Source organism: Arachis ipaensis, chromosome B7 (assembly GCF_059453495.1).
Source record: "Arachis ipaensis isolate K30076 ecotype BB chromosome B7, ASM5945349v1, whole genome shotgun sequence".
Taxonomy (NCBI): Eukaryota; Viridiplantae; Streptophyta; class Magnoliopsida; order Fabales; family Fabaceae; genus Arachis; species Arachis ipaensis.
In genome coordinates, this window is record NC_142442.1 from 100,182,861 (window position 1) to 100,327,039 (window position 144,179).

Below are 144,179 nucleotides of genomic sequence, written 5' to 3' on the forward strand. Positions count from 1 at the left end.
TGGGTGTAGAAACAAGATTTGGGATCTGGGAATATATGAAGACCAATTTTGGAAGCCCTTAGCTTGTGTGGAACTTCATCAAAGCTTGGTGCCATTGATCTTGAATTTTGGAGCTTACTTAAAGTCCTAGCATTAGTAGAAGTTTCAAGATGAGTTCAAGCATAAGCCACCATAACAAGGTGCCTTCCAAATGTCCAACTTAAAGACTTAAACTAAAAATGGTAGGTGGGAGACACCCCACCATGGTAAACTCTTTCCACTCTCTTTTAGATTTGGTTAATAAGTGATTGGAGTTGCCATTGTAGGTTGTTTTTGTTATTTCCTATACTCTTACACATTTTGCTTTGATTGATTGGTTGTTTCTTAGTTTGTTTTGATTAGTTTAGTTGTTGTTGAATTGCATTTTGCTTGTAGTATAAGTTTTGTTTTTAGTATGTTTGAAAATTTTTCAAAATCTTAAAGATTTTTGTTAAATTTGATTTTTGATTGTTTTAGAATGCTTGTAGGTTAGGAGAGTGTTAAATTCTGTTTCTATGTTTCTAAAAAAAAAAAAAAGAGCATCAACGCCCAAGCACGCTGTGCGCGCGCGCGCCGTTGTGGTTTCACAACTCTTAGTTCTAAAACCCGAGAGTAGTGCCCACTTTATGCCTACTTTGTGCCAGGCGATCCGTGCGTAAGCACGCATGGCACGTGCGCGCCGATTGTCCTTGTCGCATCCGCGCATAAGCACACATGGCGCATGGGCGCGGAATGTTTTTGCTGCATCGGTGCCCAAGCACGCTTGGCGCGCGCGCGGATTGTTCCTTCTGCATCCGTGCATAAGCACGCATGGCGCATATGCACGGATTTGCACCCTGTTTTTCTCCTTCTTTCTTCTTTTCTTCTTCTTTCTTTCTACTCTTTTTTCTTTTTCTTCTTCTTCCTCTCTTGAAAAATTCTTTTTTTTCTTTTTTAAAAAAAAATATAAAAAAATTAATAAAAAATAAAATAAAAAAATTTCTTTTCTTCCATCCTCTTTTATTGCATTTGCTTGTTTTCATTCATTGCATTTTAATTTTATTTTTGTAACTTGTTTTCCCTTCTATTTTCTAAGTTTCTTATTTTAATAATGGTGTTGGATTCTTGTATTCAATTGTTGAGAATTTCTTGGTTAATCTTGGTGCTTCGTGACTTGTTCGATATTGTTGGGTGATGAAACTTTTAAATCAATGCTTAATCTTGTATGACTCTTATATTCTTTGTGCATTGATATGAACTTGCATGTCCTTCATGACCCACTCTTTCTAGCTGAACTTGATGCTTTTAAGTGCTCTTCATGCTTTAACTTGTTCTTGCATCAAGTATTAGTTAATACGCCCTGTGCCTATATTGTTTTCTCACTTGCATGCATAGCTAACATGCAGTGAGAATTTTACTTTTATTTGGCATTAGCCCCAGCCTATGTTCTATTTGCTTTGATATATTTGTTGTGGGCTTATTTTTCTTTCTTTTTCTTTCTTTTTAGGTTGGCCACCAAGAAGGAAAGGAATGGAAAGGCTTCTAAATGGGGCAACGAACAAGTTCATCCGCACAACCTTTTGAAGGAGCTCATCAATTGTAGCAACCCGTCCACCTTGCTCTTCTTAGCATGCACCGAGGACGGTGCAAATTTCTAAGTGTGGGGAGGTCTTCTGACCGACCTCCATGGGTAACAACTTCCTTTTTCAACACCAATTTTTTAATTTTTGTCTTTGATTAGATTAGTTGTTGCATTGCATGTAGATTGCATGTTTGTTAGAAATTTGTACATATTTTTACCATTTCCTTTTTATGTTAGGACTACTTGGTTAGGGTGATGATTTCTTTTCCAGGAAACTGTTTTTAGGGCACCCTACCAATTTGAAAAAAAAAATTTGTTGTACTTGCTTGAACAATTTATTTTCGAACATGGTTTTTGAGCTAAGAACACAAGCATGTGAGTTTTGAGCCTAATTGTGTGGTTACATCATATAACCACTTATTTTCATTCTTGTGTGCATTGTTCTCTTTCTATGATTGTAATCTTTTATTTGTATGATTCTTTATGTCAATTATTTCATGTATACATGCATTTATATGATTAAAGCCATCATTTCATTTAGCTCACTTACCCAAATAGCCTACCCTTCATCAACCATTGTTAGCCAACTTTGAGCCTTTTTAATCCCTTTTGTTCTTAATGTTAGCACATCACTATCCCTAAGTGAAAAACAATAAATGTCCTTAATTTGGATCTATGATTAGCTTAGGCTAGTGAGAGTGTTTATCATTTAGGTATGGGAAACTTGGACATTGGTTGAGGTAATTTTTATTTTTGTTAAAAATATTAGGAATTGGGTACATATTCATGCACCATATGTAAAACTATATGCATTGATATGTTTGTATATATTTTTCAAAAAAAAAATATAGAAAAAAGATATATATAAAAAGAAAAAAATATAGAAAAAGAAAAAGAAAAATATATAGAAAAAGAATACAATAAAAAGGGGACAAAAATGCCCCAAAGTAAAGTTCAATAAAAATCAATGCATATGGAATGTTAATTAAAGAGAATGCATGAGTATGTGAAAAAAGTGGGAATCATGGGTAGCTAGGTTGTGTATTAGAATTGTATAGGTTGTTACATGTGTTAGATGAGAGCTTAGGCTAATCAAAGATACAAATTTCAAGCTCACTTGACCATATGCATCCCTACCTTTACCCTAGCCCCATTACAACCTATGAATAAGACCTCATGATGAGTGTATGCATGCGTTGATTAATTATTGATTGTTAGATGAAAAACAAATCATGGAAGGCATGATTAGAAGAGAATTGAGTGATCAAACTTATACACTAGAGCGACTAGAGCGGATACACTTCCGGTGAGGGTTCGACGCTCAATTCCTTGTTCTCGGCTTTCATGAGCTTTTATTCTTGCAAGTCTATTTGTGCTTCATTTTGATATTTGAATTGGTAGGATTCATGAATCATCATATGATCTTAGCCCTACTTGTTCATATATGTTCTTGGAGATTAATTTACTTTTAACCAAGTAGGTAGAATCATTTTGCAATTAGTTGTATTCATATAGATAGGTACATATAGTTTATTTGCATTGAATAAATGTTCATACCCCTTTTCTTGTCCTTCTTTATTCTTTGCATGAGGACATGCTTGGTTTAAGTGTGGGGAGATTTGATAAACCCCAATTTTGTGGTTTATCTTGTGCTTAATTTGGGTGGTTTTATTAACTTTTCTCACATTTATTCAATGAAATAGCATGTTTTTACAATCCTCCCTTATTTGTGCTTAAATGTGAAAACATGATTTTTAGGCCTTAAAATAGCTAAATTTAACTCACTTTAATTCCATTCGATGTCTTGATATGTTTGTTGAGTGATTTCAGGTTCATAAGGCAAGTATTGGATGGAAGAAGTGAGGAGAAAAGTATGCAAAGTGGGAGAACTCATGAAGAAATGAAGGAACCGTAAAGCTGTCAAGCCTGACCTCGTCGCACTCAATCGACCATAACTTGAGCTACAGAGGTCCAAATGAGGTGGTTTCAGTTGCGTCGGAAAGCTAACATTTGGGGCTTCGAAATGATATAAAATTTTTCAAATGTTGCTTCGCGTATAGGGGCCCGTACGCGCAATGTAAGCGTGCGCGCCGATGCTGCTCGTGGCCCACTAAAGTGAAATCGCCCCTAGCGATTTCTGAAGCATTTTGGGCCCAATTCAACTCATTTCTGATGCTATTGAACCCAAGTATTGGAGGGAGAATGAACCAAGTACTCATAGTTTAGTTTTCATCATATTTTAGAGTAGAATTCTAGAGAGAGAGGCTCTCTCATCTCTCTAGATTTAGGATTGTAATTAGGGTAAAGTTAGGTTAATCACTCTCAAATTCATCTTTCAATTCTTGTTTTGATTTCAATTCTCTTTACATTTTAGTGTTCTATTGCCTTAATCTTCTTAGTTTCTCTTGTTAATTTCATGTTTTGTTCTCTTTTATGTTGATGAACATTGTTGGATCTAATTTTCTTTTAATGAAATTTCATGTTTCTATGCTTCCTTTATGTTGATCTTGCTTGCTATTATTGATTTCTTGCTTGTGGTAGTCATGAGTTTCCTTTAATTCTTGCATTTTATGACGTTTACTTTTCTTGTACACTAAGTGTTTGATAAAATGTTTCCTCTAGTTTTTGAGTAGCTTTCTTGACTCTTGGCCTAGGCTAAGGGAATTGAGTGACCTTGAGTCATTGGGTCTCAATGAATTGGTGATTTGAGAACCCTTGGTGATCAATTTGATACTCATTGACACCAACCCACTACTAATCTAATTAGTAGATAGGTTGGAACTTATGGGTTGATGTGATCAAAGCCATTTGACGTACTTCAAGTCTAGGAGTAGATATTACGTACTTAAGACTTTTGGAAGTAGACTTAATGAGCTTGGTTCCTCATAATTGTCAATATATAGTTTGTAGACAAGGATGGTGATCTCAATTACCTATGTCTAGCCAGGAGTTCTTTCCCATTTATTTTATTAGTTCTTATCATTTTACTTTCTTGTCATTTAATTTTTCTTGACATTTAGTTCCTTGCCATCTTATCAATCAAAACCCCCCTTACATCCTTCATAGCCAATAATCATACACTTCATTGCAATTCCTTGTGAGACGACCTAGAGTCTAAATACTCCGGTTAATTTTCATTGGGGATTGTACTTGTGACAAAATCATATTTTAATTTGATGGGAGAGTTGCTTGTTAGTTTGGAGCTATGCTTACAACGAAGTAATTCCTTTCTTTAGGAAGAAAATCTAGACCGACAATAATTTTCATTATCATCTATCCTATCTGCCAATGGTCCAGTCTGAAGCACTCCTTGAATAGCTTCCTCCGTGACAGAAACGTGCTTTCGGCGCACAAATATGGATGTGAGAGAAGGTGAGTAGAAGTTGGAGTAAAACTCCACCACCCATGAGAGATTTGCCTCCTACGGTCTTCTCAAGAGGAACCTCCACTGCCGTTGCTCAATGCGGTGTATGACAAACTCAATAATGTGGGCCGGAGGGTTGAGAAGTGGTTCCGGGTGATAGATCCTTTCGGCCATAAGGACAAACATGAGCTCACAATACCGGTTGGGGAACTTAATAGAGTCCCTCGCAGGGTTGTCCTTCTCTTGTTCATCAATCTTAATGATGCTCCTCGCCTTTTTAAGGAGGGGCTTAGCCGTGGGTGCTTGGTGCGCCTTTATGGTGGATCTTTGAGGCGCCTTCTTGGTAGGCGGCTTCTTTGGTGCTTTTCCTTTATTTTTTGTGATAACCATCCTAAAAAGAAGGAAAGAGCATACATTAAACTCAAAAAAACACACATGAAAAATGTCATGCAAGTGATAAAGAGCCACAAAAGGATAGGTGTCTTGGAGACATGACAGCTGTAAGCAAGACAACAATAGGATGTAATGGCATGTCACTTAGCATGTGATGCAAGAGTGGTATTAACATGCAAGGAAGAGCATGAGAGGCATGTACCCAAGCATCAATAACAAGAAGCAAGTCATAAGGGGTGAGCATGTGAAATAAGAAGCATGAAGAATAATAGGCTCAATACACATAGGAGTGAGCAAGTGAGTGAGAAAGGACACTAAGTGGAAAGCATTAAGTCAAAGTTGCAACAAAACTCATATGTGTCTTTAAACAAACACTTGGTATGCAACCCTTAAACAACCAATAGATTGGAAGAAATGAGACAATGTAGCATCGCACAAGGCAATACCTATCATCATAGGGCACCAGATATTGCAAAGAGATAAAATAAAACAAAGGGATCCACCAATTCCATAGAAATCTCCATTCCCAACACCCATGAGAAATGGAAAAATAAAAGAGGTGAAAGCAAACAAGCAAGTAAACATGAATGAAGCTAACTAAATAGAAGAATAAAGAAATACAGCTAAAGAAAGAAGAAAGAGGAGGAAAAATAAAGAAAAAGACAAGATGAGAGTACCTTGTGAAGGAGGAAAAGGTAATAGAGAATGTAAGTGAAAAAAGAGAGAAAGAGAATTGGGGGAAGAGAGGGAGGGACCCGCCAGAAGTGGTGGTCACCGGTGATTTGTGCCGCCGGTGAAAGGGGCGGAGAGAGGTTGGTAGTGGTGGTTGAAGGGGTAGGGAAAGTGGGACTAGAAGAAGAAGATGGAAATAAGAGAAGACGGGTAGATGGATTTGAAAAGAGGCGCGCTGTAAGTAAGTTGCGTCGCGAGATCGACGCGCGCGCCCTCAATGCGTACGCGTGAATGGGCATGAAGGCAGTAGGGACGCGGAGGCGTCGTCCACGCGTATGCGTGGGCAGCAGAAGAAGATTGGACGCGTGTGCGGCAGGTGCGCGCACGCGTGAGAGGTAGTTGTGCTAGTGTCACAATGTGGGCCTGAAACTCGCACAACTCTCTGGTCGACTCACACGTGCATAGTGCGCCCACGCGTAAAGTTTGCATGTGGTCGATGGACGCGCAGGTGTCTTGTACGCTTGCGCGTGAGGGGTGGTTGTGCTCCTAGCACAGTGTGGGCGCAATGTTTGTGCAACTCTCGGGAAAAGTCTACCAGGAGTGCAAATTGTGCGATCGACGCGGACGCAATGGGCATGCATACGCGTCGATTTGCAAACCAGCCGAAGGACGCGTCCACGCCAGGTGCGCGCACGCGTGAACTAGATTTGGCACAGGGCATAGTGTCAGCCCAGAGTTTGCCTAAGTCCCTGGAAAATGTGCTAGGGGTGCAGGTGGTGCAGTCAACGCGGACGCGTGGTTTCCGCATTCAGAATTATGAATGCGTCCACGCCAGGTGCACGCACGCGTGAGTGGGGTTAGGCGTGGAGCTGAGTGCTTGCCCAATGCTCGAATAACTCTTTGGAATTTTAGACCAGGGGCTGCGAAGACCATCGACGCGTACGCGTCTAGCACGCACACGCCCCCCTCCCCCTTCTTTTTTTTTTCATACATATGAAGGAACACATTTTGAGCAAGAATTCAGTAGGCAAGCAAGCCAAAGGGGTACAAAAACACCCTAAAACTCCATATAATACTCAAACATGCAAATCTTCATGAGTGTCACAACTAGCACAAGAAAGTCTATCGAAGCAAACTTAAAAGCTGTGCAATCACCAAATCAAGCAAGAGTTCAAGAGTATATACAAAAGGAGGAAAATGATAGATCTCACCATGGTGGGGTGTCTCCTACCTAGCACTTTTGTTTAATGTCCTTAAGTTGGACGGTCACTAGCTCAATTATCTTTGCCATTAGGTGCATCTTCCAAGAGGAACACCTCCATCTCCTTGTTACTTTTCATCTTTTCACCAAGATACAGCTTTAGACAATGCCCATTAACCTTGAAAATGTGGGAGCTTGGAGGATGGCGCAAATGATAAACTCCGTATGGCTCCGCTTTTTCTACTATATAAACTCCCTTATTTCTCTTGTTCTATGAGCAATTTGCAAAGCATGCTATTTTGATTCTGCTGCTCTTCTTTGAGTTGATTCACAGTTTCTTGCAGCATGGTGACAGATGCTTCTAAGCGAGCACAATAGTCAAATTGAGGAATTTCTGGAAGGAGTTCATGCGCCCCCCACTTGGTGGGGTTATCTTGAATTTGAGGTCCATCCATCCCTTTTTTGGTGATTGGGCGTTCAACTGGGATAAATTCATCCACACCCATCTGTACTCCCCGCATCTTTGCATAGCAGACTAATCAAGCTTGGGTAGGCCAATTTGGCCTCAGTGGAATCCTTATTTGCAATTGTGTAAAATTCAATGGGGATCAACTAATGAATCTCTACCTCCTTCCCTAGCATAATACAGTGAATCATCACTGCCCTCTTGACAGTGACTTCAGATCGGTTGCTGGTTGGGAGTATAGAGCGCCTAATGAAATCCAGCCAACCTTTGACAACTGGTTTAAGATCTCCTCTCTTTAACTGGTTTGGGACACTTTTTGAATTGGTAATCCATTTGGTTCCAGGGAGGCATATGTCCTCTAGAACCTGATCCAGCTTTTTATCCTTGGCCATTCTCCTATTAAAAGACTCTGGATCGTCCTGCAGTTGAGGAAGTTTAAGAACTTCTCTCACTTTATCAAGGTGGAAGTAAATAATCTTCCCTCTAGATCATCACTCTGGTTCCTTCTAATCTTTGCTTCTCTGTCATCCACAGATTTGCATAGAATTCTTGAACCATGTTTCTTCCAACATGTACTTCCTGAATGGCAAGGAGTTGCTCATCCAGGAAGGTTTCAGAGATCTCAGTAGGAGGGAGGAACGCTCCTGCTACTGGTTCTATTCAGGACAGGTGATCTACTACTTGGTTCTCTGTCCCTTTTCTGTCTCTTATTTCTATATCAAACTCTTGCAGAAGCAACACCCATCTTATGAGTCTGGGTGTTGAATCCTGCTTTGTGAGGAGATATTTTAGAGCAGCATGGTCAATGTACACAATCACTTTTGATCCTACTAAATAAGATCTGAACTTGTTAATGGCATAAACCACTGTAAGTAACTCTTTTTATATGGTTATGTAATTCTTCTGTGCGTCATTCAAGACACGGCTAGCATAGTAAATGACGTGCAGAAGCTTTTTGTGCCTCTGTCTCAATACTGCACCAATGACATGGTCACTGGCATCACACATTAGTTCGAATGGTAATGTCCAGTCTGGTGCAGAAATAACTGGTGCTGTGACCAGCTTAGCTTTCAGAGTTTCAAACGGCTGCAGACACTCTGTGTCAAAGACAAATGGCATGTCAGCAGCTAGCAGATTGCTAAGAGGTTTTGCAATTTTTGAAAATCCTTTATAAACCTCCTATAGAATCCTGCATGTCCCAGAAAGCTTCTGATTCCCTTAATATTGGCAGGTGGTGGTAATTTTTCAATTACCTCTACCTTAGCTTGATCCACCTCTATTCCCTTGTTCGAAATTTTGTGCCCAAGGACAATTCCTTCAGTCACCATAAAGTGACATTTTTCCCAGTTTAAAACCAGGTTAGTCTCTTGGTACCTTTTTAGAACAAGTGCTAGATGGTCAAGGGAGGAGGTGAATGAGTCTCCAAATACTAAGAAGTCATCCATGAAGACTTCTAGATACTTCTATACCATATCAGAGAATATAGAGAGCATGCACCTCTGAAAGGTTGTAGGTTCATTGCACAAACCAAATGGCATTCTTCTGTAGGCAAATACCCTAGATGAACATGTGAATGTGGTGCACGAAATTGTGATCTCAGGCAACGGCGCCAGAAACTTTGTACGCACGTCTTAATAAATCATTTTTCATTCACAACTTTGATACAACTAACCAGTAAGTGCACTGGGTCGTCCAAGTAATAAACCTTGCGTGAGTAAGGGTCGATCCCACGGAGATTGTTGGCATGAAGCAAGCTATGGTCACCTTGTAAATCTCAGTCAGGCGGATATCAAATAGTTATGGAGTTTTCGAATATTAATAATAAATAGAAAATAAGGATAGAAATACTTATGTAATTCATTAGTTAGAATTTCAGATAAGCGTATAGAGATGCATTCGTTCCTCTGAACCTCTGCTTTCCTGTTGTCTTCATCCAATCAGTCTTACTCCTTTCCATGGCTGGCTTTATGTAAGGACATCACCGTTGTCAATGGCTACTTTTTATCCTCTCTGGAAAATGGTCCGATGCGCTGTCACTGCATGGCTAATCGTCTGGAGGCATCACCCTTGTCAAAGGCTGCATCCCATCCTCTTGTGAAAATGGTCCAAATGCTCTGTCACAGCACGGCTAATCATCTGAGGTTCTCAATCATACTGGAATAGGATTCACCCTCCTTTTGCGTCTGTCACTACGCCTAGCACTCGCAAGTTTGAATTTCGTCACAGTCATTCAATCCCAGAGTCCTACTCGGAATACCACAGACAAGGTTTAGACTTTCCGGACTCTCATGAATGCCGCCATCAATCTAGCTTATACCACGAAGATTCTGATTAAGAGATCCAAGAGATACTCATTCAATCTAAGGTGGAACGGAAGTGGTTGTCAGGCACGCGTTCGTAGGGGAATGATGATGATTGTCACGTTCATCACATTCAGGTTGAAGTGCGAATGAATATCTTAGAAGCGGAATAAGTTGAATTGAATAGAAAAACAGTAGTACTTTGCATTAATCTTTGAGGAACAGCAGAGCTCCACACCTTAATCTATGGAGTGCAGAAACTCTACCGTATGAAAATACATAAGTGATAATGGTTCAGGCATGGCCGAATGGCCAGCCCCCATGAAAGTCTAGGATAGCATAAAACTGATCAAAGATGTCTAATACAATGGTAAAAAGTCCTATTTATAATAAACTAGTTACTAGGGTTTACAGAAGTAAGTAATTGATGCATAAATCCACTTCCGGGGCCCACTTGGTTTGTGCTTGGGCTGAGCTTGAATGTTACACGTGTAGAGGTCAATCTTGGAGTTGAACGCCAGTTTGTAACATATTTCTAGCGTTCAACTCTGGCTTTTGACGTGTTTCTGGCGTTTAACTCCAGATAGCAGCGTAGAACTGGCGTTCAACGCCCTTTTACGTCGTCTAAACTCGGCCAAAGTATGGACTATTATATATTGCTGGAAATCTCTGAATGTGTACTTTCCAACGCAATTAGAAGCGCGCCATTTTGAGTTCTGTAGCTCCAGAAAATCCACTTTGAGTGCAGGGAGGTCAGAATCCAACAACATCAGCAGTCCTTCTTCAACCTCTGAATCTGATTTTTGCTCAAGTCCCTCAGTTTCAGCCAGAAAATACCTAAAATCACAGAAAAACACACAAACTCATAGTAAAGTCCAAAAATGTGAATTTAACATAAAAACTAATGAAAACATCCCTAAAATTAACTAAATTGTACTAAAAACATACTAAAAACAATGCCAAAAAGCGTATAAATTATCCGCTCATCACAACACCAAACTTAAATTGTTGCTTGTCCCCAAGCAACTGAAAATCAAATAGGATAAAAAGAAGAGAATATACTATAAATTCCAAACTATCAATGAAACATAGCTCCAATTAAATGAGCGGGACTTGTAGCTTTTTGCCTCTTGAATAGTTTTGGCATCTCACTTTATCCATTGAAGTTCAGAATGATTGGCATCTATAGGAACTCAGAGTTCAGATAGTGTTATTGATTCTCCTAGTTTAGTATGATGATTCTTGAACACAACTATTTTATGAGTCTTGGCCGTGGCCCTAAGCACTTTGTTTTCCAGTATTACCACCGTATACATAAATGCCACAGACACATAATTGGGTGAACCTTTTCAGATTGTGACTCAGCTTTGCTAAAGTCCCCAATTAGAGGTGTCCATGGTTCTTAAGCACACTCTTCTTTTGCTTTGGACCTTGACTTTAACCGCTCAGTCTCAAGTTTTCACTTGACACCTTCATGCACACAAGCACATGGTAAGGGACAGCTTGGTTTAGCCGCTTAGGCCAGGATTTTATTCCTTTAGGCCCTCCTATCCACTGATGCTCAAAGCCTTGGGATCCTTTTTATTTACCCTTGCCATTTGGTTTTATGGGTTATTGACTTTTTGCTCTTGCCTCTTGGTTTTAAGAGCTTTTGTCTTTTTCTGCTTGCTTTTTCTTTTTTTTTTCTATTTTTTTGCTATTTTTTTTCTGCAAGCTTTGTTCTTTGCTGCTTTTTCTTGCTTCAAGAATCATTTTTATGATTTTTCAGATTGTCAAATAACATGTCTCCTTATCATCATTCTTTCAAGAGCCAACATATTTAACATTCTTAAACAACAGCTTCAAAAGACATATGCACTGTTCAAGCATTCATTCAGAAAACAAAAAGTATTGTCACCACATCAATATAATTAAACTAAGTTCAAGGATAAATTCGAAACTCATGTACTTCTTGTTCTTTTGAATTAAAACAGTTTTCATTTAAGAGAGGTGATGGGTTCATAGGACATTCATAACTTTAAGACATAGTTACTAACTACTAATGATCATGTAATAAGACACAAACATGGATAAGCACTTATCATTAAGAAAACGAAAAACAGAAAATAAGAACAAGGAATGAGTCCACCTTAGTGATGGTGGCATTTCCTTCTTGAGGAACCAATGATGTCCTTGAGCTCTTCTATATCTCTTCCTTGTCTTTGTTGCTCCTCCCTCATTGCTTTTTGATCTTCTCTTATTTCATGAAGGATGATGGAGTGCTCTTGATGTTCCACCCTTAATTGTCCCATGTTGGAACTTAATTCTCCTAGGGAGGTATTGATTTGCTCCCAATAGTTTTGTGGAGGAAAATGCATTTGAGGCATCTCCGGGATCTCATGGTGATGAGCTTCATGCGTCTCTTGAGATCCATGAATGGGCTCTCTTGCTTGCTCCATCCTTTTCTTAGTGATGGGCTTCTCTTTCTCAATGGGAATGTCTCCTTCTATGAAAACTCCAGCTGAGTAACATAGATGGCAAATAAGATGAGGAAAAGCTAGCCTTGCCCCAGGAGAGGGCTTTTCGGCTATTTTGTAGAATTCAAGGGAGATGACTTCATGAACTTCTACTTCCTCTCCAATCATGATGCTATGAATCATGATGGCCCGATCCACAGTAACTTCAGATCGGTTGCTAGTGGGAATGATGGAGCATTGGATGAACTCCAACCATCCTCTAGCCACAGGCTTGAGGTCCAGTCTTCTTAATTGAACCGGCTTGCCTTTGGAGTCAATCTTCCATTGAGCTCCTTCCACACATATGTCCATGAGGACTTGGTCCAACCTTTGATTAAAGTTGACCCTTCTAGTGTAGGGGCGTGCATCTCCTTGCATCATAGGCAAGTTAAATGCCAACCTCACATTTTCCGGACTAAAATCTAAGTATTTTCCCCGAACCATTGTAATATAATTCTTTGGGTTTGGGTTCTTTGATGGGAAGCAGAAGCTGGTGAATTAAAAATTTATTAAAATGGTTACGTTGCAAGTATAGTTCTTAACTCACCGAAAATCTGCCTATCAATTTAGAAATATGTCACAGAGAGTTTAAATTAAAATTACTGGGAGTTTTAAGTCCCAGGTCGTCTCCCAACGAGTTGCAGAAAAGTGTGCTGTTTTATTAATCAGATGTTCCAAGAAGTTGAGCTAAGTAAATTGGAATTTAAATTGAGGAATTTTAAATAATATAAATAAAAGCCTTGACTAGGAATTGATTGGTTAGAATCTCTATCATTGATGGTGTGATTGTAAGATTAATTTATAATTAATGGTTATTCTGTTTGGTTATCCTTTACTAGGTAAAGGAAAGTCAAACAAGTTGGAATGCCAGATCTGTTCACAAGTTGCAACCCACTTAGTTCAAAGGGATTGGCGTCGGTGACAGGATAGCAATCCAACATTTAACCCAATTACAAATTTTCTTTCAATCCTTCCAACTCAAGAGTTCCTTTTAATCAACTCCCCATCAAGTAAGAAAACTACTCACACATTATAAATAAAGAATCCATAGCACATGAAAGGGAATTAAAAGAAGACATGATTATTGGAATTGAAATTGAATAAAAAAAGAAATAATCCTTGCATTAAATAATCATAAAAGTACCTGAATGACAAAATTGAACAAAACAAAGAACATGGAAGAATAAAACCAAGTTAAGAAAACAAAACTAGAATGATGAAGTCTTGATGAGGGAAATAACTCTTCTCAATGTTCCAATGCTCAGATCAATTCAAAATTAGAATCCTAAAAACCTAGAGAGAAAAACCTAAGAGAGTGAAAACTAGATCTAAAACTGTCTCTGAATGAATGTCTGTTGTTTCTGCATATTTTCTGACTCTAGTCTGCTGTTCCGGGCCGAGAACTGGGCCGAAATAAGGTCCAAAATCGCCCCCAGCAAATCCTGCAGATTATGCAGATCGCACATGTCACGCGATCGCGTCATCCATGCGGACGCGTCGCTTGTGCTTTTTCCTCTCCACGCGTTCGCGTCATCCACGCTACCGCGTCACTTGCGCTTTCCAATTCGCGCGGCCGCGCAAGCCATCCGGCCGCGTCACTGTGATTTGCGCTCCTTCGCGCGGTCGCGTAAGCCATGCGACCGCGTCACTTCTCGCTGGTTATCTCCTCAAATTCTTGTGTTCCTTCCATTTTTGCTAGCTTCCTCTCCAATCTCCATCTCATTCATGCCCTATAAAGCCTGAAACACTTGACACACAGATCACGGCATCGAATGGAATAAAGGAGAATTAAAATTAAATAATTAAAGTCTCTAGGAAGCAATTTTTAAACATGTGCTGAATTTAGGAAGGAAATCTAAATGCATGCTAAATTGATGAATAAATGGGTAAGGATCATGACAAAACCACACAATTAAACAAAATATAAACTATAAAATAGTGGTTTATCAACCTCCCCACACTTAAACATTAGCATGTCCTCATGCTAAATTGAAGGAGACAAGGAAATAAGTATGAACATGCAGAAACTCATGAAATGCAATGCAATCCAACATATATAAATAAATGCAACTATATGATTATTGTCCACTTGATCAAAAGTAAATAAGCCCTTCAAAACAATTACAAATCAAATTCCACTAATTCTATCATTATACAATAAAACCGATAAAAGTGCAAGAAGATAGCTTATGAAAGTAGGAAACATGAAAATTCAAGCATTGAACCCTCACTGATAATGTATGTACGCTCTAATCTCTAGTGTATGAAGTAATCACTCTATTCTTCTCTAGTCATGTTTTCTAACTTTTGTTTTTCTCCTAACCAATCAACAACAGTTAATATACCAATGCAAACATCATGAGGTCTTTTCGGGGTTGTAATGGGGCCAAGGTGCAGGTAAGGGTATACATATGGCTAAGTGAGCTTTATAAATTGAATCTTTAATTAACCTAAGCTCTCTCCTAATATACATATATTCTATATACTTTTAAATTCATGCCTAGCTACCTGTAATTCCCTTTTTCAACCCATACTCATGTTTCAACTTTGTATTTTAATTCTATCATATGTGCATTGATCTTTGAATTCTGAATTTAACATTGGGGTAATTTTGTCCCCTTATTTATTTGTTTATTATCTTTTTTTTTAATTAAAATAAATAAAGCTTATCAATGCACATAGATTTTTTTGATTCTTATAGTTTCACATGAATAGGTATCCAAATTTCCTTTAAATTTTCATGACACATCCCCTTAACAACTTTTGTTCCCACAATTTCCCATACTTAACTAGCACACACAATTCTATCTTAAGCTAACCAAAGATTCAATTTGGGATATGCAATTGTTTTTTTGCATAAGGTTAGTAATGTGGTAAAATATAGAACAAATGGGGTTTTAAAGGCTCAAAGTGGTTAACAAGGGTAATTGAAAAGGGTAGGCTTGATTTGGATAAGTGAGTTTAAACAAATAATGGCCTCAATCATGTGCAAGCATGTAAATATAATAAATATTGGACATATAAGATAAAACAAAATATAGATTACAATCATAGAGAAGTAAACACATAAGAATAAAATAATTATGGTTAAATAATGTAACCATACATAAAGGCTCAAATCTTTCACAGGTTGTGTGTTCTTTAGCTCAAACATCATGTTCCAAATACAACTCAAGCAGATTTATCATAAAAGTTTTGAAAAATTAGTGAAATTTTATTCCAAAGATAGATTTTTAAAAGAAACTTATTGCCTTTTCAATCAAGTAGAACATGCATGCAACTATTCTAACCTATGCAATTTATTCTATTCTATAAAAGAAAGAAAATCTAACTAAAATATCCTAATTATTGGTGCCAGAGAAGAGAATTTACCTCCGGAAGTCAGGTACTGACCGACCTCCCCACACTTAAGGCTTTGCACCGTCCTCGGTGCCATCTGTCAGAAACAGGGGTGGGCTGATAGCAGTATCTCCATCATCGGGACCGTCATGGCTCCCTGTGCTAGTAAAGGAAGTGGAGTCCGGGGTGTCTGAGTCTCTGAAGTGTCCCTTGAGTAGCTCCTTGAGGTGCTTGAATCGGCGCTCGTTACGGCGCTCTCTCATCTTTGCTTTCTGTTCTTGCCGATCCAACCATTCGATTATCTGCTGGAGTAATTTCTCAGTTGTAGATGCTAGTGGTGTTGAAGAAAGATTATCTTCAACTGAAGCAGTAGGAAGGCTTGTAGTGGCTGCTGAGAGTCTGAGGTATTTCCCGTTAGGGACATATTGATCATCCCGTGGAAGCATGGCTTTGGTGTCCCCAGCTCTGTAGGAGACTCCGGCTGCTGAGACAAGATCTGAGACCAAGGCGGGGAAAGGTAAGTTGCCCGCAATTTGTACGTGTTCCATAGCATTCCGGATATGTCTTGAGAGATTCAGAGGTTGGTCTGTAAGGATGCACCATAGTAGAACAGCCATGTCTGCAGTGAAAGAGGACTCATGAGTGCTCGGAAAGATGTAATGGGACATGATCTGTACCTATACGCGAGCCTCCAAGGTAAGTGCTGAAGCCAAGATTCCCTTAGGGCGGGTACGGTGGTATCCGTAGATCCAACGGCTGCCAGGTAATGCGATGACTCCGAGAACAGAGTCCCAGTCGAATTGGTATCTCCGGCACTGAAGGACGGCTTCTTGAAAAGCGTCTATTCCAGCTGGAATAGGGGGAAGACTCAGAGCTTGCTGAATGGCCTCTTCTGTGATGGGGACTTGCTTCTGCTGGACATAAACAGACTGCAGGGTCGGCATGTAGAAGTTGGAGTAGAACTCAACTACCCAAGAAAGATTGACCTGCCTTGGCTGTTTTCGTAGGAAACCCCATTGTCTTCGCTCAATTTGCGGCTCAACAAAGGTGGCAATATTGGACGGGAGGATAAGAAGGTATTCATTGTTATAGTTCCTTTCTGCCAGGATAGGGAATATCTGCTCACAATAGCGATTGGAAAATCGCGCAGCGTCCTTTGCTGGAAAGGCTTTCTCCTTTTCGTCAACCTTTATTATCCTCTTGACTCGTTTTGTTGAGGGCTTGACTGCGGTTGAAGAAGGCTTTGCCACTAATGCTCTTTTAGTTCCTCTTCTTGCTAGTGGTCTGGAAGTTGCTTTCTCCTTTCCTTTCTTGGTGGCCATCCTGAAAGAAGGGAAGAGAAAGAAAATTAAATTTAAAAAGAGATACAGCACGGAAGGAAACAGAAAAGAGGGTGAATGATGCACAGTAAAATGTAGATGACATTAACACATGCTCTCGAGTACATATGAAAAGCCATCAATGGGAAATAGCTAGTGCATAAAAAGACAAGTGAATGCAAGGTGTTTATTGGCATGCTGGCAAAGGGCATGAGTAGTATAGACCAAGCATTACTTTGTAACAAACCATCACGTTTGTATTGACAATTGAATTCAATTAATAAAATAATAAGGGAAAGTTGTGAAAAGCAAGCATTGAATAGTATAGTAACATAGGGAAGTGCATAATGCCACATGGGCTTTTTCACAAACACATAGCATGCATGGTGAATAGGGTATAGAAAATATGAAGATGAACATGCAAGCAATCCCTTAAATGGGAGAAAATAATTGTCAAATAATTTGCAATAATCCACAAGCATATAATGAGGGATGATGACTCAAAAGGTTTCTAACACCATGTAAAGAAAAGAAAAGAAGAAGAAGAAAAATAAAAATTTGAAAAGAAAAAGAAAAGAAAAAGAAAATAATAATATATATACATAATATAATAAGAATGATAGAAAAGAGAAGAAGGAAGAAGAAGGTAAAACCTTGTTAATGATGATGAGAGAGATAGAGAGTGAAAGGTGAGATAGAAAGGGGAAGGGGGAAAGAAGAAATAAGGAGGGAAAAGAAAAATTAGGATTTGGAGGAAAGAAAGATAAGATAATTTGGCAACTGAGGTTGAGCTGTGAGGCGCATGCGACGCGGCCGCGGAAGGCACGCGTTCGCGTGGTTTTTCACTTTCATTTTATTTTATTTAATTTATTTGCATACTTTCATTCATTGCATATTTTATTTTTCTAAAGTTATTATTGGTGTTCAAAAGGTTTCTAACACCATGTAAAGAAAAGAAAAGAAGAAGAAGAAAAATAAAAATTTGAAAAGAAAAAGAAAAAAAAAACATTATATGAAGATATAGTGGTAATTTGCGCCATTTTGATGTTGGGATTTTTTTGCCAGTAAAGAATGTCATAAAAACAGTCGCGTTGTAGATATAGTCTCTAAACCGACAAAAATCCCTTCGTACAAACGTTTTGGTTGTCACAAGTAACAAACCCCTTTAAAATTGATAACCGAGTATTTAAACCTCGGGTCGTCTTCTCAAGGAATTGCAGGGAGGTATGTTCTTATTATTGGTTATGAGTTTGTAAATTGGGGTTTAGGAAGTAAGGTGGGAATATGTTATATGACAAATAAAATAAAATAATAATAATAAAATAAACTCTTGGCAAAGTATGAAGAACTGGAGGTCCTATCCCAGTTATCCTTATCAATTGTAATGAGAATTGGATTCTTTCCCCACCTTATTAACCTCTAACTATGAAGGTAAGTTGAGTGGACAAATTAATTCGAATCCTCAAGTCCCAGTCTTTCCTTGGGGAAAGTTAGAGTTATTGGATCTAGAAGTAATTCTTGAAGAATTCCAATTTTCAACCAACAATGAGTTTGATAACTCAAGAGTTACCAATGACTCAACCAAAGCCAAAAGAGAAAAATCCAAATTATTTATATAATAAAAAGGAGCAATCATAAGTCTGAAATACCTCAAAATATATTAAATAGAAAATCAATCTAAACATAGAGAGTCATAAACAAAAGTGAGAAAATAAATAAAAATAAAGAACCTGGGATTGAGAGTCACTCCTATAACTAAGAGAAATCCTAAATCCTAATCTAAGAGAGAGGAGAGAACCTCTCTCTCTAAAAACTACATCTACTCCTAAAATTGTGAATATATGAGAGCCTTCTTATGAATGGATGTATTCCCCCTGCCACGCGGACGCGTCGCTGGTGCGATCGCGTCGCGCGGCAAAAATTTTTATTTTTATTTTTTTTTAACGAAAGATAAAGACATGTAATTGAAAGAGCACGAAAGCACTAATAAAGAGAAGAGTTATTAAAGAAGAAAAACTAAAAGTGAAGAAAATAACGATCATACCGCGATGGGTTGTCTCCCACCAAGCACTTTGCTTTTACGTTCGTAAGTTGGACGCTCCAATAGCTCAATCTGCTGCGATGTGGGGGTCTTCCAAGTGGAAGATCTCAAGCTCCTTATTTTTCTGCACCTTCTCACCATGGTATAGCTTCAGGCGTTGTCCATTAACCTTAATAAGTTCAGAGCTTGAAGGATGGCTTAGGTGATAGACTCCGTACGGTTCAGCCTTCTCTACTCTGTATGGACCTTCCCATTTTGATCTCAACTTACCGGGCATGAGCCTTAGTCGAGATTTGTAAAGGAGGACAAAATCTCCAGGTTGGAACTCTCTCTTCTTGATGTTTTCATCATGCACAGCTTTCATCTTTTCCTTGTATATTCTGGAGTTCTCATAAGCTTCCAGGCGAAGGTTCTCCAGTTCCTACAGTTGCAACTTTCTTTCAACTCCAGCATTCTCAATTCCCATGTTGCACTCCTTAACTGCCCAGAAGGCTCTGTGTTCTATTTCAACTGGGAGATGACAAGCTTTTCCATAAACCAAGCGGAAGGGACTCATTCCAATGGGTGTCTTGTATGCTGTTCTATATGCCCACAGTGCAACTTGTAGCCTGGTGCTCCAGTCTTTTCTATGAGGCTTCACTATCTTTTGCAAGATACGCTTAATTTCTTTGTTCGACACCTCGGCTTGCCCATTAGTTTGGGGATGGTAAGCTGTTGCAACTTTATGGATTATCCCATGCTTCTTCATCAATCCTGTTAGTCTCCTGTTACAAAAATGGGTGCCTTGATCGCTCACGATCGCTCGTGGTGATCCAAAGCGGCATATAATATGGTTTTTCACAAAGGAAACAACAGTATTAACATCATCAGTGCGGGTAGGGATTGCTTCCACCCATTTGGAAACATAATCCACAGCTAACAATATATAAAAATATCCACTAGAATTTGGAAATGGACCCATGAAGTCAATGCCACAAACATCAAAAATTTCACAGAAAAGCATATATTGTTGAGGCATCTCATCCCTCTTAGATATGTTACCAAATTTCTAGCATGGGTGACAAGATTTACAAAACTCAGCAGCGTCTCTAAAAAGAGTAGGCCACCAGAATCCACAGTATAAGATCTTTCTAGCTGTTCGTTGAGGGCCAAAATGTCCTCCACTCTCAGATGAGTGACATGCCTCTAAAATGGACTGGAATTCTGATTGAGGCACACAACATCTAATTATCTGGTCAGCGCCACATCTCCATAAATATGGGTCATCCCATATATAATATTTAGACTCACTTTTCAGCTTGTCTCTTTGATGTTTAGAAAAATGTGGAGGAAATGTACGGCTAACTAAATAATTAGCAACAGGTGCATACCATGGGACTACCTCAGATACTGCTTGTAGGTTATCAAAAGGAAAATTATCATCTATAGGAGTAGAATCATCCTTAATATGTTCAAGGCGACTCAAGTGGTCTGCTACTAAATTTTGATTACCACTCCTATCCTTTATTTCTAAATTAAATTCTTGTAACAGCAGTATCCAACGTATAAGTCTTGGTTTGGATTCCTTTTTAGCTAATAGATACTTTAGAGCTGCATGGTCCGAATACACTACTACTCTAGTACCAAGTAAATAAGCCCGGAATTTATCCAGAGTAAAAACAATAGTAAGTAGCTCTTTTTCAGTAGTAGTATAATTGGACTGGGTAGTGTCTAAAGTCTTGGACGCATAGGCAATAACAAAAGGGTCCTTACCTTCACGGTGAGCCAGCGCTGCTCCTACTGCATGGTTGGAAGCATCGCACATGATTTCAAATGGTTGGTTCCAGTCTAGTCCTCTCACAATTGGGGCTTGCGTTAGAGCAGTCTTCTGCTTATCAAATGCTTGTTTGCAATCCTCACTGAACTCGAACTCAATATCCTTCTGTAGTAATCTGGATAAGGGAAGTGCCACCTTACTAAAGTCCTTAATAAATCTCCTGTAGAAACTTGCATGGCCAAGAAATGAACGGACTTCCCTCACAGAAGAGGGGTAAGGTAAACTAGAAATAACATTCACCTTTGCTAGGTCTACAGAAATGCCATTATTAGATACCACATGTCCTAATACAATCCCTTGTTTTACCATAAAGTGGCATTTTTCGAAATTCAATACAAGGTTTGTATTAACACATCTATCTAATACTCTAGATAACCCATCTAAGCAAAGGCTAAAAGAATCACCATAAATGCTAAAATCGTCCATAAAAACTTCCATACAGTCCTCAATAAGATCAGAGAAAAGACTCATCATGCACCTTTGAAAAGTAGCTGGTGCATTGCACAAGCCAAAGGGCATTCTCTTATAAGCATAGGTCCCAAAAGGACATGTAAAAGTAGTCTTTTCCTGATCCCCATGAGCTATATGAATCTGGAAATAACTTGTGTAACCATCTAGAAAGCAGTAATGTGATTTACCTGATAGGCGATCCAGCATTTGATCAATGAATGGAAGTGGGTAGTGATCCTTACGGGTAGCTTGGTTGAGACGCCTGTAATCAATGCAGACTCTCCAAGCATTCTGAACTCTAGTTACTATGAGCTCTCCATGCTCATTCTTCATGGTAGTGACTCCGGACTTCTTGGGCACCACTTGTACTGGGCTTACCCATTCACTGTCTGAAATGGGATATATGATACCGGCCTCCAATAGTCTGGTCACCTCCTTCTTGACAACTTCCAAGATGGTGGGATTTAATCTTCTCTGGGGTTGACGGACAGGTCTTGCTCCCTCTTCTAAAAATATTCTGTGCTCGCATACTTGAGGGTTGATTCCCACTATGTCTGCCAAACTCCACCCAATTTCCTTCTTATGCTTCCTTAGCACATCAAGTAGCTGCTCTTCTTGTTGAGAAGTTAGTTCTCTTACAATAATAACCGGAAGCTTCTGCTCGTCCTCGAGATAAGCATATTTGAGGTGTGGAGGAAGAGGTTTCAATTCTAACTTTTGATCATGGGTAGACTCTGGATTATCTGGAGCTCGTGAAAATGGCGAAGTGCCCTCACTGTTAGTTAAGAGGGTCCCCACACTCGGACCTTGTCCAGTGTGCCTCTCTTAAAACTCTTCTTTTTGAACTTCAGCCACACTTTCGTCTATGACATCACACTGGAAGATAGAACGATCTTCTGGGGGGTTGTTAATAACTCCATTCAGATTGAAGATCACTATGCGGCCATCTATTTCAAAGGAGTATGTTCCTGAAAAAGCATCCAATTTGAATTTTGATGTCTTCAGGAATCGTCTTCAAAGTAGGATTGATGATGGCTTATCTGAATCATTATGGGGCATCTCCAAGATATAAAAATCTGTGGGAAATGTGAGCCCTTTAATATTCACCAAAACATCTTCAGCAACTCCAGCCACTGTAATAATGCTTTTATCTACTAACACAAAACGAGCTGCCGACCTTTTTAAGGGAGGGAGCCTCAAAACATCATATATGGACAAAGGCATTATACTGACACATGCTCCTAAATCACACATGCAATCATAAATTACTATGCCACCAATAGTACAACTAACTATGCAAGGACCTGGATCACTACATTTTTCAGGTAATCCTCCTATTAAAGCAGATATAGAACTACCTAAAGGAATAGTTTCTAATTCATTAATCTTGTCTTTATGGATACATAAGTCTTTTAGAAACTTTTCATATTTAGGTACCTGCTGAATAACATCAAAAAGGGGAACAGTTACCTCAACCTTTTTGAATATTTCTACCATTTTAGGATCAGGTTCTAGCTGCTTCCTGGGCTTCCTTGCAAGCTGTGGAAATGGAATGGGAACAGTGGGTTCCGTGGTGCCTGCACCTTTTGGTGCTTCTTCCTGTGGTTGAGCTATCTCTTCTTCAGCTATGTCCTGTATATCCTCTTCCTTTTCAACATCTTCGACTTCTACCACCTCTTTAGCTGAGGTGTATTCTGGTGAGCTTGGTTCCTCTTGATTCCTCTCCTGCAGTGTGGTTCCGGACCTCAGGGTGATGGCATTAATGTCTCCCTTTGGATTGGGTAATGGTTGAGAGGGGATTCCAGTGGTGCTTGAAGGTTGGTTGCTGGAATTTTGTGTTGAACCAAGCTGTGTCATAAAAGCTTGCAGAGTAGAGGTGAGACCATTCAGACTGGTGTTAATAGTGTTCACGATGGTACTTTCCATGCCCAGTTGTCTTTTCTCAAAAGCTTGTAATAAATCTTCATTAGAAGATACCGAAGAATGAGTAAATTGAGAGGTTTGCTGCTGATTGTTCGGTGGTCCTTGGTTTTACCTCAGGTGAGGTGCTCGGTAAGGTTGATTTTGTTGTCTGTTGTTGTTATTATTCCACCTCTGACTTCCCTGATTATCTCTGCCTCTCCTGTTATTGTTGTCCCTCCAATTCTGGTTTGAATTGTCCTGCCATCCATGGTTATTATTTCCACTTTGATTGTACCCTTGGTTGGGGCGGTCATAAAAGTTATGAGTGGATGCCACCATGTTGTCTTCTTGTTGGAGCTGCGGGCATTCATCAGTGTAATGGCTGTAATCAGCACAAATTCCGCAAATTCTTTGTGGGAGTAGTTGTTGGTTTTGCTGCGGTTGAGTTTGCTGAGCTTGTTGATTCAACTGCATTTGCTTCAGCAGGTTGGTCATCTCACAGATGCTTTGAGTTAGAGCAGCAGTCTCTCTGCCAGAAGATACTTCTGCAACGGCTTTTGAACAGCCTTGTTTCTGTCTGTGGTTCCGAGTAGATTCATCTAAATCACTGATCAATTGCCAAGCTTCATTAGTGGTTTTGTACTTCTTCATAGACATTGCTGGCACTTTCCAATGTGGTCTTATCTTGGGGCCTCATACCTTGTGTGATATAGCTGAGTAGCACGATCTTGTCAATCATGTGGTGGGGGCATGCTTCCAGAAGATTATTGAAGCGCTCCCAGTATTCAAAGAAAGTCTCATTGTCTTCCTGAACAATTGTAGATATATCCTTCCTCAGTTTATCAGTAACTTCAGATGGGAAGAATTTCTCCAGAAACTCCTTTCTGAGTGTATCTTAGTTGGACACATTTGCTATAGGTTGAGTGTAGTACCACTCTCTTGCTTTTCCCTCAAGAGAGAACGGAAAAGCTTTCAGCAGAATTGAAGTTTCATCAGTGCCATCACGCCTGACAGTAGAACAGGCTGCCTGGAAATCTCTCAAGTGCTTGATAGGCTCTTGAGCAGGTAGGCCATGAAACTTGGGCATCAAATTTAACAGTGCGGTCTTTATTTCAAAATCCGTAGCTACCGCTAGATGATGCGCTTGAAACGGTTGCATTGTAAAATCAGGAGCTCCTTCCTCCTGAATGGTAACTCTTCTAGCTGCCATGTTTTCTGCACGTAAAACAACCGAATTAGTAGAACGGGGACTGGTTTCTTCCTCAGATTCACCTTCAGATCCGCCCTCAGAGCGGGCTAACCTACGCTGTTCTCGCCTTATTCGTGAAATAGTCCTTTCAATTTCAGGATCGAATATTAGCAAGCGCGGATCAGGAAGTGAACGCGTCATTTGGCGGAAGAAACATGCAGCTCATAGTAGCAAAATTAAATAAAATGCAAAAAAATAAATTCTAATTAATAAAATTAGCACTCTATTGCAACCCCCTGGCAACGGCGCCAAAAATTGATGGGAAGCAGAAGCTGGTGAATTAAAAATTTATTAAAATGGTTACGTTGCATGTATAGTTCTTAACTCACCGAAAATCTGCCTATCAATTTAGAAATATGTCACAGAGAGTTTAAATTAAAATTACTGGGAGTTTTAAGTCCCAGGTCGTCTCCCAACGAGTTGCAGAAAAGTGTGCTGTTTTATTAATCAGATGTTCCAAGAAGTTGAGCTAAGTAAATTGGAATTTAAATTGAGGAATTTTAAATAATATAAATAAAAGCCTTGACTGGGAATTGATTGGTTAGAATCTCTATCATTGATGGTGTGATTGTAAGATTAATTTATAATTAATGGTTATTCTGTTTGGTTATCCTTTACTAGGTAAGGGAAAGTCAAACAAGTTAGAATGCCAGATCTGTTCACAAGTTGCAACCTACTTAGTTCAAAGGGATTGGCGTCGGTGACAGGATAGCAATCCAACATTTAACCCAATTACTAATTTTCTTTCAATCCTTCCAACTCAAGAGTTCCTTTTAATCAACTCCCCATCAAGTAAGGAAACTACTCACGCATTGTAAATAAAGAATCCATAGCACATGAAAGGGAATTAAAAGAAGACATGATTATTGGAATTGAAATTGAATAAAAAAAGAAATAAACCTTGCATTAAATAATCATAAAAGTACCTGAATGACAAAATTGAACAAAACAAAGAACATGGAAGAATAAAACCAAGTTAAGAAAACAAAACTAGAATGATGAAGCCTTGATGAGGGAAATAACTCTTCTCAATGTTCCAATGCTCAGATCAATTCAAAATTAGAATCCTAAATACCTAGAGAGAAAAACCTAAGAGAGTGAAACCTAGATCTAAAACTGTCTCTGAATGAATGTCTATTGTTTCTGCATATTCTCTGACTCTAGTCTGCTGTTCCGGGCCGAGAACCGGGCCGAAATAAGGTCCAAAATTGCCCCCAGCGAATCCTGCAGATTATGCAGATCGCACATGTCACGCGATCGCGTCATCCATGCGGACGCGTCGCTTGCGCTTTTTCCTCTCCACGTGTCCGCGTCATCTACGCTACCGCGTCACTTGCGCTTTCCAATTCGCGCGGCCACGCAAGCCATGTGGCCGCGTCACTGCGATTTGTGCTCCTTCGTGCGGTCGCGTGAGCCATGCGACCGCGTCACTTCTCGCTGGTTATCTCCTCAAATTCTTGTGTTCCTTCCATTTTTGCTAGCTTCCTCTCCAATCTCCATCTCATTCATGCCCTATAAAGCCTGAAACACTTGACACACAGATCACGGCATCGAATGGAATAAAGGAGAATTAAAATTAAATAATTAAAGTCTCTAGGAAGCAATTTTCAAACATGTACTGAATTTAGGAAGGAAATCTAAATGCATGCTAAATTGATGAATAAGTGGGTAAGGATCATGACAAAACCACACAATTAAACACAATATAAATTATAAAATAGTGGTTTATCATTCTTACTTTGATCATGGTTCCTAGTGATCCATGCATTGGCATAGAACTCTTGAACCATTAGGATGCCGACTTGTTGGATGGGGTTTGTTAGAACTTCCCAACCTCTTCTTTGGATTTCATGTCGGATCTCCGGATACTCATTCTTCTTGAGCTTGGAAGGGACCTCGGGGATCACCTTCTTCTTGACCACAACGTCATAGAAGTGGTCTTGATGAGCTTTGGAGATGAATCTTTCCATCTCCCATGACTCGGAGGTGGAAGCTTTTGTCTTCCTTTTCCCTTTTCTAGAGGATTCTCCGGTCTTGGGTGCCATCAATGGTAATGGAAAAACAAAAAGCTTATGTTTTTACCACACCAAACTTAGAATATTGCTTGCCCTCGAGCAAGAGAAGAAAGAATAGATGAAGAAGAAGAAGAAGAAAATATGGAGGAGAGGGGGGAGGGGTGTATTCGGCCATAAGGGTGGGTTTTGGGTGGGAAATTGATTTTTAATTTTAAAGGTAGGTGGGGTTTATGAGGTAGGTTTATGGGGAAGAGTGGATGGATGTGAGTGGTGAAGTGGTTATAGGGAAGAGAGATTGAGGTGATTGGTGAGGAGTTTTGGGGAAGAGTGTTTATGGGATTGTGTGAAAGAGGGGTGAGAAGAAGTGAGTGGAGGTAGATGGGGATCCTGTGGGGTCCACAGATCCTGAGGTGTTCAAGGACTTACAACCTTGCACCAAATTAGGCATGCAAAATACCCTTGCACACAACTCTGGGCGTTCAGCGCCAGATTGGTTCTTGTTCTGGGCGTTGAACGCCCATTTGTTGCCCATTTCTGGCGTTGAACGCCAAAACCATGCTTGTTCTGGGCGTTCAGCGCCAGCTCTTCTCCAGGGTGTAATTCTGGAGTTTAAACGCCCAGATGCTGCCCATTTTGGGCGTTCAGCGCCAGAACCATGCTCTGTTCTGGCGTTGAACGCCAGCCAGATGCTTCTTACTGGCGTTTAAACGCCAGTAAGGTCTTCCTCCAGGGTGTGATTTTTCTTCTGCTGTTTTTGATTCCGTTTTCAATTTTTATATTTATTTTGTGATTCCAAATGATCATGAACCTAATAAAATATGAAAGAACAAGAAAAATAAAATTAGATAAATAAAAATTGGGTTGCCTCCCAACAAGCGCTTCTTTAATGTCAATAGCTTAACAGTGGGCTCTCATGGAGCCTCACAGATATTTAGAGCATTGTTGAGACTTCCCAACACCAAACTTAGAGTTTGGATATGGGAGTTCAACACCAAACTTAGAGTTTGGTTGTGGCCTCCCAACACCAAACTTAGAGTTTGACTGTGGGGGCTCTGGTTGACTCTGTTTTGAGAGAAGCTTACTGTGCCTCTTTTCCATGTTTACAGAAGGGTAACCTTGAGTTGTAAACACAAGGGAGTCCTCATCAATTGAAGGACTAATTTACCTCTGTCAACATCAATCACAGCTCTTGCTGTGGCTAGGAAAGGTCTTCCAAGGATGATGGACTTCAACCTTTACTAACACGTCCTCTACTTGTCCATAAGCCTGTTTTCTTGAATTGTCTGCCATCTCTAATGAGATTTTAGTAGCTTGCACCCCAAAGATTCACAGTTTCTCTATTACAGAGAGGGGCATGAGGTTTATCCCTAAACCAAGGTCACACAGAGCCTTTTCAAAGATCATGTTGCCTATGGTACAAGGTATTACGAACTTTCCAGGATCCTTTTCTTCTGAGGCAATGTCAGTTGATCCAGATCACTTAGTTCATTGGTGAACAAGGGAGGTTCATCTTCCCAAGTCTCAATACCAAATAATTTGGCATTCAACTTCATGATTGCACCAAGGTACTTGGTAACTTGCTCTTCATTAAGATCCTCATTCTCTTCAGAAGATGAATACTCGTCAGAGCTCATGAAAGGCATAAGGAGGTTCAATGGAATCTCTATGGTCTCTAGATGAGTCTCAGATTCCTTTGGTTCCTCAAAGGGAAACTCCTTATTGATCACTGGACGTCCCAGGAGGTCTTCCTCACTGGGATTTACGTCCTCCCCTTCCTCTCCAGGTTCGGCCGTGTTGACTATGTTAATGGCCTTGCACTCTCCTTTTGGATTTTCTTCTGTATTGCTTGGGAGAGTACTAGGAGGGATTTCAGTGATCCTTTTACTCAGCTGGCCCACTTGTGCCTCTAAATTTCTAATGGAGGACGTTGTTTCATTCATGAAACTTACAGTGGCCTTAGATAGATCAGAGACTAAGTTTGCTAAATTAGAGGTATTTTGTTCAGAGTTCTCTGTCTATTGCTGAGTGGATGATGGAAAAGGTTTACTATTGTTAAACCTATTTCTTCCACCATTATTAAAGCCTTGTTGAGGCTTTTGTTGATCCTTCCATGAGAGAATTGGGTGATTTCTCCATGAGGGGTTATAGGTGTTTCCATAAGGTTCACCCATGTAATTCACCTCTGCTATTGCAGGGTTTTCAGGATCATAAGCTTCTTCTTTAGAAGATGCCTCTTGAGTACTGTTGGATGCAACTTGCATTCCATTCAGACTCTGAGAAATCAATTTGACTTGCTGAGTCAATATTTTATTTTGAGCCAATATGGCATTCAGAGTATCAATTTCAAGAACTCCCTTCTTCATAGGCGTCCCATTACTCACAGGATTCCTCTCAGAAGTGTACATGAACTGGTTATTAGTAACCATGTCAATGAGTTCTTGAGCTTCTGCAGGCGTTTTCTTTAGGTGAATGGATTCACCTGCAGAAGTATCCAATGACATTTTAGCAAATTCAAATAGACCATCATAGAATATATCCAGGATGGTCCATTCTGAAAGCATGTCAGAAGGACACTTTTTGGTCAGTTCTTTGTATCTCTCCCAAGCTTCATAGAGGGATTCACCTTCTTTCTGTCTGAAGGTCTGAACATCCACTCTAAGCTTACTCAGTTTTTGAGGAGGAAAGAACTTGGCTAAGAAAGCCTTGACCAGCTTATCCCAAGAGTTTAGGCTATCTTTGGGTTGAGAGTCCAACCATATTCTAGCTCTGTCTCTCACAGCAAAAGGGAAAAGCATGAGCCTGTAGACTTCAGGATCTACTCCATTAGTCTTAACAGTATCACAGATCTGCAAGAATTTAGTTAAGAACTGAAAAGTATCTTCAGATGGAAGTCCATGAAACTTGCAGTTCTGCTGCATCAGAGAAACTAATTGAGGTATCAGCTCAAAATTGTTTGCTCCAATGGCAGGAATGGAGATGCTTCTTCCATGTAAATTGGAATTAGGTGCAGTAAAGTCACCAAGCATCCTCCTTGTATTATTATTATTTTCGACTGCCATCTCCTCTTCCTGTTCGAAAATTTCTGAAAGGTGCTTGCTGGATTGTTGTAATTTAGCTTCTCTTAGTTTCCTCTTCAGAGTCCTTTCAGGTTCTGGATCTGCTTCAACAAGAATGTTCTTGTCTTTGCTCCTTCTCATATGAAAAAGAGGGACAGAAAAATAATAATAATAGGGGTCCTTTTTACCACAGTATAGAGGTCCCTGTGTGAGTAGAAGAAAAGAAGAAGAAAAAATTCGAACACAGATGGAAGAGGGGGTTCGAATTTGGGTGAGATGAAGTGTTAGTAGATGAATAAATAAATAGAAGGAGATAAGAGAGAGAGAGAGAATTTTCGAAAATAATTTTTGAAAAAGAGTTAGTGATTTTCGAAAATAGTTTTTGAAAAAGGTTAGTAATTTTCGAGAATTAAAATCAAAAATTAAAATAATTAGTTAATTAAAAAGAAATTTTGAAAAAGAGGGAAGATATTTTCGAAAATTAGAGAGAGAGAGTTAGTTAGGTAGTTTTGAAAAAGATAAGAAACAAACAAAAAGTTAGTTAGTTAGTTGAAACAAATTTGAAAATCAATTTTGAAAAGATAAGAAGATAAGAAGTTAGAAAGGATATTTTAAAATCAAATTTTGAAAAAGATAAGATAAAGAGATATTTTTGAAAAGATATGATTGAAATTAGTTTTGAAAAAGATTTGATTTTTAAAATCACAATTAATGACTTGATTCACAAGAAATCACAAGATATGATTCTAGAACTCAAAGTTTGAATCTTTCTTAACAAGCAAGTAACAAACTTGAAATTTTTGAATCAAAACATTAATTGATGATGTTATTTTCGAAAATATGTTGTAAAATTAAGAAAAATATTTTTAAAAAATATTTTTTTGAAATTTTTGAAAATAGATAAGAAAAATGAAAAAGATTTGATTTTTGAAAAAGATTTTGAAAAAGATAAGATTTTTAAATTGAAAATTTCATTTGACTCATAAAAACAACTAGATTTTAAAAATTTTTGAAAAAGTCAAATATAATTTTCGAAATTTTAAGAGAGAAAAAGGGGAAGATATTTTTTTTTTATTTTTTTGAATTTTTATGATGAGAGAGAAAAACATGAAAATGATGCAATGCAAAAAAATTTTTAGATCGAGACAATGAATGCATGCAAGAATGCTATGAATGTCAAGATGAACACCAAGAAGACTTTGAATATCAAGATGAACATCAAGAACTTATTTTTGAAAAATTTTAATGCAAAGAAAACATGCAAGACACCAAACTTAAAAATTTTTCATGTATAGACACTATGAATGCAAGAATGCATATGAAAAACAAGAAAAGACACAAAACATGAAAACATCAAGATCAAACAAGAAGACTTACCAAGAACAACTAGAAGATCATGAAGAACACTATGAATGCATGAATTTTTCGAAAAATGCAAGATGAATATGCAATTGACACCAAACTTTCAACTTGACTCAAGACTCAAACAAGAAACATGAAATATTTTTTATTTTTATGATTTTTTATTTTTTTGGATTTTTGTATATTTTTTTCGGAAAAACATATAGGAAAAAGAAAATAAGGATTTCAAAATTTTTTTAATATGAATTCCAGGAATCTTGTATTTTTAGTCTAAAGCTCCAATCCGAGGGTTAGGCATGGCTTAATAGCCAGCCAAGCTTTAGTATGTAACTCAGACATGCCACGGCTGACATTCCAATTAACTTGCCTCTATGCTGATGGTTGGAAGCCCTTATGTAAAAGAATTAGACATGGCTTTACAGCCAGCCAGGCTTCAACATGCTTCATGAAACTCTAGAATTCATTCTTAAAAATTCTGAAGAAAAATATATTTTTGAAAAGATTTATTTTTTTTTTCGAAAACAGATGAGAAATTTCTGAAAGGTTTTTGAAAAATTTTTTAAAATAAAACAAAAAGGAAATTACCTAATCTGAGCAACAAGATGAACCGTCAGTTGTTCAAACTCGAACAATCCCCGGCAACGGCGCCAAAAACTTGATGCACGAAATTGTGATCTCAGGCAACGGCGCTAGAAACTCTGTACGCACGTCTTAATAAATCATTTTTCATTCACAACTTCGATACAACTAACCAGCAAGTGCACTAGGTCGTCCAAGTAATAAACCTTACGTGAGTAAGGGTCGATCCCACGGAGATTGTTGGTATGAAGCAAGCTATGGTCACCTTGTAAATCTCAGTCAGGCGGATATCAAATAGTTATGGAGTTTTCGAATATTAATAATAAATAGAAAATAAGGATAGAAATACTTATGTAATTCATTGGTTAGAATTTCAGATAAGCATATAGAGATGCATTCGTTCCTCTGAACCTCTGCTTTCCTGCTGTCTTCATCCAATCAGTCTTACTCCTTTCCATGGCTGGCTTTATGTAAGGACATCACCGTTGTCAATGGCTACTTTTTATCCTCTCTGGAAAATGGTCCGATGCGCTGTCACTGCATGGCTAATCGTCTGGAGGCATCACCCTTGTCAATGGCTGCATCCCATCCTCTTGTAAAAATGGTCCAAATGCTCTGTCACAGCATGGCTAATCATCTGAGGTTCTCGATCATACTGGAATAGGATTCACCCTCCTTTTGCGTCTGTCACTACGCCCAGCACTCGCGAGTTTGAAGTTCGTCACAGTCATTCAATCCCAGAGTCCTACTCGAAATACCACAGACATGGTTTAGACTTTCCGGACTCTCATGAATGCCGCCATCAATCTAGCTTATACCACGAATTTTCTGATTAAGAGATCCAAGAGATACTCATTCAATCTAAGGTGGAACGGAAGTGGTTGTCAGGCACGCGTTCGTGGGGGAATGATGACGATTGTCACGTTCATCACATTCAGGTTGAAGTCCGAATGAATATCTTAGAAGCGGAATAAGTTGAATTGAATAGAAAAACAGTAGTACTTTGCATTAATCTTTGAGGAACAGCAGAGCTCCACACCTTAATTTATGGAGTGCAGAAACTCTACCGTATGAAAATACATAAGTGATAATGGTTCAGGCATGGCCGAATGGCCAGCCTCCATGAATGTCTAAGATAGCATAAAACTGATCAAAGATGTCTAATACAATAGTAAAAAGTCCTATTTATAATAAACTAGTTACTAGGGTTTACAGAAGTAAGTAATTGATGCATAAATCCACTTCCGGGGCCCACTTGGTGTGTGCTTGGGCTGAGCTTGAATGTTACACGTGTAGAGGTCAATCTTGGAGTTGAACGCCAGTTTGTAACATATTTCTGGCGTTCAACTCTGGCTTGTGACGTGTTTCTGGCGTTTAACTCCAGACAGCAGCATAGAACTGCCGTTCAACGCCCTTTTACGTCGTCTAAACTCGGCCAAAGTATGGACTATTATATATTGCTGGAAAGCCCTGGATGTCTACTTTCCAACGCAAGTGGACGCGCGCCATGTTAAGTTCTGTAGCTCCAGAAAATCCACTTTGAGTGCAGGGAGGTCAGAATCCAACAGCATCAGCAGTCCTTCTTCAACCTCTGAATCTGATTTTTGCTCAAGTCCCTCAATTTCAGCCAGAAAATACCTGAAATCACAGAAAAACACACAAACTCATTGTAAAGTCCAGAAATGTGAATTTAACATAAAAACTAATGAAAACATCCCTAAAAGTAACTAAATTCTACTAAAAACATACTAAAAACAATGCCAAAAAGCGTATAAATTATCCGCTCATCAGAATGCTATTTTCTCTTGGTCTTGAGGGTCTACTACAATTTGGTTATAACCTGAATAGCCATCCAAAAAGCAGTAGTATTCATGACCTACTAGTCTCTCTAGCATCTGGTCTATGAATGGTAAAGGAAAATGATCCTTCCTGGTGGCTGTATTGATCCTTCTGTAGTTAATACACATACGCCACCCTGTAACTGTTCTTGTAGGAACCAGTTCATTCTTTTCATTATGAACCACTGTCATGCCTCCCTTCTTGGAGACAACTTAGATAGGGCTCACCCAAGGGCTATCAGAAATAGGATAAATAATCCCAGCCTCCAGTAACTTAGTGACCTCTTTCTGCACCACCTCCTTCATGGCTGCATTTAGCCACCTCTGTCCACTGGCTTAACATCATCCTCCAATAGTATCTTGTGCATGCATCTTGCTGGGCTAATGCCCTTAAGATCACTTATGGACCAACCAAGAGCTGTCTTGTGTGTCCTTAGCACTTGAATGAGTGCTTTCTCTTCCTGTGGACTTAAAGCAGAGCTTATGATAACCGGAAAAGTGTCACCTTCTCCCAGAAATGCATATTTTAGGGATGGTGGTAGTGGTTTTAGCTCGGAGTTAGGAGGCTTATCCTCTTCCTGAGGAGTTTTCAGAGGTTCTTCTGTTCTCTCTGGTTCCTCCAGATCAGGCTGAACATCCTTAAAAATGTCCTCTAGCTCTGATTCAAGACTCTCAGTCATATTGACCTCTTCCACCAAGGAGTCAATAACATCTGTGCTCAGGCAGTCTTTTGGTGTGTCTGGATGCTGCATAACTTTGACAGCATTCAACTTAAACTCATCCTCATTGACTCTCAGAGTTATCTCTCCTCTTTGGATGTCAATGAGGGTTCGTCCAGTTGCTAGGAAAGGTCTTCCTAGAATGAGAGTTGCACTCTTGTGCTCCTCCATTTCCAGCACTACAAAGTCAGTAGGAAAGGCAAATGGCCCAACCTTGACAATCATGTCCTCAATTATGCCTGATGGGATTTCGATGGAGCCATCAGCAAGTTGGAGGCATATCCGGGTTTGTTTAACTTCATCAGTCAAACCAAGCTTTTTGATAGTGGATACAGGTATTAGGTTGATACTTGCCCCAGGGTCACACAGAGCTGTCTTGGTACAAGCATCCTCTAATGAGCATGGTATCATAATACTTCCAGGATCTTTAAGCTTCTCTGGTAAGCTTTTCAGAATGACTGCACTGCATTCTTCAGTGAGGAAAACTTTTTCAGTTTCTCTCAATCCTTCTTATGGCTTAAGATCTCTTTCATGAACTTATCATAAGAGGGTATTTGCTCAAGTGCCTCTGCAAACGGAATCTTTATTTCAAGAGTCCTGAGGTAGTCTGCAAAGCGTGCAAATTGCTTATCCTGTTCCGCTTGGCGGAGTTTCTGAGGATAAGGCATCTTGGCTTTATATTCTTTAACCTTGGTTGCTGCAGGTTTATTTCCTATAGAAGTGGTTGGAGAAGCCTGCTTAAGGGGGTTGTTATCAGCACTTGCAAGTGTCTGACCCCTTTGTGGCATTTGAACGCCAGAATTAGGGGTTGCATGGGCATTTAACGCCAGATTGCCACCCTTTTCTGGGGTCTAGACGCCAGAATTAGCTGTCCCTTGGGCGTTTAACGCCACTTTTTCACCCTTTTCTGGCGTTTGAACACTAGAATCATTCCTCTCTGGGCTCTTACTGTCCTCAAAGGGATTTTGGGCAGTGGTTTGGTTATCCTTTGTCAGTTGTTCCTTTCTTTGCTTCCTGCTACCTTCGATTGATACATTCAGTGTTTTTCCACTCCTTAATTGAATAGCTTGGCATTCTTCTGTTATCTGTTCAGATTGCTGCTGTCTTGTCTGATCCAATTGTGCTTCCATACTTTGGTTAGCATTTTTAGCGTCTTGGAGCATCTCTTTGAATTCTGCGAATTGTTTTGTTATGATAAGTAATTGCTGATTGAGTTCAGCAACTTGTTCTGGAGGACTAAGTTCAGTGGATACTGCTTTAGCCTCTTCTTTTAAGGAGGACTCACTACTCAAGTACAGATGCTGATTTCTAGCAACTGTATCAATGAGCTCTTGAGCCTCTTCAATTGTCTTTCTCATATGTATAGATCCACCAGCTGAGTGATCTAGAGATATTTGAGCTTTTTCTGTAAGCCCATAGTAAAAGATGTCTAACTGCACCCACTCTGAAAACATTTCAAAGGGGCATTTCCTTAGCATCCCTCTGTACCTCTCCCAGGCATTATAAAGGGATTCATCATCCTCTTGTTTAAAGCCTTGGATGTCCAGCCTTAGCTGTGTCATCCTTTTTGGAGGGTAATATTGATTCAGGAATTTGTCTGATAACTATTTCCATGTTCTTATGCTTGCTGTGGGATGGTTATTTAACCACCTCTTAGCTTGATCTTTTACAGCAAATGAAAACAGTAATAATCTGTAGACATCCTGATCTACTTTTTTATCACGTACTGTGTCAGTAATTTGTAAGAACTGTGCCAAAAACTCAGTAGTTCTTCTTGTGGAAGACCGGAATATTAGCAATTTTGCTGCACCATGATAATGAGCTGAGAATTTAGCTCAAAACTGCTTGCTCTGATGGGGGTATACAGATACTACTCCCGTATGCAGCAGTAATGGGGTTAGCATATGACCCCAGAGTCCTTCTAGACTATTCATTTCCACTTAGCTCCATGATGGAGAAAAGGAAATTGATGTGAATTGCAAATAAAATATATTTTTATTTTTATTTTATTTAATTAAAAATAGCCGAATAAATAAAAAAAAGTAAGGTAAAATAAAATAATTGGAAAATAAAATATAGATTTCGAAAACTAAAAAAAAAGAAAAAGAAATTCGAAAAATAAAGTAATCAATTAGTAAAAAAATTTGAAAAACTTTGGATATGATTTCTGAAAAATATTTTGAATTTTAAAATTTTAAAACTAAGATGAGATAAAATAAAAATTTGAAAATAAAAATCTGAATTTTTTAAATGAAGTTTTCGAAAATTCAATTAAATAAAGAGAAAAGATATTTTTGAATTTAATGAGGAAAAAGAAAAACAATAAAATGACACCAAACTTAGAATTTTTAGATCAAAACAAAGAAAACTAATAAGAAAACTTTGAATGTCAAGATGAACACCAAGAACAAATTTTAAAAATTTTTAAGAAATTAGAAACACAAAGGACACCAAACTTAAAAAATTTTTATATTTTGGACACTAATAATTCGAAAATGTATAAGATAGACAGCAACAATCACCAAACAAGAAATTTTAAAGATCAAATAAGGAAAATTATCAAGAACAATTTGAATATCAATAAAGAACTAAGAACATATAATTCAAAAATTCAAAGAAAAATAAAATCATGCAATTGACACCAAACTTAAAATATGAAACTAAACTCAAACAGAAGACTAAATTATGAGTTACTGGTTTTTTTTAAAATTTTTTAAAATAGTTTAGAAAAATAAAATAAGAATTTTAAAATTTTAACCCAAAACTATAACAGAAGACTCAATGTTAGTGACTATAAACCAAAAAGGCAAATTTTCCTAATCTAAGCAACAAAATAAACCGTCAGTTGTCCAAACTCGAACAATCCCCAGCAACGGCGCCAAAAACTTGGTGTACGAAATTGTGATTACACTTTTCACAACTCCGCACAACTAACCAGCAAGTGCACTGGGTCGTCCAAGTAATACCTTACGTGAGTAAGGGTCGATCCCACGGAGATTGTTGGCTTGAAGCAAGCTATGGTTATTTTGTAAATCTTAGTCAAGAGATTAATGATAAGAGTGGTTATATTTATGAAAAATAAATAACATAAAATAAACAGTACTTGTGATTCAGTAATGAGAAACAAGCTGAGGTTCCGGAGATGCTCTATCATCTGAATCTCTGCTTTTCTACTGTCTTCTTCTCCAAACACGCATGGCCTCCTTCCATAGCAGGATGTATGATCTTCTCGGATGAAAAATACCAAGCGCTGTCACCGCACGGCTAATCATCTGTCGATTCTCACTAGCGTCGGAATAGGACCATTATCCTTTTGCACACTGTCACTGCTCCCAACATTCGCGAGTTTGAAGCTCGTCACAGTCATCCCCTTCCAGATCCTACTCGGAATACCACAGACAAGGTTTAGACTTTCTGGATCCCAGGAATACTGCCAATGATTCTAGCCTATACCACGAAGGTTCTAACCTCCGGACTCGGTCCGTTGATTAGAAACCCAAGAGATACGCACTCAAGCTATCGTCCAAGGACTACGTTGAGCTCAGATAGAATGGACTGGTTGTCAGGCACACGTTCATAGGGTTGAGGATAATGATGAGTGTCACGGATCATCATATTCTCCATATTGAAGTATGAGTGAGTATCTTAGAATAGAATCAAGCGTGATTGAATAGAAAAAAGTAGTAATTGCATTAATCCATTGAAACATAGTAGAGCTCCTCACCCCACCTCTGGGGTTTAGAGACTCATGCCATCAAAGGTACAATATGAAATGTAAAAAATGTCATAAGTTACAAAATGAATCTCTAAAAGTAGTTTTTATACTAGACTAGTAACTTAGGTTTATAGAAAATGAGTAGCTAAGTGCAGATAGTGCAGAATTCCACTTCCAGGACTCACTTGGTGCATGCCTAGGCTGAGCTTTTAAGCTTTCACGTTCATATGCCCAAAGTTGGCGTTAAATGCCACCCTAGGTGCCAGAATGGGCGTTTATCGCCGAAAAAGGTGCCAGTTCTGGCGTTTTACACCAGAAAGTTTTAGGCTGACTTTGGATGCTAGTTTGGGCCATCAAATCTTACGCAAAGTATGGACTATTATATATTGCTGGAAAGCCTAGGATGCCTAATTTCCAACGCAATTGAGATCCCGCCAATTGGACTTCTGTAGCTCGAGAAAATCCATTTCGAGTGCAGGAGGATCAGAATCCAACAGCATCTGCAGTCCTTTTTCAACCTCTGAATCAAATTTTTGCTCAGATCCCTCAATTTTAGTTAGAAAATACCTGAAATTATAGAAAGACACACAAACTCATAGTAAAATAAAGAAATGTGATTTTTGAATAAAAACTAATAAAAATATAATAAAAAGTAACTAAAACATACTAAAAACTATATAAAAACAATGCCAAAAAGGGTATAAATTATCTGCTCATCAATAGGGCAACATGATTGGTGCACAAAATTGTGATCTCCAGGCTCGAACAAATCCTGGTAATGGCTCCAAAGCTTGGTGCTCTGATCTTAATTCATAATTGTCACAACTTCGATACAACTAACCAGCAAGTGCACTGGGTCGTCCAAGTAATACCTTACGTGAGTAAGGGTCGAATCCCACGGAGATTGTTGGTATGAAGCAAGCTATGGTCACCTTGTAAATCTCAGTCAGGCAGATATAAAGTGATAATGGTGTTTTTGAATTTAATATAATAAGATAGAGATAGAAATACTTATGTAAATCATTGGTAGGAATTTCAGATAAGCGAATGGAGATGCTTTTCGTTCCTCTGAACCTCTGCTTTCCTGCTATCTTTATCCAATCAGTCTTACTCCTTTCCATGGCTGGCTTTATGTGATACATCACCACTGTCAATGGCTACTTTCGGTCATCTCTCGGGAAAATGATCCAATGCCCTGTCACGGCACGGCTAATCGTCTGGAGGCATCATCCTTGTCAATGGCTTCATCTTATCCTCTCAGTGAAGAATATGCTCACGCACCCTGTCACGGCACGGCTATTCATCTGTTGGTTCTCGATCATGCTGGAATAGGATTTACTATCCTTTTGCGTCTGTCACTAACGCCCTGCAAACGCGAGTTAGGAGCTCGTCACAGTCATTCAATCATTGAATCCTACTCGGAATACCACGGACAAGGTTTAGACTTTCCGGATTCTCTTGAATGCCACCATCATTCTAGCTTACGCCACGAAGATTCTGGTTAGGAGATCTAAGAGATATTCATTCTAGCTTAATTCATGTAGAACAGAAGTGTTTGTCAGGCACGCGTTCATAAGGGAGAAGGATGATGAGCGTCACACATAATCATCACCTTCATCACGTTCTTGGGTGCGAATGGATATCTTAGAAGCGAAATAAGAAGAATTGAATAGAAAACAGTAGTACTTTGCATTAATCTTTGAGGAACAGCAGAGCTCCACACCTTAATCTATGGAGTGTAGAAACTCTACCGTTAAAAAATACATAAGTGAAAGGTCCAGGCATGGCCGAGAGGCCAGCCCCTCTGATCTAAGAACCAGGCATCCAAAGATGATCCTAAGATCCTAAGATGATCAAAAGATTCCTAATACAATAGTAAAAGGTCCTATTTATAATAAACTAGCTACTAGGGTTTACATGAGTAAGTAATTGATGCATAAATCCACTTCCGGGGCCCACTTGGTGTGTGTTTGGGCTGAGCCTGAGTGTTGCACGTGCAGAGGCCATTTGTGGAGTTGAACGCCAGTTTCTGTGCCAGTTTGGGCGTTCAACTCTGGTTTTGGATCCTTTTCTGGCGCTGGACGCCAGATTTGGGCAGAAGGCTGGCGTTGAACGCCAGTTTACGTCGTCTATTCTTGACCAAAGTATGGACTATTATATATTGCTGGAAAGCCCTGGATGTCTACTTTTCAACGCAATTATAAGCGCGCCATTTCGAGTTCTGTAGCTCCAGAAAATCCACTTTGAGTGCAGGGAGGTCAGAATCCAACAGCATCAACAGTCCTTTTTCAACCTCTGAATCTGATTTTTGCTCAAGTCCCTCAATTTCAGCCAGAAAATACCTGAAATTACAGAAAAACACACAAACTCCTAGTAAAGTCCAGAAATGTGAATTTAACATAAAAACTAATGAAAACATCCCTAAAAGTAACTAGATCCTACTAAAAACATACTAAAAACAATGCCAAAAAGCGTATAAATTATCAGCTCATCACAACACCAAACTTAAATTGTTGCTTGTCCCCAAGCAACTGAAAATCAAATAGGATAAAAAGAAGAAAATATACTATAAATTCCAAACTATCAATGAAACATAGCTCCAATCATATGAGCGGGACTTATAGCTTTTTGCCTCTTGAATAGTTTTGGCATCTCACTTTATCCATTGAGGTTCAGAATGATTGGCATCTATAGGAACTTCAGATTTCGAATAGTGTTATTGACTCTCCTAGTTCAGTATGATGATTCTTGAACACAGCTTCTTTATGAGTCTTGGCCGTGGCCCTAAGCACTTTGTTTTCCAGTATTACCACCGGATACATAAATGCCACAGACACATAATTGGGTGAACCTTTTCAGATTGTGACTCAGCTTTGCTAAAGTCCCCAATTAGAGGTGTCCAGGGTTCTTAAGCACACTCTTCTTTTGCTTTGGACCTTGACTTTAACCGCTCAGTCTCAAGTTTTCACTTGACACCTACACGCCACAAGCACATGGTTAGGGACAGCTTGGTTTAGCCGCTTAGACCGGGATTTTATTCCTTTAGGCCCTCCTATCCACTGATGCTCAAAGCCTTGGGATCCTTTTTATTGCCCTTGCCTTTTGGTTTTAAGGGTTATTGGCTTTTTCTGCTTGCTTTTTCTTTTTCTTTCTGTATTTTTTTTTCGCCTATTTTTTTCTTTTTTCTTCTTTTTTTTTTTTTTCTGCAAGCTTTGTTCTTTGCTGCTTTTTCTTGCTTCAAGAATCATTTTTATGATTTTTCAGATTATCAAATAACATGTCTCCTAGTCATCATTCTTTCAAGAGCCAACATATTTAACATTCTTAAACAACAACTTCAAAAGACATATGCACTGTTCAAGCATACATTCAGAAAACAAGAAGCATTGTCACCACATCAATATAATTAAACTAAGTTCAAGGATAAATTCGAAACTCATGTACTTCTTGTTCTTTTGAATTAAACAGTTTTTATTTAAGAGAGGTGATGGATTCATAGGACATTTATAACTTTAAGACAAAGTTACTAACTACTAATGATCATGTAATGAAGACACAAACATAGATAAGCAAATAACATAGAAAACGAAAAACAGAAGGAAGAAGAACAAGGAATGAATCCACCTTAGTGATGGTGGCGTTTCCTTCTTGAGGAACCAATGATGTCCTTGAGCTCTTCTATGTCTCTTCCTTGTCTTTGTTGCTCCTCCCTCATTGCTTTTTGATATTCTCTTATTTCAAGCAGCATGATGGAGTGCTCTTGATGTTCCACCCTTAGTTGTCCCATATTGGAACTCAATTCTTCTAGGGAGGTGTTGATGTGCTCCCAATAATTTTGTGGAGCAAAGTGCATTTGAGGCATGTCAGGGATCTCATGGAAATGAGCTTCTTGCGCCTCTTGAGCTCCATGACTGGGCTCTCTTGCTTGCTCCATCTTTTTCTTAGTGATGGGCTTGTCCTCTTTGATGAGGATATCTCCCTCTATGTCAATCCCAGCTGAATTGCATAGGTGGCAAATGAGGTGAGGGAAGGCTAACCTTGCCATAGTGGAGGACTTGTCAGCCACCTTGTAGAGTTCTTGAGGTATAATCTCATGAACTTCCACCTCTTCTCCAATCATGATGTTATGGATCATGATGACCCGGTCTATAGTAACTTCAGACCGGTTGCTAGTGGGAATGATTGAGCATTGAATAAACTCCAACCATCCTCTAGCTATAGGCTTGAGGTCCAATCTTCTTAGTTGAACCGGCTTGCCTTTGGAGTCAATCTTCCATTGAGCTCCTTCTACACATATGTCCATAAGGACTTGGTCCAACCTTTGATCAAAGTTGACTCTTCTTGTGTAGGGGCGTGCGTTCTCTTCCATGTATGGCAAGTTGAACGCCAACCTCACATTCTCCGGACTAAAATCTAAGTATTTCCCCCGAACCATTGTAACATAGTTCTTTGGATCCGGGTTCTTACTTTGATCATGGTTCTTGGTGATCCATGCATTGGCATAGAACTCTTGAACCATTAAGATGCCGACTTGTTGGATGGGATTTGTTAGAACTTCCCAACCTCTTCTTTGAATTTCATGTCGGATCTCCGGATACTCATTTCTTTTGAGTTTAAAAGGGACCTCAGGGATCACCTTTTTCTTGGCCACAACATCATAGAAGTGGTCTTGATGGGCTTTGGAGATGAACCTTTCCATCTCCCATGACTCGGATGTGGAAGCTTTTGTCTTCCCTTTCCCTCTTCTAGAGGATTCTCCGGTCTTAGATGCCATCAATGGTAATGGAAAAACAAAAAAGCTATGCTTTTACCACACCAAACTTAGAATATTGCTCGCCCTCGAGCAATAAACAAAAGAATAGAAGAAGAAGAAGAAGAAGAAATATGGAGAGGGAGAGGGAGATGTGGTTTCGGCCAAGAGGAGTGTAGAGGGGTGTGTTGTGTGAATTTGAAGAAGAATGGAGGGCTTTATATAGGGAAGGGAAGGGGGGTTAAGGTTCGGCCATATGGGTGGGTTTGGGTGGGAAATTGGTTTTGAATTTTGAAGGTAGGTGGAGTTTATGAGGTAGGTTTATGGGGAAGAGGAGATGGATGTGAGTGGTGAAGGTTTAGTGGGGAAGAGAGATTGAGGTGATTGGTGAGGGGTTTTTAGGGAAGAGTGTTTATGGGGTTGTGTGAAAGAGAGTGGTGAAAAGAAGTGAGTGGAGGTAGGTGGGGATCCTGTGGGGTCCACAGATCCTGAGTGGATCCTGTGGGGTCCACAGATCCTGAGGTTTTCAAGGATTTACATCCCTGCACCCCTTAGGCATGTAAAAATGCCTTTGTATCCAACTCTGGGCGTTCAGCGCCAGGTTGGTGGCCATTTTGGGCGTTCAACGCCCATTTGTGTGCCATTTCTGGCGTTGAACGCCAGAACCATGCCTGTTCTGGCATTCAACGCCCAGAAGCTGCCCATTTTGGGCGTTCAGCGCCAGAACCATGCTCTGTTCTGGCGCTGAACGCCAGACAGATGCTCCTCCTGGGTGTGATTTTTCTTCTGCTATTTTGGATTCCGTTTTCAATTTTTATATTTATTTTGTGACTCCACATGATCATGAACCTAAGAAAACATGAAAAACAATAAAAATAAGAGTTAGACAAACATTGGGTTGCCTCCCAACAAGCGCTTCTTTAATGTCAATAGCTTGACAGTGGGCTCTCATGGAGCCTCACAGATGTGCAGAGCTTTGTTGAGACTCTCCAACACCAAACTTAGAGTTTGGATATGGGAGTTCAACACCAAACTTAGAGTTTGGTTGTGGCCTCCCAACACCAAACTTAGAGTTTGACTGTGGGGGCTCTGGTTGACTCTGCTTTGAGAGAAGCTTTTCAAGCTTCCTCTCCATGGTTGCAGAGGGAGATCCTTGAGTTTTGAATAAAAGGGAGTTCTCATTCCATTGAAGGAGTATTTCTCCTCTGTCAACATCAATCACAGCTCTTGCTGTGGCCAGGAAAGGTCTTCCTAGGATGATGGATTCATCCTCTTCCTTTCCAGTATTCAGGACTATGAAATCAGCAGGGATGTAAAGGCCCTCAACCTTTACTAATACATCTTCTACTTGTCCATAAGCCTGTCTTCTTGAGCTGTCTGCCATCTCTAATGAGATTTTAGCAGCTTGCACCCCATATATTCCCAGTTTCTCTATTACAGAGAGGGGCATGAGGTTTATTCCCGAACCAAGGTCACACAGAGCCTTAAAGATCATGGTGCCTATGGTACAGGGTATTATGAACTTTCCAGGATCCTGTCTCTTCTGAGGCAATGTCAGTTGATCCAGATCACTTAGTTCATTGATGAACAAGGGAGGTTCAACTTCCCAAGCATCAATGCCAAATAATTTGGCATTCAGCTTCATGATTGCACCAAGAAACTTGGCAGTTTGCTCTTCAGTAACATCCTCATTCTCTTCAGAAGAGGAATACTCATCAGAGCTCATGAAGGGCATAAGGAGGTTTAATGGAATCTCTATGGTCTCTAGATGAGCCTCAGAGTCCTTTGATTCCCCAGAGGGAAGCTCCTTGTTGATCACTGGACGTCCCAGGAGGTCTTCCTCCTTGGGATTCACGTCCTCTCCTCTCCTCTCAGGTTCGGCCATGGCACTTATGTCAATGGCCTTGCACTCTCCTTTTGGGTTCTCTTCTGTATTGCTTGGGAGAGTACTAGGAGGGATTTCAGTGATCCTTTTACTCAGCTGGCCCACTTGTGCTTCCAGATTTCTAATGGAAGATCTTGTTTCATTCATGAATCTTACAGTGGCCTTAGATAGATCAGAGACTAGATTTGCTAAATTAGAAGCATTTTGTTCAGAGTTCTCTGTCTGTTGCTGAGTTGATGATGGAAAAGGCTTGCTATTGCTAAACCTGTTTCTTCCACCATTATTAAAGCCTTGTTGAGGCTTTTGATCCTTCCATGAGAAATTTGGATGATTTCTCCATGTTGAGTTATAGGTGTTTCCATAAGGTTCACCTATGTAATTTACCTCTGCTATTGCAGGGTTCTCAGGATCATAAGCTTCTGCAGGAGAAGCCTCTTGAGTACTGTTGGATGCAGCTTGCATTCCATGCAGACTCTGAGAGATCATATTGACTTGCTGAGTCAATATTTTATTCTGAGCCAATATGGCATTCAGAGTATCAATCTCAAGAACTCCCTTCTTCATAGGCGTCCCATTGCTCACAGGATTCCTTTCAGAAGTGTACATGAACTGGTTATTAGCAACCATGTCAATGAGTTCTTGAGCTTCTGCAGGCGTTTTCTTTAGGTGAATGGATCCACCTGCAGAAGTGTCCAGTGACATCTTTGATAGCTCAGATAAACCATCATAGAATATATCCAGGATGGTCCATTCTGAAAGCATGTCAGAAGGACACTTTTTGGTCAACTGTTTGTATCTTTCCCAAGCTTCATAGAGAGATTCACCTTCTTTCTGTCTGAAGGTTTGAACATCAGCTCTAATCTTGCTCAGCTTTTGAGGAGGAAAGTACTTGGCTAAGAAAGCCGTGACCAGCTTATCCCAAGAGTTCAGGCTGTCTTTGGGTTGAGAATCCAACCATAATCTAGCTCTGTCTCTTATAGCAAAAGGGAAAAGCATGAGCCTGTAGACTTCAGGATCTACTCCATTAGTCTTAACAGTATCACATATCTGCAAGAATTCAGTTAAGAACTGAAAAGGATCTTCAGATGGAAGTCCATGAAACTTGCAGTTCTGCTGCATCAGAGAAACTAATTGAGGTTTCAGCTCAAAGTTGTTTGCTCCAATGGCAGGAATGGAGATGCTTCTTCCATGTAAATTGGAATTAGGTGCAGTGAAGTCACCAAGCATCTTCCTTATATTATTATTATTTTCGGCTGCCATCTCCTTTTCCTGTTTGAAAATTTCTGAAAGGTTATCTCTGGATTGTTGTATTTTAGCTTCTCTTAATTTTTTTTCTTCAGAGTCCTTTCAGGTTCTGGATCTGCTTTAACAAGAATGTTCTTGTCCTTGCTCCTGCTCATATGACAAAGAAGAAGGCACAGAAAAATAATAATAATAATGGGGATCCTTTATACCACAGTATAGGGATTCCTATGTGAGTGGAAGAAGAGGGGGAGATAAAGGATGTGATGTAAAGGAAGAAACACAACTGTACGAATGGAAGAGATGTGAGATGAGATGTTAGGATATGAATGAATAAATAGAATGAGATGGGGGAGGGATAATTTTCGAAAATTATTTTGAAAAAAAGTTAGTGATTTTTGAAAAATGGTTTTTGAAAAAGTTTAGTATTTTTTCGAATTTTTTTTTTTGAAATTAAAAAAAAATAAAAATAAGCTTAATTAGTTAATAAAAAAGAAATTTTTGAAAAAGGGGGAAGATATTTTCGAAAATTGAGAGGGAGAATTAGTTAGGTGGTTTTGAAAAAGTTAAGAAACAAACAAAAAGTTAGTTAGTTAGTTGAAACAAATTTTGAAAAGATAAGAAGTTAGGAAGTTAGAGAAGATATTTTGAAATCAAATTTTGAAAAAGATAAGATAAGAAGATATTTTTTTTGAAAAGATATGATAGAAATTAGTTTTTGAAAAAGATTTGATTTTTAAAATCACAATTAATGACTTGATTCATAAGAAATCACAAGATATGATTCTAGAACTTAAAGTTTGAATCTTTCTTAACAAGCAAGTAACAAACTTCAAATTTTTGAATCAAAACTTTAATTGATTATGTTATTTTCGAAAATTATGATATAAAATAAGAAAAAGGTTTTTGAAAATTATTTTTTTGGAATTTTCGAAAATAATCATGAATTTTGAAAAAGATTTTGAATTTTGAAAAAGATTTTGAAAAAGATAAGATTTTCAAATTGACAATTTGATTTGACTCATAAGAAACAACTTGATTTTAAAAATTTTTGAAAAAGTCAACTCAAATTTTTGAATTTGATGAGAGAAAAAGGGGAAGATATTTTTTTTTTGATTTTTTGAATTTTTATGAAAACATGAAAATTATGCAATGCATGAAATTTTTAGATCAAAACAATGAATGCATGCAAGAATGCTATGAATGTCAAGATGAACACCAAGAACACTATGAAGATCATGATGAACATCAAGAACATATTTTTTTGAAAAATTTTTAATGCAAAGAAAACATGCAAGACACCAAACTTAGAATTCTTTAATGCTTATGCACTAAGAATTCAAGAATGCATATGATAAACATGAAAAGACACAAAACAAAAAAATCATCAAGATCAAACAAGAAGACTTACCAAGAACAACTTGAAGATCATGAAGAACACTATGAATGCATGATATTTTCGAAAAAATGCAAGATGCATATGCAAGTGACACCAAACTTATGATATGACTCAAGACTCAAACAAGAAATACAAAATATTTTTGATTTTTATGATTTTCTAATTTTTTTGGATTTTTATTTTATATTTTTTGAAAAACTATTTTGAAAAAGAAAAATAAGGATTCCAAAATTTTCAATATGAATTCCAGGAATCTTATGCTCTAAAGCTCCAATCAAAGGGTCAGGCATGGCTTAATAGCCAGCCAAGCTTTAGTATGTAACTCAGACATGACACGCCTGACATTCCTTACATTCAACAGCCAATTGGCTAAGAAAGATAAAGAAGCTCTTCTCTTGGGTATAAGGATTGAGACATGGCTTTACAGCCAGCCAGGCTTCAATCATGCTTCATGAAACACTAGAATTCATTCTTAAAAATTCTGAAGCCATAGAATAATTTATTTTTGAAAACATTTTTTTTTCAAAAATTTATTTGAAGAAAAACGAAAACAAAGAAAATTTTTTTTTTGAAAAATTTTTGAAAATAAAATAAAGAGAAAATTACCTAATCTGAGCAACAAGATGAACCGTCAGTTGTCCAAACTCGAACAATCCCCGGCAACGGCGCTAAAAACTTGGTGCACGAAATTGTGATCTCCAGGCTCGAACAAATCCTGGTAATGGCTCCAAAGCTTGGTGCTCTAATCTTAATTCATAATTGTCACAACTTCGATACAACTAACCAGCAAGTGCACTGGGTCGTCCAAGTAATACCTTACGTGAGTAAGGGTCGAATCCCACGGAGATTGTTGGTATGAAGCAAGCTATGGTCACCTTGTAAATCTCAGTCAGGCAGATATAAAGTGATAATGGTGTTTTTGAATTTAATATAATAAGATAGAGATAGAAATACTTATGTAAATCATTGGTAGGAATTTCAGATAAGCGAATGGAGATGCTTTTCGTTCCTCTGAACCTCTGCTTTCCTGCTATCTTTATCCAATCAGTCTTACTCCTTTCCATGGCTGGCTTTATGTGATACATCACCACTGTCAATGGCTACTTTCGGTCATCTCTCGGGAAAATGATCCAATGCCCTGTCATGGCACGGCTAATCGTCTGGAGGCATCACCCTTGTCAATGGCTTCATCTTATCCTCTCAGTGAATAATATGCTCACGCACCCTATCACGGCACGGCTATTCATCTGTTGGTTCTTGATCATGCTGGAATAGGATTTACTATCCTTTTGCGTCTGTCACTAACGCCCTGCAATCGCGAGTTAGGAGCTCGTCACAGTCATTCAATCATTGAATCCTACTCGGAATACCACGAACAAGGTTTAGACTTTCCGGATTCTCTTGAATGCCGCCATCATTCTAGCTTACGCCACGAAGATTCTGGTTAGGAGATCTAAGAGATATTCATTCTAGCTTAATTCATGTAGAACAGAAGTGTTTGTCAGGCACGCGTTCATAGGGGAGAAGGATGATGAGCGTCACACATAATCATCACCTTCATCACGTTCTTGGGTGCGAATGGATATCTTAGAAGCGAAATAAGAAGAATTGAATAGAAAACAGTAGTACTTTGCATTAATCTTTGAGGAACAGCAGAGCTCCACACCTTAATCTATGGAGTGTAGAAACTCTACCGTTAAAAAATACATAAGTGAAAGGTCCAGGCATGGCCGAGAGGCCAGCCCCTCTGATCTAAGAACCAGGCGTCCAAAGATGATCCTAAGATCCTAAGATGATCAAAAGATGCCTAATACAATAGTAAAAGGTCCTATTTATAATAAACTAGCTACTAGGGTTTACATGAGTAAGTAATTGATGCATAAATCCACTTCCGGGGCCCACTTGGTGTGTGTTTGGGCTGAGCCTGAGTGTTGCACGTGCAGAGGCCATTTGTGGAGTTGAACGCCAGTTTCTGTGCCAGTTTGGGCGTTCAACTCTGGTTTTGGATCCTTTTCTGGCGCTGGACGCCAGATTTGGGCAGAAGGCTGGCGTTGAAAGCCAGTTTACGTCGTCTATTCTTGGCCAAAGTATGGACTATTATATATTTCTGGAAAGCCCTGGATGTCTACTTTCCAACTCAATTGGAAGCGCGCCATTTCGAGTTCTGTAGCTCCAGAAAATCTACTTTGAGTGCAGGGAGTTCAGAATCCAACAGCATCAGCAGTCCTTTTTCAACCTCTGAATCTGATTTTTGCTCAAGTCCCTCAATTTCAGCCAGAAAATACCTGAAATTACAGAAAAACACACAAACTCATAGTAAAGCCCAGAAATGTGAATTTAACATAAAAACTAATGAAAACATCCCTAAAAGTAACTAGATCCTACTAAAAACATACTAAAAACAACGCCAAAAAGCGTATAAATTATCCGCTCATCAATGATAAGGTGATATATGAACTCTACCAATTCAAGCATCAAAATAAGGTGCCTAATCTTGCATGAAGAACGCTTGTGAAAGCCAGGAACAAGGAATGAGCTTCGAACCCTCACCGGAAATGCTTGCACTCTATTCGCTCGGTGTGTAGGGTTAATCACTCAATTCTCCTGTATTTCATGCTTTCCGAAATTTGTTCTTCCTCTAAAAATCAACAATTATTCTATGCATGCATACACATATCATGAGGTCTTTTCTTGGGTTGTAATGGGACTAGGGTTAAGGTAGGGGTATATATATATATATATATATATATATATATATATATATATATATATATATATATATATATACGGATAAGTGGGCAAAATTTGAATCTTTGATTAACCCAAGCATCCCACCTAACTTATATACAACTTATACATTCGAGTATTAACCTAACTACCCATTCCTCACTTTTCCATATACTCACGTGTTCACCTTTAGTCACTACACATATGCATTGATGGTTATTGAATCTTGCTTTGGGGAATTTTTGTCCCTTTTTTTCTTTCTTTCTTTTTTTTCTTTGTTTTTCCTTCTTTTTTTTTTCTTTTTTTCATTGTTCATTTTTCTTTTTATTTTGTTTTTCTCTTTCTTTTCTCTCCTCTTGACGTATTTATATACAAAAATTCCAATGCATATGGCTTACACATTCAATTGACATATGAGTATATATCCGCTCCCCAATATTTTCCGAAAACATGCTCTTACCTCAACCAATGTCCCCTGATAAACCACTATTTTATGGTTTATCTTGTGCTCAATTGAGTGGTTTCATAAAATCTTTGCACATTTATTCATACAAATTGCATGGTTTTACAATTCCTTCCTAGTTTTGTTCTATGATTTAAAACTTGCTTCCTAAGCCTTTAATTTGTATAATTTAATTCTCCTTTATACCATTCGATGCCGTGATCCATGTGGTAAGTGTTTCAGGCTTTATAGGGCAGGAATGGCTTAGAGGATGGAGAGGAAGCTTGCAAAAATGGAAGGAACACAAGAAACTAAAGAGATAACCAGCAAGCATCGACGCGCACGGATGGCTCATGCATGCGCGCGATTTGGAGAAATTTATAGTGACGCGTGCGGGTACCTGACGTGTACACGTGAATTGGAGTTTGCACAAAGACGTTTGCGCATTCCTGACGCGTAAGCGTGACAAGGAAAATCGCCAAACGACGCGTACGTGTGACATGCGTGATCTGCAGAAGTTGTAGAAAATACTGGGGGCGATTTTGGGCCGAGTTTAGACTCAGTTTCTGGCCCAGAAACACAGACTAGAGCCAGGGGACAGCAGAGACTCAAGACACATTCACATTATGCGTAGTTTTAGTTCAGTTTTTTGAATCTTAGAGAGAATTCTACTCTTTCCTCTAGGTTTTCTTCACAATCATAGTTTTAGAAGTTTATTCCCTTACTCTTTCATATCCTTAAATTTTGTTCAGAATTACAATTGGATTGTTTTTAGAATTTATTAATGCAAGGAATACTTTTTCATTTAATTTTATTATTTATTTAATTGCTTCCAGTTTTATTTCAATTATCATTTCTCTTTTCTATTCCTCTTTTATATCAACGAATATGGTATTCATGTTAATGGAGTAGTTACCCAATTTGACCTGGGGGTTGATTAAAAGGAGACCCTAGAGTTGGAATGCTCAAGTGATTAGTTAAATTGGAAGTTGTTGGCTAACTTCCTGGTCTCTGACTCTAATCCTTCTTTAGGAAAGGATTAGGACCTGGGATTCAGAGTTGGTTAGTTAGTTGCTTGACTTTCCTTTATTCTGTAAAGGATAACCAAGTAGAACAATAACCTTTTGATACTACGCTTGAGAAAATCCAACAAGGAAAGAACTTCCAATTAATCATTCCCCCGGTAAAGGCTTTTAATTAATTATATAAATTCTGTCGTTGATTTCCATTGCTTTATTTTACAATTATTTATTTTTCTATTTCTCAAACTCAAAAATTTCTTGGAAAACCTCTGACCAATAAGTTACACTCTTTTGTCAACTCGTTGGGAGACGACCTGGGATTTCAACTCCCAGTATTTTGTTCTTAATTTTGTGACAACTCTTTTCTAAATTGATAAGAGGACTTTAGTCGGTTGAGAACTGTACTTGCAACGCTGTTTTCTCTATAAATTCTTAACCGGCCAATTTCTGCCACATCAATTTTTGGCGCCGTTGCCGGGGAGTTGCAACAGTGTGCTAATTTATTGCTTGGAATTTATTTATTTTCATTTTATTTTATTTTATTTCATTACCATGAGCTGTATGTTTCTTTCATTGAATGATGCGTTCACTGCCTGATCCGAGCTTGGCCGCATTTGATTATGAAATTGAAAGAACTCTTTCACGTATTAGGTGAGCTTGGCGTCTATTAGCTTCTGAGGGGTGGTGAAGTGGTTATTGCCAATTCACCGATTTTATCTGAGAGCGAATCTCAACCGGCATTTGAGGAAGAAACAAGCTCCTCTACTACTAATTTAGTTGATTTACGTGTAGATAATATGGCAGCACCTAGGAGGATTACTCTCCAGGAAGTTGGAGCCCCAGACTTTACACTACAACCGTATCAAGCACGTCACCCAAATCTAGCTGCAGATTTTGAACTGAAGACTACGCTAATTAACTTGATACTTGATAAACCACTATTTTATGATTTATATTGTGTTTAATTGTGTGGTTTTATCATGATCCTTACCCACTTATTCATTAATTTAGCATGCATTTATATTTCCTTCCTGAAATTATTACATGATTGAAAACTGCTTCCTAGAGACTTTTAATTATGCATTTTAATTCTCCTTTATTCCATTCGATGCCGTGATCTGTGTGTTAAGCGTTTCAGGCTTTATAGGGCATGAATGAGTTGGAGATTGGAAAGGAAGCTAGCAAAAATAGAAGGAACACAAGAAATTGAGGAGATAACCAGCGAGAAGTGACGCGGCCGCATGGCTCATGCGACCGCGCAAAAGAGGAGAAATCGCAGTGACGCGGCCGCATGGCTCACGCGACCGCGCGGACCGGAAAAGCACGAGCGACGCGGAGGCGTGGACGACGCGAACGCGTGGCGAGGAAAAGCGCGAATGACACGTCAACATGGATGAAGCGAACACGTGACATGCACGATCTGCATAATCTGCAGGATTCACTGGGGCCGAGTTTTGACCCTATTTTGACCCAATTTTCGGCCCAGAACAGCAGACTAGAGCCAGAGAACATGCAGAAGCCAAAAAGGAGAACATTCATTCTACACAGTTTTTAGTTTTTAGATCTAGTTTTACTCCTCCCCTAGGTTTTTCTCTCTAGACATTGATAGTTCTTAGGATTTTAGTTTCTCTAGCTTTTTGCATTGGGATATTGAGAAGAGTTATTACCTCATCAAGACTTCATCATTCTAGTTCATTTTCTTTACTTGGCTTACTCTTCCATGTTCTTTGCTTTGTTTAATTTTACCATTGGAATATTTTTAGGATTATTTAATACAAGGATCACTTTTATTTTTAATTGACTATTTTTAATTTTTATTTACAATGTCTTTCTTTAATTCTTTTTTATATGCTATGAATTTTACCTTTACAATGAGTGAGTAGTTCCCTAACTTGATGGGGAGTTGATTGAAAGGAACCCTTGAGTTGGAAGATTCAAGAGAAAGATTGTAATTGGGTTATTGTTGGTTTGCTTTCTAATTCCTGACACCAATCCTCCCAAGAGTGGATTGGGACTTGTGGATAGAACAGTATTCCAACTTGTTTTACCTTCCCATACTTAGTAAAGGATAACTAAACGAAATAACTCTCAATTGTCAATTAATCTTAAGAGTGTTCCATCAAGAATAGGGCTTCCATGTAATCAACTCCCAGTCAAGGCTTTTGTTTACATTATTCAATTTCATCAATTTAATTTCCTGTTTACTCAACTAAAACCTTTTCGAAAACATCTGATTAATAAAATAGCACCCTTTCCTGCAACACGTTGGGAGACGACCTGGGATTCATACTCCCAGTATTTTAAATTTCAATTTTCTGTGACACCTTTCTAAATTGAGCGGTGGATTTCTGGTGAGTTAAGAACTATACTTACAACGCATATATTCTAATAATTTTTAATTCACCAATTTCCGCCCGCATCAATTTTTGGCGCCGTTGCCGGGGAGTTGCAATAGAGTGCTAAAGTTATTAATTATAATTTATTTATTTGCATTTTATTTTATTTTGCTACTATGAGCTACATGTTTCTTTTGCTAGATGACGCGTTCACTTCCTGAATCACGCTTGCCAGTATTCGATCCTGAGATTGAAAGAACCATCTCACGAATAAGGCAAGCTCGGCATCGGTTAGTCCTCTCTGATGGCAGATTTGAAACACCATCTGAGAAAGAAACCAGCCCCCGTTCTACTAATTCGGTTGATTTATGTACAGGTAACATGGCGGCAGCCAGAAGAGTTACCATCCAGGAGGAAGGAGCCCCTGATTTTACAATGCAACCGTTTCAAGCGCGTCATCCAGCGGTGGCTACAGATTTTGAAATAAAGACCTCACTGCTCAATTTGATGCCCAAGTTTCATGGCTTACCTGCTCAAGAGCCTATCAAGCATCTGAGAGATTTCCAAGTAGCCTGTTCTACTGTCAGGTGAGATGGTACAGATGAAACTTCAATTCTGCTGAAAGCTTTCCCGTTTTCTCTTGAGGGAAAATCAAGAGTGGTACTACACTCAACCCCTAGCAAATGTATCCAACTGGGATACGCTAAGAAAAGAGTTTTTGGAGAAATTCTTTCCATCTGAAGTTACTGATAAACTGAGGAAAGACATTTCCACGATTGTTCAAGATGACAATGAGACTCTCTTTGAATACTGGGAGTGCGTCAATAGTCTTCTGGAAGCAAGCCCCCACCACATGATCGGCAAGATAGTGTTACTCAGCTACATCACACAGGGTATGAGGCCCCAAGATAAGACCACATTGGAAAGTGCTAGCAATGGGACTATGAAGAAGTACAAGACCACTGATGAGGCATGGCAATTGATCAGCGACTTAGCTGAATCTACTAGGAACCACAGGCAGAAACAAGGTCGTCAAAAGCCGTTGCAGAAGTATCCTCTAGCAGAGAGACTACAGCTCTAGCTCAGAGTATCTATGAAATGACCAACTTGCTGAAGCAGATGCAATTGAATCAACAACAAGTTCAGTAAGCTCAACCTCCCTCACCACAGCAAAACCAACAGTTAGTCCCACAGAGAGTTTGCGGAATTTGTGCTGATTATAGCCATTATACTTATGAATGCCTGCAACTCTAACAGGAAGACAACATGGTGGCATCCACTCATAACTTCTATGATCGCCCCAACCAAGGGTACAATCAAGGTGGAAATAATAACCATGGATGGCAGGACAATTCTAACCAGAATTTGAGGGACAACAATAACAGAGGAGGCAGAGATAATTAGGGAAATCAGAGGTGGAATAATAACAACAACAGGCAGCAGAACCAACCTTACAGAGCACCTCACCTGAGGCAGTCCCAAGGACCACAGAATACCCAACAGCAGACCTCTCAATTCACTCATCCTTCTTCATCTCCTAATGAAGAGCTACTAAAATTTTTTGAGCGAAGTCAACAGACCATGGAAAATAACATTAATGCCAGTCTGAATGGTCTGACTACCACTTTGCAGGCTCTTGTCTCACAGATTAGATCAATGGAAAATTCCAATAACCAACCTTCAAGTTCCACTGGAATTCCCTCTCAACTATTACCCAATCCGAAGGGGGGCATTAATGCCATCACCCTAAGGTCCGGAACCACATTGCAGGAGAGGAATCAAAAGGAGCCAAGCCCACCAGAGCACGCCTCGGCTGAAGAGGTCATAGAAATAGAAGATGTTGAAGAGGAAGAGGACATTGATGAGCGGATAATTTATATGCTTTTTGGCATTGATTTTACTTAGTTTTAGTAAGATTTAGTTGGTTTTTAGTATATTTTTATTAGTTTCTAGGAAAAATTCATATTTCTGGACTTTACTATGAGTTTGTGTGTTTTTCTATAATTTCAGGTATTTTCTGGCTGAAATTGAGGGAGCTGAGCAAAAATCTGATTCAGGCTGAAAAAGGACTGCTGATGCTGTTGGATCCTGACCTCTCTGCACTCGGAATGGAATTTCTGGAGCTACCGGAGTCCAATTGACATGCTTCTAATTGCGTTGGAAAGTAGACATCCAGGGCTTTCCAGAAATATATAATAGTCCACACTTTGCTCAAGGATAGAGGACGTAAACTGGCTTTCAACGCCAGTTCCATGTTGCAGTCTGGCGTCCAGCGCCAGAAACACGTTACAAGTTGGAGTTCAACGCCAGAAACAGGTTACAGCCTGGCGTTGAATGCCCAAAACAGCCCAGGCACGTGAGAAGCTTTAGTCTCAGCCCTAGCACACACCAAGTGGGCCCCAGAAGTAGATTTCTGCACTATCTATCATAGTCTACTCATTTTCTGTAAACCTAGGTTACTAGTTTAGTATTTAAACAACTTTTAGAGATTTATTTTGCACCTCAGGACATTTTAGATCTGAATTTTGTACTCTTTGACGGCATGAGTCTCTAAATTCCATTGTTGGGGGTGAGGAGCTCTGCAGCATCATGATGAATTAATGCAATTATCTCTGTTTTCCATTCAAACACGCTTGTTCCTATCTAAGATGTTCATTCGCACTTCACTATGAAGAAGGTGATGATCCGTGACACTCATCACCTTCCTCAATCCATGAACATGTGCCTGACAACCACCTCCGTTCTACATCAGATTGAATGAGTATCTCTTAGATTTCTTAATCAGAATATTCGTGGTATAAGCTAGAATTGATGGCGGCATTCATGAGAATCCGGAAAGTCTAAACCTTGTCTGTGGTATTCCGAGTAGGATTCAAGGATTGAATGGCTATGACGAGCTTCAAACTCGCGATTGTTGGGCGTAATGACAGACGCAAAAGAATCAAGGGATTCTATTCCGACATGATCGAGAACCAACAGATGATTGGTCGTGCTGTTACAGAGCATTTGGACCATTTTCACTGAGAGGACGGGAAGTAGCCATTGAAAACGGTGACACCTTACATACAGCTTGCCATGGAAGGAGCCTTGCGTGTGTGAAGAGGAGTATAAGAGAAAAACTGAAATAAAGAAGACAAAGCATCTCCAAAACCCCAACATATTCCCCATCATTGCACAATAAGTATTTATATTTATGCCCTTTGACTCTTTACAATTGAAGTTGAAAACACTGTTGTTGGCCTCCTGACTAAGAATAATAAGATAACCATAGCTTGCTTCAAACCAACAATCTCCGTGGGATTCGACCCTTACTCACGTAAGGTATTACTTGGACGACCCAGTGTTCTTGCTGGTTAGTGGTACTAGTTGTGAAAAGTGTGATTCACAATTCGTGCACCAAGTTTTTGGCGCCGTTGCCGGGGATTGTTTGAGTTTGAACAACTGACAGTGAATCTTGTTGCTTAGATTAGGAAAAATTTTTCTTTTTGGTTTAGAGTCTTCTAATATTGTTTTTGGTTAAAATTTTAGAATCCTTATTTTTTTTCTTTCAAAAAAATTTTTTCGAAAATTATATTTTTATAATTGAATTTTTTTTCTTGTTTGATCTTTAGTTTTTCTTGTTTTGTGATTTTTCTTGTTTTTCTTGTGCCTTTTCAAAACATTAGTTTTCAAAAAAATAGTTTTTTCATTCTTAGTTATTTAAAAATACTTCTTCAAAACAAGTGTTACATTTATAACTTAGTTGGCTAGAGCGTTAGTCTGTGTTCTTGGCAATTGGGTCAGAATCTTTTATATTCTTTTCAAAATCTACTTTTTCAAAAATAGTTTTCTATCAAATCTTGTGCCAAACTTTAAGTTTGGTGTTTTCTTGTTGATTTTTCTTTGTTTTTCAAAAATTTTATTTTGGTTTTCTAAAAATTTTAAGTTTGGTGTTCTTTCTTTATGTTCTTGTGTTCTTGTGAGTCTTCAAAGTGTTCTTGAGTTTTTCTTGTGTCTTGATCTTAAAATTTTAAGTTTGGTGTTCCTTGGTGTTTTCCCTCCAAAATTTTCGAAAACAAGGAGCATTAGATCTAAAAATTTTAAATCTTGTGCTATCTTATTGTTTTTCTCTTTTCTCTTTAAATTCAAAAATATATTTTCTCTTTATTTTAAAACAAATTTTCGAAATTTATTTTTAAAATTCAGATTTTTATTTCAAAATTTAAAATCTTTTTCAAATCATATCTTTTTCAAAACTCCCTAACCATTTTTTTTCTTTTCTCTCTCTCCATTTTTCGAAAATCTTCACCCATTTTTATTTATTTTATTTTAATTTATTTTATTTTCGAAATAAATAATAATTAAATAAATAAAAATAAAATTTTTATTTTACATTATCTCCCTTTCTCCATCATGGATCTAAGTGGAAATGAACAGTCCAGAAGGACTTTGGGATCATATGCTAATCCCTCTACTGCTTCATATGGGAATAGTATCTGCATACCCTCCATTGGAGTCAGTAGCTTTGAGTTGAATCCTCAATTCATTATCATGGTGCAGCAAAGCTGCCAGTATTTTGGTCTTCCACAGGAAGAACCTACAGAGTTTCTAGCACAGTTTTTACAAATTGTTGACATAGTACATGATAAGGAAGTGGATCAGGATGTCTACAGATTATTACTGTTTCCATTTGCTGTAAAAGACCAAGCCAAGAGGTGGTTAAATAACCAACCTAAGGCTAGCATAAAGACATGGAAACAGCTGACAGAGAAATTCCTGAATTAATACTTTCCTCCAAAACGGATGACAAAGCTAAGGCTGGACATCCAAGGCTTTAAACAAGGAGATAATGAATCTCTTTATGATGCCTGGGAGAGATACAGAGAGATGCTAAGAAAATGCCCCTCTGAGATTTTTTTCAGAGTGGGTTCAACTAGACATCTTCTACTATGGGCTTACAGAAAGAGCTCAGATGTCTCTAGACTACTCAGCTGGTGGATCTATCTACATGAGGAAGACAATTGAAGAAGCTCAAGAGCTCATTGATACAGTTGCCAGAAATCAGCATCTGTACTTAAGCAGCGAACCTTCCATGAAAGAAGAGGCTAAAATAGTTACTACTAAACTCAGTCCTGCTGAACAAGCTACTGAATTCAATCAGCAATTGGATTTTCTAACAAAACAATTAGCCGAATTCAAGGAAAGACTACAAGAGACAAGGATGGCTAATATAAATATGGAAGAACAATTAAAGCAGACAAAGCAGCAGCTGTCAAACCAAATAAAAGAAGAATGCCAAGCAGTTCAATTAAGAAGTGGGAAAACATTAAATACCCCACCTCAAGGCAGCAGGAAGCCAAGAAATGAGCAAACTACCCAAATTCCATCTGAGGACAGTAAGAGCCCAGGGAAAAATAATTCTGGCACTAAAACACCGGAAATTGGGTGGAAGGCTGGCGCTGAACGCCCAAACCTTGCTCAGGACTGGCGTTCAACGCCAGAAACAAGCAAGGAACTGACGTTGAACGCCCAAAGGAAGCACAGTTCTGGCATTCAGACGCCAGGAACAGATGAGGAGTTGGCGTCTAACGCCACTCCAGCTTCCAACCCTGGCTTTCAAATGCAAGTGAGGGATCAGACACCTGCAAGTGCTGATAATAAATCCCTCAAGAAGGCTTCTCAACTTACCTCTGTAGGAAATAAACCTGCAGCAACTAAGGTTGAGGAATACAAAGCCAAGATGCTTTATCCTCAAAAACTCCGCAAAGAGGAGCAGGATAAGCAGTTTGCCCGCTTTGTAGACTATCTCAGGACTCTTGAAATAAAGATTCCGTTTGCAGAGGCACTTCAGCAAATACCCTCTTATGCCAAGTTCATGAAAGATATCTTGAGTCATAAGAAGGATTGGAGAGAAACTGAAAGAGTTCTCCTCACTGAAGAATGCAGTGCAGTCATTCTGAAAAGCTTCCCAGAAAAGCTTAAAGATCCCAGGAGCTTTATGATACCATGCATATTAGAGGGTAACTGCACCAAGACAGCTCTATATGATCTTGGGGCAAGCATCAACCTAATCCTTGCATCCACTATCAGAAAGCTTGGCTTGATTGAAGAGGTCAAACCAACCCGGATCTGCCTTCAACTTGCTGATGGCTCCATTAAATACCCATCAGGCATAATTGAGGACATGATTGTCAAGGTTGGGCCATTTGCCTTTCCTACTGACTTTGTAGTGCTAGAAATGGAGGAGCACAAGAGTGCAACTCTCATTCTAGGAAGACTATTCCTAGCAACTGGACGAACCCTCATAGACGTCCAAAAAGGGGAGATAACCATGAGAGTCAATGAGGATGAGCTTAAGTTGAATGTTGTCAAAGCTATGCAACATCCAGACACATCAGACGACTGCCTGGGCGTTGATATTATTGACTCCCTGGTGGAAGAGGTCCATATGACTGAGAGTCTCGAATCAGAGCTAGAGGACATTTTTAAAGATGTTTAGCCTGATCTGGAGGAACTAGAGGAAATAAAAGAACCTCTGAAAACTCCTCAGGAAGAGGAGAAACCTCCTAAACTCGAGCTCAAACCACTACCACCATCCCTGAAATATGAATTTCTGGGAAAAGGTGACACTTTTCCTGTAATCATAAGCTCTGCTTTAGGGCCACAGGAAGAGAAAGCACTAATTTAGGTGCTAAGGACACACAAGACAGCTCTTGGGTGGTCCATAAGTGATCTTAAGGGCATTAGCCCAGCCAGATGCATGCACAAGATCCTATTGGAAGATGATGCTAAGCCAGTGGTTCAACGACAGAGGCGGCTAAATCCCGCCTTGAAGGAGGTGGTGCAGAAAGATGTCACTAAGTTACTAGAGGCTGGGATTATCTATCCTATTTCTGATAGCCCCTGGGTGAGCCCTGTCCATATTGTCCCTAAGAAGGGAGGAATGACAGTGGTTCATAATGAAAAGAATGAACTGGTTCCTACAAGAACAGTTACGGGGTGGCGTATGTGTATTGACTACAGAAGGCTCAATACAGCCACCAGGAAGGATCATTTTCCTTTACCATTCATAGACCAGATGCTAGAGAGACTAGCAGGTCATGAATATTACTGCTTTTTGGATGGCTATTCAGGTTACAACCAAATTGCAGTAGATCCTCAGGACCAAGAGAAAACAGCATTCACATGTCCTTCTGGAGTGTTTGCCTACAGAAGGATGCCTTTTGGTCTGTGTAATGCACCTGCAACCTTTCAGAGGTGCATGCTCTCTATCTTCTCTGATACGGTAGAGAAGTTTCTGGAAGTCTTCATTGATGACTTTTCAGTATTTGGAGACTCATTCAGCTTATGCCTTAACCATTTAGCACTTGTTCTGAAAAGATGCCAAGAGACCAACCTAGTTTTAAACTGGGAAAAATGTCACTTTATGGTGACTGAAGGGATTATCCTTGGGCATAAAATTTCAAACAAGGGAATAGAGGTGGAATCAAGCTAAAGTTGAAGTAATTGAAAAATTACAACCACCTGCCAATGTTAAGGCAATCAGAAGCTTTCTGAGGCATGCAGGATTCTATAAGAGGTTTATAAAGGATTTTTCAAAAATTGCAAAACCTCTGAGCAATCTGCTAGCTGCTGACACACCATTTGTGTTTGACATAAAGTGTCTGCAGGCATTTGAGACCCTAAAAGCTAAGCTGGTCACAGCACCAGTTATTTCTGCACCAGACTGGACATTACCATTCGAACTAATGTGTGATGCCAGTGACCATACCATTGGTGCAGTATTGGGACAGAGGCATAACAAGCTTCTGCATGTCATTTATTATGCTAGCAGTATTTTAAATGATGCCCAGAAAAATTACACAACCACAGAAAAAGAATTACTTGCAGTGGTTTATGCCATTGACAAGTTTAGATCCTACTTAGTAGGATCAAAAGTGATTATGTACACTGACCATGCTGCTCTTAAATATCTACTCACAAAGCAGGATTCAAAGCCCAGGCTCATAAGATGGGTGTTGCTTCTGCAAGAGTTAGATATAGAAATAAGAGACAGAAAAGGGACGGAGAATCAAGTAGCTGATCACCTGTCCCGGATAGAACCAGTAGCAGGAGCATCCCTCCCTCCTACTGAGATCTCTGAAACCTTTCCGGATGAGCAATTGTTTGCTATTCAGGAAGCTCTGTGGTTTGGTGTTGGGAGGTCCCAACCTTGCTCTGATTATCTGTGAGGCTCCATGAGAGCTCACTGTCAAGCTATTGACATTAAAGAAGCGCTTGTTGGGAGGCAACCCAATGTTATTTAATTATATCTATTTATTTTCCATTGCTATTTTATGTTTTCTTTAGGTTGATGATCATATGAAGTCACAAAAACAAATGGAAAATCAAAAACAGAATGAAAAAAACAACACATCCTGGAGGAAGATCATTCTGGCGTTTAAACGCCAGAAACAAGCATCTGTCTAGCGTTTAACGCCAGAAAAAAGCACCAAGCTGGCATTTAACGCCAGAAACAAGCATCAGTCTGGCGTTAAATGCCAGAAACAGGCTACATTTGGGTGTTTAACGCCAGAAACAGGCAACAGTCTGGCGTTAAACGCCAGGATTGCACAGTAAGGGCATTTTGTACACCTAATTGGAGCAGAGATGCTAAATCCTTGACCCCACTGGATCTGTGGACCCCACAGGATCCCCACCTACCTCACCATTCAAATTCAAATCATTTCCCTCCCAAATCCACAGATTCACACACTTCCATCTCCTCCATCTTCTCCACTTCTTTCTTCTTTTGCTCGAGGACGAGCAAACATTTTAAGTTTGGTGTGGTAAAAGCATTGCTTTTGTTTTTCCATAATTCAGTGGTAGAGCAATTGACTGCAGATCAAAGAGCTATGAGGAAAGAGCAACAAAGGCAAGGAAGAGACATAGAAGAGCTCAAGAGCACTATTGGTTCTTCAAGAAGAGGAAGACGCCACCCTCATTAAGGTGGACCCATTCCTTAATCTCCTTGTTCTTATTTTCCTGTTTTCCGTTTACTATGCTTCATGTTTAATTATGTTTTTGTCTTTACTATATGATCACTAGTATCTAAGTGTCTATGTCTTAAAGATATGAATGTCCTATGAATCCATCACCTTTCTTAAATGAAAATTGTTTTCTGAAAAAGAAAAAGAAGTACATGAATTTTGAATTTTAAAATAGTTTAATTATTTTGATGTGGTGGCAATACTTTTCGTTTTCTGAATGAATGCTTGAACAGTGCATATGGCTTTTGAATTTGTTGCTTATGAATGTTAAAATTGTTAGCTCTTGAAAGAATGATGAAAATGGAGAAATGTTTTTTGATAATCTGAAAAATCATAAAAATGATTCTTGAAGCAAGAAAAAGCAGTGAAGAACAAAGCTTGCAGAAAAAAATGCAAAAAAAAAGGGAGCAAGAAAAAGAAAAAGCAAGCAGAAAAAGCTAATAGCCCTTAAAACCAAAAGGCAAGGGTAATAAAAAGGATCCAAGGCTTTGAGCTTCAGTGGATAGGAGGGCCTAAAGGAATAAAATCATGGCCTTAGCGGCTAAACCAAGCTGTCCCTAACCATGTGCTTGTGGCGTGAAGGTGTCAATTGAAAACTTGAGACTGAGCGGTTAAAGTCGAGGTCCAAAGCAAAAAAACAGAGTGTGCTTAAGAACCCTGGACACCTCTAATTGGGGACTTTAGCAAAGCTGAGTCACAATCTGAAAAGGTTCACCCAGTTATGTGTATGTGGCATGTATGTATCCGGTGGTAATACTGGAAAATAGAGTGCTTAGGGCCACGGCCAAGACTCATAAAGTAGCTGTGTTCAAGAATCAACATACTGAACTAGGAGAATCAATAACACTATCTAAATTCTGAGTTCCTATAGATACCAATCATTCAGAACATCAAAGGATAAAGTGAGATGCCAAAACTGTTCAGAAGCAAAAAGATAATAGCCCCGCTCATCTAATTAAGACTGATCTTCATAGATGTTTTTGGAACTCATTGTATATTCTCTTCTTTTTATCCTACTTTATTTTTAGTTGCTTGGGGACAAGCAACAATTTAAGTTTGGTGTTGTGATGAGCAGATAATTTATACGCTTTTTGGCATTGATTTTACTTAGTTTTAGTATGATTTAGTTGGTTTTAAGTATATTTTTATTAGTTTCTAGGAAAAATTCATATTTCTGGACTTTACTATGAGTTTGTGTGTTTTTCTGTAATTTCAAGTATTTTCTGGCTGAAATTGAGGGAGTTGAGCAAAAATCTGATTCAGGCTGAAAAAGGACTGCTGATGCTGTTGGATCCTGACCTCTCTGCACTCAGAATGGAATTTCTGGAGCTACAGAAGTCCAATTGACGCGCTTTCAATTGCGTTGGAAAGTAGACATCCAGGGCATTCTAGAAATATATAATAGTCCACACTTTGCTCAAGGATAGATGACGTAAACTGGCGTTCAACGCCAGTTCCATGTTGTAGTCTGGCGTCTAGCGCCAGAAACACGTTACAAGTTGGAGTTTAACGCCAGAAACAGGTTACAGCCTGGCGTTGAACGCCCAAAACAGCCCAGGCATGTGAGAAGCTTTAGTCTCAGCCCCAGCACACACCAAGTGGGCCCCAGAAGTGGATTTCTGCACTATCTATCATAGTCTACTCATTTTTTGTAAACCTAGGTTACTAGTTTAGTATTTAAACAACTTTTAGAGATTTATTTTGCACCTCATGACATTTTAGATATGAATTTTGTACTCTTTGACGGCATGAGTCTCTAAACTCCATTGTTGGGGGTGAGGAGCTCTGCAGCGTCTTGATGAATTAATGCAATTATCTCTGTTTTCCATTCAAACACGCTTGTTCCTATCTAAGATGTTCATTCACGCTTCACTATGAAGAAGGTGATAATCCGTGACACTCATCACCTTCCTCAATCCATGAACATGTGCCTGACAACCACCTCCGTTCTACATCAGATTGAATGAGTATCTCTTAGATTTCTTAATCAGAATCTTCGTGGTATAAGCTAGAATTGATGGCGGCATTCATGAGAATCTGGAAAGTCTAAACCTTGTCTGTGGTATTCCGAGTAGATTCAAGGATTGAATGGCTATGACGAGCTTCAAACTCGCGATTGTTGGGCGTAGTGACAGATGCAAAAGAATCAAGGGATTCTATTCCGACATGATCGAGAACCAACAGATGATTAGCCGTGCTGTGACAGAGCATTTGGACCATTTTCACTGAGAGGATGGGAAGTAGCCATTGACAACGGTGACACCTTACATACAGCTTGCCATGGAAGGAGCCTTGCGTGTGTGCAGAGGAGTACAAGAGAAAAACTGAAATAAAGAAGACAAAGCATCTCCAAAACCCCAACATATTCCCCATCATTTCACAGTAAGTATTTATATTTATGCCCTTTGACTCTTTACAATTGAAGTTGAAAAACACAGTTGTTGGCCTCCTGACTAAGAATAATAAGATAACCATAGCTTGCTTCAAACCAACAATCTCTGTGGGATTCGACCCTTACTCACGTAAGGTATTACTTGGACGACCCACTGCACTTGCTGGTTAGTGGTACTAGTTGTGAAAAGTGTGATTCACAATTTGTGCACCAGACATACAGGACGTAACTGAAAAAGAAGAAGCCCAACCACAGGAGGAAGTACCAAGAGGCGCAGACACTGTAGAAAACACCACTCCCATTCCATTTCCACAACTTGCAAGGAAGCCCAGGAAGTAGCTGGAACCCGATCCCAAAATGGTAGAAATATTCAAAAAGGTTGAGGTAACCATTCCTCTTTTTGATGTTATTTAACAAGTACCTAAATATACAAAGTTTCTAAAAGACTTATGTATACATAAGGACAAAATTCATGAATTAGAAACTATTCCTTTAGGTAGTTCCATATCTGCTTTAATGGGAGAATTACCTGAGAAGTGTAGTGACCCAGGTCCTTGTATAGTTAGTTGTACTATTGGTGGTGTAGTAATTTATGATTGCATGTGTGATTTAGGAGCCTGTGTTAGTATAATACCTTTGTCTATATATGATATTTTGAGGCTCCCTCCCTTAAAAAGGTTGGCAGCTCGTTTTGTGTTAGCAGATAAAAGCATTATTACAGTGGCTGGAGTTGCTGAAGATGTTTTAGTGAACATTAAAGGGCTTACATTTCCCACTGATTTTTATATCTTGGAGATGCCCCATAATGACTCAGATAAGCCATCATCAATCCCTACCTGGAAGACTATTCCTGAAGACATCAAAATTCAAGTTGGATGCTTTTTCAGGAACATACTCTTTTGAAATAGATGGCCGAATAGTAATCTTCAATCTGAATGGAGTCATAAACAACCCTCCAGAAAATCATTCAATCTTCCAGTGTGATGTCATAGATGAAACTGTAGCTGCAGTTCACAAGGAAGAATTAGAAGAGAGGCACACTGGACAAGGTCCAAGTGTGGGGATCCTCTTGATTGACTATGAGGGCACTTCGGCATTTTCACAAGTTCCAGACAATCCAGAGCCTGCCCATGATCAGAAATTGGAATTAAAACTTCTTCCTCCACATCTCAAATATGCTTATCTTGAAGATGAGCAGAAGTTTCCAGTTATCATTGCAAGGGAACTTACTTTTCAACAAGAATAGCAGCTACTTGATGTACTGAGGAGGCACAAGAAGGCAATTGGGTGGAGTTTGGCAGATATAGTAGGCATCAACCCTCAAGTATGTGAGCACAGAATATTTTTAGAAGAGGGAGCAAGACCTGTCCGTCAACCCCAAAGAAGATTGAATCCCACTATCTTGGAAGTTGTCAAAAAGGAAGTGACTAGACTATTGGAGGCAGGTATCATCTATCCCATTTCAGACAGTGAATGGGTTAGCCTAGTACAAGTGGTGCCCAAGAAGTCTGGAGTCACTACAGTGAAGAATGAGCATGGAGAGCTCATAGCAACTAGAGTTCAGAATGCTTGGAGAGTTTGCATTGATTACAGGCGTCTCAACCAAGCTACCCGTAAGGATCACTACCCACTTCCATTCATTGATCAAATGCTGGATCGCCTGTCAGGTAAATCACATTATTGCTTTTTAGATGGTTACACAGGTTATTTCCAGATTCATATAGCTCCTGAGGATCAGGAAAAGACCACTTTTACATATCCTTTTGAGACTTATGCTTACAAGAGAATGCCCTTTGGCTTGTGCAATGCACCAGCTACTTTCCAAAGGTGTATGATGAGTCTTTTCTCTGATCTTATTGAGGATTGTATGGAGATTTTTATGGATGATTTTAGCGTTTATGGTGATTCTTTTAGCCTTTGCTTAGATGGATTATCTAGAGTATTAGATAGATGTGTTAATACAAACCTTGTATTGAATTTTGAAAAATGTCATTTTATGGTAAAACAAGGGATTGTATTAGGACATGTGGTATCTAATAATGGCATTTCTGTAGACCCAGCAAAGGTGAATGTTATTTCTAGTTTACCTTACCCCTCCTCTGTGAGGGAAGTCTGTTCGTTCCTTGGCCATGTAAGTTTTTACAGGAGATTTATTAAGGACTTTAGTAAGGTAGCACTTCCCTTATCCAGATTACTATTGAAGGATATTGAGTTCAAGTTCGGTGAAGATTGCAAGCAAGCGTTTGATAAGCTGAAGGCCGCCCTGACTCAAGCTCCAATTGTGAAAGGACTAGACTAGAGCCAGCCGTTTGAAATCATGTGCGATGCTTCCAATCCTGCAGTAGGAGCAGCGCTGGCTCAGCGCGAAGGTAAGGATCCTTTTGTAATTGCTTATGCGTCTAAGACTTTAGACGCTGCCCAGTCGAATTATACTACTACTGAGAAAGAGCTTCTTGCTATTGTTTTTGCTCTGGATAAATTCCGAGCTTATTTACTTGGTACTAGAGTAGTAGTGTATTCGGACCATGCAGCTTTAAAGTATCTATTATCTAAAAAGGAGTCTAAACCAAGGCTTATACGTTGGATACTGCTATTACAAGAATTTGATTTAGAAATAAAGGATAGGAGTGTTAACCAGAATTTAGTGGCAGACCACTTGAGTCGCCTTGAGCACATTAAGGATGATTCTACTCCTATAGATGATAACTTTCCATTTGATAACCTGCAAGCAGTGTCTGAAGTATCCCCTTGGTATGCACCTGCAGCTAATTATCTAGTTAGCCGCACATTTCCTCCAAGCTTTTCTAAGCATCAAAGAGAGTCTAAATATTATATATGGGACGACTCATATTTATGGAGATGTGGCGCTGATCAGGTAATTAGACGGTGTATGCCTCAATCAGAATTCCAGTCCATCTTAGAGGCCTGTCACTCATCTGAGAGTGGAGGACATTTTGGCCCTCAAAGAACTGCTAGAAAAATATTAGACTGTGGATTCTGGTGGCCTACTCTTTTTAAAGACGCTGCTGAATTTTGTTAATCTTGCCCCCATGCCAAAAATTTGGTAATATATCCAAGAGGGATGAGATGCCTCAACAATATATGCTTTTCTGTGAAATTTTTTATGTTTGGGGCATTGACTTCATGGGTCCATTTCCAAATTCTAATGGTTATTTTTATATATTGTTAGCTGTGGATTACGTTTCCAAATGGGTGGAAGCAATTCCTACCCGCACTGATGATGCTAACACTGTTGTTTCCTTTGTGAGAAATCATATTATCTATCGCTTTGGATCCCCACGAGCAATCGTGAGCGATCAAGGCACCCATTTTTGTAACAGGAGACTAACAGGACTAATGAAGAAGAATGGGATAATTCATAAGGTTGTGACAGCATACCATCCTCAGACCAATGGGCAAGCCGAGGTGTCAAATAGAGAGATAAAGCGTATCTTGCAGATGATAGTAAAGCCTCATAGAAGAGACTGGAGCACCAGGCTACAAAATGCACTCTGGGCATACAGAACAGCATACAAAACATCCGTTGGGATGAGTCCTTTTCGCTTATTTTATGGAAAAGCTTGTCATCTCCCGGTGGAAATAGAGCACAAAGCCTTTTAGGCAGTCAAGGAGTGCAATATGGGAATTGAGAAAGCCGGAGCTGAAAGGAAGTTGCAACTGTAAGAACTGGAGAACCTTCGCCTAGAAGCTTATGAGAACTCAAGACTACACAAAGAGAAGATGAAGGCTGTACATGACCAGAACATCAAGAGGAAAGAGTTCCAACCTGGGGACTCGGTCCTCCTTTACAAATCTCGAATGAGGCTCATGCCAGGCAAGTTGTGATCAAGATGGGAAGGTCCATACAGAGTAGAGAAGGCCGAACCGTTCGGAGTTTATCACCTTATCCATCCTTCGAGCTCGGAGCTTATCAAAGTTAATGGACATCGTTTAAAGCTGTACCATGGCGAAAAGCGGAAGAAAGACAAGGAACTCGAGATCTTCCTCTTGGAAGATCCCCACATAGCCAAAGACTGAGCTAGTGGAGCGTCCAACTTACGGACGTTAAAGCAAAGTGCTAGGTGGGAGACAACCCACCATGGTATGATCGTTCTTTTCTCTATTTTTAATTTTCTTATCCAATAACTCTTCTCTTTATTAGTGTATTTCGTGCATCTGCATTTACATATTTTTATTTTTAAAAAAAAAATGCCACGCGACGTGACTGCATCAGCGACGCGTCCGCATCGCAAGGAGAGGGGAGAAAAATAAAAATGAACAGAGAGTCACGCTGGAGTGTGGCTGGAGGAGTGCCAGTGGCACAAATCTGCCCATGCAACCACGTCGTATGGGCATAATGACCTCCCACGCGACCGCGAGCCCTGATTTTCGACGTAGAAAGGGTGCACAGCTGAAAGTTGTGCTAGAGTGGTGCTGGACTGGCGCTAGACGCGCAATCCCCCTCACGCGACCGCGTGCCGCACGCGGCTGCGTCGTACCCCATAAACTGCCCACTCACGCGATCGCATGCCCTATGCGATCGCGTCACCTAAAATTTGGCATTTAATGATTTTGAATAGAGAGTTCTGCGAGTGCGAGGCAACCCTCGCGCCACTGGCACAAACTGGGTCACGCGACCGCGTGACCGAAGCGACCGTGTCCCTCAACTTAAGCGCAAGTCACGCGACCGCGTGCCCCATGCGATCGCGTCGCTTGCGCCGCACAGCTCAACCTAATTTTTCCAATTATCATATCTTTTTCTTCTCCAAATCCTAATTTTTCTTTTCCCTCCTTATTTCTTCCTCCTCCCTTCTTCCTTCTATCTCACCTTTCACTCTCTCTCCCTCACCTCCATTAACAAGGTTTTATTTTCTTCTTCATCCTTTTCTTTTCTATCATTCTTCTTATTTTATATGTTATTTTATTTTCTTTTCTTTTTCTTTTCATTATTCATATTTTCATCCTTCTTCTTTCCTTTTTACATGGTGTTAGAATTTTATTTAAGTCATTATTCTTCATTATATGCTTGTGGATTGTTGCAAATTATTTGGCAATTATATATTATTTTCTTTAAAGGGTTGCTTGCATGTTCACTTTAATCCTTTGTATACCTTATTTACCATGCACGCTATGTGTTTGTGAAAAAGCCCATATGGCATTATGCACTTCTCTATGTTATTCTACTATTCAATGCTTGCTTTTCACAAATTCCCTTTACTATTATATTAATTGAATTTAATTGTTAATACAAACGTGATGGTTTGCTACAAAGTGATGCTTGATCTATGCTACTCATGCCCTTTGCCGGCATGCCAATAAACACCTTGCATTCACTTGTCATCATATGCACTAACTATTTTCCATTAATGATCTTTCACATGTACTCATGAGCGTGTGTTAACATCATTTATCTTTTAATGTGCATGTATAACCATCCTTTTTCGTTCTCTTCATTGCTATATCTCTCTTTGAACTTAATTTACTCTCTCTTCCCTTTTCAAGATGGCCACCAAGAAAGGAAAAAAGAAAGCTACTCCCAAACCACCAGCAAGAAGAGGAACTAAATGAGCACTAGTGGCAGAGCCTTCTTCAATTGCAGTCAAGCCCTCAACAAAAAGAGTTAAGAGGATCATCAAGGTTGATGAAAAAGAGAAAGCCTTTCCAGCAAAGGACACTGCGCGATTTCCAAATCGCTACTATGAGCAAATATTCCCTACTCTAGCCGAATGGAGTTACAACAACGAACACCTTCTTATCCTCCCGCCCAATATTGCTACTTTTGTTGAGCCGCAAATTGAACGAAGACAATGGGGTTTCCTACAGAGACAACAGAAGCAGGTCAATCTTTCTTGGGTAGTCGAGTTCTACTCTAACTTTTACCTGCCTACCCTACAGTCTGTTGATGCCAAAGCATCTTAGGCTAGTTTCACTAGTATTTTTCTGTTAGTTTTAGTGGTTTTATGCATTTTCTTGAGCTTAAAGTAACCAAGAATGGTTAAAAGAAGAACAAAGCAATGAACCATCCAAACAGTATGATTTTGATGCAAATTCCATGAGTTTTTAGTTATATTACTTGAATACTATGAATGGAAGATTTCTCATGAAATTTTGCAAGACTTTGATGCAATTGTTTGGATGATTTTAGGGAAGAAGAGGCTAAGCAAGGAAGCAACAAAATCAATAAAGGAAGCTTGAATATCACATGTGGAGTTTAAGTTCCAGTTTAAGCCTAAACTGGAGCTTAAACGCCAGAATCATGAAGGCTAAGAAATGCTGGAATTGAAGTTTAACCTCCAGTTTAACCTTAAACTGGAGGTTAAACGCCAGAAGTGAGAAGGATACCAAGGGGGGCAGTTCCACGTTTAACCTCCAGTTTAACCTTAAACTGGAGGTTAAACGCCAGAAGTGGGAAGTGCACCAGGGAGCCATTCCACGTTTAAGCTCCAGTTTGACCTTAAACTGGAGCTTAAACGTGTTCGACCAAGAACTCTCCTCCAGGGCTGCCTTTCCCCCCTTCCACGTTTAAGCTCCAGTTTAACCTTAAACTGGAGCTTAAACGTGTTCGACACCTCCAGGGCTACCTTTCTCAGCTTCCACGTTTAAGCTCCAGTTTAACCTTAAACTGGAGCTTAAACGTGTTCGACCTCCAGGATGGCTTCCTCCTCTTCCACGTTTAAGCTCCAGTTTAACCTTAAACTGGAGCTTAAACGTGTTCGACCTCCAGGGCTGCCCTTCCTATCTCCACGTTTAAGCTTCAGTTTAACCTTAAACTGAAGCTTAAACATGTTCGACTACATGACTCTCCAGGGCTGCCTTCTTCCATTTCCACGTTTAAGCTTCAGTTTAACCTTAAACTGAAGCTTAAACGTGCTTCTACAAAAGGCTTCACTGGAAGTGTCTGGCGTTTAAGCTGTAGTTTAAGCTTAAACTGCAACTTAAACGCCACTCTTGGAAAAGGTTTCTGGGCCAAAAATATTGCGATTTAAGTTAGTCTTTAGCACAAACATTAACTTAAACTTACTCTGGCATGAAACCCAATTGAATATCATGGTTTATGGGATTGGGCCTGAAGAATTGATGAGTCTGAAATTTCAATTTGTTGAGTCATGTATTATTATTTGATTATCACTAAGATGGCTCAATGAATGTTACAGAATTTGGATCAGCAGCCTCATCAAGATTATGGATCATAAACCCAAAGCAAAAGGAAAGCAGGGAGAGGCCTCAAAGCCCAAGAAACACAACAGAAGCTCAATATAGAAAGTGTATAAATAGGATAGAATTTAAGTTAGGGAGGACTTTTACCTTCACTTTTAGCTAGTTTTCATATCTTTGTAATTGAATTCAGAGCTATGACTCACTAAACCCCCTTTCATTGGGTTAGGGAGCTCTATTGTAATTCAATGAATCAATAATAGTTTATCTTCTTCTTCAATCTTTTCTCTTGAATTTTGTTAGAAAGCTTCTCGATCTAATTCCATTGGGTAGTTGTCTTGGGAAAGAAACTACCCATAATTGGAATCCTTCGGAACCTTGGGAAAGGAATGGAGGATTCATGCTAGAGAAGCTTTCTCACAGTGAATTGGATTGGGGTTTGGATGGATATTGTGACATGTAATCCTACCAAATTGTGGTTCATGAAACTGTGTGGTATAATCAGTGATCGAGCATCATCTCTTCTTATGAACATTTAAACCAAGGGATTGGGAATTTGTTCATTTTTAGAGAGAATTGGTGAGCCAAGGGATTGGGATCCAATCATATAAGATTGCCAAGCAAAATTCAATGAACGCATTGCTTGAGGAAGAGATAAACATGTTTTGATTCGGAGATCTCAATATCTCCTATAACCCAATGAATCCCCCAATTCTGATTTCCATCTTCTCTTTACATTCTGCAACTCAATTCATGCAATCACCCCCATTCCCTTTTAATTTCAGCAATTTAGTTTCTGCTCTTTAATTCATGCAATTTAAGATTCCGCCATTTCAATTTCTTGTCATTTACTTTTCCCGCCAATTTTACATTCCGCAATTCTCATCTCAATCTTGATTCCGCTCAACTAGAACACACTTCTAATCCGAATTGCTCACTCAACCAATCCTTGTGGGATTCGACCTCACTCTATTGTGAGTTTTTACTTGACGATAACCGGTGCACTTGCCGGAAGGAATTTTGCCGATCGTGCAATTTCCTAAATCGTAGCATAACTAGTTTATGTGCATCAAGTTTATGGCGCCGTTGCCGGGGATTGGTTTTCGATTGACAATTCTCAAATTAGAAGTTAACTAGATTGAGCATTTTTTTTCTGTTTTGAATAATTCAGTACAAGTTATTTGTTGAATTTTAATTTCTGCACTCGGTTACATGCTTTCTTTCTTTATGCCTTTAAATTCAAGCAACTAACTCACTGACTCACTAACTGTTTGAATTAATTTCTCAATTGCTCTAACCATACTCTTCCATTAACCAAGAGTATTTCACTTGTTTGTTGCCTGTGCTGTGTTCTTGTATGACAGGTAGGAGAGGAGAGACATCAACTCCTCCATATACCGAACCAGAGAGGACCCTTCATAGACTTAGAAGGGAAGCAAGAGGGAAGAGAGTAGTGGGAGAAGAGGAATCTGAAGGAGAATCTGAGGACAATTTTGAGGAAGCTTTAGATCTCAACATGGATAGAGAAGTTCACAACCATGAGAGAGCTGATGGAAACAATGCCATTCCTGAGAGGAGGGTTCTTAGTTTATACATAAACCCAACCTCTGGGAATTGTGGTAGCAGCATCCAGAAACCACCCATTCAGGCCAACAATTTCGAGCTCAAACCACAGCTAATATCACTTGTGGAGAATCATTGTTCATTTGGTGGAAGTGCTAATGAAGATCCCAACCAACATCTCACAAAATTCCTGAGAATTTGTGACACTGTGAAGTCCAATGGAGTCCAGGAAGATGCCTATAAACTGCTTTTGTTCCCATTCTCACTTAGGGACAAAGCAGCTAAGTGGCTGGAATCATTCCCAAGGGGGAGTCTAACAACATGGGATGAGGTGGAAAGCAAGTTTCTGGCACGTTTCTACCCCCCACAAAAGGTCAATAGGCTTCGATCTGAGGTTCAAACTTTTAGACAACAAGATGGTGAAACTCTCTACGAGGCATGGGAGAGATTCAAGGATTTGACAAGGAAATGCCCACCAGACATGTTCCATGATTAGGTGCAATTGCATATTTTCTATGATGGACTCTCTTATGAATCAAGGAAGGCTGTAGACCATTCATCAGGAGGTTCATTGAACAGGAAAAAGACTGTGGAAGAGGCCATTGAAGTGATTGAGACAGTGGCTGAGAATGAGTACTACTATGCATCAGAAAGGCACAACACTAAGGGAGTCATGGAGCTGAACCATGTTGATACAATTCTAGCCCAAAACAAGGTGTTTGCCAAGCAACTAGCAGGGCTTACCAGGCAATTAGAAATAAAGCAAGTGGCTGCAATACACACACAAGATCAAGAGGAAGTAAGCATTGAAGGAGGTGATTGGGAAGAGGCCAACTATGTGGGAAACCAACAAAGGCAATCATATGATCCACACTCCAACACTTACAACCCAGGATGGAAAAATCACCCAAACTTTGGGTGGGGGAACCAACAAACCCAACCACAAAACCACAAACCTTACAACCACAACCAACATAACAATTCCACATACCAAAACTCCAACCTAAGATCATACCAAGCCACACAAAACACTTACTCCCAACCATCATATCATGGCCAAAATAATCAACCTACCCAACCTAATCCAAACCAATAATTTCAAGATCAATTAAACCGGATAGAAGGAATGCTTGCAACCATGAGTCAAGACATAACCGAATTGAAAGCTTTTAAGGAAGAAGTAAATTCTAACCTGCAAAACCAAGGAGCTGCCATCCAGAAGCTAGAAAATCAAATTTTGTATTTGTCTAAGCAAAACCCTGGGACAAGCGTTTCTCATGCTGCCAAGGCTAATGCAAGGGAAGAATGTAAGGCCATAACCCTCAGAAGTGGAAAGAATCTAAAGGAGATATCAAAGGAAACCACAGAGGATGAAGCAAGGGAACATGTGAGAGACAAGGAACAAGGACAATCTTTTACACCATCCGCAACAAAAGAAAAAGAAAAAGAGGTCCTGAAGCCTTATACACCTAAAGCACCATATCCTCAACGTTTGATGAAAAGTGAAAAGGATGGCCAATTCTCCAGGTTCTTGGAGATTTTCAAGAAGCTTCAAATCAATATTCCGTTTGCTGAGGCAATAGAGCAAATGCCACTCTATGCAAAATTCTTAAAAGAATTAATGACCAAGAAAAGAAGCTGGAGAAACGAGGAAACTGTGTTGTTAACTGAAGAATGCAGTGCCATCATCCAGCACAAATTGCCTCAGAAATTGAAGGATCCAGGCAGTTTCCAAATCCCCTGCATCATAGGAGAAGTCATGGTGGAGAAGGCCTTGTGTGACTTAGGGGCCAGTATCAATTTGATGTCTCTAACAATGATGAGAAGAATGAAGATTGAAGAAGCTAAACCAACAAGAATGGCCCTCCAATTGGCAGATCGAACTTTTAAATTCCCTCATGGGATAGTTGAGGATTTGTTGGTGAAAGTGGGAGATTTTATATTTCCTGCTGATTTTGTGGTGTTAGATATGGAGGAAGAAGCCAAAGCTTCAATAATTCTGGGAAGACCCTTCCTAGCTACTGCTGGAGCCATCATAGATGTACAAAAGGGTGAACTCACTCTTAGACTACATAATGAGAAATTGGTGTTTAATGGAAAAAGCAAGTGGAGAGAATCCGTTGATCATTTTTTGGTATCTATTCATAATTCGTTTTAATTCGCTCCCGGGAATACCGGATAGGGCAAAGCCCTTGAAACTCAATCCTGTTTGTCAAATGCAGGTTTTCGATGGCTCCAGTACGCAAGGTGGTGCGGGAGCAGGTATTGTTTTTCTCTCTCCTAACTAGTAGTGAGACAAGTCATCGCTGAGTATCAGGTAATAGATGCAAAGCAGCAGCCATAGAGAAAAAGAGCCCTAGACTCGATTCGCCGAGTTTGATGAAATAAAAATAGACCAAGTACCTAGAAGAGCCAAAGTTGAGGCTAACACAATGGCACAGCTGGCTTCGACGTTTGAGATTTCCTAATCGGACACAAGAAGGAAACTACCTATCATTTTTCTCTCTTTCTTTGACCTGGCACACTGAACACATACCCAATGAGCTATCCATCAGAATCACTAAGGGAATGCATGAGGGTTGATGTAGTGGACATTGCAGTACAAGAAACTTTTGAGGAAACAATAAAGGAAGTGGCAGAGGAGGAGTTCACCAAGGATATTGAAGTTAGTGATATCAAGGGTGCTGAAACAACCATGCTAAGCATGCCAGAGAGAGTGAAAGAAGAGAAGGAAGCACCAAAACCTGAGCTCAAAGCATTACCCCCTAATCTCAAGTATGCATACTTGGGTAGTGATGAGAGTCACCCTGTTATCATTAGCTCTGCCCTGAGCCAAGAACAGGAAGAAGAATTGATCAAGGTGCTGCAAACTCATCAAGATGCCATTGGATGGACCCTAGCTGATTTGAAGGGGATAAGTTCATCCATATGCATGCATAAAATCTTGTTAGAAGAGGATGCTAGACCCTCCATTCAAGCTCAGAGAAGATTGAATCCCGTCATGAAAGAAGTGGTACAAAAGGAAGTCATGAAGTTATGGCAGGCAGGGGTAATCTACCCCATTTCTGATAGCCCATGGGTTAGTCCCATCCATGTAGTTCCCAAGAAAGGTGGCATAACTGTGGTGCCAAATGAGAAGAACGAACTCATACCCACAAGAACCATCACTGGGTGGAGGATGTGCATAGACTACAGGAAGCTCAATGAAGCCACCAGAAAGGATCATTTCCCACTCCCATTCATGGATCAGATGCTTGAAAGGCTTGCCGGACATGCTTACTATTGCTTCTTGGATGGATATTCAGGCTACAACCAAATAGTAGTTGATCCTAGTGATCAAGAGAAAACATCATTTGTTTGTCCATATGGAGTTTTTGCTTATAGACGCATGCCCTTTGGATTGTGCAATGCACCTGCCACTTTCCAAAGATGCATGCTGTCCATCTTTTCGGACATGATTGAAAAATTTATTGAGGTCTTCATGGACGATTTTTCTGTGTTTGGAGATTCTTTTCCCAGCTGCCTACACCACCTTGCCTTGGTGCTTAAGAGGTGCCAAGAGACTAACCTAGTATTAAACTGGGAAAAATGTCATTTCATGGTCACAGAAGGAATAGTCCTTGGCCACAAAATCTCTAATAGAGGCATGGAGGTGGACAGAGCTAAGGTGGAAATCATTGAAAAACTACCTCCACCAAGTAATGTCAAGGCAATTAGGAGTTTTTTGGGACACGCTGGGTTTTACAGAAGGTTTATTAGAGACTTTTCTAAAATAGCCAAACCTTTGAGTAACTTGCTTGTCTCTGATACACCCTTTGTATTTGATAAAAATTGCATGCTAGCCTATGAACTTTTGAAGCAAAAACTTTCCTCTGCACCTATCATTGCCCCACCGGATTGGAACTTACCTTTTGAACTGATGTGTGATGCATCAGACCTTGCTATTGGGGCAGTGTTAGGACAAAGGAAAGACAATTTGGTACATGTGATTTATTATGCCAGTAAAATCTTGAATGCTAACCAAAGGAATTACACAACCATTGAAAAAGAACTCTTAGCAATAGTCTTTGCATTTGACAAATTTAGATCCTATCTCATTGGATCTAAAGTCATTGTCTTCACTGATCATTCAGCTTTAAAATACTTACTTGCTAAACAAGAATCCAAACCAAGACTTATTAGATGGGTTCTTTTGTTACATGAATTTGACATTGAAATCAAAGACAAGAAGGGTGTAGAGAACAAGGTGGCAGACCATTTATCAAGGATACCATGTGAAGAAGGAAGAGCACAAAGCACACATATAAATGAGTGCTTCCCTGATGAACAACTCATGGTAATTCACAAAGCACCCTGGTTTGCAGACATAGCAAACTTCAAGGCCACTGGGAGTTGGCCGTTGGAATTTAACAAGCATCAAAGGAAGAAATTGGTAAATGATGCCAAATACTTCATCTGGGACGAACCATACTTGTTCAAAAAATGTTCCGATGGCATACTCAGAAGATGCATATCAGAGGAAGAAGGAAGGGAAGTCTTATGGGACTGCCATGGCTCCACTTATGGAGGACATTTTGCAGGAGAAAGAACAGCAGCTAAGGTGTTGCAGTGTGGTTTTTATTGGCCCACTATCTTCAAAGATGCAAAGGAACTAGTGAAGCACTGCCATGAATGCCAGAAAGCGGGGAACCTGCCAAGAAGAAATGAAATGCCACAACAATTCATTCTGGAACTTGAATTGTTTGATGTATGGGGGATAGATTTCATGGGACCTTTTCCCTCCTCATACTCAAATAATTACATTCTTGTGGCAGTAGACTATGTCTCCAAATGGGTTGAAGCAATAGCAACTCCAACCAATGATAATAAGGTAGTCATGAACTTCCTCAGAAAACACATTTTTTGCCGTTTTGGAGTTCCAAGAGCAATCATCAGTGATGGAGGAAGCCACTTCTGCAACAAACCATTAGAGGCATTGCTTCTAAAATATGGAGTCAAACACAAGGTAGCCACACCATACCATCCACAAACAAGTGGGCAAGCCGAAATATCTAACAGAGAACTCAAAAGGATCCTGGAAAAGACTGTGGGAACTTCAAGGAAGGACTGGTCGATTAAGCTAGATGATGCTCTTTGGGCATATAGGACAGCTTTCAGAACACCAATTGGAATGTCTCCCTACCAACTAGTATACAGAAAAGCTTGCCATTTGCCACTGGAGTTGGAGCACAAGGCATACTGGGCCTTGAAACTTTTGAACTTGGACAGCAAAGCTGCTGGAGAAAGAAGGATGTTGCAAATTCAAGAGTTGGAAGAATTCAGAGCTGAAGCTTATGAGAATGCCAAAATTTACAAAGAAAGAGCAAAGAAGAAGCATGACAGCAACATAGCCCCAAGGAAATTTGAAGAAGGACAAAAAGTATTGCTCTGCAATTCTAAGCTGAAGCTATTTCCAGGGAAGCTAAAATCAAGGTGGTCTGGACCATTCCTTGTCACCAAGGTCTCCAAATATGGACAAGTAGAAATCATGGAAGAAAAGTCACAACGAACCTTCATTGTGAATGGTCAAAGACTCAAACATTACTTGGGAGATGTGGAGGAGAAGGACAAGGTTAAATATCACCTCAACTGAGGAAGGTGACCGTCAAGCTAATGACGTTAAAGAAGCGCTTGTTGGGAGGCAACCCAACCTGAGGTAATACCTTTTGCTGTTTCTTTTATTTGTTTCAATAAAAAGGGTGAAGTAGTTCTGTGCATTGCAAAGAAATAAGTTTGGTGTTTCACACCAAACAATGGATTCGTAGATCAATAATTCAAAGGGGAATGTGTGACTCTAAGTTTGGTGTTCCACCATAAAGATCAACTGAACACAACAACCTTTGAATTATGTGAATGAAACAACAATTCTAAGCAGTCACAGAAATGCTTAAAACCCTTAGCAGCAACTTCATTCCAAAGAGAACTCAAGGATCCAAAGAACAGAGAAGTAAGTGGGAGACTAAGTTTGGTGTTCACACACCAACTTAAGACTCAGATACGTACCCACACATAGTTGAGCTAACCACTCAAGTGCTTGAGAAGCAAGCAACTTCATCACTCTTTGTAGGAAAGGAAACAAGGATCTTAAAGCATGAAGCAACAATTAGGAAAAGAAGGAGAAAGCAAATTGTTTCTTGGCAACAAAGAGAAAACAAGGAATTTCACAAGGTGGTATTGTTCCGTGATAATTCTTTAAAAAGGGCAACCAAAAGCATGCTTGTTCTGGTTTAATCTGTGAATGTTGAATCTTTCTGGAATGAGAAGTTTTTAGTATGAGTGTCTGTTTATTGCTTTGAATAAAGTGAATGCCTAGATGTTTGGATATAACTTCACCTTCTTAAACAAGTGCTTGCCATGCTTGTTCTGTTTCCAAAAATAAAAGAAAAGTTTGAACAAAAGTAACTTGGCTCAATTAGTGACAATTCAAGTAGAATTAAGTGGTGGTATGCATGCTTGATTGTTTAAGTCAGATCACTGGACATAGAGTGTAGAATTATCATTTTTTATGTAGAAATTGAAAACTGTCTATGGATCTTGATGAATAAATGTCTTTGGCCATGAAAAAGAAAGAAAAAGAAGAAGAAAAAGCCACTGAAAAAAGGCAACCAAAAAGCAAAAAAATTGAGAAAATAAGCTAGGCACCAATGGTTTGAACTTCTGAGACAAATGCCTGTGGTGTTTACGTATTAAGGATATGCTTGGATGAATAGGTTCTGAGGAGTGTTTCAACACTTGGTAACTTGGGTTAACTAATCCGGGATTATCAACCAAAAGTCCATTATCAAGAGCAACCTAACTACAAAACATTTAGTCACACAAAGAGGTGCTGGGCACCAATGTCTCAAGAAGAAATGTGAACTAAAATGCCTGAAGTGGATATGTGTAGTGCACTGATAAGAAAAAGAAAATGCCAAAGGCTTGTGCAACACATGACACTAAGCAAACAAGGAGCAAAGAAGCTCTAAGAAAAAGAAAAGAAAAACAAAGAAGAGGAAAGTGCCAAGGACATAAGAATAACAAGAGGCCATAGCAGTGTTTGATAGATGCAATGAAAAAGTGATAATCTTACCTGATAAGTATGAAAAAGTGATGCTGCAACTTTCTGCATAAAACCCTTCTGATGAACTTCAAATGCTTGCTAATATAGCCAATGTAATTGCTTTCTGTTTCATACTTTCTTCTCAAATAACTCAGGACTTGCTTAGGGACAAGCAAGTATTAAGTTTGGTGTTGTGATGCCAAAGCATCTTAGGCTAGTTTCACTAGTATTTTTCTGTTAGTTTTAGTGGTTTTATGCATTTTCTTGAGCTTAAAGTAACCAAGAATGGTTAAAAGAAGAACAAAGCAATGAACCATCCAAACAGTATGATTTTGATGCAAATTCCATGAGTTTTTAGTTATATTACTTGAATACTATGAATGGAAGATTTCTCATGAAATTTTGCAAGACTTTGATGCAATTGTTTGGATGATTTCAGGGAAGAAGAGGCTAAGCAAGGAAGCAACAAAATCAATAAAGGAAGCTTGAATATCACATGTGGAGTTTAAGTTCCAGTTTAAGCCTAAACTGGAGCTTAAACGCCAGAATCATGAAGGCTAAGAAATGCTGGAATTGAAGTTTAACCTCCAGTTTAACCTTAAACTGGAGGTTAAACGCCAGAAGTGAGAAGGATACCAAGGGGGGCAGTTCCACGTTTAACCTCCAGTTTAACCTTAAACTGGAGGTTAAACGCCAGAAGTGGGAAGTGCACCAGGGAGCCATTCCACGTTTAAGCTCCAGTTTGACCTTAAACTGGAGCTTAAACGTGTTCGACCAAGAACTCTCCTCCAGGGCTGCCTTTCCCCCCTTCCACGTTTAAGCTCCAGTTTAACCTTAAACTGGAGCTTAAATGTGTTCGACACCTCCAGGGCTACCTTTCTCAGCTTCCACGTTTAAGCTCCAGTTTAACCTTAAACTGGAGCTTAAACGTGTTCGACCTCCAGGATGGCTTCCTCCTCTTCCACGTTTAAGCTCCAGTTTAACCTTAAACTGGAGCTTAAACGTGTTCGACCTCCAGGGCTGCCCTTCCTATCTCCACGTTTAAGCTTCAGTTTAACCTTAAACTGAAGCTTAAACGTGTTCGACTACATGACTCTCCAGGGCTGCCTTCTTCCATTTCCACGTTTAAGCTTCAGTTTAACCTTAAACTGAAGCTTAAACGTGCTTCTACAAAAGGCTTCACTGGAAGTGTCTGGCGTTTAAGCTGCAGTTTAAGCTTAAACTGCAACTTAAACGCCACTCTTGGAAAAGGTTTCTGGGCCAAAAATATTGCGGTTTAAGTTAGTCTTTAGCACAAACATTAACTTAAACTTACTCTGGCATGAAACCCAATTGAATATCATGGTTTATGGGATTGGGCCTGAAGAATTGATGAGTCTGAAATTTCAATTTGTTGAGTCATGTATTATTATTTGATTATCACTAAGATGGCTCAATGAATGTTACAGAATTTGGATCAGCAGCCTCATCAAGATTATGGATCATAAACCCAAAGCAAAAGGAAAGCAGGGAGAGGCCTCAAAGCCCAAGAAACACAACAGAAGCTCAATATAGAAAGTGTATAAATAGGATAGAATTTAAGTTAGGGAGGACTTTTACCTTCACTTTTAGCTAGTTTTCATATCTTTGTAATTGAATTCAGAGCTATGACTTACTAAACCCCCTTTCATTGGGTTAGGGAGCTCTATTGTAACTCAATGAATCAATAATAGTTTATCTTCTTCTTCAATCTTTTCTCTTGAATTTTGTTAGAAAGCTTCTCGATCTAATTCCATTGGGTAGTTGTCTTGGGAAAGAAACTACCCATAATTGGAATCCTTCGGAACCTTGGGAAAGGAATGGAGGATTCATGCTAGAGAAGCTTTCTCACAGTGAATTGGATTGGGGTTTGGATGGATATTGTGACATGTAATCCTACCAAATTGTGGTTCATGAAACTGTGTGGTATAATCAGTGATCGAGCATCATCTCTTCTTATGAACATTTAAACCAAGGGATTGGGAATTTGTTCATTTTTAGAGAGAATTGGTGAGCCAAGGGATTGGGATCCAATCATATAAGATTGCCAAGCAAAATTCAATGAACGCATTGCTTGAGGAAGAGATAAACATGTTTTGATTCGGAGATCTCAATATCTCCTATAACCCAATGAATCCCCCAATTCTGATTTCCATCTTCTCTTTACATTCTGCAACTCAATTCATGCAATCACCCCCATTCCCTTTTAATTTCAGCAATTTAGTTTCTGCTCTTTAATTCATGCAATTTAAGATTCCGCCATTTCAATTTCTTGTCATTTACTTTTCCCGCCAATTTTACATTCCGCAATTCTCATCTCAATCTTGATTCCGCTCAACTAGAACACACTTCTAATCCGAATTGCTCACTCAACCAATCCTTGTGGGATTCGACCTCACTCTATTGTGAGTTTTTACTTGACGATAACCGGTGCACTTGCCGGAAGGAATTTTGCCGATCGTTGATGCGCATAAACGTGTTATGCTACGATTTAGGAAATTGCACGATCGGCAAAATTCCTTCCGGCAAGTGCACCGGTTATCGTCGTCAAGTAAAGACTCACAATAGAGTGAGGTCGAATCCCACAAGGATTGGTTGAGTGAGCAATTTGGATTAGAAGTGTGTTCTAGTTGAGCGGAATCAAGATTTGAGATGAGAATTACGGAATGTAGAATTGGCGGGAAAAGTAAATGACAAGGAAATTAAATGGCTGAATCTTAAATTGCATGAATTAAAGAGCAGAATGTAAATTGCTGAAATTAAAAGGGAATGAGGATGATTGCAAGAATTGAATTGCAGAATGTAAAGAGAAAGTGGAAATCAGAAATGGGGAATTCATTGGGTTTAGGAGATATTGAAATCTCCGAATCAAAACATGTGTATCTCTTCCTCAACCAATGCATTCATTGAATTTTGCTTGGCAATCTTATATGATTGGATCCCAATTCCTTGGTTCACCAATGCTCTCTAAAAACAAACAAATTCCCAATCCCTTGGTTTAAATGTTCATAAGAAGAGATGATGCTTGATCACTGATTATACCACACAATTTCATGAACCACAATTTGGTAGGATTACATGTCACAATATCCATCCAAACCCCAATCCAATCCACTGTGAGAAAGCTTCTCTAGCATGAATCCTCCATTCCTTTCCCAAGGCTCCGAAGGATTCCAAGTATGAGTAGTTTCTTTCCCAAGACAACTACTCAATGGAATTAGATCGAGAAGCTTTCTAACAAAATTCAAGAGAAAAGATTGAAGAAGAAGATAAACTATTATTGATTCATTGAATTACAATAGAGCTCCCTAACCCAATGAAAGGGGGTTTAGTGAATCATAGCTCTGAATTCAATTACAAAGAAAAGGAAAACTAGCTAAAAGTGAAAGTAAAGGTCCTCTCTAACTTCACTTCTATCCTATTTATACACTTTCTATATTGAGCTTCAGTTGTGCTTCTTGGGCTTTGAGGCCTTTCCTTGCTTTCCTTTTGCCTTGGGTTTATGATCCATAATCTTGATGAGGTTGTTGATCCAAATCCTGTAACATTTATTGAGCCAACTTAGTGATAATCAAATAATGACACATGACTCAATAAATTGAGATTTCAAACTCATCAATCCTTCAGGCCCAATCCCATAAACCATGATATTCAATTGGGTTTCATACCAAAGTAAGTTTAAGTTAATATTTGTGCTCAAAGACTAACTTAAATCACAATATTTTTGTCCCAGAAACCTTTTTCAAGAGTGGCGTTTAAGTTGTAGTTTAAGCTTAAACTGCAGCTTAAACGCCAGACACTTCCAGTGAGGCCTTTTGTAGAAGCACGTTTAAGCTTCAGTTTAGGTTAAACTGAAGCTTAAACGTGGAAATGGAAGAAGGTAGCCCTGGAGAGTCATTTAGTCGAACACGTTTAAGCTTCAGTTTAAGGTTAAACTGAAGCTTAAACGTGGAGATAGGAAGGGCAGCCCTGGAGGTCGAACACGTTTAACCTCCAGTTTGAGGTCAAACTGGAGGTTAAACATGGAAAAGGGTGGAGGCATACTGGAGGTCGAACACGTTTAACCTCCAGTTTGAGGTCAAACTGGAGGTTAAACGTGGAAGCTTAGAATGGTGGCCCTGGAGGTGTCGAACACGTTTAACCTCCAGTTTGGGGTCAAACTGGAGGTTAAACGTGGAGATGGAGAGAGCAACCCTGGAGTAGAAAAGCTATCGAACACGTTTAAGCTCCAGTTTGAGTCAAACTGGAGCTTAAACGTGGAATGGCTCCCTGGTACTCTTCCTGGTTCTGGCGTTTAACCTCCAGTTTGAGGTCAAACTGGAGGTTAAACGTGGAACTCCTCCCTGGGTGGCATACTCATTCTGGCGTTTAACCTCCAGTTTGAGGTCAAACTGGAGGTTAAACGTGGAATGCTCCTTAAGTGAGGCTTTTCATTCTGGCGTTTAACCTCCAGTTTGAGGTCAAACTGGAGGTTAAACTTCAATCCCAGCATTTCTTATCCTTCATGATTTTGGCGTTTAAGCTCCAGTTTAGGCTTAAACTGGAACTTAAACTCCACATGTGATATTCAAGCTTCCTTTATTGATTTTGTTGCTTCCTTGCTTAGCCTCTTCTTCCCTGAAATCATCCAAACAATTGCATCAAAGTCTTGCAAAATTTCATGAGAAATCTTTCATTCATAGCATTTAAGTAATATAACTAAAACTCATGGAATTTGCATCAAAATCATATTGTTTGGATGGTTCATTACTTTGTTCTTCATTTAACCATTTTTGGTTACTTTAAGCTCAAGAAAATGCATAAAACAACTAAAACTAACAGAAAAATGCTAGTGAAACTAGCCTATGATGCCTTGGCATCACAACACCAAACTTAATACTTGCTTGTCCCTAAGCAAGTCCTGAGTTATTTGAGAAGAAAGTATGAAACAGAAAGCAATTATATTGGCTATATTAGCAAGCATTTGAAGTTCATCAGAAGGGTTTTATGCAGAAAGTTGCAGCATCACTTTTTCATACTTATCAGGTAGGATTATCACTTTTTCATTGCATCCATCAAAAATTGCTATGTCCTCTTGTTATTCTTATGTCTTTGGCACTTTTCTCTTCTTTGTTTTTCTTTCTTTTTCTTAGAGCTTCTTTTGCTCCTTGTTTGCTTAGTGTCATGTGTTGCACAAGCCTTTGGCATTTTCTTTTTCTTATCAGTGCACTACACATATCCACTTTAGGCATTTTAGTTCACATTTCTTCTTGAGACATTGGTGCTCAGCACCTCTTTGTGTGACTAAATGTTTTGTATTTAGGTTGCTCTTGATAATGGACTTTTGGTTGATAATCCCGGGTTAGTTAACCCAAGTTACCAAGTGTTGAAACACTCCTCAGAACCTATTCATCCAAGCATATCCTTAATACATAAACACCACAGGCATTTGTCTCAGAAGTTCAAACCATTGGTACCTAGCTTATTTTCTCAATTTTTTTTTTTTGTTTTTTTGGTTGCCTTTTTCCGTGGCTTTTTCTTTTTCTTTTTCTTTCTTTTTCATGGCCAAAGACATTTATTCATCAAGATCCATAGACAATTTTTACTTTCTACATAAAAAATGATAATTCTACACTCTAATTTTAGTGATCTGACTAAACAATCAAGCATGCATACCACCACTTAATTCTACTTGATTTGTCACTAATTTAGCCAAGTTACTTTTGTTCAAACTTTTCTTTTATTTTTGGAAACAGAACAAGCATGGCACGCACTTGTTTAAGAAGGTGAAGTTATATCCAAACATCTAGGCATTCACTTTATTCAAAGCAATTAACAAAAAAACTACACATTCCAGAAAGATTCAACATTTACAGTTTAAACCAGAACACGCATGCTTTTGTTTGCCCTTTTTAAAGAATTATCAAGGAACAATACCACCTTGTGAAATTCCTTGTTTTCTCTTTGTTGTCAGGAAACACTTTGATTTCTCCTTCTTCTTCCTAAATGTTGCTTCATGCTTTAAGGTTCTTGTTTCCTTTCCTGCAAAGAGTAATGAAGTTGCTTGCTCCTCAAGCACTTGAGTGGTTAGCTCAACAATGTGTGGGTAAGTATCGGATTCTTAAGTTGGTGTGTGAACACCAAACTTAGTCTCCCACTTACTTCTCTCTGTTCTTTGAATCCTTGAGTTATCTTGGAACGATGTTGCTACTAAGGGTTTTAAGCATTTCTGTGACTGCTTAGAATTGTTGTTCCTTTCATATAATTCAAAGGTTGTTGTGTTCAGTTGATCTTTATGGTGGAACACCAAACTTAGAGTCACACATTCCCCTTTGACTTATTGATCCATGAATTCATTGTTTGGTGTGAAACACCAAACTTAATTCTTTGCAATGCACAGAAACTACTTTACCCCTTTTTATTGAAACAAATAAAAGAAACAGCAAAAAGGTATTACCTCAGGTTGGGTTGCCTCCCAACAAGCGCTTGTTTAACGTCATTAGCTTGACGGTCAGCTTCCTCAGTTGAGGTGATATTTAACTTTGTCCTTCTCCTCCACATCTCCCAAGTAATGTTTGAGTCTTTGACCGTTAACAATGAAGGTTCGTTGTGACTTTTCTTCCATGATTTCTACTTGTCCATAATTGGAGACCTTGGTGACAAGGAACGGTCCAGACCACCTTGATTTTAGCTTCCCTGGAAATAGCTTCAGCCTAGAATTGTAGAGCAAAACTTTTTGCCCTTCTTCAAATTTCCTTGGGGCTATGTTGCTGTCATGCTTCTTCTTTGCTCTTTCTTTGTAAATTTTGGCATTCTCATAAGCTTCTGCTCTGAATTCTTCCAACTCTTGAATCTGCAACATCCTTCTTTCTCCAGCGGCTTTGTTGTCCAAGTTCAGAAGTTTCAAGGCCCAGTATGCCTTGTGCTCCAACTCCAGTGGCAGATGGCAAGCTTTTCCATATACTAGTTGGTAAGGAGACATTCCAATTGGTGTTTTGAAAGCTGTCCTATATGCCCAAAGAGCATCATCTAGCTTAATCGACCAGTCCTTTCTTGAAGTTCCCACAGTTTTTTCCAGGATTCTTTTGAGTTCTCTGTTAGATATTTCGGCTTGCCCACTTGTCTGTGGATGGTATGGTGTGGCTACCCTGTGTTTGACTCCATATTTTAGGAGCAATGCCTCTAATGGTTTGTTGCAAAAGTGGCTTCCTCCATCACTGATGATTGCTCTTGGAACCCCAAAACGGCAAAAAATGTGTTTTCTGAGGAAGTTCATGACTACCTTATTATCATTGGTTGGAGTTGCTATTGCTTCAACCCATTTGGAGACATAATCTACTGCCACAAGAATGTAATTATTTGAGTATGAGGAGGGAAATGGTCCCATGAAATCTATCCCCCATACATCAAACAATTCAAGTTCCAGAATGAATTGTTGTGGCATTTCATTTCTTCTTGGCAGGTTCCCAGCTTTCTGGCATTCATGGCAGTGCTTCACTAATTCTTTTGCATCTTTGAAGATAGTAGGCCAATAAAAACCACACTGCAACACCTTAGCTGCTGTTCTTTCCCCTGCAAAGTGCCCTCCATAAGTGGAGCCATGGCAGTCCCATAAAACTTCCCTTCCTTCTTCCTCGGATATGCATCTTCTGAGTATGCCATCGGAACATTTTTTGAACAAGTATGGTTCGTCCCAGATGAAGTATTTGGCATCATTTACCAATTTCTTCCTTTGATGTTTGTTAAATTCCAAAGGTAAACTCCCAGTGGCCTTGAAGTTTGCTATGTCTGCAAACCAGGGTGCTTTGTGAATTATCATGAGTTGTTCATCAGGAAAGCACTCATTTACATGTGTGCTTTGTGTGCTTCCTTCTTCACATGGTATCCTTGATAAATGATCTGCCACCTTGTTCTCTACACCCTTCTTGTCTTTGATTTCAATGTCAAATTCCTGCAACAAAAGAACCCATCTAATAAGTCTCGGTTTAGATTCTTGTTTGGCAAGTAAATATTTTAAAGCTGAATGATCAGTGAAGACAATGACTTTAGATCCAATGAGATAAGATCTAAATTTTTCAAATGCAAAGACTATTGCCAAGAGTTCTTTTTCAGTGGTTGTGTAATTCCTTTGGTTAGCATTCAAGACTTTACTGGCATAATAAATCACATGTACCAAATTGTCTTTCCTTTGTCCTAACACTGCCCCAATAGCAAGGTCTGATGCATCACACATCAGTTCAAACGGTAAGTTCCAATCAGGTGGGGCAATGATAGGTGCAGAGGAAAGTTTTTGTTTCAAAAGTTCATAGGCTAGCATGCAATTTTTATCAAATACAAAGGGTGTATCAGAGACAAGCAAGTTACTCAAAGGTTTGGCTATTTTAGAAAAGTCTCTAATAAACCTTCTGTAAAAACCAGCGTGTCCCAAAAAGCTCCTAACTGCCTTGACATTATTTGGTGGAGGTAGTTTTTCAATGATTTCCACCTTAGCTCTGTCCACCTCCATGCCTCTATTAGAGATTTTGTGGCCAAGGACTATTCCTTCTGTGACCATGAAATGACACTTTTCCCAGTTTAATACTAGGTTAGTCTCTTGGCACCTCTTAAGCACCAAGGCAAGGTGGTGTAGGCAGCTGGGAAAAGAATCCCCAAACACAGAAAAATCGTCCATGAAGACCTCAATAAATTTTTCAATCATGTCCGAAAAGATGGACAGCATGCATCTTTGGAAAGTGGCAGGTGCATTGCATAATCCAAAGGGCATGCGTCTATAAGCAAAAACTCCATATGGACAAACAAATGATGTTTTCTCTTGATCACTAGGATCAACTACTATTTGGTTGTAGCCTGAATATCCATCCAAGAAGCAATAGTAAGCATGTCCGGCAAGCCTTTCAAGCATCTGATCCATGAATGGGAGTGGGAAATGATCTTTTCTGGTGGCTTCATTGAGCTTCCTGTAGTCTATGCACATCCTCCACCCAGTAACGGTTCTTGTGGGTATGAGTTCGTTCTTCTCATTTGGCACCACAGTTATGCCACCTTTCTTGGGAACTACATGGATGGGACTAACCCATGGGCTATCAGAAATGGGGTAGATTACCCCTGCCTGCCATAACTTCCTCACTTCCTTTTGTACCACTTCTTTCATGACGGGATTCAATCTTCTCTGAGCTTGAATGGAGGGTCTAGCATCTTCTTCTAACAAGATTTTATGCATGCATATGGATGAACTTATCCCCTTCAAATCAGCTAGGGTCCATCCAATGGCATCTTGATGAGTTTGCAGCACCTTGATCAATTCTTCTTCTTGTTCTTGGCTCAAGGCCGAGCTAATGATAACAGGGTGTCTCTCATCACTACCCAAGTATGCATACTTGAGATTAGGGGGCAATGCTTTGAGCTCAGGTTTTGGTGCTTCCTTTTCTTGTTTCACTTTCTCTGGCCTGCTTAGCATGGTTGTGTCAGCACCCTTGATATCACTAATTTCAATATCCTTGGTGAACTCCTCCTCTGCCACTTCCTTTATTGTTTCCTCAAAAGTTTCTTGTACTGCAATGTCCACTACATCAACCCTCATGCATTCCCTTAGTGATTCTGATGGATAGCTCATTGCCTTGAATACATTAAACACCAATTTCTCATCATGGAGTCTAAGAGTGAGTTCACCCTTTTGTACATCTATGATGGCTCCAGCAGTAGCTAGGAAGGGTCTTCCCAGAATTATTGAAGCCTTGGCTTCTTCCTCCATATCTAACACCACAAAATCAGCAGGAAATATAAATTCTCCCACTTTCACCAACAAATCCTCAACTATCCCATGAGGGAATTTAAAAGTTCGATCTGCCAATTGGAGGGCCATTCTTGTTGGTTTGGCTTCTTCAATCTTCATTCTTCTCATCATTGTTAGCGACATCAAATTGATGCTGGCCCCTAAATCACACAAGGCCTTCTCCACCATGACTTCTCCTATAATACAGGGGATTTGGAAACTGCCTGGGTCCTTCAATTTCTGAGGCAATTTGTGCTGAATGATGGCATTGCATTCTTCAGTTAACAACACAGTTTCCTCATTTCTCCAGCTTCTCTTCTTGGTCATCAATTCCTTTAAGAATTTTGCATAGAGTGGCATTTGCTCTATTGCCTCAGCAAAGGGAATGTTGATTTGAAGCTTCTTGAAAATCTCCAAGAACCTGGAGAATTGGCCATCCTTTTCACTTTTCATCAAACGTTGAGGATAAGGTGCTTTAGGTGTGTAAGGCTTCAAGACCTCTTTTTCTTTTTCTTTTGTTGCAAACGGTGTAACAGATTGTCCTTGTTCTTTGTCTTTCACATTTTCCTTTGCTTCATCCTCTGTGGTTTCCCTTGAAATCTCCTTTAGATTCTTTCCACTTCTGAGGGTTATGGCCTTACATTCCTCCCTTGCAATAGCCTTGGCAGCATGAGAACCGCTTGTCCCAGGGGCTTGCTTAGTCAAATACAAAATTTGATTTTCTAGCTTCTGGATGGCAGCTCCTTGGTTTTGCAAGTTAGAATTTACTTCTTCCTTAAAAGCTTTCAATTCAATTATGTCTTGGCTCATGGTTGCAAGCATTCCTTCTATCCGGTTTAATTGATCTTGAAATTGTTGGTTCGGATTAGGTTGGGTATGTTGATTATTCTGGCCATGATATGATGGTTGGGGGTAAGTGTTTTGTGTGGCTTGGTATGATCTTTGGTTGGAGTTTTGGTATGTGGAATTGTTATGTTGGTTGTGGTTGTAAGGTTTGTGGTTTTGTGGTTGGGTTTGTTGGTTTCCCCACCCAAAGTTTGGGTGGTTTCTCCAGCCTGGGTTGTAAGTGTTGGAATGTGGATCATATGATTGCCTTTGTTGGTTTCCCACATAGTTAACCTCATCCCAATCACCTCCTTCAATGCCTCCTTCCTCTTGATCTTGTGTGTGTATTGCAGCCACTTGCTTTGTTTCTAATTGCCTGGTAAGCTCTGCTAGTTGCTTGGCAAACACCTTGTTTTGGGCTAGAATTGTATCAACCTGGTTCAGCTCCATGACTCCCTTAGTGTTGTGCCTTTCTGATGCATAGTAGTACTCATTCTCAGCCACTGTCTCGATCACTTCAATGGCTTCTTCCACAGTCTTTTTCTTGTTCAATGAACCTTCTGATGAATGGTCTACAGCCTTCCTTGATTCATAAGAGAGCCCATCATAGAAGATGTGCAATTGCACCCAATCATGGAACATGTTTGGTGGGCATTTCCTTGTCAAGTCCTTGAATCTCTCCCATGCCTCGTAGAGAGTTTCACCATCTTGTTGTCTAAAAGTCTGAACCTCAGATCGAAGCCTATTGACCTTTTGTGGAGGGTAGAAACATGCCAGGAACTTGCTTTCCACCTCATCCCATGTTGTCAGACTCCCCCTTGGGAATGATTCCAGCCACTTAGCTGCTTTGTCCCTAAGTGAAAATGGGAACAAAAGCAGTTTATAGGCATCTTCCTGGACTCCATTGGACTTCACAGTGTCACAAATTCTCAGGAATTTTGTGAGATGTTGGTTTGGGTCTTCATTAGCACCTCCTCCAAAAGAACAATGATTCTCCACAAGTGATATTAGCTGTGGCTTGAGCTCAAAATTGTTGGCCTGAATGGGTGGTTTCTGGATGCTACTACCACAATTCCCAGAGGTTGGGTTTATGTATGAACTAAGAACCCTCCTCTCAGGAATGGCATTGTTTCCATCAGCTCTCTCATGGTTGTGAACTTCTCTATCCATGTTGAGATCTAGAGCTTCCTCAAAATTGTCCTCAGATTCTCCTTCAGATTCCTCTTCTCCCACTACTCTCTTCCCTCTTGCTTCCCTTCTAAGTCTATGAAGGGTCCTCTCTGGTTCGGTATATGGAGGAGTTGATGTCTCTCCTCTCCTACCTGTCATACAAGAACACAGCTCAAACACAAACAAGTGAAATACTCTTGGTTAATGGAAGAGTATGGTTAGATCAATTGAGGAATTAATTCAAACAGTTAGTGAGTAAGTGAGTTAGTTGCATGAATTTAAAGGCATAAAGAAGGAAAGCATGTAACCAAGTGCAGAAATTAAAATTCAACAAGTATCTAGAACAGAATTAACAAAGCAAGAGAAAATTGCTCAATCTAGTTAGCTTCCAATTTGAGAATTGTCAATCGAAACCAATCCCCGGCAACGGCGCCATAAACTTGATGCGCATAAACGTGTTATGCTACGATTTAGGAAATTGCACGATCGGCAAAATTCCTTCCGGCAAGTGCACCGGTTATCGTCGTCAAGTAAAAACTCACAATAGAGTGAGGTCGAATCCCACAAGGATTGGTTGAGTGAGCAATTCGGATTAGAAGTGTGTTCTAGTTGAGCGGAATCAAGATTTGAGATGAGAATTGCGGAATGTAGAATTGGCGGGAAAAGTAAATGACAAGGAAATTAAATGGCTGAATCTTAAATTGCATGAATTAAAGAGCAGAATGTAAATTGCTGAAATTAAAAGGGAATGGGGATGATTGCAAGAATTGAATTGCAGAATGTAAAGAGAAAGTGGAAATCAGAAATGGGGAATTCATTGGGTTTAGGAGATATTGAAATCTCCGAATCAAAACATGTGTATCTCTTCCTCAACCAATGCATTCATTGAATTTTGCTTGGCAATCTTATATGATTGGATCCCAATTCCTTGGTTCACCAATGCTCTCTAAAAACAAACAAATTCCCAATCCCTTGGTTTAAATGTTCATAAGAAGAGATGATGCTTGATCACTGATTATACCACACAATTTCATGAACCACAATTTGGTAGGATTACATGTCACAATATCCATCCAAACCCCAATCCAATCCACTGTGAGAAAGCTTCTCTAGCATGAATCCTCCATTCCTTTCCCAAGGCTCCGAAGGATTCCAAGTATGAGTAGTTTCTTTCCCAAGACAACTACTCAATGGAATTAGATCGAGAAGCTTTCTAACAAAATTCAAGAGAAAAGATTGAAGAAGAAGATAAACTATTATTGATTCATTGAATTACAATAGAGCTCCCTAACCCAATGAAAGGGGGTTTAGTGAATCATAGCTCTGAATTCAATTACAAAGAAAAGGAAAACTAGCTAAAAGTGAAAGTAAAGGTCCTCTCTAACTTCACTTCTATCCTATTTATACACTTTCTATATTGAGCTTCAGTTGTGCTTCTTGGGCTTTGAGGCCTTTCCTTGCTTTCCTTTTGCCTTGGGTTTATGATCCATAATCTTGATGAGGTTGTTGATCCAAATCCTGTAACATTTATTGAGCCAACTTAGTGATAATCAAATAATGACACATGACTCAATAAATTGAGATTTCAAACTCATCAATCCTTCAGGCCCAATCCCATAAACCATGATATTCAATTGGGTTTCATACCAAAGTAAGTTTAAGTTAATATTTGTGCTCAAAGACTAACTTAAATCACAATATTTTTGTCCCAGAAACCTTTTTCAAGAGTGGCGTTTAAGTTGTAGTTTAAGCTTAAACTGCAGCTTAAACGCCAGACACTTCCAGTGAGGCCTTTTGTAGAAGCACGTTTAAGCTTCAGTTTAGGTTAAACTGAAGCTTAAACGTGGAAATGGAAGAAGGTAGCCCTGGAGAGTCATTTAGTCGAACACGTTTAAGCTTCAGTTTAAGGTTAAACTGAAGCTTAAACGTGGAGATAGGAAGGGCAGCCCTGGAGGTCGAACACGTTTAACCTCCAGTTTGAGGTCAAACTGGAGGTTAAACGTGGAAAAGGGTGGAGGCATACTGGAGGTCGAACACGTTTAACCTCCAGTTTGAGGTCAAACTGGAGGTTAAACGTGGAAGCTTAGAATGGTGGCCCTGGAGGTGTCGAACACGTTTAACCTCCAGTTTGGGGTCAAACTGGAGGTTAAACGTGGAGATGGAGAGAGCAACCCTGGAGTAGAAAAGCTATCGAACACGTTTAAGCTCCAGTTTGAGTCAAACTGGAGCTTAAACGTGGAATGGCTCCCTGGTACTCTTCCTGGTTCTGGCGTTTAACCTCCAGTTTGAGGTCAAACTGGAGGTTAAACGTGGAACTCCTCCCTGGGTGGCATACTCATTCTGGCGTTTAACCTCCAGTTTGAGGTCAAACTGGAGGTTAAACGTGGAATGCTCCTTAAGTGAGGCTTTTCATTCTGGCGTTTAACCTCCAGTTTGACCTCAAACTGGAGGTTAAACTTCAATCCCAGCATTTCTTATCCTTCATGATTTTGGCGTTTAAGCTCCAGTTTAGGCTTAAACTGGAACTTAAACTCCACATGTGATATTCAAGCTTCCTTTATTGATTTTGTTGCTTCCTTGCTTAGCCTCTTCTTCCCTGAAATCATCCAAACAATTGCATCAAAGTCTTGCAAAATTTCATGAGAAATCTTTCATTCATAGCATTTAAGTAATATAACTAAAACTCATGGAATTTGCATCAAAATCATATTGTTTGGATGGTTCATTACTTTGTTCTTCATTTAACCATTTTTGGTTACTTTAAGCTCAAGAAAATGCATAAAACAACTAAAACTAACAGAAAAATGCTAGTGAAACTAGCCTATGATGCCTTGGCATCAATCGTGCAATTTCCTAAATCGTAGCATAACTAGTTTATGCGCATCATCTGTCTTTGTCCGTCAGAAGCAAGTCCCCATTACAGAAGAGGCTATTCAACAAGCTTTGAGTCTTCCCCCTATTCCAGAAGGAATGGATGCCTTTCAAGAAGCCGCACTCAAGCGCCAGATGTACCAATTTGACTGGGAAGCTGTTCTCAGAGTTATCGCACTACCTGGCAGCCGTTGGATCTACGGATACCATCATACCCGCCCTAAGGGAATATCAGCTTCAGCACTTACCTTGGAGGCTCGGGTATGGGCACAGATCATGTCCCATTACGTCTTTCTGAGCACTCACGAGTCCTCCTTCACTGCAGACATGGCCGTTCTACTATGGTGCATCCTTACAGACCAGCCTCTGAATCTACCAAGACATATCCGGAATGCCATGGGACACTTACAAATTGCGAGCAACTTACCTTTTCCCGCCCTGGTCTCAAATCTTGTCTCAGCAGCCGGATTTTCCTACAGAGCTGGAGACACCAAAGTGATGCTTTCACGGGATGATCAGTATGTCCCCAATGGGAAGTACCTTAGACTTCCAACAGCCACTACAAGCCTTCCCACTGCTCCGGTTGAAGATATCCCTTCTTCAACACCACAAGCACCTACAACAGATGAACTACTCCAGTAGATAATCATAAGATTGGATCGGCAAGAACAGAAAGCGAAGTTAAGAGAGCGCCGTAATGAGTGCCGATTCAAACACCTCAAGGAGCTACTCAAGGGACACTTCAAGGACTCAGACACCCCGGACTCCACTTCCTTTACCAGCACAGGGAGCCATGATGGTCCTGACTGTGGAGATACTGCTACCAGCCCACCCCTATTCCTGACAGATGGCACCGAGAACGGTGCAAAGCCTTAAGTGTGGGGAGGTCGGTCAGTACCTGATTTCCGGAGGTAATTTCTCTTTCCTAGCACCAATAAATTAGGATATTTAGTTAGATTTTCTTTCTTTTATAGAATAGGATAAATTGCATAGTAATAGGTTAGTTGCATGCATGCTCTACTTGATTGAAAAGACAATAAGTTCCTTCTAAGACTCTATCTTTGGAACAGAATTTCACTAATTTTAAAAAAAAAATTATGATAAATCTACTTGAAGTTGTATTTGGAACATGATTATTTTTGAGCTAAAGAACACGCAACCTGTGAAGATTTGAGCCTTTATGCATGGTTACATTATTTAACCGTAATTATTTTATTCTTGTGTGTTTACTTCTCTATAATTGTAATTTATATTTTGTTTTATCTTATATGTCCAATATTTATTATATTTATATGCTTGCACATGATTAAGGCCATTATTTGTTTAAACTCACTCATCCAAATTAAGCCTACCCTTTTCAATTATCTTTGTTAACCACTTTGAGCCTTTAAATCCCATTTGTTCTATATTTCACCACATTACTAGCCTTAAGCGGAAAAATAATTGTATATCCCAAATTGAATCTTTGGTTAGCTTAAGATAGAATTGTGTGTGATAGTTAAGTATGGGAAATTGTGGGAACAAAAGTTATTAAGGAAATGTGTCATGATAATTTAATGGGAATTTGGATACCTACTCATGTGAAACTATAAGAATTAAAAATCTATGTGCATTGATAAGCTATGTTTATTTTCGCTTCTATATAAAAAAAATATATTTTAATAAATAAATGAATAAGGGGACAAAATTACCCCAATGCTGAATTGAGAATTCAAAGATCAATGCACATATGATAAAAAGAAAAAAAAATTAAAATAAAAAGTTGATACATGAGTATGGAATGTAAAAGGGGAATTCTGGGTGGCTAGGTATGAATTCTAAGGTTATGCAAGTTATATAGTTTGGGTTGAAGCTTGGGTTAATTAAAGATTCAATTTATAAGCTCACTTGACCATACATGTATCCCTACCTACCTTGGCCCCATTACAACCTTGAAAAGACCTCATAATGTTTGCATTGGTATATTAACTGTTGTTGATTGGTTAGGAGAAGAACAAAAGTTAGAAAGCATGATTAGAGAATGATAGAGTGATTACCCTATACACTAGAGAGATTAGAGCATACATACATCATCAGTGAGGGTTCAATGCTTGAATTTCCATGTTCCCTGCTTTCATAAGCTATCTTCTTGCACTTTTATCTGTCTTACTGTATAATGATAGAATTAGTGGAATTTGATTTGTAATTGTTTTGAAGAGCTTATTTACTTTTGATCAAGTGGACAGGAATCATATAGTTGCATTCATATATATAGGATTGCATTGCATTACATGAGTTTCTGCATGTTTATACTTGTTTACTTTATCTCCTTCAATTAAGCATGAGGACATGCTAATGTTTAAGTGTGGGGAGGTTGATAAACCACTATTTTATGGTTTATATTATGTTTAATTGTGTGGTTTTATCATGATCCTTACCCACTTATTCATTAATTTAGCATGCATTTATATTTCCTTCCTGAAATTATTACATGATTGAAAACTGCTTCCTAGAGACTTTTAATTATGCATTTTAATTCTCCTTTATTCCATTCGATGCCGTGATCTATGTGTTAAGCGTTTCAGGCTTTATAGGGCATGAATGAGTTGGAGATTGGAAAGGAAGCTAGCAAAAAGGGAAGGAACACAAGAAATTGAGGAGATAACCAGCGAGAAGTGACGCGGCCGCATGGCTCATGCGACCGCGCAAAAGAGGAGAAATCGCAGTGACACGGCCGCATGGCTCACGCGACCACGCAGACTGGAAAAGCACGAGCGACGCGGAGGCGTGGACGACGCGAATGCGTGGCGAGGAAAAGTGCGAATGACGCGTCCGCATGGATGACGCGATCGCGTGACATGCGCGATCTGCATAATCTGCAGGATTCACTGGGGGCGATTTTGGACTCTATTTTGACCCAGTTTTTGGCCCAGAACAGCAGACTAGAGCCAGAGAACATGCAGAAACCAAAAAGGAGAACATTCATTCTACACAATTTTTAGTTTTTAGATCTAGTTTTACTCTTCCCCTAGGTTTTTCTCTCTAGACATTAATAGTTCTTAGGATTTTAGTTTCTCTAGCTTTTTGCATTGGGATATTGAGAAGAGTTATTACCTCATCAAGACTTCGTCATTCTAGTTCGTTTTCTTTACTTGGCTTACTCTTCCATGTTCTTTGCTTTGTTTAATTTACCATTGGAATATTTTTAGGATTATTTAATACAAGGATCACTTTTATTTTTAATTGACTATTTTTTATTTTTATTTACAATGTCTTTCTTTAATTCTTTTTTATATGCTATGAATTTTACCTTTACAATGAGTGAGTAGTTCCCTAACTTGATAGGGAGTTGATTGAAAGGAACCCTTGAGTTGGAAGATTCAAGAGAAAGATTGTAATTGGGTTATTGTTGGTTTGCTTTCTAATTCCTGACACCAATCCTCCCAAAAGTGGATTGGGACTTGTGGATAGAACAATATTCCAACTTGTTTTACCTTCCCTTACTTAGTAAAGGATAACTAAACGAAATAACTCTCAATTGTCAATTAATCTTAAGAGTGTTCCATCATGAATAGGGCTTCCATGTAATTAACTCCCAGTCAAGGCTTTTGTTTACATTATTCAATTTCATCAATTTAATTTCATGTATACTCAACTCAAACCTTTTCGAAAACATCTGATTAATAAAATAGCACCCTTTCCTTCAACTCGTTGGGAGACGACCTGGGATTCATACTCCCAGTATTTTAAATTTCAATTTTCTGTGACACCTTTCTAAATTGAGCGGTGGATTTCTGGCGAGTTAAGAACTATACTTACAACGCATATATTCTAATAATTTTTAATTCACCAATTTCTGCCCGCATCAATACCTAAGTTTCATGGCTTACCTGCTCAGGAGTCTATAAAAGCACCTTAGGGATTTTCAGACAGCCTGTTCTACTGTTAGGCGTCATGGTGCAGATGAAACTTCTATTCTGCTAATCGCCTTCCCTTTTTCTCTTGAGGGAAAGGCGAGAGAGTGGTACTATACTCAACCTGAAGCGGTTTTTACCAACTGGGACACGTTCAGGAGAGAATTTTTGGAAAAACACTTTTCGGCTGAAGTTACAGACAGACTGAGGAAGGAGATTTCCTGCATCATCCAAGGTGAATCAGAAACCCTTTATGAGTACTGAGAGTGCTTCAAGAATCTTCTAGACGCATGCCCCCACCACATGATCGACAAGTTGGTGTTGATCAGCTACTTCACACAAGGCATGAAGCCTCAGGATAAGACTACGTTGGACGGTGCTAGTAATGGTTCTCTGAAAAAGTACAAGACCACAGATGAAGCGTGACAACTGATCACTGATCTAGCTGAGTACACTCGGAATCACAGGCACAGGAACAACCATCCCAAGACTGTTGCAGAGGTTTCCTCTAGCATTGAGATTACTGCTCTTACACAGTCTCTGTGTGAGATGACCAACCTACTGAAGCAGATACATCTGAGCCAACAACAGTCTCAACCCCCCTCACCACAACATAGTCAACAACTGGTTCCTCAGAGAGTATGCAGAATATGTGCTGATTATAGTCATTACACTGATGAGTGTCCACAGCTCCAACAAGAGGATAACACCTTGGCAGCTACTCACAATTTCTATGACCGCCCGAATCAAGGATACTATCAACAAGGCGGCAACTGTAACAACCCAATTTTCAGTACGCCTAGGACATACTAGAAACTGAGTGCTACCAATTTTTAGCACAGCCAAATCATACAACATTCACACAAATCAAACACAAATAATCAAGATTTATTTCGTGACACCCTACCTAGTTTTGCTGCTCCTAATTCAGTTAGACTTTCAGGTGGTCCTTAAGAACTTTTTCCTCCTAAATCACATAAAGAACAACTTTAAATCCAAAAACCCTCAACTAATCAAATCTCATTCAGTATGTTAGGAAGTGATTTCTAACCTTAGACTTGCTGGAAGTTCACGTTTCTTGGCCCTCAAGTCAAGTTAAGCATGATACCTAAGGAAGAACATCAAGAAAACACATGTTTAAGCATGTTTCCTTGAAACTGAATCAAAAGAGAGATGGTGCAGCTAACTCACCTTGATTCCAGCCTTGATAAGTCATATGATCATGTAGAGAAAGAAGAGAGGATCATTTTGGTCGGATTGGAATTTTGATTTGAGTTTTAGTTCAGCAGAAATCAAGCTTTGAAGATTTGGAACTAAGAACTTTTCTCTCTTTTTCTCTCTTCCTGTTTTCGGCCACAAAGTGAAAATGAGCCAGCCTTGGGGGTTTTGGGGGTGTAGTTTGAGTTGTGATTGGTTGGCTTGGAGGTGGATTAAAATAATATTAAAATATCTCAGGTGTATAACTACTAAAACTAGATGTATCGAAACACTTGTAAAAACATCTCTAAAAATTATTTTCTGAGCTACTAGCATAAATGACACTAGTAACATATTTATTATGAGAATAAAACATGTATAATGAGGCCTTAGCATTGCTAAAGTCATCAGAGAGTGCCGGTGCTAAGCTGCACCAGTAAACTGTGAACCCGGTTAAACCGATTTTCCTGTTTTTAACTAAAACTGACCAGGTAACATTATAATATCATTCAAGAAGCTTCTAATACTAATATAATGATAATATTATACTATTATCTCTCTTCTCTCATGAATTGAGTCCGGTTCATCAAACAAAGACTATTTACAAAAATCAGAATCAAAACTGCCAACCGATACGGTTCAAAAACTAGGTTCTTCGCGATTGGGTTGTTGGGCTTGTCTTAAATAAGGTCCTGAGTTAAAGATAATATAATGACAATGAGGATTGAGATGCTTGATGATACAGAAGAGGTGTTTCCTTTACTGATCTTTCGGAGAAATTCGTGTCTTCAGAAAAGATCTCGCGTACTAAAAAATTAGGGTTGTTACATTCTACCCTTCTAAAAGACAAAGAAAAAAGAGTAATGTGATAAAGAGAAATCATTTGAGTTATGATGTTGTAAAAGTAAAAGCTGTGAAAGTTTGTATAGCATGATTGAACAGAGAAAGAAAGAGGTACTGCATAAGAATGTGAAAATGATGATGAATAATGAGAATGATGATGAATGATGATAATGAGAATGATTATGTAATGATCTGCTGCGTGAAGGCAGTCAGATAGATAGTGGTACGACCACAGAACGTTTTCCAGCGTTACACAGCTATTGAGAGCTGTACCTGCAACTGATAACCTGGGATCACTTGCAGAGGATATTAATTCATACACGGCTAGAATGTCGCACCTGTAAGGCAAGGATTGCTAAAGGAGAATATGATTTCATACACGGCTGGAATGCTGCCACCTGCCTCTCAAGTCAAGTTAAGCATGATTCCTAAGGAAGAACATCAAGAAAACACATGTTTAAGCATGTTTCCTTGAAAACTGAATTGAAAGGGGAAAGGAATAGCCATCTCACCTTATTTCCATCCTTGATAAGTTACATGGTTATATAGAGGAAGAAGAGAGGATCATTTTGGTAAAATCGGAGTTTTGATTTGAGTTTTAGTTCAGAAGAAATCAAGCTTTGAAGATTAAGTATTCATGAAAGTTTCTCTCTTTTCTCTCTTGTTATTTTCGGCCAAAATGATGAAATGAGACAGCCTTGGAGGTCTTGGGCGTGTAAGGTGACTTGTGATTGGTAATTTTTTTCTTTTCTTTATCTTTGCCTCACTATCATGTTATTACCACTCCCTAAGTGTTTTAGGAAGGTAATTATGAGATTCTGCACTTAAAGTTGTCTTTCTAAAGCTTTTACAGAAAACTGGCTTTTCCGTATTATTTTATTATTTTTATTAAAATATTATTTTTAATTAAATATTATTATTTAATATTTTATTATTATTTATTATTTTAATACTAAATTTTCGAAAATTAACTTACCTTTTAATTTTAACCTTTAAAATTCACTTTTTACCACCCGTAACTTTTAATATTTCTACTTTTCACAAGCAGTTAACAACATTTGGTGATTCAGCCTTTATTAGAATATAGACTGTTAGTTAGAACACCCCTAGATATAGCTAAATAATATCTATATACATATATATACATACAATATCCTAGGCCCTGACCTGTTCAAAAAATCCCTAAGCTGGCGCCCAGGCTAGGCTAGACTCTATACTCACCTAGTCCTTCTAAACCACTAAAGCGATGGAAAGTACATTCTAAGTCTTTAAAACTCAAGTCAGGTGGAACGTCACCAAAAGGTAGAACATCATCTGCTACTCCTATGCATGATCAGACATTGCCATAGGACGTCTCTCTGGTACCTCATCAAGTAGCCACACAACATGAGTCTCGTGCACAGGACTTAGGTTAAGGTTCACGTTCAAACGGGGTGCAGATGTTGGCTGGTCTCACAGTATATACATATAATCAGAGAACGATATTCACCCTAGACTCAGAGGACTATCTAGAGCAGAATCCTCTTCTTGCGAACGGTCATCAGCGAACTATGGTAAGGTACTCTTACTTCCATCTGAAGGGGGAAGGGAGAGAGAAGGGGTAAGAACTGGGGAGTTCTTAGTAGGGTCGGGGTTATTAGTTACGTTCATTAATTCTATGTTGTTTAGCAGACTATTAGCAGAATACAAAGAAGCAGTAATTAGAAAACACAGATAAGTAGAGAAGATAGAGAAAACAGATAGTAGAACACAAACAGAAGAATACAAGAAAATAACACAAGCGCAGAGAATGGAATACAAACAAGGAAAGCATACATTCATACCACAATCATAATAAAGGAAATGCGCAACCAAGTATGATGCATTTCTAGCCCTAACGCAGGTAATGAGCTCATCTGTCGGTTTCTACCCGCTCCCGACGTAACCCAAAGCAGCTGAAACGGGTATGGTTTTCCAGTCAGCATAGGTTCAGTTCTCACTAACCGACGTATGCGTCATATCCTCTGTAAGTAAACTCTGCCATACAGGTGGCGGCATTCCAGTCGTGTATGAAATCATATTCTCTGTAAGCAATCCTTGCCTTACAGGTGCGGCATTCTAGCCGTCTATGAATTAATATCCTCTGCAAGTGATCCCAGGTTATCAGTTGCAGGTACAGCTCTCAATAGCTGTGTAACACTGGAAAACGGTCTGTGGTCGTACCACTATCTATCTGACTGCCTTCACACAGCAGATCATTACATAATCAATCTCATTATCATCATTCATCATCATTCTCATTATTCATCATCATTTTCACATTCTTATGCAGTACCTCTTTCTTTCTCTGTTCAATCATACTGTACAAACTTTACATCTTTCACTTTTACAATATCCTGGCTCAATCCATTTATCTTTATCATATTATTCTTTTCTCTCTATATCTCTTTACTTTACTATGGTTACTCTGTGTTCTGTGTTACTTTATTCTGCTCTGATTTCTCTGTTTAACATGTGTATTTAAAGCTTATGTAAATTTCAGTATGAATAGTTAGCCTGTCCCAGGTATAGGTTCATTAAGTCTATACTGAAAAAGTTTAACTTTTCATATAACACCTAACCCTAGTCGCAACTCAAGTACTAACTAAGTTGCCCTAGTTCGTTCACTAGTCTCTGTCTGTTTTTCTGTCATTAAAATTTTACAGACTTTTTCTTTGGTTTTTATCTTTTCTTTAACTTTTTATCTTTTCTTTATCTTTGCCTCACTATCATGTTATTACCACTCCCTAAGTGTTTTATGAAGGTAATTATGAGATTCTACACTTAAAGTTGTCTTTCTAAAGCTTTTACAGAAAACTGTCTTTTCCATATTATTTTATTATTTTTATTAAAATATTATTTTTAATTAAATATTATTATTTAATATTTTATTATTATTTATTATTTTAATACTAAATTTTCGAAAATTAACTTACCTTTTACTTTTAACCTTTAAAATTCACTTTTTACCACCCGTAACTTTTAATATTTCTACTTTTACCACCCTAACTTCTAGAAATTACCATATAACACCTTAAACACCAAAAATTTTACTTCCTTGCCCTTTTTAAGATCTAAAAGGTGTTCTTCAATGTTCTTCACCACACTCAAAGTGTTCTTCGTGTTCTTCGTATATTCTTCAAATTCTTTCTTTGTTTTTACCCGTTTTTCAGTCTTTTCAGCAACCGATTTTTACCAAAATTCAAAATAAATTTCCAGCCAATAAAATCCCATCTTTTCTACATGATTTTAACATAAATTGAACCTCAATTTAAGCTCTAGGGTTTCGTTTTCCAGTAGCCACAAGAACACACATTCATAGCTTGAATTTCATCAAATTTCATCAAATTTTCACCAAAATTTCAACAAGAATTACTCATACAAACAATCAATTTTAACCACAGCCAAACCATATCATAATCACACAACTCAAACACAATCAATCAAGATTAAATTCGTCAATCCCTACCTGGTTTTGCTGCTCCTAATTCGGTTAAACTTTCAGGTGGTCCTTAAGCACTTTTTCCTCCTAAATCACATCAAGAACAACTTTAAATCCAAAAACTCTCAACTGACCAAATCTCACTCAGTATGTTAAGGAGAGATATCTCACCTTAGACCAGCTGGAAATTCACGTTTCTTGGCCCTCAAGTCAAGTTAAGCATGATTCCTAAGGAAGAACATCAAGAAAACACATGTTTTGCATGGTTTTCCTTGAAAACCGAATTGAAATGGGAGGGAGACAGCCATCTCACATTATTTCCATCCTTGATACGTTACATGGTTATGTAGAGGAAGAAGAGAGGATCATTTTGGTGAAATCGGAGTTTTGATTTGAGTTTTAGTTCAGAAGAAATCAAGCTTTGAAGATTAAGTGTTCATGAAAGTTTCTCTCTTTTCTCTCTTGTTATTTTCGGCCAAAATGATGAAATGAGACAGCCTTGGAGGTCTTGGGGGTGTAAGGTGAGTTGTGATTGGTTGGCTTGGAGGTGGATTAAAATAATATTAAAATATCTCTGGTGTACAACTACTAAAACTAGGTGTATCGGAACACTGGTAGAAACATCTCTAAAAATTATTTTCTGAGCTACTAGCATAAATGACACTAGTAACATATTTATTATGAGAATAGAACATGTATAATGAGGCCTTAGCATTGCTAAATTCATCAGAGAGTGCTGGTGTTAAGCTGGAGCAGTAAATCGTAAACCTGGTTAAACCGATTTTCTGTTTTTAACAAAAATAGACCAGGTAACCTTATAATGTCATTCAATCATTTTCTAATACTAATATAATGATAATATTATACTATTATCTCTCTCCTCTCATGAATCGAGTCCGGTTCGTCAAACAGAGACTATTTACGAAAATCAGAATCAAAACTGCCAACCGATACGGTTCAAAAACAAGGTTCTTTGCGATTGCATTATTGAGCATGCCTTAGAGGGGGTTCTAACTTAAGGATGACATAATGATAATGAGGATTGAGATGCTTGATGATATAACAGAGGTGTTCCCTTTACTGATCTTCCGGAGAAATCCGTACTTTCAAAAAAGATCTCATGTACTCGAAAATCAGGGTTGTTACATTCTACCCTCCTAAAAAAAAATTTTGCCCTCAAAATTTTAGTTACCTGAGAACATATGCGGGTAATCAGCTCTCATCTTATCTTCCAATTCCCAAGTGTGCTCTTTTTCTCCTCTTGGTTCCCATGCTACTTTGACTAAGCGAATAGTCTTGCCTCTTAGTTGCTTATCACTTCTTTCTACGATCTGAACTGGTGATGCTTGATATGTCAAATCATTTTATAACTGTAATGTTTCTGGTTGTGAAATGTGACTCTCATCGGGAACATATTTCTTAAGTTGCGAGACATAAAAAAAAACATCATGAAGGTTTGATAAATAAGGAGGAAGCGCTATTTGATAAGCTACTAGACCGACTCTTTTAAGTATTTGGAAATGTTCTATTTATCGTGGGTTAAGATTTTTAGTCTTAAGGGCTCTACCTATTCCAGTAATCGAAGTTACTTCTAGAAAGACATGGTTTCCCTCACTAAACTCTAAGGGTCTACGTCTATTATCGACATAGCTCTTTTGACAGCCTTGTGCTGTCTGATCTTCCGACGATTCTCCTTTATCTTCTCAGTAGTTTCTTACACTAAGTTTGGACCTAAGACACTAGATTCCCTATCGTCATTCCAACACAATGGTGTCCGACATCTTTTTTCGTAGAGAGCTTCGTATGGTGCCAACCGATACGGTTCAAAAACAAGGTTCTTCGCGATTGCATTATCGAGCTTGCCTCAGAGGAGGTTCTAACTTAAGGATGACATAATGATAATAAGGATTAAGATGCTTGATGATATAAGAGAGGTGTTCCCTTTACTGATCTACCGGAGAAATCCGTACTTTCAGGAAAAAGAGAAACTTTCATGAACACTTAATCTTCAAAGCTTGATTTCTTCTGAACTAAAACTCAAATCAAAACTCCGATTTCACCAAAATGATCCTCTCTTCTTCCTCTACATAACCATTTTACTTATCAAGGATGGAAATAAGGTGAGATGGCTGTCTCCCTCCCATTTCAATTCGGTTTTCAAGGAAAACCATGCAAAACATGTGTTTTCTTGATGTTCTTCCTTAGGAATCATGCTTAACTTGACTTGAGGCCCAAGAAACGTGAATTTCTAGCAAGTCTAAGGTGAGATATCTCTTCCTAACATACTGAGTGAGATTTGGTCAGTTGAGAGTTTTTGGATTTAAAGTTGTTTTTGATGTGATTTAGGAGGAAAAAGTGCTTAAGGACCACCTGAAAGTTTAACTGAATTAGGTGCAGCAAAACCAGGTAGGGTGTAACGAAATTAATCTTGATTATTTATGTTTGAGTTGTGTGAATGTTGTATGATTTGGCTGTGCTAAAAATTGGTTGCATATATGATTGAATCTTGGTGAAAATTTGGTGAAATTTTTATGAAATTTGATGAAATTCAAGCTTTAAAGTTCATGTTATTCGAGCACCTGGAAAAACGAAAACCTAAGCTTAAATTGAGGTTCAATTTGTGTTGAAATCATGTAGAAAAGATGGTGTTTTAGTGGCTGCTAATTTATTATGAATTATAGTAAAAATCGGTTGCTGAAAAGACTGAAAAACGGGTAAAAACAAAGAAAGAATTTGAAGAATTTATGAAGAACATGAAGAACACATTGAGTGTGATGAAGAACAATGAAGAACAGGCATTATATCCTTAAAAGGGCAAGGAAGTAGACGTTTTGGTGTTTGAGGGGTTATTTTGCAATTTCTGAAAGTTAGGGTGGTAAAAGTAGAAATATTAAAAGTTACGGGTGGTAAAAAGTGAATTTTTAAAGGATAAAAGTTAAAGTAGGATAATTTTCGAAAATTTAATGATAAAATAATAAATAATAATAAAATATTAAATAATAATATTTAATTAAAAATGATATTTTAATAAAAATAATAAAATAATACGGAATAAGCAGTTTTCTGTAAAAGCTTTAGAAAGACAACTTTAAGCGCAGAATCTCATAATTACCTTCATAAAACACTTAGGGAGTGGTAATAACATGTTAGTGAGGCAAAGATAAATGAAAGATAAAACGTTAAAGAAAAGATAAACACCAAAGAAAAGTCTGTAAAGTTTAATGATAGAAAAACAGACAGAGATTAGTAAATGAACTAGGAGCAACATAGTTAGTCCTTGAGTTGCGACTAGGGTTAGGTATTATATGAAAAGTTAAATTGTTTCAGTATAGACTTAATGAACCTATACTATGGTAACGTACTCTTACTTCCATCTGAAGGGGGAAGGGAGAGAGAAGGGGTAAGAACTGGAGAGTTCTTAGTAGGGTCAGGGTTATTAGTTACGTTCATTAATTCTATATTGTTTAGCAGACTATTAGCAGAATACAAAGAAGCAGTAGTTAGAAAACATAGATAAGTAGAGAAGATAGAGAAAACAGATAGCAGAACACAAACAGAAGAATACAAGAAAATAACACAAGCACAGAGAATGGAATACAAACAAGGAAAGCATACATTCATACCACAATCATAATAAAGGAAATGCGTACGAAAATTTAACTCCCTTGAGAGATCATTTGTTGCCTTAAGGCAACTCTAGAATTATTTGTTTGATGATCTGCTGCGTGAAGGCAGTCAGATAGATAGTGGTACGACCACACAACGTTTTCCAGTGCTACACAGCTATTGAGAGCTATACCTACAACTGATAACCTGGGATCACTTGCAGAGGATATTATTTCATACACGGCTGGAATGCCGTCACCTGTAAGGCAGAGTCTGCTTACAGAGGATATGACGCCTACGTCAGTTAGTGAGAACTGTACCTATGCTGACTGGAAAACCATACCCGTTTCAGCTGCATCGGGTTACGTCGGGAGCGGGTAGAAACCGACAGATGAGCTCATTACTTGCACTAGGGCTAGACATGCATCATACTTGGTTGCGCATTTACTCTGTTATGGTTGTTGTTTGAATGCATGCTTTCTTTGTTTGTATTCTATTCATTGTGTCTGTGTTTTATTTTCTTGTATTCTTTGGTTTGTGTTTTGCTTTCTATTTTCTCTGTTTTCTCTCGTTATCTACTTCTTCTGTTCACTGCTTCTCGGTATTCTACTATTTATCTGCTAAACAACACAGAATTAATGAACGTAACTAATAATCCCGGCCCTACTAAGAACTCCCCAGTTCTTACCCCCTTCTCTCCCTACCTCCCCTTCAGATGAAAACGGGCGTGATATTCTATGAAGTCGAAGACCTATACATTTACGAGGATCCAGTGTACTATGGTTACTACATTTTGAGTACGAAGCCTCGTATGAGATGTTACGCCTTATGAAACTGTCCCTTCCAACATCCTCTGTCTAGCCTGCATTTTGACCCCGATGCTCCTTATGACTTTTTCTTATCCTGGCTACACCTTGACGCACCTGGGCATCCTTTTCCTGATGGTCCCGGACACCCTATACTAGCTCAAGCTTTAAATGTGGTGGAACCTGAGCCTTTCATTCCTGTGGGAACGAGTTAGCTGGTGACTATGTACCTGTGATACCACCAAAGTGGGACTTTCCCCCTGAGCCGATCCATGACTTTCCACAGCCTGCTGAGCTGACACTACTGGACGACGGGGTAGCTCTTATTTACGCGAACAGACCTGTGCTCGCGGATGGTTTTGTACATAGTGATAGCAGTTTTTCTAGTGAATCTGAGGGTATAGCTGTAGCTACTGACGATGAAAAGGAGGAGGATCTTGAGATAGAGATAGAGCAGTATGAGGAGATGGATGAGCCTCACGACGATTCTCTGAACGGCCACGTGTAGATATAGTTTAACAGTAGGGGGAATTCTTTTGATGACACTCTAGTCTGACATTATCCATTAGTTAGTCTCTCACTTGTGTTAGTACACTCGAGAGCTAGGAGCTATATAGTGGTTAGGCTAGCCTGGACGCCAGTTTAGCGGCTTTTTGTAGAGGCCAGGCCCTGGGAGTGTCGTGTATATATTATCTACGTAGGTTGACGAGGATGTAAACTGACTTGAGCTTGTGTAAAGGCTACATGTTTTGTTATAGTGTACATGATGTATATTATCTGCTATATTTCTATATTTCTCTATGCTTGCTTTTATTGCTCTCAATGTATGCTTGTTTATTTTACATTATCATCTACAGCGAATAAAAAAAGGTTACCCGTAAAATTATTACGTTCTAACAACCCTGATTTTCGAGTACATGAGATCTTTTCTGAAAGTACGGATTTCTCTGAAAGATTAGTAAAGGGAACACCTCTGTTATATCATCAAGCATCTCAATCCTCATTATCATTATGTCATCCTTAAGTTAGAACCTCCTCTGAGGCAAGCTCGATAATGCAATCGCGAAGAACCTTGTTTTTGAACCGTATCGGTTGGCAGTTTTAATTCTGATTTTCGTAAATAGTCTCTATTTGATGAACCGGACTTGATTCATGAGAAGAGAGAGATAATAGTATAATATTATCATTATATTAGTATTAGAAAAATGCTTGAATGACATTATAAGGTTACCTGGTCTGTTTTTGTTAAAAACAGAAAATCGGTTTAACTGGATTTACGATTTACTGGCACACTTTCTGCATTGCTCCCACGCAACTTGCTGCCACTTTTTTTTATGCAATATGTTGATGCAAATGCAGACTATATGCAGAGATCATGAGAAGAGTCACTAATTAAAACTAAGAAGAGAGAAAAGAATGATCATACCATGGTGGGTTGTCTCCCACCCAGCACTTTACTTTTATGTCCTTAAGTTGGACGGTCTTCAGGCTCATTCTGCTTCTGTTGGTGGGTCTTCCAAGAGGAAGACCTCTAGCTCTTTGTGTTCCTTCATCTTCTCACCAGGATAAAGCTTTAACTGATGTCCATTGACCTTGATGAATTTGGAGCTAGAAGGATGACACAGGTGAAAGACTCCGTATGGCTCTGCCTTTTCTACTCTGTAGGGACCTTCCCATCTTGATATCAGGTTGCCTGGCATGAGCCTCAGTCTGGATTTATAAAGGAGAACTAACTCCCCAGGTCTGAACTCTCTCCCTTTTATGTGCCTGTCATGCACAACCTTCATCTTCTCTTTGTATCGCCTGGAGTTGTCATATGCTTCTAGGCGAAGGTTCTCTAATTTTGCTAGTTGCAGCTTCCTTTCAGCGCCAGCTTCCTCAAATCCCATGTTGCACTCCCTCACAGCCCAGAAAGCCTTGTGTCCTATCTCTACTGGAAGGTGGCAAGCCTTTCCATACACTAAGCGGAAGGGGAACATCCCAATGGGTGTCGTGTACGCTGTAGGAATTGCTTCCACCCATTTAGAAACATAATCTACAACTAACAGTATATAAAGGTAACCACTAGAGTTTGGAAGTGGACCCATGAAGTCAATGCCCCAAACATCAAAAATTTCACAGAATAGCATAATCTGTTGGGGCATCTCATCCCTCTTGGATATATTACCAAACCTTTGGCATGGAGAACAAGATTTACAAAAGGCAGCAGCATCTTTAAAAAGAGTAGGCCACCAGAATCCACAGTCTAAAATTTTTCTAGCCGTTCTTTGAGGGCCAAAATGTCCTCCACTCTCAGAAGAGTGGCTGGCCTCTAAAATGGACTGGAATTCTGATTGAGGCACACACCTTCTAATTATCTGGTCAGCACCATACCTCCATAAATATGGGTCATCCCATATATAATATTTGGACTCGCTTTTCAGCTTATCTCTTTGATGCTTAGTAAAATTACGAGGGAAAGTATGTCTAACTAGATAATTAGCTACAGGTGCATACCAAGGAACTACTTCAGATACTGCATGCAAGCTATCAAATGGAAAAGCATCATTAATAGGAGTGGAGTCAGTCTTAATGTGCTCAAGGCGACTCAAGTGGTCTGCCACTAAATTCTGGTTACCACTCCTATCCTTAATTTCTAAATCAAATTCTTGCAGTAACAGTATCCAATGTATCAACCCTGGTTTAGACTCTTTTTTAGCTAATAAATATTTTAGAGCTACATGGTTTGAGTACACTACCACCTTAGTACCAAGTAAATAGGCTCAGAATTTATCCAGAGCAAAAACAATAGCCAGAAGCTCTTTTTCAGTGGTTGTGTAATTAGACTGAGCAGCATCTAAGGTCTTAGAAGCATAAGCAATTATGAAAGGATCCTTACCTTCGCGCTGAGCCAGTGCCGCTCCTACTGCATGGTTGGATGCATCACACATAATCTCAAAAGGTTGGCTCCAGTCTGATCCTTTCACAATCGGAGCTTGAGTCAAGGCAATTTTTAGCTTATCAAATGCTTGCATGCAATCCTCACTGAACTCGAACTCAACATGTTTCTGGAGCTGTCTGGATAAAGTCAATGCTACCTTACTAAAATCCTTGATAAATCTCCGGTAAAAACCTGTATGACCAAGGAACGAATGGACTTCCCTCACGGAGGAGGGGTAAGATAAACTAGAAATGACATCTACCGTTGCTGGATCTATAGAAATACCAGTATTAGAGACAACATGTCCTAGAAAAATCCCTTGTTTTACCATAAAATGACATTTTTTGAAATTCAATACAAGGTTTGAACTAACACACTTGTCTAATACTCTAGCAAAACTATCCAAGCAAAGGTTAAAGCAATCACCATATACGCTAAAATCATTCATAAAAACTTCCATACAGTTTTCAATAAGATCTGAAAAGATACTCATCATGCATCTTTGTAAAGTAGCCGGTGCATTACATAAGCCAAAAGGCATCCTCCTATATGCATACGTTCCAAAGAGACATGTAAAAGTAGTCTTTTCCTGATCTTCAGAAGTTATATGAATTTGAAAATAGCTTATATAACCATCTAAAAAGCGGTAATGGGATTTACCTGACTGGCGATCAAGCATCTGATCAATAAATGGCAAGGGGTAATGATCCTTGCGAGTAGCTTGGTTGAGACGCTTGTAATCAATGCAAACTCTCCATGAATTCTGCACTCTAGTTGTCAGGAGCTCTCCATGCTCATTCTTTATTGTTGTGACTCCAGACTTCTTGGGCACCACTTGTACTGGACTGACGCATTCGCTGTCTGAGATGGGATAAATGATATATGCTTCTAGTAGCCTGATCACTTCTTTCTTGACAACTTCTAAGATGGTGGGATTCAATCTTCTTTGGGGTTGATGGACAGGCCTTGATCCCTCTTCTAAGAATATTCTGTGCTCACAAACATGAGGGCTGATGCCTACTATATCCGCCAAGCTCCACCCAATTACTTTCTTGTGTCTTCTCAACACACTGAGCAGCTGTTCCTCCTATTGGAAAGTAAGTTCCTTTGCAATGATAACTGGGAGCTTCTGATTATCCTCAAGGTAGGCATACTTGAGGTGGGGTAGAAGGGGCTTTAACTCTAATATCTGCTCATGGCTGGCTCTAGATCATCTGGAGCTAGTGATAATGGCAAAGAGACCTCATTGTGTTCAGAGGGTGTCCCCACACTTGGACCTTGCTCCATGTGCCTCTTTTCTACTTCTTCTTGGTGAACTGCAGCTACAGTTTCATCAATGATATCACACTGGAAGATTGAATGATCTTCCGGAGGGTGCTTCATAGCTTCATTCAATTCAAATTGAAAGTCAATGCTCTGCCATCTATCTCAAAGGAGTAAGTTCCTGAGAAGGCATCCAGCTTGAACTTTGAAGTCTTCAGGAATGGCCTTCCAAGCATGATTGATGATGGTCTTCCTGAGTCATTAGGGGGCATTTCCAAGATATAGAAGTCAATGGGAAATGTGAGCCCCTCAATGCTTACCAGCACGTCTTCAGCAATTCCAACCACTGTGATGATGCTTTTATCTGCTAAAACAAAACGAGCTGTCGACCTTTTTAAGGGAGAGAGCCTCAAAGCATCATATATAGACAATGGCATAATACTCACGTACGCTCCTAAATCACACATGTAGTCATAAAATATTACACCCCCAATAGTACAGTTAACCATGCATGGACTTGGATCACTACATTTTTCAGGTATACCTCCCATTAAAGTAGATATAGAACTACCTAAAGGAATTGTTTCTAATTCATTAATTTTATCTTTATGTATGCATAAATCTTTCAGAAACTTTGCATATTTAGGTACTTATTGAATAACATCAAAAAGGGGAACATTTACCTCAACCTTTTTGAAGATTTCTATCGTTTTGGGATCAAGTTCCGTCTGCTTCCTGGACTTCCTTGCAAGGTGTGGAAATGGAACAGGAATGGCGCCACTTGCATCTTCTGCGTCCTTTGGTGCTCCATTCCTTGGCTGAGCTACTTCTTCTTTAACCATATCATGTACTTCCTCTTCCTCTTCAACATCTTCCACTGCAACTATGCCTTCAACTGGGGCGTGTTCTTGTGGGCTTGGCTCCGCTTGATTCCTCTCTTGCAGTGTGGTTCCGGACCTTAAAATGATGGCATTGATGCTACCCTTGGGGTTGGGTAAGGGTTGAGAAGGGATCCCACCGAAGGTTGAAGGCTAATTATTGGAAGTAGTCATTGATCCAATCTGTGAGGCAAGAGCTTGTACAACAAAGGTCAGACCATTCAAGGTGCAGCTAAGTGTGTTTTCCATGGCCTTTTGTCTTTGCTCAATAGACTGAAGCACTTCGTCATGAGAAGAATAAGGGTAAGTAATCTGAGGGGCCTGCTGTTGGTTGTTCTGAGGTACTTGGGACTGCCTTAAGTGAGGTGCTTGGTAGGGCTGGTTTTGGTTCTGCTGTCTGTTGTTGTTATTCCACCTCTGATTTCCATTGTTGTCTCTGCCTCCTCTGTTGTAGTTGTCCCTCCAACCTTGGTTGGAATTATCCCTCCATCTCTGGTTGGAATGGTCTCTCCATCCAGGGTTCGAGTTGTCTTGCCAACCTTGGTTATGGTTTCCACCTTAGTTGTAATTGCCGCCTTGTTGATTGTACCCTTGATTTGGGCGGTCATAGAAATTGTGAGTAGCTTCCAAGGTGTTGTCTTATTGTTGGAGATGCGGACACTCATCAGTGTAGTGAGCATAATCAGCACATATTCTGCATACTCTCTAAAGAACTAACTGTTGACTTTGTTGTGGTGGAGGAGGCTGAGGTTGTTGTTGATTTAGCTGCATCTGTTTTAGTAGGTTGGTCATCTCACACATAGCCTGTGTGAAAGCAGTAGTCTCACTACTAGAGGAAACCTCTGCAACAGCCTTGGGGTGGTTGTTCCTGTGCCTATGATTCCGAGTGGACTCAGCTAGGTCGCTGATCAGTTGCCACACTTCATCTGCAGTCTTGTACTTTTTCTGGGAACCATTACTTGCACCATCTAATGTAGTCTTATCCCGAGGCTTCATGCCTTGAGTGAAGTAGTAGATCAATACCAACTTGTCAATCATGTGATAGGGACATGCATCTAGAAGATTCCTGAAGCACTCCTAATACTCATAAAGAGTCTCTGATTCACCTTGAATAATGCAGGAGATCTCTTTCTTCAATCTATCTGTAACTTCAGCTGGAAAGTATTTTTCCAAGAATTCTCTCTTGAGCGTATCCCAATTGGTGACAGTTGCTTCAGGTTGGGAGTAGTACCACTCCCTCACCTTTCCCTAAAGGGAAAACAGGAAGGCGGTTAGCATAATAGAAGTTTTATTTGCACCATGACGCCTAACAGTAGAACAGGCTGTCTGAAAATCCTGAGGTGCTTGATGGGCTCCTGAGTAGGTAAGCCATGAAACTTAGGCATCAAGTTCATTAGTGCAGTCTTCAGTTCAAAATCTGCAGTTAGATTTGGATGACGCACTTGATACGGTTGTAGTGTAAAATCTGGGGCTCCTGCCTCCTAGAGAGTAATCCTCCTGGGTGCTGCCATGTTATCTGCACGTACTTCCACAGAATCAGTAGTAGAAGAGCTTATTTCTCCCTCAGATGGCGGTTCAGATTCACCTTTAGAAGAGACTGGTGAATTGATATGGAAATACGTTGCGAGTATTGTTCTTAACCAGCAAAAATCTGCTCATCAATTTAGAAAGGTTGTCACAAAATTAGAATAAAAATACTGTGAGTAAGAATCTCAGGTCGTCTCCCAACGAGTTGACAAAAGGGTGCTATCTTATTAATCGGGGGTTTTTCGAGAAATTTTGAGATTTGAATGACAGAAAATAATTAATTGTAAATTAACGCAATGAAAATTAAAAGAGATTTGTATATTCAAATAAAAAGCCTTGACTGGGGGAATGATTAATTGGAAGTTCTATCCTTGTTGGAATTCTCTTATGTGTAGTATCAAAGGTTGTTGTTTTCACTTAGTTAACCCTTACTAAATAAAGGAAGGTCAAGTGATTGAGCTAACTCTTATTAACAAATCCTAATCCTCTCCCTTGGGAAGGTCTAGCGTTAGTAAATAGAGAAGTAGCCAACAACTTCCAATTTAACTAATCACTTGAGCATTCCAACTCAAGTGTCTCCATTTAATCAACCCCCAAGTCAAGTTGGGAGTCTACTCCATTGACATGAAAATTACTTGCACAGAATTAAAAAGGGAATAAAAGAAAGACATGATTAACAATAACTGTAATTTAATTAAAAGTAAAAGTAATCCTTTGCATTAATAAATTCTAAAAATAATCCAATTGTAACTCTAAACAAGAATTAAGAATATGGAAGAGTAAGGGAATAAGGAAACAAACTAGAATAGTAACTTCAATGGAGGTGATGACTCTTCTCAATATCCAAAAGTAAAAGCATAAAACTAGAAATCTATGAATGTAAAGAAAACCTAGAGGAAGAGTAATTTTCTCTCTAGATTCAGATCTAAAAATCTAAAACTATGCTAATGAGAATGTGTGTTGAGTTTCTGCATGTTCCCTGGCACTAGTCTGTGTTTCTGGGCCAGAAACTTGGTCAAAACTCGGCCCAAAATTGCCCCCAGTATTTTCTGTTATTTCTGCAAATCGTGCATGTCACGCGTACGCGTCAGTCACGCGTACGTGTCATTCACATGCACGCGTCGTCTTGCAGAGCTCCAATCCATGCGTACGCGTCAGGTACGTGCACGCGTCACTGTGAAAATCTCCAAATCACGCACACGCGTGAGCCATGCGTGCGCGTCGATGCTCGCTGGTTGTCTCCTTTATTTCTTGTGCTCCTTCCATTTTTTGCAAGCTTCCTCTCCATCCTCTAAGCAATTCCTACCCCATAAAGGCTGAAAGCACTGGACACACAGATCATGGCATCGAATGGTATAAAGAAGGATTTAAAATACACAAATTAAAGGCTTAGGAAGCAAGTTTTCAACGATAGAACAAAACTAGGAAGGAATTGTAAAACCGTGCAATATATATGAATAAGTGGGCAAAGACTTGATGAAACCACTCAATTGAACACAAGATAAACCATAAAATAGTGGTTTATCAGCTATGTCAAGGTTCCCGATGTATGTCGGAGGCTTGAGATATTTTCTGGATGGGACGACATCGCTGTCCATCGGAATAAGTTCTTTCCGATCCTTTGCCTCCCGCGAAAAACCGGCCGCAACAATTAACTTGGTTACCAAGGCGGGGAAGGGTAGATTTCCCCTAGCATGGACACATCCCATGGCTTGTCGGATGAGAAGGGGGACATTGACCGGTTTCTCGGTAAGTATACACCAAACCAACAAGGCGAGCTCCGCAGTGATAGATGACCCATGGGTGTTTGGTAGCACATAATGGGATAAAATTTGGGCCCACGCTTGAGCTTCCACAGTGAGGTAACGTGCGTCAATACCCTTGGGCCGGGATCTCATTCTCCTTTGAATCCAAAAAGCTTTTGAGTGGGCAATTACCCGGAGAACGGCATGTCACTTAGCTTGTGATGCAAGAGTGGTATTAGCATGCAAGGAAGAGTATGAGAGGCATGTACCCAAGCATCAATAACAAGAAGCAAGTCATAGGGGGTGAGGATGTGAAATAAGAAGCATGAAGAATAATAGGCTCAATGCACATAGGAGTGAGCAAGTGAGTGAGAAAGGACACTAAGTGGAAAGCATTAAGTCAAAGTTACAACAAAACTCATATGTGCCTTTCAAGAAACACTTGGTGTGCAACCCTTAAACAACAAATAGATTGGAAGAAATGAGACAATGTAGCATCGCACAAGGAAATACCCATCATTGTAGGGCACCACATATTGTAAAGAGATCAAATAAAACAAAGGGATCCACCAACGCCATAGAAATCTCCACTCCCAACACCCATGAGAAATGGAAAAATAAAAGAGGAGAAAGCAAACAAGCAAGTAAACATGAATGAAGCTAACTAAATAGAAGAATAAAGAAATACAGCTAAAGAAAGAAGAAGGAGGAGGCAAAACAAAGAAAAAGACAAGATGAGAGTACCTTGTGAGGGAGGAGAAGGTAATGGAGAATGTAAGTGAAAAAAGAGAGGAAGAGAATTGGGGGAAGAGAGGGAGGGACCCACTGGAAGTGGTGGTCGCCAGTGATTCGTGCCGTCGGTGAAAGGGGCGGAGAGAGGATGGTAGTGGTGGTTGAAGGGGTAGGTAAAGTGGGACTAGAAGAAGAAGATGGAAATAAAAAAAGAGGGGTAGATGGATTTGAAAAGAGGCGCGCTGCAGGTAAGTTGCGTCGCGAGATCGATGAGCGCGCGCCCTCCATGCGTATGTGTAGATGGGCATGAAGGCAGTAGGGACTGATGTGCGGAAAATGATCCGACACAAAACTCACCGGCAAGTGAACTGGGTCGCATCAAGTAATAATAACTCACGGGAGTGAGGTCGATCCCACAGGGATTGAAGGATTGAGCAATTTTAGTTTAGTGGTTGATTTAGTCAAGCGAATCATGATTTGGTTGAGAGATTTGTGATTAACAAAATTTAAATTGCACAGAAAGTAAAGGGAATGGGAAATTTGCATGAAATTAAAGAGAACTGAAATGTTAAAGTGCTAAATCTTAAAGAGCAAGAAATTAAATGGCAGAAACTTAGAACGCAAGAAATGTAAATTGCAGAATCTTAAAGTGCAAGAAATGTAAATGGCTTGAATTGTAAAGGGAATTGGGAATTGGATTTGCAGAAATTAAACAAGGAAAAGTAAAATTCAACACACAGAAGAGTAGAAGATGCCTTGGGTTGAATCGGATCTAAAACAGAAATATAAAAGAGCTTGAAAGCAGTAATCAGAGAATGTAAAATGATAATTCAGATCTCAGGACCCAAGAGACTAGATAACCAAGTCTAGATCTCAATGCCTTCCTAGATCCAACAAGAACAATTGCAAAGGAAAAGTAAATTGCAGAGAAAGTAGATGAAGAAGCAATTAACAGAAATTTAAATTCAATTGTGCAGTAAAGAAACAGAGAGGTCTCAAGATGAGATTGAAACAGAATTCCTTCAATTCTCCAACCCAAGATCCAAGACAATTGTAATTGAAATTGAAAGCAAGAAAACTAAGAGGAAGGGAATTCAATTCTCCTTCCCCGAGACTTAGAAATTAAAATTCACTCCACACCAAAAGCTCTCCGAAAACTCTCTATGAAAACTAAAAGGAAAAGCTCTCTAAAAACTTAAATCCTATGCTATTTATACACTTTCTTCAAATGGTCTTCAAGCCTTCAATTGGGCCTTTACTCTTGATGGAATTGGGTTGATTGCTGTTGGAGTTTGGAGAAGAACCGAAGTGAACCGGGTTTGGAATCATGTAAGCTTGAGTAAAAGTTTGAGTAAAAGTTTGAGGCAAACTTTTACTCAAACTTTTCATATCAGCCACCCCATCCTTGCTGCTACCAACGTTTGAGCCAAAGTTTGGGGTCAAACTTTTGCTCAAACGTTGGCTCCCCCTTGCACACTCATGGCGCCAACGTTTGCCAAAAAGTTTGAGGCAAACGTTGGTGCAAGCTTTTGCTCTCCAGGGTGTATTGTTCATGGCGCCAACGTTTGCCAAAAAGTTTGAGGCAAACGTTGGCGCAAACTTTTGCTCTCCAGGGTGTTGATTTGTGATGCCAAAAGGTTGCCAAAAAGTTTGAGGCAAACTTTTGCTCAAGCTTTTTGCCCAAAAGTTTGCACAAAAGTTTGAGGCAAACTTTTGGTCAAGCTTTTTGCTCCCTGGTTCGTTTTCACTTATTCCAAAAGTTTGAGCTAAAGTTTGAGGCAAACTTTTGCTCAAACTTTTTGTCCTCTCTTCCTCCTATCCATTCCTCCTTGCTTCAAACTTTCTCCAAGCTTTCTTCACCTATCGTTAATAAACCAAACACATCAAAGCTATGCTCAAAATCCTGAGATATTCATTCTTTCATAATATGTGACAATTATAGCATAAAACCTCATGAAATTGCATTAATTCATCTATGGTTGATTAAATTAAAGGAAGCATGAAAATCTACCCAATTGGCTTGCTTGTGGCTCAAGAAAGTGCATAATTCAATTGAAAACATAAGAAAAAGGCTAGTGAAACTAGGCTAAGATGACTTGTCATCACAACACCAAACTTAAAGCTTGCTTGTCCCCAAGCAAGAAACGAATTATGCTCATAGGTTCTTTCAATTAAGACGGATTGAAGAACAACTTGTAAAGTCCTGTGAGTGAAGTGATTAAGTGACAGTGGGGTAAACTCTAAATCATATGCTCATGCAAGGGCTTCAGTGCTTACTAGTCCTCACATATTGGGAGTCTTAGGTCTTAGGATTTTCATCCAAATGGTATCATGGAGATCTCTTTATATGTAATCACCTTGAAGCAGCTTATAGTTTCTTTGCTTTGGCCTTGACTCTAAGTGTCATATCTCAAAGTGGTTCTTTAGATAAGCTTTCAATCAATACTCCTAAACCAGTTGGTTTTAAGGTATTAGGTGTTGAAGCACCCCTAAGGATTTACTTGCTCAAGCCTCTTTCTTTGACACAACTCAACCACAAGCATTTACTAGGCTAACAACTCTTTGAGTTTTGTTTCTTCTTTCTTTTTCTGCCTAGTAATTGATGCTCAGAGCCTTGGGCCATGTTCTTTTTGCTTTTGTATTTTCTTTATTTTCTTTTGTTTTGTTTGCTGCTTCTTGGATCAATAAATTTTTGAGAATCTCCACAATACTTCTTTGAACTTCATGTCCTGCCTATGAGCTCCCATGCAAGTTTTCACAAGCATGCAACCTCAATACATAATAATACAACTAGAACCGCCACTTCTCCTAATCTTTTGCTTGCCTCAAAATTGTTTAATTCCTCAATCCTTCTTTTCAAAGAACTTTCATGTGATGCATTTTTTGAATATTGAGTGCAAACAAGTTTTGAAGAAAAAAATGTTGTGAATGATCAAGCATCTTGCTTATTGAATTATAGAGAACTATACTATGCAGACAGGCAGGGGTATTATATCACTTTCAATCATAGTAGTGTTTGATGTAAAACAATCACTTAACAATACAACCTTTTGGAGTTCGCTTGCTTTCCTTCTTCTCATCATCATTAGTGCTGGCCTTCCCGTTCATCTTTCATCTCTTTGGTTGATGATGCTTAATCTTCCCAAAATTTTGTATGGTACTCTGCAGTGATATTGAAAGTTGCTTGTTCTCCAAGCACTTGAAAGAAGAAATGGTTAGCTTGCATGATTTATTTGTGGGCTTTTGAACTTACTTTGGTGTGGGAACACCAAACTTAGTACCTTGCCAATGGTTCTCATGCATCGAATTAACCATGTGTGAAACTCTTTTTCTTTTTTTTCAAAAGCAATAAAACTGAAAACTAGGAAACAATAGAATAGTTAACTAGTTCATCCAACATGCTTGAAGCCAGCATTATGCAGAAAGTGAGAATGTGTTTTATGATGGGATTTTGGTGGAACACCAAACTTAGAATCCTTCATTCTCCCTTAGATTGTTTTGGTGTGCAACACCAAACTTAGCTTCTTGCAATATAGATAAAACTAATTAACCTTTTTATTGAAATAGATATGAAAAGATAGTTACCTCCGGTTGGGTTGCCTTCCAACAAGCACTCTTTTATTGTCACTAGCTTGACATCCTCTGTGCTTGCTCAGTTCAGATTCTGAGCTTCCTTCTCCTTGTCCCCTTGTCCTCCTAAGTGAGGCTTTGCTTTGTGATGCTCATCCTGGATGAGTGATTCTTTTCCTTTAGCCCTCTTCTCACTCATTTCTGTGATATTCTTAGCTAGTTGTTCCATTTGCCTCTCAATTCTCCCGAGTGAGGCCTCCTGGTGTTTGCTTATCATCTCTTGATGTGTCATCATTCTCTCTACTAAGATCTCCAGATTGGTGATCCTCTGAGAGTCTTGTGAGATTGGTTGGTTGTGGGGTGTTGGGGGTTGGAAGGGTGGGTAGTGTGGTGGTATGTAGTGATTATTGTTGGTATGGTGGTGTTTTTGCAGGTTTGGGAAATTGGGGTTGTTGTAGTTGAAGTCCCTTTGTTCCTGATATTGAGATTCCCTCATTCTCAGATAGGAATGTGGTTTCCATGGTGGAAATTGTGCATTCACTGTAGTAGGATGTAGGATGTAGAAAATCAATCTGTCTAGCTATTGACTCCAATTGTTGCTGAGTTTGCTGGTGTAGCTGTTTGTTTTGATTTATGACTGCCTTTATTCTTTCGAGATTTATTACTTCCTTTTCTGAAGTTGCATTCTGTGGTGTCTCAAATGAGTGTTGGTTATTGGCTCTCTTGTCATTGAACTCTGCAGTTCCTTGGCCAGTTACTGTTGCTTTGAGTAGGTCATCTGAGAAGTAATCCACCGCTCTTCTTGTTTCTGGGGTTAGTCCTTCATAGAACGCTTGGAAACCCACTTTGTCACTTGCTTTCTTGTATCTTTCCCATGCTTTGAACAATGGTTCTTCCTCTCCTTGTATGAATGGATGTATTCCCGCTTTCGTCTTGATGTTTTGTTGGGATGAGGAGAATTTGGCTAGAAACTTGGCAACCAAATCATCCCAACTAGTGATACTTTCTTGGGGAAAAGTTTCAAGCCATTGTGCCGCTTCATCCTTCAGTGAGAAAGGAAACAGCAAGAGCTTATAGGCATCATGATTTACACTATCGAGGTTGACAACACCACAGGTCCTCAGAAAAATGGATAGGTGCTGTTTAGGATCCTCCAACGGATTTCCACCATAGGAACAATTGTTCTCGATTAGTGTAATGAGTTGCGGCTTCATGTTGTGGTGTTCTTCTTTCTCAGAAACTCCTTCTTCAATGATATCCTTCCCTCTGGGCGCTCTTCTTTCCTGTGACATATAAATCAACAATGGAACACACAGTGATACTCTTGAGAATTGAGTGTAGTCAGTTGAGACAAAACTTCAAACAGTTAATGGGTTAGTCAAAAGTTAAAGAAAAAGTGCTTGATCTAAACTACCACCTCACTTAATCATTGTCAATCTAATCAATCCCCGGCAACGGCGCCAAAAACTTGATGTGCGGAAAACGATCTGACACAAAACTCACCGGCAAGTGCACCGGGTCGCATCAAGTAATAATAACTCACGGGAGTGAGGTCGATCCCACAGGGATTGAAGGATTGAGCAATTTTAGTTTAGTGGTTGATTTAGTCAAGCGAATCATGATTTGGTTGAGAGATTTGTGATTAACAAAATTTAAATTGCACAGAAAGTAAAGGGAATGGGAAATTTGCATGAAATTAAAGAGAACTGAAATGTTAAAGTGCTAAATCTTAAAGAGCAAGAAATTAAATGGCAGAAACTTAGAACGCAAGAAATGTAAATTGCAGAATCTTAAAGTGCAAGAAATGTAAATGGCTTAACTTGTAAAGGGAATTGGGAATTGGATTTGCAGAAATTAAACAAGGAAAAGTAAAATTCAACACACAGAAGAGTAGAAGATGCCTTGGGTTGAATCGGATCTAAAACAGAAATATAAAAGAGCTTGAAAGCAGTAAACAGAGAATGTAAAATGATAATTCAGATCTCAGGACCCAAGAGACTAGATAACCAAGTCTAGATCTCAATGCCTTCCTAGATCCAACAAGAACAATTGCAAAGGAAAAGTAAATTGCAGAGAAAGTAGATGAAGAAGCAATTAACAGAAATTTAAATTCAATTATTCAGTAAAGAAACAGAGAGGTCTCAGGATGAGATTGAAACAGAATTCCTTCAATTCTCCAACCCAAGATCCAAGACAATTGTAATTGAAATTGAAAGCAAGAAAACTAAGAGGAAGGGAATTCAATTCTCCTTCCCCGAGACTTAGAAATTAAAATTCACTCCACACCAAAAGCTCTTCGAAAACTCTCTATGAAAACTAAAAGGAAAAGCTCTCTAAAAACTTAAATCCTATGCTATTTATACACTTTCTTCAAATGGTCTTCAAGCCTTCAATTGGGCCTTTGCTCTTGATGGAATTGGGTTGATAGAGGCCTTGGTTGATTGCTCTTGGAGTTTGGAGAAGAACCGAAGTGAACCGGGTTTGGAATCATGTAAGCTTGAGTAAAAGTTTGAGTAAACGTTTGAGGCAAACTTTTACTCAAACTTTTCATATCAGCCACCCCATCCTTGCTGCTACCAACATTTGAGCCAAAGTTTGGGGTCAAACTTTTGCTCAAACGTTGGCTCCCCCTTGCACACTCATGGCGCCAACGTTTGCCAAAAAGTTTGAGGCAAACGTTGGCGCAAGCTTTTGCTCTCCAGGGTGTGTTGTTCATGGCACCAACGTTTGCCAATAAGTTTGAGGCAAACGTTGGCGCAAACTTTTGCTCTCCAGGGTGTTGATTTGTGATGCCAAAAGTTTGCCAAAAAGTTTGAGGCAAACTTTTGGTCAAGCTTTTTGCTCCCTGGTTCGTTTTCACTTATTCCAAAAGTTTGAGCTAAAGTTTGAGGCAAACTTTTGCTCAAACTTTTTGTCCTCTCTTCCTCCTAGCCATTCCTTCTTGCTTCAACCTTTCTCCAAGCTTTCTTCACCTATCATTAATAAACCAAACATATCAAAGCTGTGCTCAAAATCATGAGATATTCATTCTTTCATAATATGTGACAATTATGGCATAAAACCTCATGAAATTGCATTAATTCATCTATGGTTGATTAAATCAAAGGAAGCATGAAAATCTACCTAATTGGCTTGCTTGTGGCTCAAGAAAGTGCATAATTCAATTGAAAACATAAGAAAAAGGCTAGTAAAACTAGGCTAAGATGAATTGTCATCAGGGACGCGGAGGCGTCACCCACGCATACGCGTGGGCAGCAGAAGAAGATTAGACGCATGTGCGCTAGGTGCGCGCACGCATGAGAGGTAGTTGTGCTAGTGGGCTAATGTGGGCCCGAAACTCACACAACTCTCTGGTCGAAGTACCAGGAGTTTACTGCAATAGGGTCGATGCGCACGCGTGAAGTTTGCATGTGGTCGATGGATGCACATGCGTCATGTACGCTTACGCGTGAGGGGTGGTTGTGCTCCCAGCACAGTGTGGGCGCAATGTTTGTGCAACTCTCGGGAAAAGTCTACCAGTAGTACGAATTGTGCGATCGACGCGGACGCGATGGGCATGCATATTCGTCGATTTGCAAACCAGCCGAAGGACACGTCCGCGCTAGGTGCGTGCACGCATGAACTAGATTAGGCGCGGGGCATAGTCTAGCACGCGCACGCGCCCCCCCCCCCCCCTTTCCTTTTTTTTCATAAACATGAAGGAACACATTTTGAGCAAGAATTCAGTAGGCAAGCAAGCTAAACGGGTACAAAAACACCCTAAAACTCTATATAATACTCAAACATGCAAATCTTCATGAGTGTCACAACTAGCACAAAAAAGTCTATCGAAGCAAACTTAAAAGCTGAGCAATCACCAAATCAAGCAAGAGTTCAAGAGTATATACAAAAGGAGGAAAAGGATAGATCTCACCATGGTGGGGTGTCTCCTACCTAGCACTTTTGTTTAATGTCCTTAAGTTGGACGGTCACTAGCTCAATTCTCTTTGCCATTAGGTGCATCTTCTAAGAGGAACACCTCTATCTCCTTGTTGCTTTTCATCTTTTCACCAAGATACAGCTTTAGACGATGCCCATTAACCTTGAAAATGTTGGAGCTTGGAGGATAGTGCAAATGATAAACTCCATATGGCTCCGCTTTTTCTACTATATAAGGTACTTCCCATCTTGACCTTAGCTTCCCGGGCATCAATCTCAATCTTGAATTGTAGAGGAGGACTTGGTCACCGGCTCTAAATTCTTTTCCTCTTATGGTCTTATCATGCACGACTTTCATCCTTTCCTTGTAAAGTCTAGAGTTTTCATAAGCTTCAAGTATCAAACATTCCAATTCCACTAGTTGTAGCTTCCTCTCAATTGCGGCCCCTCCCAAACTTGAATTGTACTCTTTGACGGCCCAATATGCCTTGGGCTCTATTTCCACCGGTAAGTGGCAAGCTTTGCCATAGACCAACCGAAAGGGGCTCATGCCAATTGGCGTCTTGTACGCCGTTCGATAGGCCCATAGTGCATCGGTGAGCTTAGCACTCCAATCTTTCAAATGAGGCTTCAAAAAAAGAAGGTGAATCCTTCTATGAAGCTTGGAAAAGATACAAGTAACTGATCAAGAGGCGTCCTCCTAAGATGCTCTTAGAATGGTCTATCCTAGGAATTTTCTATGATGGTCTTTCTGAGATGTCAAAAATATCATTGGACAGCTCGGCAGGTGGATCACTCCAATTGAAGAAAACGCCTGCAGAAGCTAGAGAACTCATTGAGATGGTTGTAAAAAACCAATTCATGTACACCTTTGAGAGAAATCCTATAAATAACGGGATCCCTCAGAAGAAAGGAGTTTTTGAAGTTGATACTCTGAATGCCATACTGGCTCAGAACAAGATCTTGATCCAGCAGGTCAATATGATCTCTCAGCATTTGATTGGAAGGCAAGCTGTAGCTAGCAGCACTCAAGAAGCTTCTTCTGAAGTAGAAGCTTATGATCCTGATCAACCCACCATGGAGGAGGTGAATTACATGGGCGAATTGGTGCAGAATTTAAAGTCCACAAACTAATCGGCAACTGCACCGGGTCATACTAAGTAATACCTCAGGTGAGTGAGGGTCGATCCCATGAGGATTGATGGATCAAGCAACAATGATTGAGTGATTGGCTTAGTCAGACAAACAGAAAATGGTGTTTGGGTATCAAATTCATTAACAGTTAGTTCAAAATATCAGAAAAGCAAGCAGTAAACAAGTAGTGAATAATATATGGAGAAACAGTTAAGGCTTCAGAGATATCTATTTTTCGGATTGACTTTTCTTACTAACTATTTTAATCATGCAAGATTTAATTCATGGCAAACTATATGTGACTAAACCCTAATTCCTTACACCTTTTTAGTCTCCTATAACCTTCATCAACTGCCAATTGTTTGGTCACTTAATTCCAATTAGAGGGTGAAGCTTAATTCTAGTTTATGTGCCACATAAATCCTAATTACCCAAATATAAGAGGATTATATGTCACGAATCCCATTAAGTCCAGATAATTAGTGATTTAGGAGAATATGTTTTCAAGCTGTTGTTCAAGTAAAGAGCTTTTCCAAGTTATACAAGAACTCAATTAGAAAAAGGGTCATACTTCCGTTCCACCCAAATTCATAAGATAAAGCACGAAAATAATTCTTGAAATACAAATCAGTACATGAATTAAAATAGAAAAATAATAGTATCAATCTATACAATAGACAGAGCTCTTAACCTTAACAGTGAAGGTTTAGTTGCTCTTGCTTCAGAGAGAAAACTAGGATTTAGGTAAACTGTAAATTACGAAATGAGGTAAGAGAGAAGAGAAGAGCCCGAAGGGCTGACTCTTTTCCCTTTTTTATCTAATCCTAATTAATGTAAAAATATAATTCCTAAACTAAATAATATCTTTTCCTAATTATAAATAAAATAAAAGTTTAAATCAAAATTAATTTAATCAACCGATACGGCCTTTGGAATGAATTGGGGACCACTTGAGTTATTAAGGTCCACGTTGAACTTGGAAATTCTCATTTTTAGCGTGGATGAGGCAGTGGCTTCTTCATTGGCTTTTCTTGAGTCCACGCTGAACTTGGATTAACCTAAGTTCAGCGTGCAGTGATGCGCGCAAACTTTCTTTGGAGCTTTTGATCTGGCGCTGATGTTGGAGTTCCTCAAGTTCAGCATGGGGTTGTACGTATGAAATGAGAGAAAGGGATATACTATTATATATTGTTGGAAAGCCCTAAAAGTTAACTTTCCAATGCAACTAAAATCACATCAATTGGACCTCTGTAACTTAAGTTATTCCTATTTGAGTGCAATGAGGTCGGGGTTGACAGCATCATTCGCTTTCTTCCTTTTCTGCTACAAAACTTCGTCAAATCCATCCGAATGCTACCTGAAATAAACAAAAATTGTAAACAACTCAAAGTAGTATTCATAGTAGCTAAAATGTATTAAATGTTGATTAAACTTAGCAATTCAAGTGCAAATTCACAAGGAAAAGATAGAGAAGATGCTCACGAATCACAACACCAAACTTTAATTGTTGCTTGTCCACAAGCAACCAAAATAAGTACATGATTAAGATGTGAATTTTCATGAGAAGTGAGAGTTCAGTTATGCTCAGGTCCATTCTTAAAATGGGGTTTATTCATTGTAATTCTGAACAATTTTGCCATCTCACTATCATTTGAATCAGGGGAATGTCAATGTCATTTGGAATTGGAATCCGGATAATATTATGAATTCTCTAATTTGTTTACTTCGAATTAATCCTTTAACACAGAAAAATATTTTTCCATTCTCTTTTCTTTGTTGCTTTGCACCTTGAGCCTAGCCGTGATGTTAAATGCTTTGTCTCAAGCTTCACTTGACACAAAAACACCACAAGCACTTAATTGGGGAACTTTCTTTAAGTTCTGATTTTTCTTTCAGTTACTCCCAGACAATAGTGCCCAAGACCTTTGGCATACTCTGTTAAATGCACTTGATCTCGACTCTTAGTGCTCTGTCTCAAGGATTACTTGACACAATTACACCACAGGCATATGGGTAGGAAAACAACTATTTGAGCTTTTAATCATATTTGACCTTTCTAGCCATTGATGCTCAGAGCCTTGGACCTTACTTTTCTTTTTGCTGTTTCTTTTGCTTCAAGGATTAAGCTTTTGTTTAATTCAGAGGATTCATAATAGTTCTCTAAATTTCTGTTCCTCATACATCAATATCCTTTGATTCAAATTCAAATATGTACTGTTCAAATCATGCATTCAAAATCACAGATAACACCACCACATTTAAGTAAATAAGACTAATCTTTAATATAAACTCAATTTATCATGCAATACATCACTTCTTTTCCTTATTTTTTTTCTTTGGATTCAAGCTCAGTGAGCAATACATGAGACACCCTTTCAGAATAAAAATCAAATAACAAAAGAAACAGTAAATTAAACTAGAACCTAGGAATTGAAATAATAATTGATCATGCAATAACAAAAATAGCAGAAAACAGGAATATAGCATAATAAGAATGAGAAGAACTTAACCACCTCAGTTATCCTAGTGGCCGTCTCATTCGTCAGGCTGTGATCCTCTGTGAAGAAGATTTTCCTCCCTTTGGTGCTATTAAAATAAACAGAAAAGCCAAAAGCCACAAGCGAAGCAACAACACCAAACATAAAAGTTTGCTTGTCCTCAAGCAAAGAAAATCTGAAAACAGGGAGGGACATAAAAAGTGCACGGAGGAGTAAAAACAAAAATTATTGCAAAAAAAGCCGAAAATAATAAAAGGACAAAACAGATAAAGATTAAAACTTGTTTTTTTTATATATATAGATATTTATTTATGTATTTATTTATTTTTTTGTTACTATTATTAGTATTATATATATATATATATATATATATATATATATATATATAATTGGGGTGGGTCGAATGATAGAATGATATATATACATAATATACAGTAGGGGGTATGAGGATGGGGGGTTTATATATATATATATATATATAGGGCTGAGGGATAGGGGAATATATATATGTGATCATGGTTGGAGGTCAAGGAAACGGGCTTGCTTTGGTCAAAAGGGTTGTAATGAAAGAACAAATGGGGAAAGAAAGAAAGGAAAGTGAATCAGGAAGGGATGTGGGGAAGGAATCATGTGATTGGGTATGGGATTTTTCAGAAATGGCGAGTGATATGAATCATAATTAGATGTTGGCGCCGAACTTGATGATAAGGACGTTCGGCGCTGTGACTCACGTATAGGAAATCTACTCCCCATGCCGAACTTGGTGCTGACCAGGTTCGGCGTCAACTTCCCTTTTTTTAACATTTTTTTTATTTTTTATTTTTTTCTCTTCTTTTTTTTCGTAGTCTCTACATGCTGAACTTGAGAGGAGCAAGTTCAGCGCCAGTGCTTTGGCTTATTTGTGCTCCTTTTATGCATTGTTCACCATGCTGAACTTGGGATTTTCCAAGTTCAGCGTGGGCCTTTCATCAAATGCATGAAATTTACGTCATTCTCCACGCTGAACTTGGAGAATTCTAAGTTCAGCGTGGACCTGGCAAAGAACAATTCGATCTTTCCACGAACATTTCTGCGCTGAACTTGCAAGGGCCAAGTTCAATGCCATACGCTTCGCACCTTGCATGTTATTACGCCGCTCTCCACACTGAACTTGGGAAATTCCAAGTTCAGCGTGGACCTTCTAGAATCAACTTCTCTTATTGTACGCATGCACGGCACCAAATCAACCTTCTTCCTGGTGAGAAAAAATTTTTCTGAGTGTTCGGTTCCTGTTCTAGAATATCTGCATGATCAAAACACACGTAAAACAAAGGAAAGAAAGTAAAAACTCAATAAAAATCAAATAAATAATGAAACTACTACTACGGAAAATAGACTAAGGATATGAAATCATTGGGTTGCCTCCCGACAAGTGCTTCTTTACCGTCACTAGCTTGACGGTCAGCTCCTCTAAGGAGGAGGATCATAAGGGCTCAGCTCTTCGCCCCTCACTGTGAACTTCTTTCCTGTGCTCCCATTGATCAACTCTATATGCTCAAAAGACATGATCTTGTTCACCGTATGAGGCAGGATTGGACATGTAGTGAATACTACCTTCATTCCTGGGGAGAAGTCTTCAGTGGGAATCTTTTTGTTTCTCCATTTCCTGGGTACTTTTTTCTTTTTGGGAACCTCCTCCTTGGTGGATGATGCATTTCCGACACCAAACTTAGGTTTGATGTCAGGAGGAATTTTATTGATTGTCACCAAAGGAGGTTTGAGCTACAAATTCTGCTGTGCATCATCAGGGGGTTCTTGAAGGTTTGGATTAATAAGCTCAGTCTGCATGCACCTCTCTTCTTCACCTGCTGGATGTATATCTTTGAAGACATGAAAGACTAATCACTCATTATGCACTCTAAGCACTAATTCACCTTCTTCCACATCAATCAGAGCTCTTCCAGTGGCTAGGAATGGCCTTCCTAGAATTATGGAGGCATTCTCATCCTTCCCCGTGTCAAGAATCACAAAAGCTGTTGGAAGGAAGAACTTACCCACTTTGACCAAGATATTCTCCACTAATCCATATGCAGGCTTTAGAGATTTGTCTGCCATTTGTAATGCTATCATTGTGGGTTGTGCCTCTTAGATTTTCAACTTCTTCATCACATATAAGGGCATTAGATTTATGCTTGCCCCCAAATCACATAGGGCTTTTCTCAAAGGTGGTGTTCTCCCAATGGTACATGGAATTTGGAAACTCCCTAGATCTGGCATCCTCCTTGGCAAGTTATTCTAAATTATGGCACTACATTCCTTAGTCAAGACCACCGTCTCATCTCCCTTTAAAGACTTCTTCTTTGACAACAACTCCTTCATGAATTTAACATAGAGAGGCATTTGCTCCAAAACCTTAGCAAAAGGAATATTGATTTGCAACTTTCTGAAGACTTCCAAGAACTTTGAAAACTGCTTGTCCTTGGTCTCCTTTTGATGTCTCTGAGGATATGGCATTTTAGGCTTGTACTCGGGAGCCTTCGGCAATGTAGGTTAAGTGTCAATAGAATCTAGGAATGGGTTTGTAACACCCTAATTAGCCTAAGCTTTACCTCGCGTCGTAAAGCAAAGGTTAACTAGAGATTACGACAATTCTAAAGCTCATACGTATGATATATAAAAAGAATAATATAATCTAATGAGCTACTAGCTTAAGGCACAAGAAACAGATAAGATACAACAAAATATAATTATATAATATCATAGGCACTAGCCTCGACTCGCAGAGTTTAAGCCGACTAGCCATATACAAGTATACAAAACCATATTGAAAACTGACAGTTTAAAAATAGCTTATACAAGTTGTTCTCTCAAATACAAGCCTCCAGGCTAAAAAAATACAAAAGTGAGAGACATAAAAACAAAATAAACCAAAAAGACTCCAACAAAAATCATGATCTTCCGCTCCAGTCACCATCCAAAATAACTCACCGAGGTGGGTTCCGACCTGCATCTGAAAAACACAACAAAGATATGGTATTAGAACCGGAGGTTCTCACTATGGTAACAGTGCCCTGTGATGTAGGATATAAGACCCCGGGATGCCAAAGGCAATCCTAAGCTCCATATCCATCACAAGATTCAAGCTTAAAGCATTCTAAAATAGATAAGCATAATAAACCAACACTAACTTAAGTAAACCAGGTAATCTATCTTAGGGGATTTCTATTCTAACCAAACATCACTGTCCCACAGCCTTCACCAACCTATCCTCCATGTGATCCCATCGCCACCGCCTTCCGAATCTCCTCAATCCCAGTAGAAAACACAGGTAATATACAATGCAAGTAAAACACAAGTAGAAGCATATAGGACAAATAATTCAGATAGCAAGTAAGCATGTTATTCAATTAGCCAAGCCATTACAAGTAAACAAGGCATACAAACAGATAGAAAATGCATATAATGAATGCCTGCCCTACTGGCTGTGATATCACATTGTCAGTTCAACTGCCAACCCAACACATCTCCATGGAGACGTCGCCCTTCGGATTTCTTATATGGGAACCCCTGAGATATAGTGCCCGGATCACTCTCCAAGTACTGGCTCCTGCTCGCCTATAGGTTGATGATTGGATTTTTGTGTGGTTTAGAGTTTCACTAATGAAGTCTCAGTGTAAAGTATAGTTTCTAAACCAACAAATAATCCTTTCATACAAAAATTTTGTTTGTCACTAAAACAAACCCCTAAAATTAATAAACCGAAGTATTGAACGTCGGGTCGTTCTCCCTAGGAATTGCAACAAAGTGTCCTTGTTATTGGTTATGAGTTATTTTTGGGGTTTTGATAAGGGACATGAAAGATAAATGGCAAGGAAATAACTAATAGTTAAAAAGGTCTTAGCAAGGGTTGGTGGTCAAAGATCTTTATCCCTATCACTAACCACAACATGAGAATTAGCAAGGATCAATCCCACTAAGTCATCCTCTAACTAGTAGTAAAGGAAAGTCAAATGAGCTATATCAATCCAAGTCTATAAGTCCTAGTTCTCCACCAATTCAATTAGTGAGATCTAGAGTTAATGGCTCCCAATCGTCAATCACTTGGACATTAGTAAATCAAGAGTTCCTAAGTTACCTTCCCAAGCCAAGAGCATAAAATTCTACTCTAAAATCCTTCCAAGCATTTCATCAAACACTTGGAAGGCACAAAATGAAAGCATAGTAAAATTTCAAGGAAAGTAAATCTACGCTACTCAATTGCAAGGAATTAAACAACAACAAATTAAATGAACAATAAAGGAACATGAAAACATAAATTGCATTAAAAGGAAAAGGAAAGAACACAATTGCATCAACATGAAAGTAGAGAATTACAAGAATTAAAATACAAAACTAGAGAGAGGAGAAGTAGAGGAAGAAGAATTGATAAAGAAAAAGTAAATCTAAGCATGAAATTAACCTAGATCTAAGAATTCCTAATCTAAATCTAACCTAATCTTAATTCTAGAGAGAAGTGAGAGCTTCTCTCTCTAGAAACTAACTAAAGCATGTTAAAACTAAAATAAAACTCACTAACTAACTAGATGCCCCATCCCTCTTCAATCCTTGGGTTAAATAGCATCAGAAATGAGTTAGATTGGGCCCAAAATGCACCAGATATCGTTGGCCACGAGTTGTATTAAATAAATCATGTATAGCATCGACATGTACGCATACAGTGCAACTATGATAAATTTTACCAGGGAACGTGAGCTGGGTTTAGTTATTTTGAGACCTAAAAAGCATGTTTTCACCCTAAACGCGATGCAACTATGATAAATTTTATATCATTTTGAAGCCCTGGATGTTATCTTTCCAACGCAACTAGAACCGCATCATTTGGACCTCTGTAGCTCAAGTTATGGTCGATTAAGTGCGAAGTGGTTCGCTTGACAGCTTTGTGATCCCTTCATTTCTTCATGAGTTCTCCATTTCTACATGCTTTTTCTTCATTCCCTTGATCCAATCCTTGCCTCCTAAATCTGAAATCACTTAACAAACATATCAAGGCATCTAATGGAATCAAGGTGAATTAAATTTAGCTATTTTGAGACCTAAAAAGCATGTTTTCACTCTTAAGCACAATTAAAGGATAATTTACAAAACCATGCTATTTCATTGAATAAATGCGGAAAAAGATGATAAAACCCTCTAAATTCAACAGAAGATAAACCATACAAATAGGGTTTATCATAGGTCCGAAGGGATGCGAGCGGGATACTCTTGTCACAGACCTCACATCTCAATGCAAGCGGGACGAACCACCGCCCTTACGCTGCCGCCACTACCTCGACAGGCGGGATCCAACCGCCGTCCCTGCCGGGCGCATAGCATCTCATAATCTCAGTAAAAATAATGTCTCAGTGGTTTTCAAAAAACATTTTCAATATACAGAGATCCATCGTCTCAATCCGAGTCCTTGACTCATCTCAACCACTGTCCATTCATAACTCATTTTCCAATGTCAAAAGTTCATCATTCCTTATCTCATATATCAATCATCCTCCACCAATTGTTAAATCATTCTCAGTACGCCAGAAACTTAGGCCTCTGTTTTCTAATTTATCATAAAACCGTGTTCTAGAAACCTTAAGTTACATCCTATGTTCTAATACTCAAAATTAAGCCCATACATCTTAAAATGGTGTTTTAGAAGCTTACAACCTCGTTGGGAAGGTAGAATAGTTGAAAACAAATAAAATTTTGAGAAACAGGACCTGCGTGGCCGCACAAGGGTCTGTGCGTGCGCACACTCCTGAGAGTTTTAAAACGCGTGCGTACGCACAGGTGTCAATTTTTAAAGGATCTGTGCACTCGCACAACCTGTGCCAGCACCCCCCAACAGACCAGCCTCCCCAACTTGTGCGTTCGCACAGGTTGAAATTTTTTCTTGGATGTGTTCGCGCACAAGCTATGCTAGCGCTGCGAGCAGAACGCACTTCCCTACTTGTGCGTGCATCAGCACAGGTCAAAATATTTGCAGGGTGTGCGTCCGCACGAGGGTGTACGCCCGCACATATCGGTAATCATGAAATTCTGCAACTTTGCAGAATTTTAGATTTTTAACACCAACTTTGAAGGATTATAAGTTCCTCTACAAAATTCCAATTTTCACAAACTTTATATCGATTTAAAGGGTTTTCAAAGATCTTTAATTATAAATAAGTTTCGATCAATTTTAAAAACCCAGGCAAAAGTTATGATCATACAAAGTTCATCAAAAATCCAATTTTACCAAACTTCATAACTTTCAAAATTTATTACCATACCCATACCAAATCACACCAAGCCATTCAAAACACCACTTTTCATCAAAAGGTACTAGTTATACCATAATACACCTACTTTACCACATTCTCTTTCTCATTTCATTATTCTCAATTCCAACCTCAACTATATAACACTTATGATCAAAATCACCATCAAACCCACCATTTCATAAATCATAACACTACAATTATCATAAGGAACCAACTCCCAATCCATACAATCATTCAACATCATCATATCATTTTAATTCATCGCAATCAACCCAACATTCATCAATTCATCAACATATAACACACCAATCATCATTTTAATTCAACCTATCTTATTGGTCACTAGCCTATGTGTCCATGAATATTATATACTACATAGAGGAAACTAAAACCATACCTTGGCCGATTCCCCTTTATGCACCAAAACTCAAATTGATAACCAAAAAGCTTTTAACCAATTTCCAAGCTTTCACTTCCACTCCAATAAACACAAATAAGTGACAACAGCTTCCAAAGCCACAATAATCAAACTATATACATATAAATCACCTCAAATCAACCTAGGGTTTCAATTAAACATAATATCACAAGGGTTTAGTGGCCCTTACCTTCTCCAATAGATTTACTAGCAAGAATCCAAGGCTAAGCAAGGATTAGAGCAAACCTAAACACCAAGAATCACAATAACTCATTTAATCAAAAACCCTATATACCTAAAATTTTGAGGAGAGAAACTGAGAGGGATTCGAGCTTTTCTTACCAGTTTCCTATATGGGTTTTGTAGAGCTCTTCAAAAGAAATGCGTAACCACTGATGGCACGCCAATCAGAGCACCGTAGCTCAAGATATTAGCTAGAGAAGAAGGAGGTGAATAGTATTTCCTCTTCCTCTCCTCCCCTTTTTCTTTTCAGCATGAGTGTTGTGTTTATGTGCATGTGTGCTGGAGTGGGTTCATTAATGAACCTTTTATATGTTGGGCTTGGGCCCAACTTGGGCCCTGTCCAACCGATTAGCGTTTTTTGCCCGTTTGGCCTAACTTCGGGCCAAACCTTTAAAATTAACGCCCGGTTTTACATTTCTAATATTTTTCTAAGGTTTTCACCGGTTTTCACTTTTTCTCATGCGGTACCAGGCAGACTTGAACCAGTTCAACCGGTTCAACTGTCGGTTCACAGTTTTTCATAGAAAGCACATTTTCTGACTCAGAAAAACCTACTGAGTCTGAAAATCACCTTTAAATCCTTAAATTCTCTCTCTAACTTTTTGAATTCTAATTTGGGTAATTAATCACTTAATTAACTGGTTGATTAGTTGTGGTTCTTATAGGGATTGTCCACACGCTTTGGAGGGACATGCTCTACTTCTTCCTTCTTCTCCTCTACAGCTTCTTTTTCAAATGGCTCCTCATTAACTTGTGCTTCCGTACTTGCCACTTGTCCTCTTATCAAGGTAATAGCCTTGCATTCCTCTCTTGGATTTGGAATTGTGTTACCAGGAAGGCTATTTGTGGTCCTCTGATCAATTTCATTAACTTTTGTGGCTAATTGACCCATCTGAATGTCCAAGTTCTTGATTGATGCTCTGCTTTCCTGTCTAAAACTTTCCAATATTGCTTCCAAATTATTGTTCTGCTGGGGCTGAGAAATTGCTTACTGAGATGACTGAAACTGGTGGTTATTAAAATTATTCTGTTGAAAACTACCCTGAGAATTATTATTAAAATTTTGTGGCCTTTGAGGTTGCTCTCTCCATTCAAAATTTGGGTAATTTCTCCACTCCTGATTGTAGGTCTTAGAATAGGGATCATTATTGGGATTTCTAGGAGCACTCCCCATGTAATTTACCTGTTTAGTAGAAGATTGAGCATAATTATAATTCTCTCCTTGCATAAAGTTGCCAGTCATGTCATAAGAGACCTCTTGAGGTGCATTCTGAGTGTTGACAGCTGAAACTTGAATTCCACTCAACCGTTGAGTAATCAGATTTATTTGTTTAAACAAAAGCTTGTTCTGAGCAGGAAGAGCTTCAACAGCTTCCACTTCTAAAATGCCTCTCTTCTCAGTAGTCTTCTCTGGTGTCTTCTTCATGTACAAAGAACCACCTGCAGAATTATCTAAGCGCATCTTGGACATTTCACATAAGCCCTCATAAAAGATATCCAGCTAAGTCCATCTAGAGAACATGTCCGGAGGGCATTGCCTAGTCTGAAACTTGAATCTCTCCCAAGCTTCGTAAAGTATGAACTTCCACCCTTAGCTTAGTCAGCTTTTGAGGTGGGAAAAATTTAGTCAGAAATCTGGTGACAACCTTATCCCAAGTATCCAGACTATCCTTGGGTTGAGAATCTAACCACAGATTTGCTCTATCCCTCACAGCAAATAGGAAGAGCATGAGTTTGTACACCTCAGGATTCACTCCATTTGTCTTCACAGTATCACAAATCTACAGAAATTCAGAACTAAACTGATTTGGGTCTTCCTGAGGGAGTCCATGATACTGACAATTTTGTTGCACAAAAATAACTAGCTGTGACTTCAGTTCAAAATTATTTGCTGATATTGGAGGCACCACAATACTTTTGCCATAAAGGTCTGCATTAGGAGTAGTGTGAGAGCCAAGCACTTTTCTGGGTTGCTCATTCCCAACTAAATTTGCCACATTGGCATTAACAGCATTATTATGATCCATAGTGGACTCTGTAGCCTTGTAAAGTCTTGCTTGTTAAAAACGCCGCCTCAAAGTCCTTTCAGATTCAGGATCAAAGTTTAAAAGAGGTTCCTTGTCTCTGTTCCTGCTCATAAACAAACAAAAAATAAGAAAAGATGGGAATCTCTACATCAGAGTGCAGAGAATTCCCAGTGAGGTAACCTGTGTAAAAGAAATAAAATAAAACAACTAAATAATTAAAGCCATAAAATTTCGAAAATTATAAAAAAAATAAACAGGAAAATTAAAATAAAAATAACTAGGGGACACCAAACTTAATTTCAGAAATTAAAGAAAAATATATGATAAAATTTCTCTCTTTTTTTTTTGAAAATTAAAGACAAAAACAAAACAAGACTAATAGAATATAGAAAAAATAATCGAAGGAAACAAAAACAAAAATAAATGAAAATGAAAATAAAAAAGAAAATATAATAAAAATAAAAAAAATAGATGAAAGTAAAAAAAACAAAAGTAAAAAGGAAGTAAAAAAAAAAGAAGAAAACAGGGGCAGGGGGTGGGAAACGAAAGGAAGAAAAATTAAAGGAAAAGAAAACAAAAAATGAGAATTAAAAATTAATAATACGAAAATAAAACTAATTAAAAGAAAAATGATCTAATCTAAGCAATCAAACAATGAGTAGTTGTCAATCACAATCAATCCCCAGCAACGACGCCAAAAACATGTTGCGGAATTTAAAGTCCACAAACTAACCGGCAAGTGCACCAAGTCTTAGCAAGTAATACCTCAGGTGAGTGAGGGTCGATCCCATGAGGATTGATGGATCAAGCAACAATGATTGAGTGATTGGCTTAGTCAGACAAACAGAAAATGGTGTTTGGGTATCAAATTCATTAACAGTAAATTTAGAATATCAGAAAAGCAAGGAGTAAACAAGTAGTGAATAAACCCTAATTCCTTAAACATTTTTAGTCTCCTCTAACCTTCATCAACTGCCAATTTCTTGGTCACTTAATTCCAATTAGAGGGTGAAGCTTAACTCTAGTTTATGTGCCACAGAAATCCTAATTACCCAAATATAAGAGGATTATATGTCACGTATTCCATTAAGTCCAGATAATTAGTGATTTAGGACAATATGTTTTCAAGCTGTTGTTCAAGTAAAGAGCTTTTCCAAGTTATACAAGAACTCAATTAGGAAAAGGGTCATACTTCTGTTCCACCCAAATTCATAAAATAAAGAACGAAAACAATTCTTGAAATATAAATCAGTACATGAATTAAAATAGAAAAATAATAGTATCAATCCATTCAATAAACAGAGCTCCTAACCTTAACAGTCGAGGCTTAGTTGTTCATGGTTCAGAGAGAAAACTAGGATTCAGGTAAACTACAAATTGCGGAATGAGGTAAGAGAGAAGAAAAGAGACCGAAGGGCTGATTCTTTTTCCCTTTATATCTAATCCTAATTAATGTAAAAATATAATTCCTAAACTAAATAATATCTTTTCCTAATTATAAATAAAACAAAAGTTTAAATCAAAATTAATTTAATCAATCCATGCGGCCTTTGGAATGAATTGGGGACCACTTGAGTTATTAATGTCCATGCTGAACTTGAAAATTCTCAAGTTCAGCGTGGATAAGGCAGTGGCTTCTTCATTGGCTTTTCTTAAGTCCACGCTGAACATGGATTAACCTAAGTTTAGCGTGGGGTGATGTGCGCAAACTTTCTTTGGAGCTTTTGATCTAGCGATGAACTTAGAGTTCCTCAAGTTCAGTGTGGGAGTGTATGTATGAAATGGAAAAAAAGGGTATACTATTATATTTTGTTGGAAAGTTCTGGAAGTTAGCTTTCCAATGCCGTTAGAATCACGTCAATTGGACCTCTATAACTTAAGTTATTCCTATTTGAGTGCAAGGAGGTTGGGTTTGAAAACATGATTCGCTTTCTTCCTTTTCTGCTAGAAAACTCCATCAAATCCATCTGAATGCTACCTGAGATAAACAGAAATTGCAAACAACTCAAAGTAGCATTCATAGTGGCTAAAATGTATTAAATTTTGATTAAACTTAGCAATTCAAGTGTAAATTCACAAGGAATAGATGGAGAAGATGCAAATGCATCAAGAACCCTATAGAAACACCTACGATCCTTCATGGGGGAATCATCCTAACCTCTCATGGAAGGATCAATAAAAACCTCAGCAAGGTTTTAGTAACAATCAAGGTAGAAGGAACCAAAATAGGTTCAACAACAGGCCACCATTCCCATCTTCTCAAGGGAATGTGGAAACTCCTAAGCAGAGCCTTTCTGAGTTAGGCTTTCTAGTCTCCAGCCTCTCTAAGACCACTCATAGTTTCATAACTGAAACAAGGTCCTCTATCAGAAATTTGTAGGTATAGATTGGTTAACTGAGCAAGAGAATCCCTGAGATTTCCTCCTGACTCTCTTCCAAGTAACACTGAAGTGAACCCAATAGAAGAGTGCAAGGCCATTACCACTGAGGCAGAGGCCGAATTTGCAGAGACTGGGATGGCAATGAATGCCAGTGAAGAGCATATCACTGGGTGTTCAACTCCGAAACTGGCTAAGAGCCTGGCGCTGAATGCCAGTGAGGAAGCCCTCACTGAGCATTCAATGGCCAAACAAACAGGGAAGCTGGCGTTGAACGCCAGCCAGAACATCCTTGCTGGGTGTTCAATGCCCAAAATGGTAAGGAAACTGGCGTTTAACGCTAGAAAGGGTATACAACATGGGCGTTCAATGCCCAAAGGGCCATCAGAGCTGGCGTTGAATGCAAGTAAAGGCACACCCTCTGAGTACTCAACACCCAGTCAAGAAATTCCTATCCAATAACTAAAGAAAGCCAAGCCTCATATAGAGACCATAGAGGTTCCTTTGCATGCACTTCTGCAATGCATGAGTTCTGATGAACACCCATCCTCTGATGAGGATGAAGACACTAGGGAAGAGCAAGTTGCTCGGTACCTAGGAGTTCTCATGAAGTTGAATGCCATGCTATTTAGTACAAAGCCTTTGGAGGAAGAACCTCCACTGATTACCAAAGAGCTAAATGCTTTGGTTCAGTAGAAGCTACCTCAGAAGCTTCCAGATCCTAGACACTTTCTGATTCCTTGCACCATAGGCACTATGACCTTTAAGAAGGCTCTGTGTTACCTAAGGTTAAGTATAAACCTCATGCTACACTCTGTAATAGAGAAGCTAGGAATCTTTGAGGTACAAGCTACAAACATCTCACTAGAGATGGCAGACAAGTCAATGAGGAAGCCGTATGGCTTAGTAGAGGATGTCTTGGTAAAGGTTGAAGACTACTACATCCCTGAAAACTTCATAGTCTTGGACATAGGAGAGGATGAGGATAATTCTATCATCCTCGAAAGACCTTTCCGAGCCACTGCAAATGCCATGATTAATGTGGCAAAGGGAGAAATGGTTTTCCAATTAGGAGAGGACTACATCTTGTTCAAGATGTCCAATCCCAATTCTCCCTCTGATAAGCAAAAGACAATGGTACAACACCTGGTGTTCCAATAATCTATTTCAGTGTAGAGCTTTACTAAGCTCCCAAACATCAATTCTAAGTTTGCTATTGGGCAGCCATTAACAAGCACTGAGAACAAAGGTATTAGAAAGAAAGTACCTAAAGGCTGGAGGGATAAGAAAGTCCCCACTGAAGGCCTCTCACCTGGCATGAGAGTTGTCTTTACCAAGAAGCCAGTCATACCCTATACAGTGAGTCGTGTGCTGTCTCTAGAGCATGTGGAGCTCATTCATGAAAAGACAGGAAGAAAGTTCACTATAAGGGGTGAAATTCTGAGCTGATATCAACCTCCGTAAGGACCTAACCATCAAGCTAATGACGTTAAAGAAACGCTTGTTAGGAGGCAACCAAACCTTAATTAATTATTTTTATTTTTATTTTACTTAATTTTATTTTTCTTTAACTTATTTATTTAGGTTCATGATCATGTGCAGCAGTTAGAACAGTGACAGAAAAAAATTCAGCAGTGAAAATAGAACACTCTGCATGGAGTGTTGCTGGCGTTGAATGCCAGCCAGGGAGCAGACCTTGGGCATTCAACACTAATACAGAGAGCAGGGATTCTAAATTTCCTAGCCTCTCAGGACCAGTGGGTCCCACAACATCTTTACCTACCCCACTTCTTCCTTCTTTCTTTCACACTTTCCCATATACACTTCCCTATGAACCCTAGCCCAATCATATCCATATCACTTCCTACTTCAAAATCAAATTTCCCTCCCATTTGCCCCACCCATGATCGAACCCAACCCTAGTCCACTCCTATAAATACCCCTCATTCTAATACGTCATACACACACCTCTCATGCACATCAAAACCCTCCTTGGCCAAATTGCCTTATCCCTCCTTCTCCTTCTATTTTTTTCTTCTTCTACTCTATTATTCTCTTTTCTTTATTGTTGCTCGAGGACAAGCAAAGCTTTTAAGTGTGGTATGGGAAAAGCGTTGCTTTTTTCTTTCCATTACCACTTACGGCATCCAAGGTTGGAGAATTCTCTAGAAAGAGGAAAGGAAAGGCAGTAGCCACCACCTCGAAATCTCGGGAGATTGAGAGATTCATCACTAATGCCCAGCAAGACCACTTCTATGAAGTAGTGGCAGAAAAAAAAGTGATCCTTGAGGTCCCTTTCAGGCTCAAGAAGAATGAGTATCTGGAAATCCGAAGAGAGATTCGGAGAAGAGGTTGGGAAGTCCTAACCAACCCCATCCAAGAGGTTGGGATCTTAATGGTGCAAGAGTTCTATGCTAATGCATGGGATACAAAAAATCATGACATTTGTGTGAATCCAACTCCCAAGAATTAGCGCACCATGGTCCGAGGGAGAATCTTAGATTTCAGCCTGGAAAGTGTGAGGTTGGCGTTCAACTTGCCTTTGATGCAAGGAGATCCACATCCTTACACTAGGAGAGTCAACTTTGATCAGAGACTGGATCAATTGCTCTTAGACATCTGTGTGGAAGGAGCACAGTGGAAAATGGATTCTCAAGGCAAGCCCATTCAACAAAGAAGGCTTGACCTCAAGCCCAAAGCTAGAGAATGGATGGAATTCATCCAACGCTCTATCAACCCTACTAGAAACCGATAAGAAGTGACTATTAAAAGAGCCATCATGATCCATTGCATCATGATTGGAAGTGAGGTGGAAGTACATGAGGTGATTCCTCAGGAATTGTACAAGATAGCTGAGAAGCCTTCCACCAAAGCAAGGTTGGCATTCCCACACCTCATCTGTCATCTATGCAATTTAGCTAGAATTGTCATAGAGGGAGATATCTCCGTTGAGGAAGTCAAGCCCATCACTAAAAAGAGGATGGAGCAAACTAGAGAGCATGCACATGAGCCTGTGCACCCGCCTCAACATGAGATCCCTGAGATACTGATGAGAGAATTATGGTCGGTCTAGATTTTATCAACAAATATCAGGTCATAGTATAGTCCTAGACCAACATATAACCCTATCGTCAATTTTTGATATGGTTGTCACAAAGTCAACACCAATATAAAGTAACCAAGAGTATTGGTCTCGGGTCGTCCTCAAGAGAATGGGCAAACATGTGCACCAATATTGGTTAGAATTTCGGGGTTGGGAGTCATAAACAAGAATTTAAACTACTAAACATAACATGCAAGAAATCTTAAAGGGTAAGAAACTAAACCAAAGCAATTAAAAC

General features: G+C 39.1%; 1 protein-coding gene, 4 non-coding genes and 1 pseudogene across 5 annotated transcripts; 3 read left to right on the plus strand and 3 right to left on the minus strand.

The window, feature by feature from the left end:
• Window positions 1-5,000: 5,000 nt before the first annotated feature.
• LOC148553510 (uncharacterized) lies at window positions 5,001-96,154 on the minus strand (annotated as a pseudogene).
• On the plus strand, window positions 24,071-24,178 carry LOC148553511 (small nucleolar RNA R71). Its single transcript, XR_015893162.1, has one exon. It is a non-coding gene; the product is annotated as a small nucleolar RNA R71 (small nucleolar RNA).
• On the plus strand, window positions 29,157-29,264 carry LOC148553512 (small nucleolar RNA R71). Its single transcript, XR_015892803.1, has one exon. It is a non-coding gene; the product is annotated as a small nucleolar RNA R71 (small nucleolar RNA).
• LOC148553513 (small nucleolar RNA R71) lies at window positions 74,171-74,274 on the minus strand. Its single transcript, XR_015892514.1, has one exon. It is a non-coding gene; the product is annotated as a small nucleolar RNA R71 (small nucleolar RNA).
• Window positions 92,104-92,207, plus strand: LOC148553514 (small nucleolar RNA R71). The gene has a single exon (XR_015892607.1). It is a non-coding gene; the product is annotated as a small nucleolar RNA R71 (small nucleolar RNA).
• Window positions 96,155-125,920: 29,766 nt separating the features above from the next.
• On the minus strand, window positions 125,921-126,412 carry LOC148553515 (uncharacterized). Its single transcript, XM_088494833.1, has one exon. The coding sequence runs from the start codon at window positions 126,410-126,412 to the stop codon at window positions 125,921-125,923; it is 492 nt and encodes a 163-aa protein (XP_088350959.1).
• Window positions 126,413-144,179: the final 17,767 nt, after the last annotated feature.

Coding starts and splice junctions, on each gene's coding strand:
- LOC148553515 (XM_088494833.1), bottom strand. CDS start 126,412: ATGAGCCCCTTTCGGTTGGTCTATGGCAAAGCTTGCCACTTACCGGTG.